At 36.4% G+C, this 144,179-nt stretch overlaps 2 protein-coding genes and 1 non-coding gene across 3 annotated transcripts; 1 reads left to right on the forward strand and 2 right to left on the reverse strand.

The window, feature by feature from the left end:
* Positions 1–12,886: 12,886 nt before the first annotated feature.
* LOC144366455 (broad substrate specificity ATP-binding cassette transporter ABCG2-like) lies at positions 12,887–42,680 on the reverse strand. Its single transcript, XM_078020733.1, has 10 exons — positions 42,621–42,680; positions 41,670–41,784; positions 40,822–40,979; positions 35,976–35,991; positions 32,629–32,765; positions 28,526–28,677; positions 24,311–24,400; positions 23,738–23,985; positions 18,442–18,524; positions 12,887–12,980 (listed from the first exon to the last, which is right to left on the reverse strand). Exons 1-10 carry the CDS (start codon positions 42,671–42,673, stop codon positions 12,887–12,889), a joined length of 1,146 nt encoding a protein of 381 aa, XP_077876859.1. The 5' UTR covers positions 42,674–42,680.
* A 14,355-nt stretch (positions 42,681–57,035) lies between these two features.
* On the forward strand, positions 57,036–57,142 carry LOC120892449 (U6 spliceosomal RNA). The gene has a single exon (XR_005737173.2). It is a non-coding gene; the product is annotated as a U6 spliceosomal RNA (small nuclear RNA).
* A 17,001-nt stretch (positions 57,143–74,143) lies between these two features.
* Positions 74,144–120,637, reverse strand: LOC120892317 (broad substrate specificity ATP-binding cassette transporter ABCG2-like). Its single transcript, XM_078020734.1, has 12 exons — positions 120,450–120,637; positions 116,069–116,128; positions 115,255–115,369; positions 114,544–114,701; positions 111,979–112,004; positions 101,887–102,010; positions 97,089–97,240; positions 95,040–95,287; positions 87,923–88,005; positions 82,082–82,171; positions 80,128–80,252; positions 74,144–74,157 (listed from the first exon to the last, which is right to left on the reverse strand). The coding sequence occupies exons 1-12, from the start codon at positions 120,635–120,637 to the stop codon at positions 74,144–74,146; spliced, it is 1,383 nt and encodes a 460-aa protein (XP_077876860.1).
* Between the last annotated feature and the right edge of the window lie 23,542 nt (positions 120,638–144,179).

The following is a 144,179-nucleotide window of genomic DNA, read 5'->3' on the forward strand; positions in this document are numbered from 1 at the left end:
TTTCTTGGGGATGGACCCAAGATATTTGCACATTGTACACATAATCTGAAGGTATTTTATACAATATTTTTAGCAATTTTGTACATGATACAAAGTTTCATGGTGTGGAATTTTCCAGTTGTGGTGTCATAATGACCAATCAAACATTCTCAGATTTTCAAGCAATTTCAGATTTTGGGGTTAAGGATGCTCAACCTGCATAAAGTTTGATGCACCTATAGTCATAATATTCAATTCAAACCTCTTTTGTCTACTTTCTCCATCAAAGATTGAGAGAGGTAGGGTTAACTTTCCAGTTGCAATGTGATTTTGCTAATGCTCCTCATATTACTAGTAGGTATTATTTCCTGTGTTATTAAAGCTCTACTATTCAATCCATGTGATTCATGGTAATCAAATCCTTGAGTATGGTTTCATTTATCAATTTTAAATAATCTTTCAACAGGCCCCAGGTTTATCTTATACTGTCATTTATCAAATGACACTTTTATCAAAATTTATCAAATAACACATTTTTAAAATATTTTGTCCTTCATACATCTTTGTAGATTTATTTTTTAACATTATTTTGAACATGTTTTCAAGTTTCTACAGATTTCTTTTTCATTTTGTACCATTTATTGAACTTGTCAATAAGAGCTTAATCCTTTTACATTTCTTGCTTTTGTAAAATATCTACCATCTTATTTTTTCTCTTTTCAACACTCTCCTATTATTTTCTCTATTTTTCTCTTCTTAGAGATTTTTTATTTGCTCTTATTCTAGGGATAATAATTTATATAATAGATATGATTCTAAATATTTTGTATTTGAATTTAATATTTGTATGCACATCTTCTCAACAATAAGACTAAAATAATACCATTAACTATTTTTAAATGATAGACCATGTTTTACAGGCAGCATTTGATAGTTTACATACTGTTTGGCTGCTTGTGTTTTGATGTTTTTTTCTAGTGTAGTTTATGGAAAATTGGAAGTTTAGCATTAGAACATTAGCCAAATGGCAGAATGATTATGTGCTCATAGATATATACATGTTCTTGACCTGATACATGTTATATTCTCTCCTTTCCAGCACTCATTTCAGGTTGTCTGGCAGTTAGGTTTTTTTTTTTTTTTTTTTTTTGATAGCTGTGTTGTTCACAATTTCTTTCATTTAGGGACGGTGGATGCCACCTTCTAAGTGGCACTTTCACTCGTATAAAGGAGTGAAAGAAGAAGTGATGGAACCTTCACATTTTCATCACATTTTACAATGTGAAAATGTCTTCACATTCCTTTAATTGGGCTTCACAAAAGTCCTAGATATTGTCGGAGGCCACCCTGAACAGGAGCTATGCACACATCTTTTGAGTCTTGAGTAAAGAGGTACTGAACTGGCATTGCACCCACTGTGATACATGTGGACTTACCTCTGCTCAGCCAGGTGAGGTCCAGCTCTGGGATTGGGCATCACCCTATGAGGCTGATTTACACCCACCTGTTTGTTGTAATACTACCCTTTTCCTTTTTTGGATGGAACATTCCATCAAATGCCCCCCCCCCCAATAAATTGGGCTTCAGAACATGCTCCCGCACATTCTCCCACCTGCCTCCCGTGATTTTCTCTTGCTTGCCTCGTGGGAGCTTACATCTGAAGTGGAGAAGTCTTCTTGAATGGCTCATGAAAAAGGTGTGTGTCACCCAACTGACCCCTGTTCAGTAGTTGGCGCTGGACGGGGGGCTACACAGTTGGCACCTGAACAGGGAAGGCTCGGCAAGAAATTGGAGGGTTTTGCTTTGGTTAAGCATGCTTAGAATTTCAGAGTAGTGGGTTGGTTTGCAAAAGAAAAAGAGATTGCAGCCAGAAAGTAAGGGGACAATAATCAGTAACATGGGGAATCCTTCGTCTTCAGAAAAGGCACTCTATTTTGCAATCCTGTAAACCATGATGAAAGGGAGAAGAAAAGAAATTAGAAGAGCCCAGCTCAAAACATGTTTGGGTTTGCATTTATGTGAAAAAAAAAAAGGGCCAAAACAAGGACTTGTTACTGGTAATTTACTCTGAAGCCCATGTTAGAAACCTGTATTAGAAAATGAGATAGGAGGGCTGAGGATGTGGTTCAAGCGGTAGCGCACTAGCCCGGCATGCCTGTGGCCCAGGTTCGATCTTCAGCACCACATACAAACAAAGATGTTATGTCTGCGGAAAACTAAAAAATAAATATTAAAATTCTCTTTCTCTCTCTCTGTCTTTAAAAAAAGAAAAAACAAAAAGGAAAGGAGAAGAGGCTGCCTAAGTTGCCTTTGCAGGCAACCACCTAGATTCCTCCTCTGACCACATGAAGGAAAGCATTTCATAATTTCCTATCTGAAAAACATTATGCTGGGACATTTCTGCTTGGCCTTATTCTGCTGGTTATTAGTTCTCACCCTTGAAATGCCCCAACACATTTGCTTGCAAGTTGGGGACCTTACCACATAGAAACAGGACTAAGAGCAGAAACGTGGAGAGAGGTGTGGTGCAGGGTGGAGAAGGGATGCTGTTGGAATGAGCTCAGCTCACATGGAACTGCCCATCACAGCAGCAACCAAAAGTGAAGGTGCACAGAGATGTGACAGCACAACAGCACCTACTTCAGCCCACCCCTCATATGATGCAGATCCACTTATGTTCACTTTAAATCCACTCTGGACAGCTTGAGGGAGAGGCCACTTGTAGTTTCTAGAAAACACAACATGGAGAAGTGTAGAGGTTCAGTGGAACTAGCTGGTTCTCACTGTTGATCATAATCACATTTTTCTACATGTGTCTTTCACCATCCTTTCTAGAACTTCCTCATTCTTGGCCATTGCTTCAGCTGTACTCTAAGCTGCTTTCTGGTAAACTTATCCACACCTTTACTCTGGAAGCCTCAGAGACTTGATTGCAGAGAGAACTGAGTTACTTTTGTAAATTCTCTGCCTGTTATACGGCAGTAACCCCAGTCTTCAAGATTAGAGGGATGACCAATATTATAACTCCTTTCTCTGCTGCTGTGACACCACTGTGGAAATCCCAAAGTGACTAAGTGGCAGACACTGTTAGATTTCATAGAAAATTTCCTGTATGTCCATGTGCCCCTGTCTACCTACTCTTCAGGATTCAGGACCTCTAATACATCAGGTCCTAAAGGTGCAGAGACCTAAAGCATAAATTCTGCAGATGAGTTCATGAAAATGATGCTGAGAGAGGCTGATATTGCTTGGTTCATGGACCTAAGTATTCCAACTTTGGGGAACAGTTCCTATAGGTTTAATGGAGGTTTTTTGCAAACTTATATAAAGTATCAGTAAATACTTTGGACTTTGCAGGTGACAGTGTTCTTTGTTTCAATGACTTTGCTCTCAAAGGGCAAAAACAGCCACAGCCAATATAAAAACATCACCCCATGAGGACCTATATCCCAGTGCAGTGGTCCCCAAAGGCATTAGAAATAATCATTCAATTATTGCATGTCCTCATTTTGCCACTAAGTTGCTAGCTGACCCAGTCTCCTGGAAGGACATTACCATACTGAAAGCTCAATATCAGCACCTGCTGCTGCCAGCTAGAGCAACAGGAGTGGCCCTCAGTAGATCTACCTTGGCACCAATCCCAGGCATTGTAGGATCCATTGACAACCTCCAGCCTCCATTCCTGCCCCCTAGACAATTCTCTTCTAAAGCCCATTGAACATACACTGGAGTCAGCAAAAGACATTTAAAAAATCAGCATTACTACTTTCAAATGTATATAAATGCAATAGATTCTAATAAATTTGAGATCTAAAGTGCATGAGAATGGCTTCAAAGACAGAGAAAGTGGTACATGTACTTCTTCTTTAACATCTCTCCAAATTACCTACTTTTCTTCCCTTCCTCCCAACATATTGAGGAACCTTTCATAGCAGCAGTCTTCTTGCAGTCTTAAGCGGTATCCCAAGGGAAATAACTGGAGAATAAATATCAACTGACATTTCATTTATTCCCACATAATAGATTGGTTCCTTCTATTATATATTAGTTCTGACATCCAAGGAAATAAAAATAAATTACATATGTATACATTCATGTTCTTAAGTAAATTTCTATAAACTAATATTTTATCTTTCAGCTTATGAAAAATAATTCACATTTTGTTAAAGTTCCTTCACTTAGAAGGCAACAAAATTATAATTATATTGTGTATTTGTTGCCACAATAAAAAGTACATTAAAAGGCAATTATAGTGCAAAGAATAAATAAAATGTGATCTACTTTATTATTAATTTTAAAAGAAGATATTGATAATTTGGGTTGTTTTTAATCTGGCAGGTGTATATTGTGTATAAATATGGATATATATTCCTTTCTGTGTATTGAAATGTGTATGTAGAGAACTGTAACATACAGATACAGAAAAATTCCACCAAAAAAAAAAATTAATTGACTTTGATATCTACATAATAACCTGGTAAAACAGATGTTAGAAGATGCATTAGTCAAGTGTTATAAAAAGAAATAATATTATTTAAAGTAAAAATAAACATCAACAGCCATGTCCCTATATTGACATTGCAGCAATGTGGCAAGGTACCCAGTGATGGCTAAATGATGTTCCAAAAACACCACAGTCGCAGGGGTCTACATCTGGCGATTTCTTAGATCCCTTCATTCCTGTATTTTCTTCTGAAAAGGGGAGCTAGACACATTGTGATATCCTGAATTGGATCCCAGAACAATAAAAGAATATTAATAAAAAAATGGTGGATCTGAAACAATTATGCAGTTTGATCAACAAGGATGTTTCAAGGTTCATTTCTGACCTTTGACTGGTGAAGCTTGGAATGTAAAATGCTAACATTATGGGAATCTGGGAAAAGGACACATGTGGAAATTTCCACACTATCTTTGCAGCTTTTCTGTAAATATAAAATTATTTAAATATTAAAAGCTTATTAAAAGTGGAAGAGAGACTTAAGAATGTACCTGTGCACAAAAAAGAATCAAACAAACTAGTAACTCACAAACCTGAGCAGCAGTGATGTTCTGCTAACAAGAGAGGGGAACATAGGAAGAGGATGCAGTGACTGGGAAGGTGCATGCAGGGTCTTCTGTGCTGGTCACATTCTAATTCTTGGCCTGAACTAGTGGCTGCCACATGTGCCTTATTTTGATGCTAACTCAATGAACTGTACTGTTTGTTACATCGCCCTTCAATAAAAGAGAAGTTTTAAAGACAAACTTACAGTACTGGTAAATAGTTTTCTACTATAGGTAAAGAATTAAGGGAGAATACAGAAATAAATAAGTGTACAAATGTTGGGGGGGTCTTGTGTAGGCACAGATATCCAAGTTATTAAACCATAAGAGTAACATTTTCAGAGCTGAAAGAACATTGGAAAAGGTCACAATCAGCCCTGACAATTCTTCATGGAGGCACCTCTGCAGGTGCTCCTCTAATGGGAGGGGCAGGACCTGACATCTGTGTCTTAGCAAAGCTCTCAGGAGATTCTGATGCAGCCAGATTATATACCACTGAGACATGCAAGGTGGTAAAGTGAATGTTCAAAGCCAGAATGTCTCAGAAATGGCACAAGAGCCTCATCCCCAGACCCTGGCCCTCAATTAGACCTGCAGCCCAAGGGTTCCAGTTAAGACCCTTAAACCTTTACAATTCCACTAGAGAATATCTGTAAGTTCAACATCTTCAATTACCTTATCCAAGATGTGATTTTTTATCATCATGGATTTTTTCATTCCAGAAAAAGCACTGATTTTCCAGAGTAATTCAGGTTTCATACTTCTCATACAACATTTACACATTTTATTTATTTAGTGGTAGATCATATTTAATGGTAGTTTTTACAGATTATTAAAACTGGAGGGCTACTAACCTGCCTACTCATTTTGTGCTTGGGGAACCTGATGCCAGAGATAATGGAACGTTGTTATGAGTTTCTAGAGACAAGTTCTCTTTTTTCAGGTCAATAAATTAGCCTGAATTCTTCCTAATGCTTACATTCTGGTGAGATAAATTGATACAATATGAAATATCATTAGATTTTGGGTTTTGTTCTTTGATGCATAATTCAGTTTGTTGTTGTTTTTTGATTTTCTGTTGAAAATAATTGTTCCTGATCAACAGTGTGATGGAACTGAACAAAAGACAAAAAAAAAAATACTTAAAGTAAATTAGGGTGCTTTTTAAATGTGAAAGTAATTCGCAGTAAATGAAAGTGAAATTTAAGAATTTCTTTTAAGGTATAACATTCTTAGGTAGGCAATTATGAGAAAGATAAATATCAGAATATCCAAAGCCAGATGATTCCTCCACAAGCCCCAAGGTGAGAGATCCATGTCTTGCATTAACAAGAATTCTTCACCAGAACATCTGAAATTAAGCAGAAAATATAACTTTATTCCTAGCATCTGTGAAGTTTTGGTCAATTTATTTGCTTTTCCTTAAAGAAAACTATGGACTAACAATATCTTCAAAATTATCTCTTCACATACAATAGATATCAGTCATTGAATGCAGACATGTAACTTGAAACTATGCTAAGCAACTTGCATATAATATCTTACTCACTCCTTAAAATGTATAGCTATCATATTCATTTAAGGGGAGGGGAAGTAGGCTTAATGAGCTCAGCCAAGTTTACAGTCACAGCCCAAGGGACTTGCTGAATCTCATTGCAGAAAAAGGAAAATCCTTATGACACTGGACACCAACTTACATTACATAGCCAGGACAGTGATTGCCATTTGTTATATTGAGTGTTGGACAGAAGTTTCTTCCCCAAAACTCATTATGCTGTAAAGCCTATATAACACAAAAAGCAAGGCATGATGATTTTAAATTTCAAAAACTTTTCGAAGAATTGTCACAATTGAATCCTCAAGTGTAGTCTTTATAGTAATTTTTTATTTGTTCTTTTTAGATATACATGACAGTAGAGTGCATTTTGATATATTATACATACACAGAGTACAGCTTATTCTAATTAGGAGCCTATTCTTATGGCTGTACATGATCAGAGTTACCCTGGTCATATATTCAAATACAAAGGTAGGAAAGTTATGTCCAATTAATTCTACTGTCCTTTCTATTACTGTCTTCTGTCTCTTCTCTTCATTTCCATTTGTCTATTCCAATCGACTTCTATTCTTCACCCCTATTGTCCCTAATAGTGGCTTAGTATCTGCATATTGAACAGAACATTTGGCCTTTGCTTTTCTGGGGTTAGTTTATTAAACTTACTATGATATTTAAAGACAAACCAAGTTTCATATTTGCAGTCTGTCACAACAAAGTGACTGAAGTTGTTAATTAAGAGGTCCAGAGTTGGGATGTTGTTTCCAATTAGCCAAGAAGGAAGAACTCTTGCTAGATAACCTCATAGCCTCTACCTCCTGCTCTCTCTGTGTCATCCTGCAACCTTATAATTCTAATGATACATTGTTGTTCATTAAACACTGAGGACTTATTATAATGACATTTCCTGTTCTTTTCATTAAAACCACTTATAATGATAGGTAATAGACTCTTGGTTACACTGTATTAAGGCACCATTTTTTTTTTTAGTTGATTAGCTTGCTAAACAGGGTTGAGTGTTACATAGCCTTTGTTTCTTTTATAATTTCCCTTTCAACATGATCTATGTATTCTAGTCTCCCATCTTCTCACTTTCTTATTGAATAGAAACAATGTTTTGCATCAGTCAATCATTCTGCTTTACTATAAGATTTATTCTCCCCACCCTTTCTCATCCTCAAACAACAGGCTGACAGAAGGAAAACCCCAGATGACTCCCTGACCTTGTGGTAATGAAGGCTATTAGAGATTCCCCATCCATTTCTCTTGAAAAAAAAAATTCTTGGGTGGGAGATGGTCCTAAGTCAAACCAGGGAAGGTAAAATGGGTAGGTTTTCTTTTCTCTGTACCCATCTTGGAGACAAACTCACAAGGGCAGAAAAGGACAGCTTACCATAAAGCCATAATAAGGAATGCTGAAGAAGTGAACCCATGAGAATTGAGTTATCCTGGTTCCAAAATACAATGACAGACCCAGAAGAATCTACACAGAGAAAAAGTATGAATTAGAACAGTCCAAGGATTTCAAGAAGAATTGTAAGAAGATGCTTTCTAAGAACTCTACAATCTTCTAAACATTTCTGCTAGGAACAACTCTTGAAATTTTTGCACTTATTCTACACATTAACCTTCATTTGCATGTTCAAACCTCTGCATGACTAAGGCTGTTTATAGTTTTAAGTTAAGGAAAATATACTATAAATATACTATAAACTATACTATAAAATAAACTATAAAATAGGTTAAGTTTATTAAACTACTTTATAATTATACTATGTCAATTCTTCGTCCTCAACTTCCTCTGCAACTGTATATAATAAAAGATTAAGAAGTATACTTGTCTCTTGGTATCTAAAGAGCCCAGGTTCAGGACCCATGCATACAGATATCCAAATCTATAAATGCTCAAGTCTCTTTATTTTTAAATAGCATAATGCTTGCATGTAATCCCAAGTAAATTGTTTATACTTTAAATATATGTATCCTTCATATTTTAAATCACCTCCACATTTATCACAATATGTAATAGCATAGAAATGCTATGTGTGTAGATTTTACCATATACATATAGCCATATATACTAAGTAGCTTAGGGAATAATGAGTAAAAAATAGAAAAAATTGTACATATTTAGTACACACACAATTCTTGTTATGTAAGTTTTCTGTTTGTGGTTGATTGTATCTTAGAATGCAGAATGCATGTACTATAGGCCTTATTGTGCTCACTATTCTAATTATATCCCTACATTGTGTTGCCCCTAATAATCCTGAAAATCTAGAAACATATACAAGAACATTCCTGAGCATCACATACCCCTCTCTACTCCCATATGTTAATAAGTGTTGTTATTTACAGTGTTTGCATTTTGTATTCATGATGTTAATATTAAATTGGGCTTCAGAATTGCAGGCTTCAGGTTTCTCAAAGGCTAGAACTGATAAACTAAATAATGCAGTGTAGTTCACCAGAAAAATGTGGTAACTGTCTCCATTTAATGCTAGAAAAAAGCAGTATAACAATGCTGACTCAGGAAGGAATGTTGGAGACGAATGAGAGGAAAGGCTGAGTTTCACCTCACTCTTGTCCTAACTGGTGTGAGGTGTGTGGGGATATGCACACCAATGAGAGTGCTGGTGTGCCTGCAAACATCAGACTTGACCTAACAAGTGCCTGATGGACTCTCTGAATAAAATGCAATTTTATGACTGGCTTTTAAAATTCTACATGGAGACTTTTAAATAAAAAATCAAAGTATCAATAAATCAAACAAAACATCTTTTTTTTAGATTGAAGTACATTTCCTTTACAGTAGATGAAATATAAACAACACTTGTCACTTGTTATTAATTATTCATTGGTAGTTGCCAAATTCGGAAACAGAGAACTAAACTTTGGCAAGAGTATGTGCTAAGCCATGCTTGAATGGTTCTGCCAAAATGAACCCTAATATTATGAATAATTATAACTCAATAATAAGAAGTGTTTAATAAAGAGTATGTGCTTTGTAAGTGTCATTGGAAGACATCTCTTCCTACTGTAGTTTGAGCATGTCTCTATAGCTGATGTTGTAATGGATGGAATGTGGACATTTATTCTATTCATCTGTTGATTCATTTATGTTTGTGCTAATTTTGAGAGCATAAATTATAAAGACTTAGTAACCTATATTTTTATTAAAAAAAAGATGAAAGAAAAATATATTAATGTAAGAGATCCTCAGGATCCAGGACAATGGGGACCTAAAACTATGGATTTTAGAATTTCCAATAATTTTAAATATTTTCAAAATGCAAGAAGCATTGGAACTAGACTGTCGTTACACTTCTCATGAAGCTTCACTTTCACTTTGGGGGGTAGTGAATCCAACCAAACCTCTGCTGCTTACACAGCCGGCAGTTCTCTAACACCAGCATGAAAGGCAGGCAGAGAGCTGTGTATTTGTGAGGGAATCAGCTAATTTTTCTGTTTTTCGAAGTTCCAATTTATCAAGATTTCATAATATGTCACCAAAAAGTCTCTATAAAAGATCATTAGTAAGAACATGGTGCCTAAGTTAAGTAACTAGAAACCAGCAAAAGAGACGAGATAACACTCCTTAGGAAAGTGTTATCTTCTCTAATGTAAACTATACTTCAGTCTGTGGCCTCCTGAAAGAGTCCCATCTACCAAATCCCCAAATATGGATTTACATGACAGGAAGGTGAAGAAGAAACAAGGGTGAAAATGCATCCCAGAGAAGCACAGTACACACTCACCATCAGAAATGTAAAATAGGAGTCCATGATACGGTTTGCAGTATTTCCATCAGTGTGTCCTGCTACTATGGCCAGGGTCATGGAAATGGATGAAAAAGCCACCGCCAAGAGGGTTAAGAACATGATGAAGAAAGTCTCTACTCCTGGCTTGGATACTTAAAAAAAAAAAGGGATTAGTCCAGTGTAGCTCCCTGTGTATTAGGGAATATTTACTGTGCCAATATCAGTATAACAGGACAAAAAAGTCACCCACTATTCCAAACAATTTTATTGTTTCTGTCACATAACTGAGAGGATGTATTTTCAGATTTAAGTCCTTATAGACAAATTGCCACATGGTTCTATGGTTCAGAATAAGAGTCTTAAGTTTCTTAAATGACTTTATAATTATCATGAGTTAATGCTCTGTGTCACATGATCTGAGGATTTGGGAACAGCTACAAGAACACTGATGAGGAATCTAGGGCTCTAGATCTTGTGCCTAATTCTTATGCCATAAGTATTATTTGTAAAACGGAAGGTTGTAAACTCCATTATTGGTTCAAATTCTATAATGTGTTGTCAAAGAAATTTCTGATGTGTGTGAATGTGTGTGTGTGGGGGCGAGTATTTATCTGTAAAACATATATAAATGATAATTCAATAATCATAGAGCATAATGCACATAATGCAGAGCATAATGCACAAATGATATTGTCTACTTCTTCAAACAAGTAATTTCATTAAATCAATAAACCCCCAAGTTACCATCTTCCTCTCATTTGAAAAGTGAGGAGAGAATATATGTGAATGAAGATTTTTTTTTTTGTGCATCTCTATGTGTCTCTATAGAAACTATAGATGTTACTGCCTATTTATATTTCATATCTATATTGAGATACATGTCGAGAGAGAAAAACAATAGAAAAAGACAATAAATATTCCAGCTCCTCTAACACAGTTTCAAATACTTTTAAAAAGTCAGTCTATGTTTGTGTAAGACAAACAGCATCTGTATTGTTTTATAGGTGGCAACAGGTAAATTATAGTTTTATAAGTAGTTTTAAAAAGTTCATTTAGAAAGTCTAGAAAAGCATGTACATTCTAACTGGCTATTTTAGAGAGGATACAGTAGATGTGTACTTTCTCCCTTATAGCTTCTTTTTACAGTTTTGGGATCCCAAAACATGTTTGCAAACAGAAGTTAACTTCTCCACATAACCAAGAGTAAAGACACATCCTCTTTGTCTTGTTACTTACCGACCATGAAGTATAGTGTACAAATACATACAAAACTTGTCAACAACATCTCGAGTAGTAAATCAGACAAAAGACTTCCAAAGAAATAAGATGACACTCTGTAATACCCACAGGAGGACTCATGTCTATAGAATACAAATATATACCAACATGCCAGGTTAGTTTACAAAGGCAGAGCCCAGAGGAGATACTGCTGTGCAGACTCTTGCTGCCACCAGGTCTAACCCTGCAGCTGCCCACTGGCCTTGGGCTGATTTCCCAGGCCCTTCCCCCCTCAGGTGCAGCTCCCATGGGGCATCAGCACCTCTCCTGCTGCTGCCCACTCTGGCCCCATATAACCCTTATAGCAATGCAGAGTCTGCATCTCCTCACTCTCCTCAGAGACTCTGCTTTCCCTCTGAGACTGGCTCTGCCAGAAGAAAGGATTAATCTCAGTGGTACAAGGGACTATCTTTTCCTCACTTTGCAATGTGAAAGTGATGTTGTTACCCTCCAAGCCTCCAATGTAGCTGAAGATCCCCCAAACTCTTTTCAATTCCATTCTCATGTTAAAACATGAAAATGATTTCCTTCTTTAGTGATCATGCTTTCCAACAATACATCCTTATTAGATACCAAATCTTAATCTTTGCTATTCCAAGCACTTCTCTTTCCAAATTCCAAACGTCTCATCCATGTCTTCATTCCTTTCCTTTCTGATGATTCCTGTCCTGGGAATGTGGGCATGGGCAAGTCTTTAAACAGTACAAGGAATAAAACCATCCTGCTCTTTCCTATAAGGCTGCCCTCTGGCTCTCTCCACTCTGTGACCCACTCAGGGCTGCGCTTGGCCATGTATTTGTTAACTTCATATCTCCAATTTGCTGCTAAAGCAACACTTAAATGCCTACCAAATCCCCTGAATTTTTTTTGAGAGGGTCCTTATGACGTATTACTTTTTAAAAACAAAAGACACATCTAACTTTCTTTACTCCTCACTTTCTCTGAAGAATTGGGATTAGTCGACCACACCTCATCCTTGACATTTCTTTTCCCTGGGTAGCAGCCCTCACATGCTCTTGATTTTCCACTCCATTGAAGACTGCTTTTCTCAGTTAATATTGGTAATCCTTATATATACTTCAAAAGTTTGTGTTGTTCATGATAAATATATTCAATTTAAATTTCAATTTAAATAATAAGGAATGGAATAGTAGTGAAAAGGAAAGAAATTTTTCAGTAATCCTGATTATCAAATCCCTGGCCCAATACAGGATGGAAACAGTTTGGCCACCAGCCAACAGTTCTCTTTCCCTGAATAGAGGCCAACTCACACAAAACGCTTCTTTTGGAGCACAAAGTGCTGCACCGTCCATTTGCTGAAGCCACACTGGTAGGCCATTAGGTAGAAGAGCATCAGTGCTCTGTCAGGAAAGAATGGGAATAAAAGCAGCTCAGTCAAGTCACACTGTTAGGTTGGTTTCTTCCCACAGAACTCCTTCCAGAGTAGAACTCTTCTGGTTTAAACAGACAGGAAAGCATCACCTCATCAGATCTCTCCCTGTGTGTTCTTTGTGGGGCCCTAGTTATACCACATTATAGCACATATTGAAATTTCTGTGTGGATTGCTGTGCACTGACTTGTATTCACTAATTTTTGTTTTTATTTATGTTAAAGAAATAACCCCGAAGGCCATGGTGCTAGGAAGTATGTCCTTAGGGGAGTATAAGGTTTAGATGAACTTATGAGGGTGGAGCCCCTGTGATGTGGTTAGTGCCCTTGTAAGAGGAAGGAACCCCAGACACTCTGTGCTATGAGAGATGCAGAGGGAAGGAGCCCTCTACAGTTAGGGAGGGGACCCTCACAGAAGCCTGACCAGCTGGAAGGGGGCTCTGATCCCAGAATTACAGACTGTACAATTGAAACAAAATGAAGGTTTCTCGTGTAAGTAACTGAGTCTATGATGCTTTGCTATTACAGCCTGAGCTAACACTTAGATCAGAAAAATACTCTCATCTTTAGTTTAACTCACAAAAATGCTGAGTATAATTCCTAATATATGAAGAGAAACATTAAGTGAAATAAAGCTCCAAAGGGTTAAGGTATTCATTTACCCAATTTGGTTTTAAAGTGAAGTAACAAGAGAATAGGGCATGTGGAGGAAAATGCCAGAGAGTGGAGGGCACCCACCCAGGACCATCCGAAAGCCTGGACACCATCCTTGAGGTGGGATAGCCTATGGAGTTTCCAAAGTGATAAAAAGGACATCAAACTGATGCTTATTCATAATGAAAATGAATTCAATCACCTGTATGAAGAGTATTAATATGTACATCTCTGTAAAATAATTGAGGGGTAGCAAGCAAAGTGTCCAGTTAATTTAAGCTTCAAAAGAAATAAGGATTTCATGGGAGCTTGACAACATCCTTGAAACAGGGATGGGGTTCCCTGCCTAAGCAGACAACTAAACTGACAGGGAAGATAATGGTGTAAACATGTAAAGAGAGGATGTGTGCATCATTCAAACGACTTAAAAACAAGGAAACTTTTTTTTTTTTTTTTTGGTTACCAGGGGTTGAACTTCTAACTTTCATCATTTTTATGATGAAAATGTTTGAAATATATGCTCACTAATTTTGAATTATACATTATTATTTGCTGCATTCACCACCCTGCTGAATATATCTCAAGGAAAGCAAAACCTATCCTTACCTTACTGAGAGTTGTACTTTTGACCTTCATCACATCATTTCCTGCATATTTTAGTTTCTGGAACCCTCCATTCTACTGTTTTAAGAGTCCAATAGTGTCAGAATTTACATATAAGTGATGCCATGTGGTTTTTTTTTTATCTCTTTGGATTATTTTACTTAAGCATAATGTTCTCTCCAATTTCATCCATGTTGTCAAAAATGGTAAAATTTTTTCCTGAGGCTGAACAGCATTCCCTTGGGCATACACCCATTTTCCTTATTCATTCCTCATCTGATGGACACTTGAATTGATTCCTGAATTGACTGTTGTGCACAGGGCTGCAATGAACATGGGTGTGCAGATTCCTCTTCAACTAATTGAATTAAAACATTTTGTGTAAATACACTGAAGTGGGATTACTAGATTTAAATATTTTTTTAAAAAATACATCTTTTTCTTAATTTGTTTAGCTGTCATCACAACCCATTAAGGCTATGAATTCAAAGGAGCTCACAGTCTACACCGGATTCAAACCCAATTCCTTAGTTACACAGTTAGAAGACATGCTATGACATCACTTGATTCCAAAGAAGAGTACTAAACCACTGGCCTCCACAGCAATTTTAAATGAAGGACTGATAATCATGTTCAAAGGAAGCTCTAACCACTTGGTTCCAGAGAGAAAACGGACACATAATTTTCTAATCGAAACAATCAATCACTAATCATCTAATCATTAAAGGAGAGTTAGATGAACCACACACAGAGGCCATTTTCACATAGTCCAAAATCTTCTAAAAATGTAGCAAACAACTTTCAAAAATGCAAATTCAAAAAGGTTAGTGTCCAAATTCTCCAGAAAACATTTGAAAAAACAACTATATTCCTGTATGTCTATGGATTTTTCTACCAAAACATGTGATGGTCAGCTTTTCACTTTTTTAACACTGCAGTTGATGACAGATTTCTCACTACTTTTCCCACTGGCTTCCTGCTGCACAGTATAGCTGGTTCATGGCTTCAAGACCCTGTGATTGTGCTTGGCTTGGTTAAGAAATGGCATCTATGCAGGGCATAAATACTAACAGAGTTGTAAAAAAAAAATCCAGAGATTTCTGCCTTTAGAAGGTAAAAAAGTGACTTAACTCTGGAAAACAGATGTAATAATTGTCTCTTCATAGGTAAACACCATCTACTTCAATAAATGGAAAATTCACTATACCTGAGTACAGAATTGAATTTTATGGTTATTCTTTCATTCAAAAGCAAACAACAATAAGTGTTGACATGGATGTGGGGAAAGAGAAACACTCATATATTGCTGGTGGGACTGAAAATGGTGCCACCAATATGGAAAGCAGTACGATGACTCCTTGGAAAACTGGGAATTAAACCAATTTTTACCCAGCTATCCAACTCCTCAATCTATACCCAGAGGACTTAAAAACAGCATACTACAGGGACATAGCCACATCAATGTTTATAGTAGCACAATTCACAACAGCCAAATTGTGGAACCAACCTAGATACCCTTCAGTAGATGAATGGATAAAGAAACTGTAGTATATATACACAATGGAATATTACTCAGCAATAAAAGAGAATAAAATCATGGCATTTGCAGGTAAAGAGATGGAGTTGGAGAATACAATGCTATGTGAAGTTAGTTAACCCCCCCACAAACCAATTGTTGAATGTTTTTTTCTGATATAAGGAAGCTGATTCATAGTGGGGTAGGGAGGGGGAGCATGGGAGAAATACACAAACTCTAGATATGGCAAAGGGGTGAGAGGGGAAGGGAGGAGACATGGGGGTAGAAATGATGGTGGAATGAGATGGACATTATTATCCAAAATACATGTATGAAAAAACAAATGGAGTGAATATATTTTGTATAGAAGCAGAGATATGAAGAATTTGCCTATATATGTAATATGAATTGTACTGCATTTTGCTGTCATAACAAATTAGAATAAAAAAATTTAAAAAATACAATTGACCTATATCTGGGATTCATTTTAGATTTTCATTATGCATCTTGCTACTTAAAAGCAGAGGGCTTATTTTAAAAATGATATTTTTTTTCTTTTCCTTCTTTCCTTCCTTATCTGTGGGGAATCAAGAATAACATTCTTCCTGTCTCAGGCATGGTTGAAGAATAAGAAAATCAGTGTCATTAAGATGTTCAGACCTGGGAACTGGTACCAACGGTTCTGACAAAAAGCTACCTCAAGCACCATGTGTACGTTATGCATATTTTTAAGAGGCACACAATGAGTGTGTCCCAGAATTTTCCTTTAATAGCCTTTTGTTCTCCCTGTATAGAAGACAATAGCTCTGGAAATATTAGTCAACTATTTTCTCATATAATAAAAAAATAATAAATTAATATTTTTTTCTTTTTTTCAAATCCTTCTCACCAGGTGTAGTGGCCCATGCCAAAATCTCAGTGACTCTAAAGGCTGAGGAAGGAGGATCACAAGTTTGAGACCAGCCTCAGCAACTTAAAAAGGGTCTAAGCAACCTAGTGATCCTCTGTTACAAAATTTTAGAGAAATAAAAAATGGGAAGTGGCTAGGAATGTGACTCAGGGGTTAGGAGTCCTGGGTTATATCCCCAGGACCGCCCCCCCCCAAAAAAAAACCCCAACAACAAAACACCTTCTCCTCATTATTTGAATTATCATCAGCTCCTCAGGCAAAACCCAAGCTCCACTGTTCTCAACAGTAAACTGGGGATGAGATCATTCACTCCTCTGGCCTTTGGGCCTTGGGAGGTAACACAGCCATAATCATGAAGCAGGGAGCCCAGTGCCTATCGAGGAATGGTTCTCCATACATGAAGTATGATGAGAATCCTGAGGTCTGAGATGTTGAGAATCTGTTTAGAACATAAGGCAGCTGTTGAAAATGTCATCAAGGGATGAGTTAAGGGCACATTAGGACCGAAACTAGAAAGGATCATAACACTGACTAGAGTGCTTTGCATAGGAGGATCAGGAACAACTCATTCCCATCCACATATCCTATACTCTCAAATCACACAAATACAAAAATTGAGGAAACTGTTTTATTACCACCAAAGAAAACATATCAACTGAATTATTTCAAATTAAAAACATCTTTGCATAAAGGCATTATGAACTCAGTGAAAAGAAACCTACAGAATGGGATAAAGTATATCTAAATCATATATCTGAAAAGGGGTGAAAAACTCCTAAATATAAAGAACTTCAATCATCATCAATAACAAAACACCCAAAACCAAACAAAACAATTTCAAAATTGGCAAAGAACTTAAACCAAACATTTCTCCCAAGAGTCTGTGGATCTCTGTTTTTTAAAAAGAAAAAAATAGTAAATATTGGTGAGAATGTAAAAAAATTGGAACTCTGTGTGCTGTTGGTAAGAACTATACATGCAGTAGAAGAGACTTTGGCAGGTCTTGAAAAAATTAAAAAACTTACAACATAATCCAGAAATTCTACTGCTGGGTATCTGCTCCAAGATATGGTTGAAAGAAGAATTCAAGCAGGTGTGTGTATACCCATAGCAACATCATTCCAATAGCCAAAGTATGTAAGCAACCCAGATTTTCAGCAGTAGACGAATGGATAAATAAAATAAAGTTTATACTTATATACAATTTGGTCTTAAAAGAGAAAGAAATTAAAACATGTTCTACAATTTAGATGAAACTTGAGGACTTTATGCTCAGGAAATAAGGAAGTCATGAAAAGACAGTATTACATGACTTCACATTGGTGAGATTTCTAGAATGGCCACATTCGGAACAAAAAAAGTTACAGATGGTTGCAGAGGTGACAATGATGGGTGTGGGTAGTTACTCTAAGGTGGGTTGAAGATTCACCTGAGAAGATAAACAAATGGTCAAAAGTTGGATGGTGTTGACCAGTGACAACATGCATGTATTTGATGCCACTAACTGTGCACTCTAAAGTGGTTAGAATGTGCATGTAATGTGTGTAATTTACCACCACACACATATATAAATTTTTGAAACTGAAAATTAACTCTTCCATTCAGTTTTCAGTACACTAACTAATATTACCCCATAGTAAAACAGAAATGTTTACCCTGTAATGTCATAAATTTGAAATCTTAATGGATGTTTATGAGCTTAAACAAAATGATGGCATTTTCACAAAATGGAGATCCAAATTTACTTACCTATTGTAGATTTCAGAACAAATATCCCTCAGCAAAATGAATATGACACCTGTAACCAGTCCCACAACAAATGTAGAAATTATCTATTAAAAAAGAAAATTGAAAAATGAAAGGAAAGAGTTTCAATTACAGGTAAGGCTTTTTATTACCTAATCAAATCTCTGCACTGAAATATACATGTTAAATGGATTGACCATAGTCACTGAGGAATTATCAAACAGTGATTGTTATTAGACACTTTCTAAGTTAAAATTGAAAATGTAAGGATTCTGTTTTTGGGGGTACTGACAGGACAAGGGAGCAGATGACCAGAAAAGCTAAGATTCTTCCCAGTGTCCACCAGGCACTGTCCATAAATGTCACATAGGTTAATAGCATGAGAAAGTCATTTGAAGAAGATGTTTTGGGAACAATATAAGACTTTTGACTTGAACTGAATTCTCATGTTTCATGCCAGTGAATGTGCACAATTTTATATTTCAAGGAGTTCAAATTAAAACTGGATGACTTCACTCCAATTGTTAGAAATAAATAAAATTTCAGGCCTGGGTATGTAGCTAAGCTACAGAATGCTTGCCTAGCATTTGCCAGACTTAGGGTTTGCTCTCAATCACTGCAAAATGAAGACATAAGTAAAATTTTAATACCACTCAAAAATTTTATCAATGGAATTTTGAATGATAAGTAAGTAGTGATATACACCTATTCAAACTGTTTGGAATTCCCACCTGCACAGGAAAAAGAGCATTGTCATAGTCACCAAAGCACATTGCCACCTGGGGGCATCCAAGTGCTTCAGTGACCATCTCCTCTGACATTGTTGTTTTTCAATACCAACCATTGAGGCCTACAGTTAATATGGCACACCTGACTTGCCAATTCTTTGCCTTTATCACCCATCTTCACTTATTCAGTCTGTGTGAATGTCTCCTAGAGAAAATGGACCAATATTACATTTGCTCTTAGAATAAAAATCTCTTAAGGATGCTTCATTGGGCATAAGGTCAAAGGTTGTATTAGAATACATGTGAGGAATTATTCTTATAATTATACATGGGTTAACTATAATAATACAGATAGTGTGAAAGTAAAGAAAACAAAACACCTTTCCAGTTATCTTGGAAATGTAAAAGTTTTTTTAAAATCCCAATATTACAACAATATCAAGCCATGAACTAATTTGTAATGGACAGTTGGAAAAATGGCAGCCAAGATGCAAAGAAAAGAACCATGATCTGTAAAGAATAATTGTAAGGAAAAGACTCAGGAAAGAAAATTATTGAAATCTTTCACATATGAGATATTCTTAAAATTCTTTTGCTAAATAAGATAAATATTTGGGGTAGTTTTGGGAATTCATTTCACTGTCATATTTCCAAAACCCTCAGATTCTGCTCTTTCTTTCAACTAGTCAAGCTTCCAAGATCAATGCTGATGTCTCTACAAGGTTCACATGTGATGTTTATTCTTGCTTGAAGAAAAAAAAAGACATTGAGCAAAGTGAACATTTCGAAACAGAGTAAATGGATCTATGAGATTTGTGCATCTGTCTTCTGGTCTCTGTTCAAAATAGATAAAAGAAAGAAATTATCCAACTACATTATTCTCATCCTGGTTCATATATACTTAAATAACATTTCTCATAGTGTGTTCTGAGGGATGTTTGTTAATAATTTAATGCATAGTCAAATATTTAATATGCAAGTGGAAACAATGAAACTTAGAGAGATTAGTGGTAATGTTGTCAAGTAGATATAAAGAACAAAAACACCTCGTTTTCAAGTAATCCATTCATTGCAATATCTTCCCAACATATCATCTCATTAAATGTCCAGTTGGAATCATGGCAATAAATAACTAAAATACAATAAGTCAATAAATAAAGGATTATCAGGAAGTCATTAAAACTTTTAATAGCTCCATTTACAAAAACTTAGAGAAATAAAGATCATACAAGATTAAGAACCTTATGTCAGACTCAGAAACAGTGGCATATGCCTGTAATCCTAGCAACTGGGAGGCTGAGGCAGGAGGATCACAGTTTAAAGCCAGCCTCATCAATTTAGCAAGGTGTTTCCAACTTAGCAAGACCCAGTCTTAATATAAAATATAACAGTTCTATGGATGTGTCTCAGTGGTAAAGCCTCCTGGGTTAAATTCTCAGTACCTAAAATAAAATAAAATAGTTTTGAACAACTAATAAAAAATAAATAAATTAATTAATTAAAAAACTTAAACCAAGTATAAGTAAACTATGGCTCACAGACCAAAAACAGCCACTTATTTGGATAAGCCCACAAGCTAAGAATATTTTGCCAATTTTTTCAATTGCTGGGGTGGGGTAAAATATAAAGAATAACATTTCTTTAAATATGAAATTCAAAATTCAGTGTCCGTGAATAAAGTTTTAGTGGAATGCGGACATGTTCATTTGCTCACATATTAGCTGTGGCTGCTTTTATAATGAAGTGCAGAGCTGACCTTGTGAGAAAAACACCATGTGTGGCTCTAAAAGCCTATAATATTTATCTTCTGAGCCTTTACCTTAAAGGGTTTGCCTGCTCCTGATCTAACATTTCAACATTTAAAATCCTGAACAAGAGTTGTCCCACTGAGCTCAGGGGTCTACCAGGTTCTTCCCTTACTGTAGAGACTACTGCTTCCCTGAACATTGCTAGAATTGCTTTTGGAGAACCGAGTTCAGTGATGAGACAAGTAGGCTGAATGTGCTACCTGGAGGCTCTGGGACTTCTGTTTGAGTCTTAAGGAAGCCTAGGGCCCACACCTGCACACCTGGTGTAAAAACACCTGTGTTCTAATAACGTCTTGCCCAGAACTACCATATGTTTCTTGGATAAGACAATTAAAAATCAATTTTAGAGACAAGTAAGAAAAGCCTAATGAACAAATCACTCAGAAGAATCAAATTATTACAGTGTCTTCTTGTTGAACAGTGGGCTACCAAAGTTAATGCATATAATTGACCTGACATTGTTCCAAATTACCTCAAGTCTATTATCTAAAAATAAAATATTGCTCTTGAACAACAGGAAAAAAAAGTGTTTGAAAGAAATGCTAAAACACAAGGACTAAAGAAGTTCTAAGCAATGAACATCATCCCTGAAATGGGGATGCAGACTCTCATGTTCATGTGGAGAGCAACACTTAAATACGAAAACTGTGCTACTCATGCTGAGAAGTCAGTTCACTAAAGCCTGCAATATGTCATATCTTAATAATCCACAGAAATACAATAATTGATCATAAAAATCATAAACCAAAATAACCAGCTAAATTGAATTCTCTAAAAATATTGGACAAATGAACTAAGAGAACCAGTATTTAGTGTGACATAGGGGTTAACACTAACTAAAAAATGGGCTAAAGATGTAGCCCAATGGCAGAGCATTGACCTAGTGTGTGTGAAGTTCTGGGTTAAATCCCCAGTATTGCAAACAAAACAAAACAAAATGCAAACCTTGAGGAATTATGAAAATTACCACAGAGTTGATCAAAAGGAGAATAGAACATTATTGCATCTTATTTAAGGGAGTTAAACCCAATGTGAACATAACTTCAAGTATGGTTATTTTCTGTGCATAAAGTGCACATTCTTGGGTTATGTATTGTTTTGCCAAGATTAGAATCTATTAATGAGGAGGGTCAATTATAAGGAAGAGCAATCTGCCCACTGTCTCTCAGACCGTGGACAGAACAAACTACCTTCAGGAAGAAAAAATGACACTAGGTTGCTTCAACACCTGATTTCAATGGCATATCAATTCTCTTCTCCCCACCTCCAGCTCTCTCTCTCCTTCATTTCCACCATTTCACTCCCTAAACCTTATGCATAGTTCATTCTACCATCTCACATGCTCTGTATTTTCTTTATTAGGCTATCATTTGATTCCTTCATAAGGAAATAAGATTCACACAAGCAGAAATTTAAATTTTTAACCCATTGTTCACTACTGTAGTAGAGTATTCAAATGAAACACATGATATTGGAATGTACCTTTGGAATTAATCAATAAATGATAATGGACAGCTCCTAGAAAATACCACAATTGGTTGAAAATTGTTTGTCAGAATATTTTTTTTAGAAATAAAATTTTGACTAATATTATCCATTAGAGTTTGTATATATCACCCACTTAAAAGATTTATATGAGTAGGAACTTCATTGTTTAGGAAGCCACTTAAAAGCTTTATATGAGTAGGAACTTCATTGTTTTTATCACTGTGACAAAATAATTAAGAGAACTAAGAAAGATGATGTTATGATTTGGATATGAGGTAGCCACAAAAACTCCTATGATAATGCAGAAACATTCAGAGGTGAAATGATTGAATTTTGAGAACTCTAACCTAATTAGTCATTCCTAGCTGGAATGGACTGACTGGGTTTTAGCTGTAGGCAGGTGGGATGTGGCTGGAGGAGATGAGTCACTGGGGGCAATGCAGGGGATGCCCTGAAAGCACTGTTCTTCCTGTGGTCCCTTCTCCCTCTCTTTCTGCTTCTGGACCCCACCATGAGCTGAGCAGCATTTTGTGCTGGACCCATCCTCCATGATGCACTGCATTGTTCCTGGGCCCAGAACAATGCAGTCACTTCTCTATGAAAGGAAATTTCTGAAGCCATGAATCCCAAATAAATAAACATTTCTTCCTCTAAGTTGTTCTTGTCAAGTAAACTGGTCACAACAACATGAAAACCAATTTAAACAAGAGATAAATTTTATTTTGGCTCACAGTTTTAGAGATGTCAGTTTGTAGTCTGCTGGCTAAATTAATTTTGGGAATAAGATGAAGCAGAACATCATGACATATGGAAAAGGAGGAGGAAAGCTGCTCACCTCATGGCAGCCAGGAAACAGAGAGAGCAAGGAAGGGGTCAGGGACAAGATACATCCTTCCAAGGCATGCAACAGTGACCTACTTCCTCCCACGAGGCCCTGAGTGGTGCAGTTTCATCACCTCCCAATAATGACATCAAATTGTAAATTCATCAATGGATTAATCTTTTGATGATGCCAAATGATACAGCCACTTCCAAAGAGCCCCACCTCTCAACATTGCTCCTATAGAGACCAGCCTTCAACCATGAGCCTTTGGGGGACAATTCATACTCAAGACAATACACTAGATTGATTGGCTGTTTTCAAATTCTGAGTGGGAATGACAAATAAATGAAAGTAAGGGTAGAAGACAAAAGAATCCCGTATAAGTCTGTATTAGAAACAAATTGCTCCCACATGGGTATTTCACAGCATAACTGGGAGAATATGTCACTTACCAAAGTTGCCCAGTACTGGGGATTAGCCGAAAAATTTTGGAATGAACGTCTGATGAGGCCAATGATCTGATGGACGAAGGAGGTGACATAGGGAATCTCCTTCCTGACCAAGCATCTTCTATTCTCATCCCTTGAGCGTTCTTCCAGTTCAGTTTTTGTGTCATGGTAGAAAGTGGACTTGGAAAAATGAATAGCTAGTTCTTTTATCTCTGAATCATCTGTCCTTGAACACATTTCAGTCTTGTAAACTTTGGAATAAAAGTGGATAATAGGCCACAGATTACTATACAGATTACTAACTCACTATTAACAGATTACTACTGATTTCACAAGTTTTTCTGTGGTCTCTTATTTGTATAACTCCCAAATTCTAAAGCTTGAGTAGAAAAAGTAATTCACATGCTCATTCATAAGTTAAATAAAAATACACACAGCACTCACTTTCAACAATATCTATTTGTTCATTGCAATGACATGCAAATTCACAAAGCCATGTTTTAATAAGTCACCACATTGCTAAACCTCAGCCAAATTAATTAGGCAGAATTATGTAAATGTGAAGATTTTACATACCTTCATAGTCTTCTGAATCTCTCTTTATTACACCATCAGTGATATCCAGGAACAATTCTGCAGGATTATTGTAGAATTTGCAGGGAAAACCTACAAAATAAGACACCCAAATGACTCAAGCTGATAGTCTTGGAAAGTATAAAAGACTCACCTCAGAGGATGCAGGATGTGAGGATGCTGGATGTGAGGGTAGGGAAGACAGACTGAACAACTCTTTCCTAATCTTTTTGCTCTTTTCTGCCCTCGCTAACTTATCCTTTCCTTTTTTTTATTCAATCACACAACAATTCAACAACTATCTGTCTCCCAGGCAAAACCCCAACTTATTCCAAACCATTTTTGGACTCTTCAGAACATTTTACATTATTTCTTAACTCTCATAAATCTTCAAACCCCAGGAAGCTATCAGTATGCTCTGGTGCTTATCAGTACTTCTTCAAAAATCTAAATGTAGCTCCAAAAATGATATTGCTCTCTGAATTCACCTAGAGAATGCTGGAATGTCAGTAGGCAGGTCAGCACATTGCTTTGCAACCTACTAAATTCAGAGATCCCAATGGTCACCTCTCAAGCTACCATAATTCCAAATAGACAACAAATTTTCAGAGCAGCATTATGAAGAGAATGTGACCAGCACAATACATGTGACATCTTACCTCAACTTCCTGTGGCACAATCATCTAAACTTACTCTGACCTCTGAATTTAATTCCTTCTAGTTAGTTTTACATGACAATACAATGCATATTGGCACATCATACATAAATAGAGTATATCTTCTCCTTCTTCTGGTTGTACACAATGTAGATTTGCACCAGGCATGTAATCAGGTATGTAAATAGGGCTAATGTCCAATTCATTCTATCTTTAATCCAAAGTACCTCTCTTCTTCCCAAGTGCCCACTGTAAATAGGGGTAATGTCCAATTCATTCTAATCCTTAATCCAATGTACCTGTATTCTTCCCAAGTGCTCACTCCCTTATTGTGAATTGGTATCTTCATATCAGAGACAATATTCGGCCTTCGGTTCTTTGAGTTTGGCTTATTTTGTTTAGCACAATATTCTCCAATTCCATCCATTTACTGGCAAGTGCCATAATTTCATTCTTCTCTAAGGATAAGTAATACCCCACTGTGTATATATACCATATTTTCTTTATCCATCAAGCTGTTGAAGGGCATCTAGGTTGGTTCCATAGTTTAGCTATTGTGAATAGAGCTGCTACAGACATTGATGTGGCTGTGTCACTGTAATATGCTGATTTTAAGTCCTTTGGGTATAAAACAAGGAGTAGGATAACTGGGTCAAATGGTGGTTTCATTTCAAGTTTTCTAAGAAATATCCATACTGCTTTCCAGCATAAATCACCAATTTGCCGTCCTACCAACAATATATGAGTGTGTCTTTTACTGTACATCCTCACCAACATTTATTGTTGCTGGTGTTCTTGAAATTGTCATTTTGATGAATGTGAGTTAAAATCTTAGAGTAGTTTTGATTTGCATTTCTCTAATTGCTAGAGATGTTGAACATTTTTTCATATATTTGTTGATTGATTGTATTTCTTCTTCTGTAAAGTGTCTGTTCAGTTCCTATGCCCATTTATTGATTAGGTTATTTGTTCTTTGGGTGTTTAAGATTTTTGAGTTCTTCATATATCCTGGAGCTTAATGCTCTATCTGAATTGCAGCTAGTAAAGATTTTCTCCCATTCTTTAGGATCTCTCTTCGAATTATTGATTGTTTCCTTTGTGTGAAGTAGCTTTTTAGTTTAATTTCATTCCATTTATTGCCTCTTGAATTTACTTACTGTGCTTTAAAAGTCTTGTTAATGAAGTTATTTCCTATGCTGACATGGTAAAGATTTGGGCCTGCTTTTTCTTTTATTTTGTACAGTGTCTCTGTTTAGTGCCTATGTCCTTGATCCACTTTGAGTTGAGTTTTGTGCAGGGTGAGAGATAGGGGTTTAATTTCTTTTTGCAATCTATGGGTTTCTAGTTTTTCCAGCACCATTTGTACAGGAGGCTATCTTTTCTCCAGTGTATATTTTTGGTGCCTTTGTCTGGTATGAGATAACTGTATTTATGTGGGTTTGTCTCTGTGTCTTCTAGGCTGTACCATTGGTCTACATGTCTGCTTGGTGCCAATATCATGCTATTTTTGTTACTATGTGTCTGAAGTGTAATTTAAAGTCTAGTATTGCGATGCTTCCTCTTCACTTCTGTTGCTAAGAATTGCTTTGGCTATTCTGGTTTTCTTATTTTCCCAAATAAATTTTGTGATTGTTTTTTTTCTACTTCTATGAAGAATGTTTTGTGTATTTTAATGGAATTTGAGCTGTGACTCTTTTTTTTCTTACTTTTTTATTGAATGGAATGCATTACAATTCTTTTTACACATATACAGCACAAGTTTTCATATCTCTGGTTGTATATAAAGTATGTTGATACCAATTCATGACTTCATACATGTACTTTGGATAATAATATCTTTCAGTTCATTGTCCCTGGACTTCCCAGAATCTCATTTGTTTGATTTTTTTTTTAGTGATAGAGATTTAATAAAAATAATTTAAGAAAAAGTGATTATTTACAACTATATTTGTGGTCATGGAGAAACATCTATAATCATATGCAAAAAGCTCTAAAATTAAGCAGATAGATAAGCTGTTAAAGAAATCATAGTATTCAATCTGAAATAAAAAGAACAAGGCATCTCAGAAATTTTGGCCCATTAAATCTGATTCATGACCATAAATTCTATTGAGTAATAGTCACTTACACCACTCAAGACATAAATCTTCAATCTAATGTTAGTATAAAATGCAGTAGTATCTCCATGAACCCTCACAAAGCCAGAGCAATACCATGTGTCAGGGCAGTACTGGAAAAACACAATGGGTTTCATGGTCAAAAAGGCAATATTTTGGCAAATAACCCAATCAATACATGGACTAAGGAACAGAACAGATACTTCACAGAAGAAATATAGTCAACAAATATATGAAAAAATGTTCAATATCTCTAGCAATTAGAGAAATGCAAATCAAAGTTACTCTAAGATTTTATCTGATTCCAGTCAGAATGGCAATTATCAAGAATACAAGCAATAAGTGTTGGCAAGGATATGGGGGCAAAGGTACACTCATATATTGCTGTTTGGACTTCAAATTGATGCAACATCCTGGAAAGCAGTATGGAGATTCCTTAGAAAAGTTGGAATGAAACCACATTTGACCCAGCTAGCATACTCTTTGGTTTACACTCAAAGCCCACTACAGTGACACAGCCACATCAATTTTTGTAGCAGCTCAATTCACAATAGCTAAGCTATGGAACCAATACAGTTGCCCTTCAGCAGATTAATGGATATATAAAATGTGATACATATACACAATGGACTATTATTCAGCCTTCAAGAATGAAATTATTGTATTTGCCAGTAAATGGATGGAGTTGGAGAATATCATGCTAAGTGAAATAAGTCATTCCCCCAAAAAACAAACTCCAAATATTTTTTTCTGCTATCTAGGTGTGGATCCATAAAGGGGTGGGGGCTAAGGAAGAATGGAAGAACTTTGGATTGGGCAGGGAGAATAAGGGGAGTGGGTGTATGGGAGGGTAGGAAGGATGGTGGAATGAGTCAGCTATTATTACCCTAGGTACATGTATCATTGAATGAACAGTGTGAATCTGCATCATGTAAAGCCCAAGAAATGAAAAGTTTTGCTCCATTCAAGTACAATGAGTTGAAATGCATTCTGCTGTCAAATACAACTAATTAGAACAAACTGAAGAAAAGCAATGTTTGGGGACTTTTCAAAATCTTTAACTGACAGAATAACTAGCTGTGAGTCCAACATGCTAATTATTGACCTTTCAGGGAAAGGTCACCATAACTGGGAAGGAGAACAGATAAAGTCCCATGAGATACACACACACACACACACACATACACACACACACACGCAAGCACACACACCATGCATAGTCAAACAGGAGAGGACAAGGAGAGAGATGTGAACAATAAGCAAGTGCTGCATAATGAAGAAAAATTCAGGCACTAAACTGACCAAAGATGTTTCAGAAAAAAACCTTGCACCTCAGTTAACTCTATGCATGGTCAAGGAGCATTCCTGTAGCACTCCTGTGGACTCCTCTGCTCTTCCAGAAGTCTGTGAATGAAGGATCTAGTGCATGAAAAGGTTAATTGTACCTGCTGATTGGAAGTACTCCAAAGCCTTCTGGGCAGGACCGTGATACATTAGTTCTCCTGAGGCCAATATGGTAAGACTGTCAAAGAGCTTGAAGATGGAATAACAAGGCTGATGGATGGTGAAGATAATTGTTCTCCCCTGCTGAGAAATCCTAAGTGAAAAAGGGAAATAATGAATCATTAAACATCCGGAACTTGCACTTCTTGATAGAATACTGACTTCTGCCAGTAGAGCTTCTTCTCTCAGTTAAACTTGATTTTCTCTTACAAACTTGTCATTTCAACTCATTACATATTTGGTAATTGAGGAAAATAAAATTCAATGCTTTTATTAAATGACTAAATATTCTTAAAGTTTGGTGCATCAGCAGTCTAGAATTGTCTATAGAGATTGAAAGAAAATGCATTTTCCTAGAGTCTAATGAGACAGTGAATTCAGGGAAGTTGGTACACAATTTCTGATGGTTGGAATAAGGAATCCATATTATTACCAAGTATCTCAGATAATCTCTTAAGTACACCTACTTTCAAGAACTAGTTAATGACCTGTGAGACTACAAATAACACAGTATGGAAAAGTCTACAAATAAAGAGAAAAAATTGTATATTGTTATATTCCATCTTCATTATGTGTAGATTGTTCAAATTTTAATTCTTACAAGTCATTATCCTGTCTTATGTTGGCCAATGTCTTGGTAATTTAATCCTTTAAATAAAATTTTTAGTGAATACATGAATAAAAGAACTAGTTAATGATTAAGTATTAAAAAGATGGTCATATAACCAATTTTCATTGATCATTTAATTATGCTGAATCTTTAGTAATTGGTTTTCATCCTACCTTGGTAATACATTAATATTATTTAGCACTTAGAATGCCATAGAGCACTTAATTAAATGTTTCAGAGATAAATCTTTATTTTTATAGTAAGGCTGTTATGATACTAGTATTTCCTTCTTTTTACAGATAAGGTCTAAATGTTAAGTAACTGGCTAAGCCCTCACAGTTACTCAGGGGCCCTGTTGGGATCTGAGCTCTGGTCAGATTTTATGGTAGAAACAGTTCTAAACTGCCCTTTATAGGAGTTATTACTTAAGGTTAGAAGAAACAAAGGCCAACATCACTTTCCCAATTTTTAAAAAGTATTTTGAGAAAAGAATCACTTCAATTTAATAATTTGATAAGCACCTCATAAATCTATTGTATCCAAGGAGGTTCTGCCTCATGGAGGAACAGGAAGTAAGATCTATAATTTTAATCTGGCTCCTTGTAAAAAAAAAAAAGGAGAGTGATAACCCGTCTGAAGGTGATATATGTAGAATACCCAAATTCCCAGTGATGGTGAGCTAAGAAAAGAGATACAGTGAAAGAACAAGGTGAACAACATGAACAAGTCTACTCTCAAAACTGTAAGAAGCAGTTCCATGTAACACGACAGGCAGTGTTTATGTGTTTGCTTGTGTAGGTGTTGTTTTGGGTGAAGAAGATAACTAAGAGAGATGGCAAAACAGGCCTATGCTGAGCACTTCAGAAAAAAGATGGAAATTCAGTCAATAGGCAATAGGAGTTGGGAAAGGACTGGAAGATGGACATGTGGTTCCTGAGAGCTCTGACACTCAAAGTGTGCTCTGAGGACTAACAGCATTAGTATCAGTAATTCTTCAAATCTCCTGTGAAGAATTTTAAACCCTTCCTGAGTCCTACAGAAACAGGATTTGCATTTCAACCAGACCATAGGTGATGGACATGCACAACAGTGTTTGGGAAGGACTGATCAGAGCTCTCTGCATGACAAAAGATGCCTGTGTGCTAAGCAGAGCAAACCACAAAGAAAATGTCTATGAATCAAAATATCATACATGAGTTCTGTATTGGGGCCTGAACTCCAGATCCTTAAGTTGGTATCTTCACTTATATGTGCAAATGGCATTTTAAACTTGTGATGTCTAACTCATAAATATCTTCCTTTCTTGCTGTTTCCTCTCTTCTTGCATAGAGACTTGCTCATAGGGCTATGAGCATAAGAGGAAGCAAGGTTGTGACAGAGGGGGAAGCCTTGTAGATAGTGTGATTGACACCTTAAAACAATGAGGCAGAGGAGTTTCTAGAGGTGATAGACAAAGGGAGAAACTAGCACTACTTGGAGACTTGTTCCAATAAACAAATAAATTACTTCAGTAAGCAAGTAAGTAAATATTTTGAGATAATGGGAGCCCAAACTCTCCCTGTCTGAAGTCACTTACAAACATGAAAACGGCAAAGACTAAAAGTAAGACAGAGGTGTTAGTTTGGAGTCAGAAATATTATTATGAATTCATGGGCTTTTCAATGTATACACAATAACAAAACAGCAATAGTTATAGATCTCTGTTCATGCATATATTTTTTAGTAAATATCTATGTATACATATATGTGTACCACAATTAGATGATAAAGGCTGACATTACCTGTGCAGGTTGCATTCTCAGGTGTGTTGCACTGAGTACTCAGCATCCTTTCATTCCTGAGCATCATGCAACACTCACTGGGATGGACCCTGCAGGGGGTCACACCATGAATTGCTCCAGATTAGAAGAAGACAAGAAAAGTGTGTTTCTGGAGAGATACTGACAGACAGGAAGCAGACACAGTAGCTCTCATTGCATCCTAGCAACAGATTTGAGTAGCCATGATTGGATCCTGGCAAAGAAAGGCTTATTGACTGGAGATTAAAGATGATGTTGCATTCTCCTGGATTGGAGTTTGTAGTAGGAAGTATTTGGGGTGAAAGGGCATGATGGCAGAAGAAACTACATGGGAAGTAGCAGAGAGAAAAGGAGGGGCTACAGATATAGTGAAATGTAACAGAGGGAAATCCAGGTAAGAAAAGTAGAATTTCATTTGTATTATTCTTGGATATTTCCTTTCAGTTTGAAATATGTTTCTGTATTTTTAAAGATGATGTATAAATCTCAACTATTGAAAAATTTCCTATAAACATCCATTCACATTTTTCCTTCTTTATAAAAAGAAATGCATTTGTCTACTTTCATTCTTCCACTTTTTGAAGCCTCAAATGTCAGCAGTCATTGTCTCAATCCTCCCATGACAGGTGGAAATCCTGAGCTGATCCTGTTGGTTCCCTTGAAAACAGATCTAGAATCCACCCTCTGCTCACCAGGACCATCCTTGTCGAAGCTTCATCATCTTTCATCAGCTCCTTCACTGGATCTTTCCTCATCCTTGCCTAACTGCAGTCTTCCCACAGCCATTGTTGTACTCCAAAACTCTCAAAAACCTCCCCATTTCCTCTAGTGACAGGAAAAGCCATACTTCTTACATGAGCTCTGCCACCAGCCCAACTCCACTTAACATCCGAATCCACCTGTGAAGGGCTAAACTGGGTCCTCCCCAAACTCAGATATTGAAGCCCTATCCCCCAGGGCCTCTGAATGTGGCCACATTGAACATAGTGCTTTCAAAGAGGTCTTTTTAAATTTAAATGAGGTATTGATGGTTCTCATCTGACTATGTCCAGTTAGGAGTTGATTAAGACACAGACATACAAAGGGAGAAGGTGACCATCTGCAGCCAATGAGAGGCCAATGAAGAAACAACCCACAACATACAATTTTTCGAATTTCTGCATTCAGAGTCATGACAAAATTAAGTTTTGTGTTTAAGCCTACAGTCTGTGGTATTGTTGTGACAGTTCACCAAATATCACTCCTCATAGTCTCTGGGTCTGTCCCTCTGGCCTTGCTGGTCTTCCCCACACATCAGACATGCTGTGCTTCAGAGCAACTTGGCTGCCTTTTCTAACCCGAACTCTCTTCTGATTTATAGCACATCTCACTCATTCTCTCCCAGCATATGTGTCACATGATTGTGGCCTTTTCTGATCCTTCTAATTAAAAAGCTCCCTGCCTTCACCTTAGCCTTCCTTTCCTATATTCTTGCTTCATCTTTCTTGAACCACTTCTTGTTTATTGACTGTATCCTGCTAACGAAGAAGAAACATTTTTTTAAAAAACCTTCTAAATCTCCTGTACCAGAAATACTAGTAAAATAGAAGTGATCAAAGAGTAAATGAATGAAATAAAATGTTGCCATACTTTTTACCTTTTTAGAAGTGTAAAGACATCATTAGTTGTTCTCCCATCTAAGCCAGTTGTGGGTTCATCCAGGAACAAGATGAGAGGATCAAGAATCAGCTCCATTCCTATACTAGTCTTTTTTCTTTCTCCTTTAGATTCCACCTGAAACATGAATTATTATCATGTTCAAGAATTTCCAAGGTCTCTGCTATTTGGTGAATTAACCAGTACCATTCCTGTTAGAGACCCTTTATTTCATTTTCCTCATTATTCTGGACAGGAAATAAATGACATCTGGGGGAAAAAATGTTTATCTCTAACCCCATGTGTAAGCTAAGCCTCAGTGCAGAGTAGTCACCTGATTTGAATCCCATTCTTTTAATAGTCCTGAACATGCCTTGACAGTCAAATATTTTAAGAGAGTAAGTTAAAACACTAAAACACCAAACCAAAACAACAACAACAACAACAACAAAAAAAAAAAAAAAAAAAAAACTATGATGTAGGGAAATATATTTAATAAAGGAGAGCCTGGCACAGTGTAGTATGCCTGTAATCCCAGTGGCTAGGGAGGCTTAGGAAAGATGTTCTCAAGTACAAAGCCAGCCTTAGCAACTTAATGAGGCCCTAAGCTACTTAACAAGAACCAATCTCTAAATAAAATATAAAAAGAGCTGAAGATGTGGCTCAGTGTTTAAGCATCCTTGGTACCAAAACAAAACAAAACAAAACAACAACAACAAAAAAATAAAATAAAATAAAATAAAACAACAACAAAAAAAAAAAAGAAAAAGAAAAAGAAAAAAAACTACTTACAATGATCTTTTAGTGTATTCTGAACATCTCATACAGACACACCACATCTACAAAATATCCTAACTGGACTGAAATGAAGATTCACCTTGGAGCTAGGAGCATATAATTTCCAACATACCATATTAGCATCTTTTAAATTTCATATTTTTCCCCAAATTGATTTTTTCTATATGTAACTTACCTCAGAATTGCTCACTCATCTTTTCAGAAAAATCCAGAACAAGGGGATATTTCACAAGGCAAGTGGCACAATATTTGCAGCCAGTAAATGTGTGGGGAGGGGATAAAGAAGATTTAGGGGAGGTAGGAAGTAGAAAACACACAATCCTTGAATGGTTTCTATAAAGAACTGATCTTTAAAAGACATTTGGGTACCTGATCAAAGTATTATATAAATGTATAAGTATGGCACAATGAAATATATTATTTTATATAATTATTATAAGCAGATAAAAAGGTTTTTGGGAACAATTAGGGACATATTAATAAATATAAACATGTAACAGCTCATAATATAGAGACCTTGTTCCATTTGTTCGATAATGGTATCAGTAAGGTAAGATATATGCTCATTTCCTTAGGTTATTGTGGGAGAAAGGGAATACAAATGACCATTGAAGGGAATAGAGGCAGTAATTCATTGTTAGGTTATCCATCATATCATTTGAGTAATCAGACTATTTGTCTACATTTTTGTTATGTTAAAATATCATAAAGAGCTAAAAAATAAATTACTTAAATCAATGAGATTATATGATTCTAAGAAGCCAACAATTAATTACCTTTGTACATTTCCCCTGGAAATCCAAGAAAGCAACACACTAAAGTGCCTGCTTGGAACTAAGTAAGAGTAAAAAAAAAGTGTCTTCCTAGAAAGATAAAATCATTTAAAAAGCAGCCCCAATCACTCAACAACAACCAAAGGGGGTGAAAGGTGGCTCCTGTGCCATCGTAACTCAGGAGAGATCCACGGGAAAAAAAAAAAAATGATGTTTATCTGCTACCTGTCCAAGCCCCATTGATATCCCAACCAAAATTTAACAAGATTTTCCTTCACCTTGGCATGGTTTACTATGAATAACTCTAACATCAACTTTGATCATTTACATAACTCTTTAGCATGAATGTTTTAACCCCAATAGCCAACATTGTACCTTCAATCCATTTGAATATACTTCATCTAATGGTTTAAAGTAGTATAAGAATAAATCTTCTTATCTTTGTTTTCATATCTCTAGTTTATACTTGTTCCTCTTACCCCTGATTCATTCTCTTGCATTATCTGCTACTACCTCACATACCCACTATTCATCAATTTTACCTTTGTACCTTAGTGCAAATTATCTTTTCTCTCTCCCTTAATTTTTCTCTTTTCCAATCCTTTAGGGCCTATATTCCCCAATTCCCCACCAATCCCTTATTTATGGTTACAGTAATTGTACTAAATTTAATAACCATTATTGGAGCTATTCCAGAACACTTTTAAAGGTTTACATATGTATTTGGGAAACTGTGGAGAAAAATAGCAACAAGCTTTTCTTTCTTATAAGGTTGAATAATACAAGCCTTGGCTCTGGAGTGGTTATAGTAAATAGGGTTCAGTGGCATCCTTGAAACTGGAGCTGATATTAGGATCAGCAGAGGTCACACATTGACAAAAAAAATTAGCATCTGAATAGGAAATTATGCCTGGGCTCTTAAGAAAAAAAAAACTCATAAGTAGTCATTCTCTTAAAAAAGAAGTGAGAACTATACAAAGAGATGTACAGGCATAGAAATGCTATGAAAAAAATACAAGAAAAAACATCATCCCAAAGTCCCTAATATTTCAACAACGGACTCCATAGATACTACCACACAGAATATGTCAGAAAAAAAATTAGAAAATTAAAAGATAAAATATTCTATAACCTAAAAAGGTATAAAGTGAAATCAGAGAAAAATACAGAAAGTGAAAGATTACTGCAATAAAAATAAAGAAATTGTAAAAGGGATCCAAATAAGAATCCTAGAAGTGAAAGACTTAGAAAACAAACTAAAAGCTCAATGGAAAGCAACATGAATGGATTATATCACTTTGAAGATAAATCTTTAGGTCTTGAAAACAAAACATATAATCTAGAATAAAAATTGCATAAAGAAAAGATGTTAAGAATGAATAGAAAATTCAATGTTAAGATGTTAAGAATAAATAGAATATTCAAAAAATATGCGATATCACTAAAACACCAAATTTAGTATTTATTGGGAGAGATGAAGGCTCTGAAATATAAGCTAAAGGCATGCACAATTTTTTCAATGAAATGATATTAGAAAATTTTCCAACCCTTAGGAATGAGAGAGAAATTCAAATCAAAGAAACATATAGGAATCCATGTATACAAAATCACAATAGATTCACACCAAGAAACATTATAATGAAAATGCCTAGCATATAGAGTAAGGATAGCATTGTAAAAGCTACAATAAAAAAGGGCTGGTCTCATTTAGAACTAAATCAAAACAGATTTCAACTGATTTCTCAAGTCAGAATCTAAAATCCAGGAGATTTTGGACTACTATAAACAAGGTTCTGAAAGAAAATGGTGTCAATCAAGAATTTCTATACTCAGCATAATAAAGCTTCAGAATTAAAGATGAAATAAAAATATTTCATGAAAAACAGAAACAAAAGAATTCATAACTAGTAAGCCTGCATTATAAGACATATTCAATGAAATTTTCCATAAAGAAGAAATGAAGAGTGAAAATGAAAAGAAACATAGGAATGAAGTCCCTGAAATCAAAGTCAATTAAAGGAAAACAAGTCTGCTTTAAACATTAGAAATAGATCAAATGTTTAGAATTATAAACCATCTCTCAATAACAACATTGAATGTAAATAGTCTAAAATCTTCAATCAAATGACAGATTGGCAGACTACATTAAAGAACAAGACCCAACAATAGTTGTCTGCAAGAGACTCACCTCAGAGGCAAATATATCCATAGACATAAGGTAAAAAAAATGGGAAAAGCTATATCATTAAAGTATAACCATGAACAATCAACCATAACTATTCTAATATCAGATAAAGTAGATGTTAAGACAAAATTAATCAGAAAAGACAAAGAAAGTTACTTCATACTACTAAAGGGAATCATATATCAACAAGATAATGATTAAAAAGATCAATGCCTCAAACAACAGAGCACTTAAATACCTGAAACAAACCCTTAGCAATATTAAGAATCAAATTGACCAAAATACAATGACACTGAGTGACTTTAAATTTCCTCTTTCAACACTGGATAGATCAACCAAACATAAGATTCTAGTTCTGTAGAGAACTAAAAAATACCATTAATACATGAACTTACAAGACATCAACAGAATATTTTATCCATCAATGACTGAATTCACTTTTCTCACTAGAGCACATGGGAAATTTTCTGAAACAGACCACCTTTTCAGTCACAAACCAAATCTTTGCAAATACAATAAAATAGACATAATATTTTGAATTCCATAATAACACAACAGAATGAATTGGAAATCAACAATAAGGTAAAAAGCAGAAACCACTCCAACACCAGCAGATTAAATAATACACATTTTGAAGATGAATGGATAGAAAAATAACTCGGGGGAAAAATTAAAAATTTGAGAAGTAAATGAGAAGAATGATAAAATGTATCAAATTCTCTGTGACGGTATGAAGTCAGCTCTAAAAGGAATGTTCATAGCATTGAGCTAATACATTAACAGAATAGAAAGGTAACAAATAAATAATCTAAAATTACATCTCAAGCCCCTAGGAAAACAAGAAACAACAAACCAATGTCCAAATCATTAGACGATAGGACATAATTAAAGTCAGAGCAGAAACCAATAAAATTGTGAATTCAAAAATTTTCAAAAGATCAATGAAACAGAGTTGGTTTTGGAAAGGATAAATGTTTAGCTAAACTAACTAAATTAAAAGGGGAAAAACGCAAATAAGATTTGAGATGGAAAAGGAAATATCAACCTATATGCTACTGAATCCATAGAATCATCAGAAACTATTTTGAAAATTTCTACTCCAATAAACTATAAAATCTTAAAGATATTAACATATACCTTTTATAATGTTGAGATAATTTTTTTTCTATCTGTAGTTATATGTGAGCAACCTAAGGCCAACATTATATTAAATGAAGTGAATCTGAAAGCATTTCCTCTATAAACAGAAACAAAACATGCCCTCTTTTCCCACTCCTATTCAACATAGACCTTGAAATTCAAACCAGAGCAATCAGGCAAGAGAAGGAAATTGAAGACATGCAAATATGAAAGAAGAGCTCAAATTATCTCTGTTTAATACGTCATAATCCTATATTTAGAAGACCCAAATAACTCTAGCAGAAGACTTCAAGAGCTCATATATGAATTCAGCAAAATAGCAGGATACAAATCAGCATCCATGAATTAACCATATTCCTATAATCCAATGATAAATTGGCTAAAAAAGCAATTAGGAAAACAACCCATTCACATTAGCTTCCAAAATCAATCTGAATAAAGAGACAAAAGAAACTCTACAATGAAAACTACAGAACACTAAAGAAAGAAATTGAAGAAGATCCCAGAAAAATGAGAAATTATACCCTATTTGATTCAAAGGTATGATATGTCAAAAAAAAAAAAAGAAAGAAAAGAAAATGGAAAGACCTTCCATGTTCTTGGATAAGCAAAACTAATATTGTCAAAATGGCCATTCTACCAAAAGCACTGTTCAGATTCACTGCAATTCTCATCAAAATTTCACTGACACTCTTCAAAGAATTATAAAAGGCAGTTATAAAATTCATTTGGAAAAATAAGAGACCCAGAATAGCCCAAGAAATCCTGAGAGAGAAAAGCAAAGCAGGAGGTATATATATTGGACCTTAAATAATACTTCAGAGCTATAGTAACAAAAACAGCATGTTACATGCACCAAAACATCTCACTCACAACCTGCATGGGGAGGGAGTGGGTAACTATGAGAGGTGTGGACCAGCTGGAAATAAAAGCTAGGAAAGTAATATAAAAGAAATAAAAACAAGAAGTAAGAATTATATATATTTTCTAAGTGTGGCTGTGATGGGTGGAACACACCTGATGTGGTCTTACCCTAATAAAGAGAAAAACCTGTGCTTACTTTATGTATAGTGGTAAAGACCAAAGGGCATAATAAGTAATTTCATCAGGAAAAACAGTATAAGTGTGGGTGGGAAACAGGTTGTTTAGTGCTTACATGGTTACTCCCACCTCCTGAGGGCTGTGTTTGATCCTATGGCTGTGAGCTAAGGCAGGGCACCAGCATGATCTGGGCTTTCCCGAACCAAGGAATTTCACCCAGGAGTTCCCAGAAAAGCAGCTTCCCTGCCTTATGCTGGCTCAAACAAACACAAAATTTATCATAATTTATACATGGCTTCCAACAAAAACAGATATGAAGACCAATGGAATAGGAGAGACACAGACAAAGCCACAGAAATACAGTTATCCCATACTAGAAAAAGATGCCATGAACATATATTGGAAAAAAGACAATCTCTTCAACAAATGGCACCAAGAAGACTGGAAGTCCATAAGGAGTAGAATTAAATTTAGATCCTACCTCTTGCCCTGCTCATATCTCAATTCAAAGTGGATCAAAGACCTAGGTGTTAGATTAGAACCCCTTCACTTGCTAGAAGAAAATGTTGGCCCAGCACTCCAACATATTGGCACAGAAAACCTCTTTCTTATTAAGACTCCTAGAGCACAAGAAATAAACTCAACATCAATAAGTGGGATGGCATCAGATTTAAAAGTTTCTGTACAACCAAGAACTAAGAATTTGAAGAGAGAGCCTCAGAAAGGGAAAAAACATTTCTTACCTATTTCTCAGATAGGGCATTAATTTCCAGAAAATACAAATAACTGCCCCCCCAAAACACCAAATAAACAAATGAACCAACCATTACATGGGCAAAATAATTAAATAGACACTTCTTAAAAGAAATAATACATGAAAAAAATGTTCAATATCTGTAGCAATTAGGGAAATGCATATTAAAACTACATGGAGATTTCATCTCATTCTAGTCAGAAAGGTGATTATCAAGAATAAACATAACAATAAATGTTGGAAATAATATGGGGGAAAAGGTGCACTCATACATTGTTGCTGGAACTCCAAATTAGTTCAACCACTCTGGAGTATGGAGATTTCTCAATCAAACTAAGAATAGAACCACCATATATCTGCTATCTCACTCTTTGTTATATATATATATAAAAAATCCGAATATTACTGTGATGCACAGCAATGTTTATAGCAGTATGATTCACAATAGCCAAGTTATGGAATGAAACTGAAAGCCCAGCTCTTGCCCAGACAGAAACAGGGGAAACCTAAAAGGCAAAATTGCTAATACCTGGAAATCACTAATACCCTTTAACAATTAATGGGTATAGAAAAAATAGGATACATATAATGGAGTATTTCTCAGCTATAAAGAGAACAACTTTGTGTAATTGGCCAGTAAATGGATGGAGCTGGAGAATATCATGCTAAGTGAAACAAGCCAACCCCTAAAATAGACAAGGGTTGATTATTTTCTCTGATATGTGGAAGCTAATTCAGAATAAAGGATGAGGAGATAAAAATATAGAAAAATTCAGTGGAGTCCACAAAGTGGAATGAAATGAAGGGAGGGAAAATTAGATAAGTAAAGGCAATGGAATGAATCTGATCAAACATCTTTTTATGTACATATATGAATATATATATATATATATATATATACACACACACACACACACACACACACACACAAGAAATAATGTTAAAAATACTGTAAGTAAATAGATCAGTAGAGGAATAGGAACAGAGGAGAGAATGAGGGGAAGAAAAGGGAAGTACCTGAGAATGAACCAGAACAAATTATATTTTCTGCTTTTATAATTATGTCAAAATGAATCCAGTGTTATATATAACTAAAAAAAATTTAAAAAAAGAATACTTGGATTCTTTTCATTTATGAAATCCAGAAGTATACCACAAAAAACATGTAACAATATTTCCTGGAGGAAGAGTTGAAGAAGAGCAGCTAAAAGAGGAAAAAGAAGAACAAGAAAAGTCAGTGCAAAGACATCAAACAACCTGTGTCTTGAACAATGGGGGTGGGAGGTCCATGGAAACCGCCATGTGAGGGGCTCTCTCCACATAGACCTACTCCTTTTTCAGGACTAGACCACAGGTAAGATTGTTCTCCACGTATTTCCCTCTTCTGACTATGTAACTAGTTACCTTTCTCATCACTACAGAAAGCAGCCAGTTTTGACACCATACACATTAGGAAACTTCTGAGCTCCTCTTTCCTGGTTATGACTCTTTCAGATTTTACACATTACCTTGGAATCTGCCACTTCTTCCAGATCTAACTCTTTAATGATGTTGTTGATCCTCTCCTTCTTTTCCTGTTTTGTCATAGTTGTTGGAAGCCTAAGAGCTGCTGAGAACCATAAGTTCTCTCTCACTGATAGTGTGTCCATCGCAACATCATCCTGAAGGCAAATGTGATTTCATTGAGAAACACTGAGTTTTTCTAAGACCATCACTTCTGTGTATGTAACTTAAAATATGAAAATAATAAAACCAGGGCTGTGGTTGTGGCTCAGTGTAGAGTGCTTGCCTAGCATGTGTGAGACATGGGGTTCGACTCTCAGTACCACGTATAAATAAATAAAATAAAGATTCATCAACAACTAAAAAAATAAATAAGTAAAATAAACCCAAAGGAAAGTTCTAGCTATTGTAAAGTTTCAACACTAAGGATTTCAGAAATTCTATACAGACAGCTTTAGAGCCCAAGGGAAGCTATTTGCATACTCAGGTGGAGCACACATAATTATGATGACTTCTAGACATTTACAAAATGCTTTCTATGAGGAGTTGCTAAAGTCATCCTTTAGGAGAAGAAGAGAGGTGAATGAAGAGCCAAAAAGACAGCAGTAGATGGTTTTGGAAATGATATAAAAAACTAGAATTGATACCACTGCCTAAAAGTCTATATTCCAGGTTCTTTCTGCCTCTCCTTTTGACTCCTACCTTAGTCTTAAAGGAGATTATGTAAATGTGGTATAAATAAAGTTGGTACTGAGCATCTTCAATTGGAAGCATGCAAAACTATAAGCCCAGTCTCTTGCACATACAGAAACAGGGGAAACCTAAAAGGCAAAATAACCAATACTTACCTGTACCACATACCCTGTATTATGTGGGAAATTGGAATCCTCAGGTACTTCATGTACCCAAACATCTCCAGATATACCACTTGCATCCTTCCTTGCAGCCAATATATCTAACAACCTATAAAAGGACACATATGTTCAGAGATTTATTCCTTCCTACAAAGGCCACATCTCTCACCTACTCAGAACCAAGATTCTGTTAAAGTTAAAAATTGAACTAGTCAAAAAATTCTATGGTTTAACATATGTGTGTGTTTGTGTATGTGCATGCACACATAGAAATTCTTAGCATCCTTTTCTTCATGTGCTATAAGACATTCCAAAATCATTAAAGCAAAATATTATTGGCTTATCCAGTATAGACTCCCAGTGACCCTCACCTTCAGTCCCAACCCAGGCAATAGTCTCCTTTATCTCTGATGCATGATCTCCCTGAGAACTTCAGTTCCTTCTGTTCACTTTTAACATTATTCCCTTATCTTCTTTCCACATTAGTTCATAATATGATGGACTGCTATATTGTGATCACTTCATCATTCCATGTTGTTAAAGCTGAATTTAATAAGACTTCCTGGTCCTTGGATTAAAATCATATGCTAGTCTAAATTGATTTTATCCATAGTACCTAGCATCAGACAGGAAATGCACAGAAAATTCACGTGATTTTTTTGTGGGATGGGGGCTGGGTACCAGGGATTGAATTCAGTAGTTCTTGACCTCTGGGTCACACTTGCAGTCATCTTTTGTATTTAATTTAGAGACAGCAACTCACTGAGTTGGTTAGCACCTCGCTTTTGCTGAGGATGGTTTGAACACATGATCCTCCTGCCTCATTCTTCCAAGCTGCTGGGATTACAGGAGTGCACCACCATGCACAACCAACACATGTGATTTTTTAAAAAGCATACTAAAATGCAGCCAAAAAGGCTTACTTACACCTTCTTTTGTACTCACAAAGTATTTCCTGAAACTGAGGGTCCCACAATGGCATTAAGGCCAGGGTTCATGATTCCACTGTAAACACAAAAATATACTGATTTAGTATTTTACTTTATAAAGAGTTCCATAGGTTTAGGGTCTATACTGAATGCATTTAGGAAAGGTTGATGAAATTGCAGATAGATAACAAGCACCAAATATTAATGTAAAATATCATTGATTACTAGAAGTCTAGTCAGGACCTATAAAAAATGTCTGAGATCCCTCAAATATCTTGAAACCCCTAATCTCTTTGGGGGAAATGACATATTTCATGTTCAGATCACAAAATAAGTAGCAATTTTTTTATGAATGATCTGCATTACTCTTACTCCTTTTAAAATATTTTCTAATCATGTTTAATGATCAGCCTCTTCAAATCCCCTCATCTGCATCCCAATCAAGTTAGACACCATTAATGAACACTGATCTGGAGATTGATTAGCAGTAGTGTTCTCACTTTTAAAATCTAGTCATAATGAAAATTAATATATCTTCAGTAGAAATCAAAGATTGGAGCAAAGTACTCCAGACTATATATAAAAAAAATCGCGTGTTCTTCACATTCAAGAAAAATATCTTACCAATTAAAAAAACCAGGGTAGATGATTCACTGCTTTAAGTATCTGATTAATTGACTGGAAAGTGTTCTGTGTGTATTGGGTGACATCCCTGTAGTATGGACATCCTTGTGAGATGCACAGTCAAAAAATAGATATAAGTATGCTTCAATCAAATTAAGTGTATTCCTGAGGGTAGTAAACAATCAGAGTAGAAGAGGGTGATTATGGCAGTGTTGACTTTGCTAAGACCCAGGAAGTGAATTTTAGGCTGATTATTATCCTAAACATAAGAGGTGAATCTACTAGGAAGAATTAGGTGGAGGACGAGAACTAAGGGCAGGGCTACTGCAGGAGCACAGGAGTGCACAAAGCAGTCTTGCTTCAGGCATTCAGAACTCTGGTGTGTATGCCAGTCTCTCTTTTGAATTGCTAGGCACATCAAGATGTGTTCTACAGTGGAATCAGTATCTATTCCAAGCACAGGATCAAAGCCAACAGCTATGTGCCCTCACATACTGATACCCAGGGCGGTTGATCCTATGATTTCATAGGTGTCATGAAATATGAAAGTCCCAGCGCAACTGCTCCACAGCACTCACATCTAGAATGATCTCATGTTTCTTGGCCTGTAGCATCTGATCTTTAACAAATGAAACCAGGGCTTCCAGAGGCTGAGATGATATGTATCATTCACTTTGTTTATTAACTGTGGAAATTCTGAATCACTGGACTATTGAGAGTGTGGTAAACTGGGATTCAGAAAATTCTTAATTCATTTGCTATCCTTCCTCCCCCAGTGTAAAGACACACAAATGACTGGGTATGTCTGGGGGTGTAGGTCAGTGCAAGTAGGGGTATTTAGCATGCATGAAGTCTTGAGTTCAATCATTAGCAATAACCTCAATTCACAATGCTTGGGCAAACTCTCAAAGTGTATTTGTCTACAGTTCTTAATGCATTTCCCTTATTAATATCTACCTAGAAACTGCTTCAGAAGTGATCAGGAAAAGCCTTTTTATTTCCTAAGTTTTCATTGCCTCTAAAATTTCCCATGTTTTTAAGATATGTAGTCAAAAAAAAGAGCAAGCCATCCTGAACGATTCAACCAGAAATACAAATGTGAATATAGTCAGGCAAAGCATTTCAAAAGTCCCTTTGTTTGGCTTTCTTTGACAGTAAATCCCAGTGTTACAGAAAACATCAGAATCCTAGAGACCCAAATGCCACAGTTACTATGTAGGGCACTGACTAGTTTCACATCCATTCAGGCAACACAATTATGTCATGTCTACTATGTATGTACAAGATACTATTTTAGGACATGGGATAGAGCTGAGAACAAATCCAGTAGATAAACAAATGGAAAAACAAAGTCCTAGCCCCCTGGAGTTCACACTCTAGTCAAGGGAATGAGCACCTACAGGTGGTCAACTATTTTCTATTTCCCAAACACCACGAGTAGACAGAGCCATGCTAATTTGTTTCAATAGAGTCTGGAGCTACACTCATGTCAAAAATTCAGTTATGTCCTTCACCTTTCCTGTTCTCCCCATCTTCACCTCCACCTTTCTCTCACCCCTCACAAGCCATTCACCTCTTATTTTCTGCTTTATAGCATATGCCTCCTTCTTAAAACTGTAAAACCTTGCCAAGAAGACTGTGTCTTTCTGTAACCTCGTCTCCCTCCTGCCCTTCTGCTGCACCCTGCACTACTATCAATTCAAGTTTCCATACTGGGTGGGAGGATATGGATAAAAGACAAACAGACACCCAAATAGAGAAAAAACTGGGACCTGGTAGATTACTGTACATTGATAGATAAATAGTGACCATGAGCAGGATCAGTAAATTCATTATATAGGTTTAAACAGCAAAAGGAATAATTGTGAGAAAGTTTCTTCAAAAAAAGCAAAACTGAAATTTTGAATATAAACAGCCCAATTAGAACTATCAGCTTACACCCCTAATTCTCTTCCCCCAGGCAGCTGGTATTTGAACCTAGGGCAGGAACTGATATTCCATGGATAGTATGAAATTTCCCTTTGAACAGGTTATCAATAAAGAAGCTCTGTAGTCTCAAATTGGCACCTTAGGCCCCTAGAGTTTCCAGGAGGGGCATTGTCTCTGAATCCGCACAGTTCAAAGATCATAATTCATTTACTACTCTTGACACCTTCCCCCGTTAGACATGGAACACTGAATCCCAAATACTGACTATACAACATGAAAAGACCTGAAGGATTCCTGTTGGATCTACTACACATTATGAGATCATGGTACACCCTTTGGTCTTGTTTTGTTTATAGTCAAAGGAGTTAAATGCCATTCTTGGGACATGGTCAACCCCTCTCTCTCTCTTTCTGTGTCTCTGTCTCTTTCTCTCTCTCTCTCTCTCTCTCTCTCTCTCTCTCTCTCTCTCTCTCTCTCTCTCTACCTACACACACACACACACACACACACACACACAAAGAGTTTTCACTTTCTGTATCTCCATGTGCCCTCCAATGGTGGATGAGGAGGTTCTGTATTGTCTTTGAATACTTCAATCACAGCAAAAAAAAAAAAATTACAGGGAAACTGCTATAGTTTTATAATTCTTCCATCAGACTAAAAGGTTTCTATGAATAGAGGGCATTTCTGCTACTAGCATCTTCAACAACACCAGACACCTACTATTATCCCTATTTGGTTGAATAAAAGAATATCCACCTTAGTTTATTGAGTACATAATTAACTTGCTGGAAGGGATAAGTGAGGTAAAATGAACACTCATACAGTGTGTGCTTTATAGTTGTTTAACTTGCACACATTCAAAGCAAGGTACCTTCTACCTCATTCATCAAAAAATTTGTAGGGAAAATTGGTTCATAATTACTATGTTTCACAAAATGCTTGTCAGCTTTTCAGTAATCAATCTATCTAATCATATAGCAAAAGATCAAAGCCTTACATCACTATTCCTCTCCTTATTCTATTCAGGATTACTTAACCAACACAAGAGAAAGACAAAAAGTAGGCAAGAGAGCAGGTATTTCTGCATGGACAGAGTTCCAGTCCTGCACAGCAGCCCTTGCCTCAGCCCAGTAAGCCCTTAAAATCTTGCTATTTCTTTACCTCCAATGACTCAAAAATTTTGATGTTATTTTGTCAATTATTTGATTTCTAAAGGGAATTGGCTTGCATTAACTGAAAAGTGTAAAATCATATAAAAATATCAAGAAAATAGAACAAACATCAACTTACATATAGATCTGCAGCCACCCTGAGTCAAAAAATTATTTTATAGCCACTCTTCAGCCTTGAAAAGCCAGTTGAAGGTGCTTACTTTGACTAGGGATGATTATTTCCCTTATTACAGAAACAGAATTCATAGGAAATGGTATGTGAGCAAAGCCAAATTACATCATGACTCCATAGAAGGGAAGCAGAGGCTCACAAATATCAGAAAAACACTGACACTCCTAAGGCCAGCATCTGTGAACTCATAGAGGTACCTCATAGTAATAGGTTCTATAATAACACTCATCTCCTTTCTACTCTAGATCTCACTTCAACACTACACATTGAATTCTGATTATGTTTCTGGATAAAATGAATAAAAATAAAATTACAATTATTAGGTACTCTATAAAATTACATAACATCAGTTAGATTGTAGGAATCTTAGGTTGTAGGGATGAAATTGTATATGTTCCATCTTTATTCATTATAGTAATAAGTAAATTGTTATAGAATGTGAAAAATCATAGACAATTCATTTAAAACAGGTCTATTTAAAAAGAAAAGTACTTTCACAATATGCTCTCATTTCAACCTCCTTGTTGTAGACTATAAAGGACATAAAGTGAACAAGTACCTAAAACCAATCTGTTTCAGAAAGCTCATTTGGGTAGTGAAATAGAAACACATTCTGTTTCACTGTTTGGAATGATCAGAATTACATTATGTACCCACAATCAAAAAACAATAAACTATCCTGGTGTGATGGCACAAGTTTGTAATCTGATCAGCTCAGGAAGATAAGGAACAAGGATCCTAAGTTCTAGATTAGACTCAGCAAATTAGCAAGGCCCTAACAACACAAGGAGATCCTATCTTAAATAATATGTGAAAAAGAGCTGGTCTGGACATGTGGCTTTGTGGGTAAGTGCCATGGGTTCAATTCCCAGTACAAAAAAAAAGCAATAAATTATACCACCAGGCCTATTTCAACCAAAAGATGTGGGTGACACATGAAAAACTAAATGGCTCATTAATTTGTCAGTTTTTTAAAGATTGATACACATGGTACAACCACTTTTACAAATGGATTGTTAGTTCAGTTCCTTTCAAAGTTAAACAAACACTTGAGATCATCTCACTCCTACTTTAGACAAAAGAAATGAAAGCATTTGTTAATATGTCTAAAGATGTGAACACGAATATTTATAGAGTTTATTGCTAATACAGAATACCTGGAAGTTCATTGTAGGTCAATAAAGTGGTCCTTTAAAAGGTCATGCACAAGAAGAGTGAGGCTGGAAGCATTTCTGTTCCAGTCCTTAAACTATACTACAGAGTAATAGAAACAAAAACAGCATGGTATTGGCACCAAAACAGACCTGTAGGCCAATGTTACAGAATAGAGGACATAGAATATAACACACATAAAACTACAGTTATCTTATATTAGAGAAAGGTGCCAAAAACATACACTGGAGAAAAGATTGCCTCAAAAAGATTGGGAAAACTGGAAATGCACATGTAACAAAATAAAGTTAAACTTATATCTCTTACCATGCACAAAACTCAACTAACTCAAAGTGGATCAAGGACCTAGTAATTAAATGAGAGATCCTGCACCTAATGGAAGAAAAAGTAGGCCCAAATCTCCATCATGTCAGATTAGGCCCCAATGTCCTTAGTAAGACTCATATAGTACAAGAAACAGAATAAAAAAAAATCAATATATGGGATGTATTCAAACTAAAAAGTTTCTTCTCTGCAAAAGAAACAATCAATGAGGTGCATAGAGAGCCTACATCTTGGGAGCAAATCTTTACCACAAGCACATTGGATAGAGCACTAATCTCTAGGATATATAAAGCATTCAAAATCTTAACAGTAAAAAAACAAATAACCCAATCAATAAATGGGGCAAGGACCTGAACACACACTTCTCAGAAAGGATATACAATCAAGCAACACACATATGAAAAAATATTCAACATCTCTTGTAATTAGAGAAATGCAAATCAAAACTAGTCTTAAGATTTCATCTCGCTCTAGTCAGAATGACAGCTATCAAGAATACAAACAATAAGTGTTGACTAGGATGTGTGGAAAAAGGCGCACTCACACATTGCTGGTGGGACTGCAAATTGGTGCGACCACTCTGGAAAACAGTATGGAGATTCCTTGGAAAACTTGGAATGGAACCAATATTTGACCTAGCTATCCCACTCCTCAGTTTATACCCAAAGGACTTAAAAACAGCTTCTTACAGGGACACAGCCATACCAAGGTTTATAGCAGCACAATTCACAATAGCTACTTTGTGGAACCAACCCAGATGCCCTTCAGTAGATGAGTGGATAGGGAAACTTTGGTATATATACACAATCTAATATTACTCAGCATTAAAAGAGAATAAAATCATAGCATTTGCAGGTAAGTGGATGGAGTTCGAGAATATATTGCTAAATGAGGCAAGACAATTCCTAAAAACCAAAGGCCAAATGTTTTCTGTGATATGAGGATGCTGACTCATAATGGCATTGGTGGAGAGCATGGGAGAAATGAAGGAACTTTAAATAGGATAAAGGGGAGGAAGGGTAAGGGAGGGGGGAAGGTGATAGGAAAGATGGTGAAATGAGTTAGACATCATTACCCTAAGTACATATATGAAGACACGAATGATGTGAAAATAGTTTGTGTACAATCAGTGACTTGAAAAATCGTGCTCTATATGTACAATATGAAAGGAATTACATTCTGCCATCATGTATAACAAATTAGAATAAATAAATAATTTAATTTTTAAAAAAGGTCATGCACATACTTGATATCTGATAGTATCTTTTTCTCAGTTATTTTCTGTTTAAACAGGAAGCCTCTCTTCTCTTTTACATGATAACAGATGTTGTAGAAACATAATACAGGCCCTTTCTGGTCACTGGAGGTGGTCCCAAGGAAGCCATCATAGTTTACTGGGAGTAAGTCAATTGAAAATGAGTCCTTATTGGCAGACATTTGCAGAGTTATGTTTTTCTGTAGAGGGAAAACCAATAGTAAGTTGATAGTTCAGGTAATCAAGATTTTAAACACCAGATAAGAACACATTTAAACCAAGCATCTTCTAAACTGTGCTGCAGTGAGTAGGTTCTTTCCCAAAGAACAGCCCACATGATTGTAATAATAACAACATTAGAACCTATAATCAGAAGCAGATACAAATTAGAATACTGGCATTCCAGTTAAATATCACATTCCCAAATTCAGGGGTCCTAAAAAGTAAGAATTATGAAAATTATGCAAAACCCAGAAAGGAAGTAAAAGGCAGATGATAGTTATATCTTGTCTGACTTGAAATTCACACTATGATACAACTTCAGGGATAGCCTACATGATCATCATGCAGCTCCTGTAATTTTTTAATATTGGAGTTTATAATATTTTGACTACAAAAAGAGCTTAGTATAGCACTCAGGAGCTGGAAAGATTTTTCTGAATTTATAGTTTCAACTTGTACATCTCTGGTTGTTGCGCACCTTCAATTATCTAAAACGGTAAACTCCAACATTGTTTTGTACTGACATTATTATTTATTTAATGGGCAAACATATGGAAACAATTAAGTAAATCAAATGAATAGTTAAACAGCTCAAGGCCTTAAAGAAAAATTGAATATTAAGTTAATGTGAAGTGAAAAATGTTTCATTGGAGAGTTACAAAAGGCTCCTTAAATCAATTCAGAATAAGACTTAATGCTGAACTGAGATTGTTAAATAGGTTTGAAATACTAACTGCAGTAATTAGAGTTTTCATTTGTGAAATCCAAAATCATCCATGAAGAACTTTCTCTTGACCTATGGAGGACAGCTTCTCCATCCTCCTGAGAACAACCATTAAAGCAGATAGAACATGAGAATGAGCATGTGAAAAGTCTCTGATGAGAGCAACAAAGCCACAGGAGTGGAGAAACCAAAATCCCAGAAAGTAGGAAGAGCACTGAGCAATCCCAGCACCTCATGCCTTTTCCTCTCCAGGTATTTGGAAATGCAAACTTTATACACAAAGGGGCAACATTGGGATCAGGCAGGAAAAGGTTGCTAGAGGCATCTTCCAGAAGCCCTTAATACATCTGAGCAAATATCTCAGCAGTCTTTAAGCCAGGGAGACCTCTGGGTCTGTAGAGGTGATGAGGTTCCCTAAGAACCTAAGCTTTTAGTGATCCCAGAAGCATTATTGCCTGGGAATAAGGGAAAACCCAAAATAGACCATTCTCTGCTTAATCGGGGTCATCTGCTCAGACATTGCTAGAAGAAAGTTAAATCCACTTTCAAAGAAGATATCAGCCAAGTGTGCTGGCACACACTTGTAATTATGGGATTCAGGAGGCTGAGGCAGAAGATCATAAGTTTAAGACAGCCTCAGCAAATTAGTGAGGCCCTAGGCAATATAGTGAGATGCTGTCTCAAAATAAATAAATAAATAGGGTGTGGATGTGGTTCAATAGGTAAGAATCCTGGATTTAATCCCTGGTAACAAATGCCAAAAAAGATCATTGCACAAACTTTTAATCTAAAATTCCCAGGCATGCCAGAATATAGGAGCTAAAGTTCCAAATCAGAATATAAAGGAAGACCCACAGGTGAAACACAGTGGAGTTATCAAACACTGACATTAAAACCATTTATTAATATGTTCAGGAAAACATAGGTTATCACCAAATAACCAGACATTAAAAAAGTAAATTAAAAACTCCAGTTAGATGTGATGATCAAATCACTATAACGAGGTACAAAGGGGACTCAGGTAGAACAAATGGTCAGGAAAGTGCACTCCAATGAGACTGTTGAGCTGTCACTGAGGGAGGCCATCTGGAGGAGCAGTGCTGAGCTGAGCATGGATGTATAAAACCAGCAAAGAGGCCAGAGGGCCTGGTGTGTGATGGAGGGCAAGAAGAGAGGAGCTAAGGTCAGAGGAAGGACAGATGAAGCAGAGCACATAAGTAATTTGACTTGGACTAGAAATGAGAATGAGAGGTACCAGGAAGTTCTGGGTAAAGGAATGGCATGATTTAACTATTTTTACCACTCTGACTTTTATCAGAGATAGGGATAGAGCAATGAGATCATATGAGAGGCTACTGTTATAATCCAAGAGCCAGGGGACACTGTTATGAACCCTCCTCTGTCATAAGATCTTAGAAGTCTTCTTTCTCTCTCTATGTGTGCTGCCACAGTACAATACCACTCAAGAACTCCAAGAACAGAAAGAGCACCAGGTTTATCACACACAACATACCAAGAACACACCACCTGAAGAACTCTCTCCTGGCCCAATAGAAAATGGAGGTGTGGATGGGAAAAGCACAGAACTTCAAGAGGAGGAGAACCTCATTTACCAGCAAGGACCCAACCAAACAGAGGATTTGTAAGGGTTCCTTATGAACTTAACTTGTTCCAAACTATCCCAGCCCATGATCAATTTGGGGACTTAAAAAAGGGGGTAGGAATGTGGCTCAGTGGAAGAGTGCTTGTCTCTCATGCATGAGGCCCTGAGTTCAATTCCCATCACCAACACAAAATAGAAATTAAAAAAAATACAATACATAATAAAGATTGATGTTATGGCCCTTAGAAACTAGAGAAAAACTCATGTAAATGTAAAAGGAAACCCCTTTGTATTCAAATAAGAGGAGTAGGTAACAAGACCTAGATGAGGGGGTATCTGAGGCATCACTGGCAGATGCCCTGGGAAGTCCTCACCTTTTGTCTTCTTTCTGCATCAAGCTGATGCCAACCTACTGGCATAATCTTTAGACCTTCTTTGGCTCCTCTCATTCAGTGCTTCCTCTTTCTTTGAAAAATTTTCATCTCCCCTCACCAGTGGGAGATTACAAGACTTGTTACCTTCTAGAAACATCTATTTTACCTTCTACATGGATTGAATTGTATTACCTAATGCTAACTGAGCCTAAGAACTAAATTCCAGCCAAACCCTGCTCTAAATAGCAGCAAGGTCTTCTCCAGTCACAAATCCAAGAAATTGAGGTAGTGATCCATAAAGTATAGGAAAACTGGTTCAACAGCTTCCTTGATGAAGTAGAAACTTCATTCCCTTCTTGTTAAAACAAACTTAACCATAGATGGGAGCAGAAGGTAGAATGGCGATTTTTCTCTGTACTTATCACACCCATTTTTAGCTTAAATGACTGCTATACCACTAACTTTAAATATGAACCCCTGAATATTTTCTCTCTATAAATAAATTTACTGGGTAACTCAAACTCAGGGATCTACTCTTCGTAGCCTCCTAGTGAGTGGAGAGAAGGAGTACTCATTTGTATGGGTTTTGTAGGATTATGATGCATGACTGACTTTGAATATATATTAATATTAATAGCAATATATATTAGTAACCACAGAAGTGTACATTAAGTAGGAGAGATATACAGTATAAGAATAAAATTATACAAGACATTATTGAAAAAGAAGAAATTATGGGAACATAATCATCTAGCCATCAATTTTTGGTTCACATTCTGAAGTGAACTCAGCATTCATTATTTAAAGAACAGATGAGGATCTCGTAGGTCTAGAGAGCCTATAGACACAGGTAGGGAGATCATTTGGGCTCTTTCATTTTCATTGAAACCTTTCTTCCTACCCCAGAGTATATGGTTCATTTTTAACATAATATATATCTTCCTCCCTCCTTGATCCTGTCTTCAACTGCTACCAAACTCATATCAAAAACTGTCAGCATACTCTTTGAAGACAGAGATAAACCAATTACCCTCATCTTATAGTTGCACATTGTAGATGTGTAAGAAAATGTCACTCCAAACACTTACCTATGTTTAATTAGTGTGGGTCAATTGAAAAATATATACATATATTTTTTAAACTAATGACAAACCCATTTATAGACTATTTAAAGAACAGGATGCCCACCCATCCCTCTATAAAATCCAGGTTTATTCCCAAATAAGATCCAGCCATCAACAATAGCATGTGAGACCACAGGGTCTTATCATTCAAGTGAGTCATATAACACTTAGAGTAAGGACAGTTACAACTACAAAAATCCTCCTTAGGAAGTGCCCTTAGAACATACACTACTGCATACATATGGATCGCACTGAGGGTGCTCTCCATTGCCATTCCTCTGTCTCTACTGCATGCCTAGGTCACACACACACACACACACACACACACACACACACACACACACACACAAAACATATTGCTCAAAAATAACTGCCATGAAAACAGACCACAGATCAATGGTACAGAGTAGAAGACTCATAAACAAAACCATTCAGAAATACTCAAATAATCTTTTTAGACAAAGATGCAGAAAACATGCATGGGAGCATGGACAGTCTTTTTAAAAAATGGTGCTTGGAAAGCAGGTTATCCATATATAGAAGAATGAATATACAGTAGAATGGATATAGAAGCATGAAAATGAAACAACATTCTGTCTTTATGTACACACAAAATGCAACAAAAATGGAGGAAAAAAGTTTTAAAATAATAAAAAGTAAACACCAGGAAAAGCTTTTCTCATTAACCAGCTTCAGAGGGAATGACTGATCATTCTCTCTCTCTAATGGCCTTCAGGATCCACATTTTTATGTACAGAGGGCCTTTCAGTTCACCTGTGTCTATTGCAATATGCTCCCTCAGGCAATGTTCTACTCTAGGTGGTAGTTTACTTTATCTTTCACATGCTCACTTCAAATGCTTCATTGGTGCCTAATGATATTAATTTCAGAAATAGGTTTGCACACATGTGTTTGTATTTTAATACATGTTATGTAAATTAATGTGTTCCCTAAGTGAACTCCTGAATAATGTCCAGGACCCTGGAACAAATAAGCCCAATAAACACACTTGTTGCTATGAATCTGTATATTTTTCTGAAAAAGGAATGAGTAAACAATTTATATATATATAAACATATTGCTTTGTGTACACAAACATTTTAAAACTTATCTACAATTTAGTTTTTGGGCTGAATTTTTTGCATCATTTGAATGTTTTCAGTATTGTTTTTAGTAAGTATTGTAAATAGTTGGTTCATTTTTACATTTAATCATCAAAACTAAAATATTTCCATAAAAATTCTGAAAGAGACCTCAAGAACTCTGTAGCAAACTACCCAAATTGATGAGAAAAGTAACCTGGGAATAAGAAAAATAATTGCTTTGCCAATCCCTTTAAAGTATTAATGCTAATAAATATTTCCTCCACCAGCAGTAATTCCCATGCTCAGGAAAGTTTTCCTTCTTCAATATAAACTCTCCTTATCTTCACACATTTGAGAACAGGCAAGAGTTTTATCTTAACTGACTTGTGCAGGCTGGACTCCCTACCAGACCCAGAATCAGTTGTGCTGCCACATCATTTTGTGAAAAAAATTCTGTATGGACTGTTTTTATTTCCTACTCTCAAATCAAACTGCTAAGGGTACAAACTCAGCCATGTCATTTAAGCAATGTGCTCTTTTTTTTTTTTTTTTTTTTTTTTTTTTTTTTTAGAGAGAGAGAGAGTTGTAGATGGACACAACACAATGTCTTTATTTATTTTTAAAGAGAGAGAATTTTTTTAATATTTATTTTTTAGTTTTTGGTGAACACAACATCTTTATTTTATTTGTATGTGGAGCTGAGGATCAAACCCAGTGCCCCGGGCATGCCAGGCGAGCACGCTACTGCTTGAGCCACATCCCCAGCCCCAGTGTGCTCTTTTCTAAAAAAAAAAAAAAAAATACCTATCCACCTTTCCTGGCATACAAACTTGTTCACTTAATAGTAGTTCAAATGACCAAGGGCACACATAGCATAAAACTCGTGGATATAAAGCACAGAGATGGAGGTCAAAGGGAGTCAGCTTGAACTTCCATACAGGCCATGAAACATCAGCTTCTAGTCCACAAGGCCACCAAGCATCTGTACTACTGTAGAAGTCCTCAAGCATTTTCCCCCAGTCCCCTGGCTCCTTTCCTCTGCCTTCCTTTCCCTCCCTCCCCAGTGGAAGACTGAGTGCTTCCCCTCCCTCCTGCACTCTGATGAAGCTGTCTGTGGGGTTGAGGACAGTGCCCACAGCCTCCACTGATCCCTTCCCAGATGGAGATGACCCCACCACTCCCTCTACCCAGAGGAGAAACACTCACCTAGTGGGAAGGTGCTAGTAGCCTCTCTCAGGGCTGTGGGCAGAAAACTGGACCTCTAGGAGATAGCTTGGATTGGACTTTGGTACAGGAGACTCAGGCTGTGGGGCTAGCATGCCCACGGCCACCTCTCCCTAAAGTTGCATTCCCTGGGCCAGGGCGGGGGCAGAAGGCAAAAGGTGTGGCACCAACTGATAGACTGTGGTAAGCCTCTGTTTTCAAGGCACCAAACCTCAGGGACCACTGCCCCCCTGCGGAGTCCAGTTCATGGAGAAGACTGTCCCTGGCCTCACAGGGACAAACCAAAATCTCCACCTCTGGTGCTTCAAAGGAACAGAAGCAATTCACTCTGGTGGGTACTTCCGAGGCTGATGGACACCTCATGTGACCGGATGGGTTTTGCACTTTTGTTCTCACTGTCCCTGAACACTAGGAGTTCTGACACCTAGGCTTTTCCTCTCACTCTTCACCCATCCCAAGGGCAAGAGGTGATTTCTGGTCAATGAGTTTTGGACAAATTAGATGGTTGTGTCCCAGGGCCCAATACATCAGGAACTGAATCTAAAGAGATGAAGGGTTTGAATGAAAGTATTCCTGTGGATGGTTTCAATGTTTTCACACTGCTGAAATGACTATTTCTCTGCATTAGTTTGAGACAGGAAACCCTAGAAAGTGATAGCATGGGTTCAGGAGAAGCTCTGGTTATCAGGTTCTGTGAGCAAGTACTGCCATCCCAGCATTCAACCCCTGCCTCTGGTCTCAGAAAGCAGCACCTGCATGTGGTCAAAATTTTCTATTTGCAGTTTACAAAGAAAAACTATGGTGTTATGCTGTTGACCTCAAAAGTTATTGTTAATATTGTGTCTTATTCAGGAAAATCAGGCATGAAGGGAAGGTAAGAAAATTGACAGTACATAATTTTTAGAATATCAGAGGTACTATATTGGAGACTTAAAGAACTTCAAGTATATGTCCATGATGAACACAAACATTTTCATGAATTTTTTTTTTTTTTTTTTTTTTTTTTTTTTTTTTTTTTTTTTTTTTAGGATTCATTCTGTCACTGGGAAGACTCATATAGAAATACATTTATTCAGGTTTCATTTTAAACCAAAATTAGGATAATATTCGTAGTTGGATCTTAATGAATATTGTGGTATTGGCATTCTCTGAAAGCAACTCAAAGAAAGTATAAACATACAAAAAAGGAGAAAGAAAATGTGATTTTGAGACAAAACATAAATAACAGAAACAGGATATTAGGTTGTATAAGGTATTTTGGAATTTATATAAATAAAAGAATTCAGAGTGCTGGGGATGAAGTTCAGTGATAGATCACAGCCTAGATTTGCTTCCTGCACACACATAAAGTAGTAAATAAATAAATTCAAAATATATACCAAAACTGTTATGTAGAAAATACTTGAATGAAAATAATGAAATAGTGCTTGCTTCAGCAGCACATATACTAAGATTGGAATGATACAGAGAAGATTAGCATGGCCCCTGCGCAAGGATGACACACAAATTCATGAAGCGTTCCATATTTTTCATGGAAGGCAGACCACGCAACCGGAGAAGGGGCCCAGCGGCCCGCCTGCGCGGTAGGCAGACCACCCCAACTGGAGGCAGGGCCCAGCCGCCCGCCCTTGTGGTCACTGGACCGAGCTCTGGACAAACATAAGGTCTCCCCAACACCCCCCACCTTATCAAACACCTTACAAGAAAAACTGATAGAACTCATCTTGGAAAATCCCACCAACCCTTAAAATCCACCAACTGGTGGGCGTGGCTACCAGCTTGGTTCTGTGGCGGATCAGGCGCCTGGTTTACATCTCAGAGAATAAGAGTAGAGAGGCCACAGGAAGCTCAAGTCCTCTCACACTGGCTACCTCCACCACCCTGAACCCAGAGACTCAAGCTAGGAATAGACAACACCACCTACTGGAAGAAAAGAAAACAGAATTCTGAGAGACATTTTCTTTTTCTTTTCTTTCTTTCTCTTCTTTCTCTTTTCATCCATTCATCCAGTCTCCTCTACCCTTCCCCCTCTGGCCCTCACAACCTCAACATATGTGAAACCAGGAATTGTGCATGAAAAATATCTTTAACAACTGAATCACCAGAATAATATAATAGAGAGGAATTGCATATGCCCCACCTCCCTCCTCCCCTTTATTTCTTTTCGTTTTTCTCTTATTTTCTTTTTCCCACTTTCTCTTATCTCTTTCTTTCCTTTTTTTTTCTCCTTCTTATTCCCTCTATCCCACTTGCAAACCCCTAAATTTTACTATTTATAAGTAAGGTAATCTTATAAATACAGATAGGAGTTTGCGTGTGCTTAGATGATGTACTATTGATTTTGGGAACTGTAAACATTGTCTTTCTCCATTTTTAAAACAGTTTTGTGGGATTTTGTGGTGGTGGTGGTGTGTTTTTTTTGTTTGTTTGTTTGTTCATTTTTGATTTTTATATGCTAGTTACTCCTTCTAAATGGAGGGGCCTTTTTGAGAGCCACAAACCCTTCCTTGTATGTGGAAAAACTAGGTGGGAGGACTTCTGCTTTCAATGTTTTTTTCTGGGTTAATGCCCTATCATCAGCTCTGTGCTGTCCTTGTTTTGAGGTTTGGCTCTTTAGTGTCTCTGGAAAAGCTCATGTGTAAATGCAGGAATTTTCAAAGGTGTAATAATTAGGTTATGAGAGCAATAAGTTAGTAGACTAATTCTTTTGAAGAAATAATAATTTGAATAGATTAGTTACTAGGTGATAAGGGTAGGTTGGAGAGACATGACTGGAAAACTTAGTTCATTGTGTATGTGTCCTTGTGATTTGTATATTGTACCTGGCCTCACTTCTCCTCTCCTTCCTTTCTCTCTTTCTCTTTCTCTCTCTCTCTCTCTCTCTCTCTCTCTCTCTCTCCTTCCTGGCTTCCAAGAGCTGACCAACTTTCTCCACGATGTCCTTCTATGAACTAAACATCTGAAACTTTCAACAATAACAACACATTTTAACAATATAAACTTTTACTCCTCTAAGTGTACTTATTAGGTATTTTGGTTATGGTTATAGAAAGCTAACACACCTTGGTTCAAAAAACTGTTTATCTATGTGGACATCTCAAGTTTTGGATTCTCCAAAGGCAGCTCCATTAGGTCAAGATGGTAGGAATAAACTTGCTCAATAATATGGATACAGTTATGAATGGGTACTTTAGCATCAGTGGGAAACACAGAGGCTGGGTTTAAGTCTATCCTGAATTTATAGTGATATTAGAATTGCTCAGTAATATAGTTTGAATGTTGCCTCACCTCCCCAGGTAAGTCAACTTCCTTCTTTTGTTCCTGCAAGTGGACTTTATATAGTGATAACCTGGCTGGAGTATAACTTCTCTGCTTCTTGCAGCAAATCACAGTGGGTGCTACCATACTCAGGCATATGGGCATACTTAGTGATTATATCCAGCTGTTTTGAAAAATAGGCTATAGTCTTCTTCTATCCCCTAAATTTCTTATTTAGAAATGACTCAGATGTTGTATCAAATTTCAGCATAACAGAATTTAAGACTTTAAGCAACATGAGGAGTACATTTATAAATATTTAATCTCATTTCTATTCACTTAGTCTATATTTGACAGTTATAACTGCATTGCTGAGACATCAGACAACCATTTCAAGTTATTTCTTAGTCAAAGAAAACCCGTGTACTTGATGCACATGATACACAAGTGTGATAAAGCAATGCGAATTGAATAGTTTGTTAAAGGGCATTTCAATCCAAATTATATCTATGACAAAATGGTAGAAGCTAAGATAACCACTTTATATGACCACACTTTAAGATATTCTTTTGTACTCTTAGGAAGATTGTGGACCATTTTTTTTTTTTTTTTTTTTAGGTAAAGCAGATCTCATAGCAGCCTGATTTCTTAAAAAGACTGTGACCTTTGCTCCTCCTCTTCCCCCTCCTCCTCTTCCCCCTTCTTCTCTTGATTATTTATTTCATCTTTCTCCTTCATTTTCCTTCTTCTCATTTTCAAATGAATTTATGAGTTAACTCTTAGATTTTGCATTCCACATAATAACAGTTATCCTTAATATAAGAAGAAAGTCATTAGAAGAAAAAATGAAAAGCTTAAAACTTTTATATGTTCACCATATAATTGAAGTTTAAGATTAATTAAAATGCACTCCCAAGAAGTTTGTAAATTAGGCATGCTGATAAAACATTAAATTAGGCTTGCAGACCCAAAAGGAATTTACCAGAAAAGGTAACAAGATGTTACTGGGAGTTAATAGTGTTTAAACAATTCATGGGAATCCCCTGCAAAAGAGCAGAGTGGCCCAGGAACCTCTGCTTAAGCTATTCTTCAGAATTAAGGTGACAGTATACCTGGAGACAGTTCTTCCCAGTACTGTCTCCAGCAAGCTAATGCTTTCCTTAATTCAAGGAATATGAAGATCAGACAGGATTACAAAAAAATCATTTTTTCTTCTCATGGATTTATAGCTGCAAGTGACCCAGTTGTTGGAGAATGTCAACTAATGGGCTGAATGTGGAAATGTAACCAGTATTTCCCATTGTTTCCGAATAGTGTCAAAACAGGTCAAAATTATATTCTTTTATTACTTATATTGTAGTTAGAATCAGGTCTCAGGACACTTGCAATGAAGGCCAAACCAGGACTGACCAGGTTTCTGCAATCTGATATGGTCCATCTCCAACCACAACCAGACCAACCCAGAGAGAAACCAAAGAGAACTTCTGTAGATAGAGAATCCCTCTCTGGTCTGGAATCACATTGCCCCCATGGAAGTTCAAACCAGAACTTCCATTCAGATGTTAAATCTTGTCTATCCAAATCCAGCTCCCTCACTGGAAAAGCCAAATGAGAGGAGAAAAGAAATAGGAATCTGATTGCTATTTGGAAAGTGACTCACGGGGTAGGAAGTCTTCAATCCAGAGTGCAAAATTGAAACTATGCACTGAAGGTCCACAGTGCTGAGTCAGGAAAAGTCCCGGGGATGGTCCATGGAACGAGGTGCTTAGATACTTGTTTTGACTTGTCCAAAGATTTTTAGAGTGGCAAGGGGCTGAAAAGCCATGGCAAATGTTCTTCTGGATGTTATTTTTGGCCATCTCATCAAATTGTTTCCAAACAAGTTTCATTTTGCACACCTCACTGTATGCCAGTCATTACAATGACAAGTTTTGTAAAAAAAGAGTGTATTTGTAAATAGACTCAGCACAAAGAAAGAAGAGACCCTCCTGAGACTAAAGTTTATGGTGTTTTCTGGGATAAAGGTGCAGGTGATTTAAGGCATGAGAAAGGTGACTAGAGGTGAAGTAACCAGTAGTTTACACATGTTCAACTCAATGCCATGGCTCTTCTCAGGATGCTTGTTCAGAAATTATTGGTGTTAGCAGATATGAGCATGGAATTTCTGGCCTGGGAATGGCAAAATGTTACCCATGCAATACTGGTGCAGGCCCAAGTGAAGTCATTGGCTCCAACAAACATGGGCTTTGAATCCCTGGGAAACAACCCCGGCAAATGATTTCACCATGCCTCACATGTCCTTGATTTTAACTACTGCAAAGCTAGTAGGAGGCTAATGATAATATTGCTCAGCTCCATGACTTCCAAAATTATTGATTTTTAAGTCAATTAACTAATAAAGAAAAGCAAGTGAAGCTGGAATATTTATTTAGACTTTCAACTCTGTTTCACAGGAACAGGGACTAAATGCCCAAAGTGGAGGAGAGACTATGTGACAGCATTCACTCCCTTGGTTCTGCTCACTATTACTGGGGGCCTCTGAAGAACTAAGCAAAGTCCTCTATGATGGTCAAGAAGCGATGAGGAAGTAATGGAATGGAAACAGCTGAAAAAACTCACCCTCCTACTTTCACTGGTAGCAGGAAGAGAGATCTCCTCTGAATTGAGCCCACTGAGATCAAAGAATGGGACAAGGCTCCCACACCATGGGATAAGTAAGCTTGGCAAATAATTCAGTGTCTTCAAAGGACATAGTTCAGAGACAGGGTTGAGATTGCATGGAGAAACCCATCCAACCCACCAAATCAAACAACTGAGAAGGCATTGAAAGAGCAATTACACAAACTAACACTGAAGCTCTTTCCCTAAGTGGAAATACTTGATAATTCAGAATTTACCCCTTTAGGAATAAGCATCTGACTCTTTATGTTCTAATTCTGCACACTGATACAATGTTGGACAGCTAGTCAGATGACATTGGAACACTAATTTCCTCAACTCTGAAGGCTGACTAAACAGGAGAATTTGAAATGACTCCCTCTAAAATTAAGGAAATGCATCTGAAATTAAGAGGGATCAAAGCCCTAAATTGTTAGAACTTCTGAACTTCCTCATGTTGACAAGAGAAACTAACCCCACCTTGGCCAGGCACCACTGACATGATCTCTAACACAGATTAGCTAAACCTTCATATATATTTTCCCTACCTTTTGTCCTCTTTATCACTCCTTCTCTTATAAAAGCTTTCTTGGCCTTGAAGCTTTCTAAAGATGGAAATTCAAAACAAAGAGCATTCTTTTATCTTTCTTCAAAGCTGGCTTTGAATGAAACCTATTTCCCTGCCCATTTGACTCTGAGTAATTGTGGAGCATTATGAGCAATAAAATCTAGATTCTGACTCACGTGGGGTAATACTACTGCTGGGTAAAAATTGGGTAGAGAGGGTTAAATACACTTATGCAAAATATTAGGAACCAGGAGTGTTTGGTTTTTGGAATTTTTTTATGTGTTGAAATTATATATATAACATATATATTATATCACAATATATAATACATAGTTATATACAATAAATATAATATATATTATAATACATTTATAATATATAATATATTATAACATATATTATACATAATATATAATAATATCTGATATATAATATATAAAATATAATATCTCATATCTGATAACACCAATAATTTCTAAACAAGCATCCTGAGAAGAGCCATGGCATTGAGTTGAACACATGTAAACTACTTGTTACTTCTCCTCCAGTCACATTTCTCATGCCTTAAATCATCCTGCAACTTATATATATATATATATATATATATATTTATATAATTATATAGTATATAATTATTATAATATATAACATATAATATATAATATTATATAATATTATACATTATATAATCTCAACACCTCAAAGTATATATATATATACATTTCTTTGGGATGGATCCAAGATATCTGCAAATTGTACAAATCACCTGAATATAAGTTTCTACAATATTTTTAGCAATTTGGGGCATGAAACAATGTTTCATGGTGTTGAATTTTCCACTTGTGGTGTCAAATTGACCTATTACTTTCAGATTTTCATACAATTTCAGATTTCAGATCTGGGGAGAGGTTAAGGAGGCTCAACCTGCATGAAGTTTGATGAACATATAGCAAGTCACATATTCAATTCAAACCCTTATTTCTAGGCAATTTTTGTCTACTTTCTCCATCAAAGATTGAGAGAGGTAGGTTTAAATTTCCAGGGCAATATTATTTTGCTAATTTTCCTCATATTACTAGTAGGCATTATTTTCTGTGTTGAAGCTCTACTATTGAATCCATAAGATTCATGATACTTAAATCATTGATTATCATACATATATCAACATTAAATAATGTTCATCAGGACCCATGTTCATTTTATACTCTCATTTATCAAATGAGTATAGTATCACCTAACACATTTAAAAAATGTTTTTGTCCCTCATACATCTTTGCAAAGATTTGTTTTTTAAACAATATTTTGAGGGTTTTAAAAATGTTGTACAGATGTCATTGTCATTTTCTACTATTTATTGAAATTTGTTTATCAATAAGAGTTTTTTCATTTACATTTTATGCTTTTGTTAAATTTCTCTTGTTTTTCCTCTCTTTTGCACACTATCCTGTTATTTTCAATATTTTTTCTCTCTTTAGATTAGATATTATTTTGTTTGATTTTTCTAGTGACTAATTTATGTAATAGATATGATTCTAAATATCTTTATTTGTATTTAATATTTGTATTGCATTTTCTCAAGAATATTAAGAACAGAAGAATAACCATCAACTACTTTGAAATGATTAACCATGTTTAAAGGCAGCTTTTGGTAGTTTACCTACTATTTGGTTACTTGTGTTTTAATGTTTTGCTCTGGTTTCATTTATGGAAAATTGGAAACAAAGGGTTAGAACTTGAGCCAAATAGCAGAATGACTATGCTCACATGGATATATAAGTGTTTCCAGCACTCATTTCAGGTTGTCTGTTTCTTCTGAGCTGAGGCCTTCACAATTGCATTCATGTGGGAGAGTGGGTGCCATCCAAGTGGCATATACCATCAAAGACTGACCAGAGAAGTGATGGAAATATGAAGTTTCAATTACATATTAAGAGTGTGAAAATGTCTTTACATTTCTTTATTTGAGTTTTTCCAAGTACTAGATTCTACTGTATTCATTTCCTACAAAAAAAGAATTTAAGCACAGGAGAGTTATTAGCTAGCCAATATATCAACATCCTCAATCATGAATCCTAGAGGCAGATATTCAGGCTGGAGAAAAGTTGAAAACCTTGTTCCTATCATCTAACTTCAAATCCAAGGGTCATTTAACTACTACCAACATAGACTCATTGTGTTGCTGATTCATGACCAAATGTAGAACTGTCACTCAAGGACATTTGGGCTGCCCCAGGAAAAGGATCAGGTTCGTGTTTGATGAACTGTGTTAAAATAATCATTCTTCAGGGCTAGAAGACATTGTTTCCCAGTATGTCCAGTAGATGGCATGTCATAATCAAAGCAATCCATTCCTACTCCTTTACTGAAGTAATGAAAGCTAAACAGATCCTCAGACCTTCAGGATCAAAATTCCATACTGGATCTTAAGCACAATAGGAAAAATAAATAAAATATATATTTAATTGATGACTGTAATACTTATATTTAATTGTTAAATGAACAATATAATATTTAGAAATCAAAATTTTAAAATAAATCATCAATACTTGGGGTTGGTGTTAGTAATCAGGAATTGACCCAAGGGTCATTCAACCACTGAGCCACATCCCTAGCTCTGTTTTGTATTATAATTAGAGGCAGGGTCTCACTGAGTAGTTTCCTCCTCGCTTTTGCTGAGAGTGGCTTTGTACTCATGATCCTCCTGCCTCAGCCTCCTGAGCTTCTGGGATTATAGGTGTGTGCCATGGTGCCTGGCCAATATTTCTCTCTGAGAATAACAAGGTCAATGGTAAAATACCTCCAGACTGCTCTCTATTAATCCATTCAGATTACAGTTTTATTTTATGTTAGTTGAAAGTAATCAACTTAATCACTTAGTTGGTATTTTGAGCCTTCACTTCGTTCTTATTCTTTCATGTCAGCTTTTTCCCCTCCATAGGCTCTGGATCCATGAAAAGTCTCTACAGAGTGTTTCATACTGTCAGTGCCTCTGTCAGAGCTTGGCAGGAAGCAGGCTCCCTATCATGTCAAGTATGATAGAAAGAACAGGAGATTTGACAAGAATAGGAATCCTCACTTGTCACAGTTTCTCCTTCCCTGGTCATCTCTGGAGCTTGTGTGGGTGCTTATGGCCCATGGCCCATGCAGGAGATGGAATCGGCATCATTCTGCATGGATTGGGCTGGCAATGAAAAGACTGCAAGGACACAGAAATACTTATTTTTCACAAAGTCTGGGGTTCTCAGGGGGCTCTACTGACCTCAAGGGTCCTCTTCCACACGGAAGGCAAGAGAATGAGAGCACCTGGAAGCCCTCTATTTATCAGGGAAAAGACCTTGGATAGAATATTCCACCCATATAAGGTAGGGAATAATGTTTCAAAAGGGGGGTGGTGGTGCTCAATCCCATTGGGCATTCCAGAGCTGAAGCATTTCCTTGCAGAGTGAAGGTAAGGCCACTTGCTTTGCACAATGCATGGCCTTATGATACCCGCCCAATACCCCCTTTACTCAAGGCTGGGGGTGGTGGCAGCTTAGCTCCTGCATGCGATGGCCACCCACAGGTGCTACAACTTAGACTCCAGGTGTAGCCTCCCCTACAGTACTAGAGGAGATAGTGTTGCCTAATAGCTGAACAGGGGCTTGTAAATATCTGAAATTATGGAGCTAGACATTCTATTTCTAGATTGATAGGAAGATGCTACCATTAAGTAATTCACCTAACTTGACACCTATGAAATTGGAATTTGGCAAGAAAAATCCTCACCTCAGTTTCAGGAGAGCACTAAAGATTAGTGGCATCAGCATGAGTGTAAAATATACATGTTACTGTTTCAGCCAATACACATTTACTGAGAACCTATGAACCATCAGGCTGTATGCTGGAGCACACCAGTGGCAAAATTCAGATTTGATCAGGAGTTGTCTATTGATTGAATGAAAGAGACACTTGGTTTATGGATATATAAATATATCCATCCCTCTTCTCCACTAGATGATATTTATTTTCAGTGCATGGTTTGTGTCTCCTTTATCTTCTTTCTACCTCATAAAATGTCTTTAGATCCAAAAGAAACCTTAGAGTTTTTTTTGTGAATTCTTCATTTAAGAAAATTGTACAATATTTTGGGCAGTATAAGTACCAGAAAGCTGAATGGAGGTCTGAAAAGGATGAAATCCTTTAGGAAAAAGGCCTTGAGAAGTCTGGTTTTTTGCTTAGTGCAAGATTCCAAAAGTATGAAGGTATTGGCTCTCATAAAATGACTTGCAGCTAACTTGGAATAAGCTGCAGGTGTAGATTTTTACCTTATAAAGGCAGGGGAAAAAAAGAGATAGAGATTCTTTTGGACATATCTATGTATTTTTGTTGTTTTAGTTCCTCCTATCGCAGTTCAGGTTATTGGTTGAATTATCAGCAAGACTGATGTGGTTCATTCTTGGAAATTATATTGGTCAAGCTCATCTGATACATCACCAATTTTGGCTCCTTCCTGGAAAACGGTGATTTTTTTGCCTCTTTCTCTTTTACTGTAGTTGGAAGAGATATTGAACATCTACACTCCCAGAATATAACTTTTCAGGGTTTCTGAAATTGTCTGGATATGGTGATATTTGAGGTAGTTTGAAGAACACCAAATTTCCTACTCTATTATAAAATGTTAATTATAATCTTTTATTTCCTTAGCATTTTGTATGACAATATCCCCAGAAGAGAATCTGACATTTTCTTTAAATTATGTTTGTGAGATACCGCATATTTGCCAATTCCTGAGGTGAAACCTCTCATAATCAACAGGCATTTACAGTGATCTCTCAACTAACCTCAATCATCACAGAAAAAACTTGCTGATTCATAGTTGGCTTTGGCCTGCCATATGAGATATGAGAGAAATTATTTGGGGATTTTGCTAGTGACATTTTTTCTCCACATTCTGAAAAAAAATTGTGTATCTCTGCACACTTGTCAGATTTAAAAAGAAAAAAAATATTTTGAAAATATGTGGAGTATCAGGATAAATTTCCTGCAGTTTAAAATTTCCTTCAAATAGTCCACAAAAACAAAATTTCAGATATTTCCATCAACGTTCTCTGTATAAAGTACAAGAAATCTAAGGCAGAGACTGCAATCAAGATCAGGCCCTCTTTCATGCTGTGCCTGCCATTGACTGCATTGTAGCTCTAAAACTTGTCCAGTTGGTTTTCTATTCCTCTGTACTACTTAATTAATTATATTCCATCTCAAATTACTTCCTTCCAGAGGTCTCAGTGTAAAACTGAAACTTAGCAACAGCTCTGGAAATAATTTCCCCAAATAATTTTAATGGCAGAGTGCAGTGCACATAGATGATCAGTTATCTCAGAGCACAGTTAGTTTTGCGACTCTTAAGGATATATACCCTGCTTCTTGATCTATGTGGATTTAGTTTTATTTAAGTTATTGAGGATCTGATAAAAGTGTAAGTATTATATTTTCCAAGGGAATAGCATAATTATTTTCTTTTTATCAAATGATTTCAATATTGACAAAAGGCTAGGCAGTACAATTCCACATTTTAAACTTGCATGTGTATTAGTGAAAAGTTTGATTGCATGTCCCAATGTGTGTATAAATTCTCATATGTATTGGAATAGTGGGCATATCTGTAAAAACATACACATTTAGAAGAGCAGAACATAGAAAATTATAAATAGAATTCTAACTCTTTTTCACCACCTCCCTACATGTTTTCATGTTCTCTTCCCTTACTCCAGTGAGTTGCTTTGAATCCATTATGCACACGCATGGGAAGATAGCTAATCTTGCAGGAGTCATGACCAGATTCTTTAGCTTAGTAGTCGCAGCAGTATGAATTTTTTTTAAAGTTGTTGCATTTTGTTTTCTTTTTTATTAACTCTTTACACTGCAAAGGTAAGAAATCAGAGTGCTTTTGTGAAGAACAGGGAAGAGTGACTGCCAATCCACTTCTCCTTTAGAAGGCTTTCAGATCAAGTAGAATAAGAATTGTATTTTGCTCACCCAAATGCATCCCACACTTCATCAAACTCCATCAAACCTGTGAATATGGACAAGGCATTGAGTTTATCTGGCTCAATTTTTTTAAGTTCACCTGAAACCTAAGCAAAGTAATTGCATTCTATACATTGCACCTTGACATCACTTTGAGATTCTGTCCTCTATTTTTCTGTTTTATTTCTCCAGTGCGTGCTCTGAAGTCTACAGGATTGTGTCAATCATATGTTTGTCTTAAGCAGTAGTCTTTAAAACCTAGAAGAATTTCTTGGTTTAGTAAAATAAACTAGTCATTTTAAGACTCTTTTTTATTTATATACTACAGGAGTAAAATATAAAACTTTTTTTTTTCCATTTCTTAGAGAGATTTTCATTTACATCTGGTCAAACTAGTGGGTCTCATGTGACCATTCTTCTGGGCATGGGTAATTCTATTTCTGGTGCCAGAACTCTTCTACCATCTGACAATATAGGTTTCACTTACCACATGCAAAAGAGGCCTTTTCATTATGTAGCTAGGCTGGGAAACCACACACTCTAACTCAGGGGCAGATTTGAGTATTCCATGATAGTGGGTACTCAGGGAAGAAGAGGAAGCCAGAGTCAGAGAAGTTCTTGTGCAGGTGAAGGAGAGATGCTGCACTTGGAAATGTTAGAGGATCTTTTCTTTCAGAAGGAGGCCAGAGAAAAAAACTAGTCAGAACCTATGCTGGCACAGAAACTTCTTCTCAAGAGTTCTTCACTCACATGTTTCCCTCTGTTCTCAAGATATAATTTGCATTTCCAGGTGGGTGATAGATTGGGGCGTTTAATGTACAGTGATCATCATTTCTGGAAATGCTGGAAATTTTAATACTTCTGAGGAAGCTCCTAATCTGTTACCAGCTCAGATTCTTATTCTGCTGTGTAGACAGTGGCCACTGGCTACAGGTGGCTATTTACATTTAATTTTCAGTGAATTAAGTTTATATGCAATTAAATATTCAGTTCCTCAGTCCCATTAGGCACATTTTAAGTGCTCGATGTCTAAAGTTGCTAGTGGCTACTATAATGGGAAATTAAAATATTAGAACAACTCCTTGATCACTGAAGTTTCTCTTGAACAGCTGTTCCAGAAGGTTCTTACCAAGCACTATGTGTTTTCCCGAATTGATGTTTATACCTAGAAAGCCTGAGGTTTATCATAAGGCATAGACCTCACCTTTTGTTTTTCATTCTGCTTACTCAGCAATATTTCTGTTCAGGAGAAACCATAACTTACATTTCAAACCTTTATCATGAAATAGTAAAAAAAATAACCAGGATATTGAGTGAATAGCATCTAAGGGACATCAAGAGTGATGTTGAATTACATCAGCATTTACATTTTTCTTTTACTGTGGAAAAAAAAAACTTTTATAAGAGACCTTAAGCAAAATACTTGAGTTTTTTTTTTTTTTTCCATCATAGGCCTTAGGTGGTTGCGCTTAATTTGGGTTAATTCTTTCAATTCCCTAAACTTGACCCTCAAGTTCTTTGAGGCAGGGATCCTGACTGCACTTCTGATATCCCCCAGGGGCTCTTCCATAAGGCCTCTCCCCAGAGCTGTGCAGATGTCCTGCCCCCAGGGCTGTGAACTGTACAACCTGGGCAGAGGTTCTTGAGCCTTGTCTAGAGCAGTGCTCCAGGTAGCTTTCCATAAGGCACGGCAAGTCCCTCTTGGCTCTCAGCCCAGCCTAAATCTGGGGATAGAAGGCCAGCCTTTGAGTCATAATTCAGATTCAAAACAGTGACATAACCATTGTTACATCCACACCATTGATGCAAACATGAATGACAGTTACTAATACACAAATAGCATTTCCTGAAAATTTGTAGTGGTTTTTGGCATAGCTTTTTTCTTTTATTTTGTCTTTTGAGACTATCACTAGTGGATGTAACTAAAAGGAAGGCCATTTTCATGATATTTTAGTCATTTTGGAAAATTGTTGCCACTTGAGCCTGCAGCTGTGTTCTGCCTCCTGCTTCCTCCCAGCAACAAGAACAGTGCCTGTCATGGGGTAGGGACTCAGCAAACCCTTCAGGAAAAAGAGAATAGAAGTTCTGGGTTCAGAACACAACAACAAAATCAGTCCTTTCTATCCTCTCTCCTAGTCTTCCTGTGGTTAACTTATAAAACACAAAATTGCCATTGTCACATTTTAACGTGTGGAGTGAAGTGGCATAAAGTATATGCACAGTGTTGGACCACCATCACCAGTGTTCACTACCAGAGCTTTGTCATCATCCTAAGGTGGAACTCTGCCCATCAGCACTGACTTCCCATCTCCCCCTCACCTCAGGCCCTGTTAACATACTTTCTGCTTTCTATTTATGAATTTTACCACTCTGAGTGCTTCATATGAGTGCAGTGGTACAGTTTTGACCTTTTATGATCCACAATTTCCCATTGCATAATATTTTCAAGGTCTGCATGGTACGAGGTACCCAAATCCCATTTCTTTTTGTGGCAGAATCATATTCCATTGTATTTATGCACCACATTGTGTTTATTCATTTATCTGTGGATATCTTCCCTCTTTTACAGCTCTTCGAGTTTATCAATCCTAACAGGACCATGAGCCTACTGCCCACACTGTTTCTTGGTTTGCTAAAGACCTCTTTGGCTTTGCCATTATGTTCTTTATCATTTTCTTAGCATAGGCCCAGTTGGCATACCTCTTCTTTGGTGACCTGGTTGATGATCTCAGTACTTTCCAAGAATGTATGAAAGTATACATAAAATTAAGAAGAAAATTATAATCAGATAAAATAAAGCAGTCATCCCAAGGACCAAGAAATCTTCACTGTTGCTCTGTGCACCATGACAGTGTTAAGAATATTCAAGATAATAGTCACCTTTCCCCAACATCTACTCAGTAATAAAAAGTTGATCCATTCTGAAATGTTGATGCCGTCAAGTAATGAGATGTAGGGGAACAATCACAGAAAACCAACATGATTCCAAGGCCAAGCACGAGGTAGTGCCCATTGCATAGGAAAGGCTCTAAAAGGCCATTTGTGTATATTTTTGTTCTTGTTGAATATGTTGCCTTACATTTTGAACTTCAAGATATAAATAAAGTAATAAGTATTCATAATATTCTAGAAGAAATTTAGAAATGCACAGAAATTTTCAGTCTTCTCCCCAAAGTTTCCAAATATGTGACAAAACAAAACTACAAAAAGAGCCAGTATCAGATTTCTGTTCCATTTACAAAAGGCTTAGTATTGGGAATATGAGAGAAATAACCTAATGATTAAGTTGACAGGACTTGGTGCATGGGGAGACCTAAATCATTGCTGTTTGGTAAAAGTCAATATGGAAATGATTCTTATTAAAACCCAGCACTTATAACATCTAGCTACATTTCCTTCACTTTGAGTGAGTGTGAGAATATTGGACTTTTGAACAGATACAATTCTGGCCATCCTTTAAAAAATATTTTCCTTTGATTTCTTTTAAGAGATATTGTCTTCAGGCCCAGGGTTACCATTGTAGAGATATAGAATTGCAAGAGGGATCTAGACACAATGTGATACCCAAAATTTGATCCCAGAACAATAAATGAACATTAGTTAAAAAAAAAAGCGGGGGTTAATTTGTAACCATTATGCAATTTGAACACAAAAATGTCCCAGTGTTAATTTGTGACCTTTGACTGGTGGAGCTTGAAATATAAAAAGTTAAAATTAAATGAATCTTGACCAAGAGCACATGGGAGATTTCCACACTCTCTTTGCAGCTTTTCTGTAAATATAAACTATTTAAATATTTAAAAGCTTTTTAAAAATGGAAGAGGGAATTAAGCATGTAGCTTTCCACAAAAAAATACAAACCCGAGTTGCAGTGATGTTCTGATAATAGCAACGGACAGGAATATACTTAAATCATTTCAAAAGCAACCCATAGAGAGAGGAGGAGAAATCAGTGATTAGGAAGGTGCAGGCAGGACTCTCCTGTCAGGTCACATTCTACTTCTTGGCCTGGACTGTTGGCTGCACATGTGTCATCATTTTATGGTAACTCACTGAATTGTATTTTTTTTTGTTGTTGTTGTTACATTGCCCTTCAATAAAAGAGAAGTTGTTAAACACAGTCATAGTACGGGTAAAGAGTTCAGGTAAAGAATGAAATGAGTATACAGAAATAAATTAAATCTGTAAGCATTGAATGGGATCTGGTGTAGGCAAAGATATCCAAGTTATTAAACCACAAGCATAACATTTTCAGAGCTGAGAGAGCATTAAAAATAGCCAAATTCAGCCCTGACAAGTTCTTCATGGAGGCGGCTCTCCAGGTGCTCCTTCAGTGGGAAAGGCAGGACCTGACATCTGTGTCTTAGCAAAGCCCTCAGAGATTCTGATGTAGCCAGATTATATACCACTGAGACATGCAAGGAGGCAAAGAGAAATTTCAGAGGCCGAATGTCCCAGAAATGGCACAAGAGCCATAACTCCCGATCCTGGCCCTCAACTCCACCTGCAGCCCAAGACCCCAGCTAAGACTCCTGAACTCTTACAATTCCATTAGAGAATATCTGTAAGTTCCACCAATCTAAATTATCTTATTTAAGACATGATTTTTTTTATGATCATGGATCTGTTTCACCCTAGAAATAGCATTATGTTTCCAAAGTAATTTAGTTTCATACTTCTAATACAACAGTTACACAAGTTATTTATTTAATGGGATCATATTTAATGGTATATTCATAGAATATCAAAACTGGAGGGATACTAGCCTGCCTACTCATTTTGTACATGAGGAACCTAATGCCAGAGATAAGAGAAACTTGTCATGCATTTCTAGAGATAAATTTTCCTTTTTCAGGTCAATAAATTAGCCTGGATTTCTTCCCAACACTTAATGTCTGAGGGAGATAAAGTAATATATACAAAGAAATACCATCAGATTTTGGCTTTGGTTTTTGGATATATAATTCAGTTTGTTGTTGTTTTGTGATCTTTTCTATTGAAGATGATTGTCGCTGATCAGCAGTGTGATGGAACTGAATAGAAGACAATAAAAAAAATCATTAACTACTGACAGCCAATCCAGGTACTTTTTAAAATGTGAAATTAATTCATAGTAAATGGAAGTAAAATTTAAGAATTTCTTTTAAGGTATAACATTCTTAGGTAGGCAATTATGAGAAAGATAATCATCAGAATGGACAGAGCTACATGATTCATCCACAAGCCCCAAGGTGAGATATCCATGTCCTGCATTAACAAGAATTCTTCACCAGAACATCTGAAATGAAACAGAAAATATAACTTTATTCCTGGCATCTGTGAAATTTTGGTCAATTTATTTGCTTTTCCTTAAAGAAACCTATGGATTAACAATATATTTAAAATTATCCCTTTACATACAATAGCTATCAGTTGTTGTTACTTGATGCTATGCTAAGTAACTTGCATATAATTTCTTACTTATCCCTAAAATGTTCCAAAGGGGTATAAATATCATATTCATTTAAGAGGAGGGGAAGAAGGCTTAATTAACTTAGCCAATATTACAATCATATTATAAACCAAATTTCTAGTGTAAGTAGAAACCAGATTCATTTGTTTCCAAGTATATAATGCTACCCTCTTCAAAAACCAGAAATAGGCCAGGTGCAATGGCACAAATCTGTAATCCCAGCAGATCCAAAGCTGAGTAAGGAGGATGGGGAGTGCAAAGCCAGCCTCAGCAACTTAGTAAGGCCCTAAGCAACTAAGTGATTCCCTGTCTCTAAATAAAGTATAAAAAGGGCTGGGCCTGTGGCTTAGTGGTTAGTTGCCTCTGGGTTCAATCCATGGTGCCAAAAAAAAAAAAAAAAAGCACAAATAATTTTCAACTGATCTTTCACTGACTGCTGATGCGGACAACTTGCTCACCCATGAGATAGCTATCCTGAAAAAAAAAATTGGCTAAAAATTCTAAAACCAAAATGGAGCAAGGGCTTGTAGGCAGAGTCAAGTCTGTCAGTTGTCAGTCCAACACTGTGATGAGCATCACAGATACTCAACTACAGGATGTTACCTGCAGGCACAGAAAAAAGACTTAGACCTCAAGAACCAGCTGAAGCAGGGCAGGATGGAGCATTACTGCCACATAGAAAAGTACCTGATACTAAAACACATGATGCAGCCACAGTTGTTGCCTGCTGCCATTTTTGTGCATATTGGCATTTAGCAGTTCCTAAAATAGCCATGCCCTCTTTCTGCCTAGAGGAGAGATTCCTCCTTCCTCTTGTGAGGATAGCTCTTTGTGAACAGTTAGGCTGTGGTGGCTCCTGCTTATCTGTTCCCCTGTTTCCAACCACTGCATCCTGCCCAGCAGCCTGATGGTGACTCTGTGTTACAAAGACACCACACCCAGATCAAACCAAGGTGAAGGGGGCCCAGTAGAGAAAACTTTATTCATAAAGGTTTTACCTGTCAGTAATTCAAAATAGGAACTTGTCTGATTATTACAAATTATTCTATGTTATTTGAACATTCAAAAGGGATTCAGGACATCAGCATTCTCTCTTCTCTAATTAATAGGCACCTGGCCTATTAGCAGCAATAATAGAAAAGTAAAATATTAAAATATAAAACAAGGTCTTTTAATCTTTTAAACCCCTGCATTTCTGTTTTAAGGACATGATGCAGAAATAATATTTACTTCTCAATTGGCTGAAATATGTGTTTCTTTCATTGGAAAACATAGCCACTGTGAGAGAATATTCCATTTCAGAACATATACACACACAAATACACACACACACACGCGCGCACACACACACACTCACACATGCACTACATGGCCTTGATTTTATGTGTCTTCCAATGGCCTGAGCAAAAGGAAGGGCCAAAATCTTGGGGACAATGTTCACTCCATGTATACTATGGCTGCCCTGAAACTTCTTACTAACATGAGCTCAGCTGACATGTAGCACAGAACCCATACACTGAGAGATTAAAACCTTTGCTAAACTGTCAGAACAACCCATTTTCAACTTAAATGGTCTGAAAACTAAGAACTCAAAATTACTCAAAACTTAACTGTAAATTAAAAAGTCAACATGATCTTTTGAAAGGGCCCAAACATTTCTCCACAATAAGTACAATTTTCACTGTAGCAGAATATAGCATGTTCATATTGATTAGTGCACAATGGCTCAATTTATGAGGGAGAAAATATAGGCTCAGAATGTTTGTTGACCTTGAAAGTTTTCATACCAGCTATAAGCCCAGGGAACTTGCTGTATCTCATTACAGTATTATGTAAACCCCTGATGACACTGGACACAAACTCACATTACATAGTCAGGACACTTATTGCTGGTTGTTGTATTGAGTTCTGGACAGAAGTTTCCTCCCAAAAACTCATTATGCTGCAAAGCCTATGTGACACAAAGATTAAGACATGATGATTTTAAATTTCAAAAACTTTCCAAAGAATTATCACAATGAAATCCTCAAGCTTAATCTTTACTAGTCTTTTTTATTTCTTCTTTTTAGCTTTATATATGACAGTAGAATGTATTTTGATATATTATAAATACATGGAGTATAACTTATTCTAATTAGCATCCTATTCTTGTGGTTGTACATGATGCAGAGTTACACTGGTCATGTACTCAAATACAAGGCTAGGGAAGTTAGGTCCAATTATTTCTATTGTCCTTCCTATCCCCTCTCCCTCTCTTCTCTTAGCTTCCCTTTGTCTAATCCAATGGACTACTATTCTTCCCCTCCCCACTCTCCCTTGTGGGTTAGCATCCACATATCAGACAGAACAGTCAGCTTTTGGTTTGGGGGGATTGGCTTATTGAGCTAAACATGATATTTAAAAGACAAACCAAGCTTCATATTCACAGTCTGTCATGGTAAAGTGATTAAAGTTATGAATCAAGAGGTCCAGAGTTGGGATGATGTTTTCAATTAACCAAGAAGAAAGACCCCTTGTTAGATGACCCCATAGCCTCTTCCATCTTCTCTCCCTGTGACCTCTACAGCTTTATAAGTAAAATGATACATTGTTGGTCATTGAATATTGAAGACTTATTTTAATGACACTTCTCCTTTTCAATAAAAGCACTTACAATGAATGATAGGTGGTAGAATCTTGGTTACACTGTATTAAGACACTGTTTTCTTTGGAGTTGGTTAGCTTGCTAGAGCCAATAGGGCTGAGTGTTATATAACCTTTGTTCCTCTTATAATTTCCCTTTCAACATGATCTACTATTCTAGTCTCCCATCTTCTCATTTCCTTGTTGAATGCAAACAATATTTCACATGATTATTTCTGCTTTACTATGAGATTTACTCTGCCCACCCTTCCTCACCCTCAAACAACAGGATGATAGAAGGAAACCACAGATGATGCCCTGACCTTGTGCTAATGAAGTCTATTAGGAAATCCTCATTCACTGCTCCTGAAAGGACATTCCTGGGTGGGAGGTGTCCACAGGTCATAGCAGGGAAAGCTGGGTTTTATTTTCACTGTTCCCATCTTGGAGAAACACTCACAGGTGTAGTAAGGACAGCTTACCATAAAGCCATAATATGGAATGCTGAAGTACTGAAGCCAGGGAAACTGAGATCTTCTGGTTCCAAAATACAAAGACACACCTGAAAGAATCTGCACAGAACAAAACTATGAATTAGAAGAGTCCAGAGATTTCAGGAAAAATTATTCAGAAGATACCTTTTGAGATCTCTAGAAACTTCTCCACATTACTGCTGGGAAGAACTCTTGAAATCCTTTGCACTTATTCTAAACATTAACCTTCCTTTACATGTGTAAACCTCTGCCTGGCAAAGGATGTTCATGGTTTTAAGTTAATAAAAATATACTAACATCTATATTATATATTCCATTTATTTGAAAGATCCTTATTGTCAATACTTTGTACTTAACTTCCTCTGTACCAGTACACAATGGAAGATTAAGAAGTATACTTTTCTCTTGGTATGCAAGGGAGATCAACTCCAGGACACATGCATACAGATACCCAAATCTGCAGATACCCAAGGCCCTTTATTTCACAACAGCATAGTATTTGTGTGTAATTCCAAATAAATTCTTCATATTTAAATGTATATATATCCTTTGATTTTAAATTAGCTCCATATTTCTTATAATACCTAGTAGCATAGAAATGCTATGTATGTATTTTATACCATAGACATATAGCTTATACATACTAAATAGTTTAGAGAATAATGAATAAAAAAGAAAAATTATGCAGACACAGTACTTGTTTTGTAAGTTTTGTTTGTAGTCAATTGCATCTTATAATCCATAAAGTATGTATTTGAAGGGCTGACTGTACTCAATATTCTAATTATATCTCTACCATGTGTTACCCCTAAAAATCTTAGAAATCTAGAAACATATACAGAACATTCCTGAGCAACACATATCCCTCTCTACTTCCATACTTCAATAAGTGTTGTTATTTACAAAGTTTTCATGTTGTATCCATGATGTTAATAATAGTTTGGGCTTCAGAATTACAGGTTTCAGGTTACCCAAAGCCTAGAACTGATAAACAGCAGAATGCAGTGTAGTACAGCAGAATACATAGTGAATCTCTTAATTTAAAACTATGAAAAAGCAGTATTGTAATGCTGACTCAGGAAGGAATGCTGGAGATGAACTAGAGGGACTGCTAAGGAATCCACATAATACTTGTCCTAACTTGTACAGGGTATGTTGGGATATGCATAGCAATGATAGTGTTTGTGTACCTGCGCATATCAGAATTGACCTAACAAGTGCCTGATACATAATATGGCAATCCTGAATGAAATGCAATTTCATGACTAGCTTTTAAAATTCTACATGGAAACCTTTAAATAAAAAAATCAATCGAGTATCAAATAAAACAAAACATCTTATTTTATTGAAGTACATTTTTGTTACAGTAGATGATATAAAAACAAGACATCACTTTTTTAATGATATTCATATTCATATTCATCTCCAAATTCAGAAACAGAAGAACTCAACTTTGGCAATAGTGTGTGCTAAACTATGCTGGAATGGTTAAACCCAAATGAACCCCAATATTATGACAGCAGTGGAGGGAATTTGATAATTTGTTCAGTTTATCTGTTGATTCATCTAAGTGAGGGCAAGATTTAGGAGCATGATATATTAAGCAACTTTTTTAAAAGCATAAAACAGAAATATATTAATGTAAGAGATTCTCAGTAACCCATACAACAGGTGACCTAATACTATCGACTTTAGAATTTTCCAATAAATTTTAAAATGTTTTAAAAATGCAAGAGGCATCTGGCTAGACCCCCCTAATACACTTCTCAGGGAGCTTGACTTTCACCTTGGGGAGTAGTGAATCCAACCAAACCACATCTGCTGCTTACACAGCTGGCAGTTCTCTAACACCAGCATGAAAGGCAGGCAGAGAGCTATGTTTTTTTGTGAGGGAATCAGCCTATTTTTCTGGGTTTTGAAGTCCCAACCTATGAAGGTTTTATATGTCACCAAGAAGTCCCTTTCAAAAGCTCATTAGTAAGTACATGGAGCCAAAGTTAAGTAACTACATTAGAAACTGGCAAAAAAGACTGGATAAGAGGAAGAAGAAAAGTTGCACATTCTCTAATGTAAACTGTATTTCAATATATAATCTCCTTGAAGCATCAGAGGCCCACCCCACAATCCTCAAAGCTGGTTTTACATGACAGAAGGTGAAGGGACAAACAAGGAGAAAAATTCTGACCCAGAGAAGCACAGATCACACTCACCAGCATAAATGTAAAATAAGTGTCCACAACATTTCCTTGTATAGAGACTTTGCTATAACCTGCTGCTAGAGCCAGGGTCATGGAAATGGATGAAAAACCAAAAATAAGGAGGGTAAAGGTCATGACAAAGAAAGTCTCCATCCGTGGCTTTGATCCTTAAAGAAAAGAAGGATGAGTCCAGCTGGTAGAGCTCCCTGTGTACTTGGTAATATTTATTACGCAAATATCAGTATAATATTAAGCAAACAGTAAAAGAACAAAAATAATCATCCTTTGTCCTAACACCCTGGGTCACCAATTTCATTATTTGCCTCCATATAACTAAGAGGGGGTATCACTAAGTCCTCATAGACAAATTGCCACATGACTGTGATTGCGAATAGGGCTGTTAAGTTCTTAAAGTAGTTTATAATTATCATGAGCTAATGCTTTGTGTCATATGATCTGAAGATTTGGGAACAACTGCAAAAACACTGATAGGAGTTCAGGGCTCCAGATTCCATGAATAATTCTTATCACATACATATATTTCTAAACTGGAAAGTTTAAGCTCCATCAATGATTCAAACTCTATAGTGGGTTGTTAAAGAAACTTTTGTTGTGTGTGAATGTATGTGTTTGTATGTGTGTATCAGTGAAAATTATGGAAATGATAACTCAATGAGTCTAGGGTAAACCCAGAGTATAATTCACAAATGATATTGTCCACTTCATCAAACAAGTAATTTCATTAAATCAATGAACCCCGAAGTCATCATCTTTATCTAATTAGAAAAGTAAACATGAAGAGAATATAAGTGTATAATGATTTCTTATCTCTCTCTATATGTCTCTACAGATATTAGACGTAACACTTCCTATTGATATTTTATCTCTATATTGAAATATATACAGAGAGAGAAAAAAAACGTAGAAAAAGGCAATAAATATCCTGGCTCCTCTAATACAGTTTCAAATAATTTTATAAATTTGGACCATATTTGTGTAAAACACACGGCATCTGTATACTTTTATAAATGGTGATAGGTAAATTACCATTTTATAAGTATTTTTAATAGTTCAGTTGGGAAAAGTCTAGAAAAGAGTGTCCGCATTAACGAGCTATTTATAAAGTACTCAATAGACACATGCTTTCTCCCTTATAGATTGCTTTGCCATTTGGGGAACAAAATACACGTTTGCAAACAGAAGTTAACTTCTCCACATATCCAAAAGTAAAGACACATTCTCTTTGTCGTGTTACTTACCAGCCATAAAGTATAGTGTATAAATAAATATAAAACTTGTCAATATCATCTCGAGTAGTAAATCAAGCAAAAGACTTCCAAAGAAATAAGATGACACTCTGTAATACCCACTGATGGACTCATGCCTATAGAATAAAAATATACACCACACATGCCAGGTTAGTTTAAAAAGGCACAGCCAGGGGAGGGGAGGGGGGATAGTAGAGGATAGAAAAGGTAGCAGAATACAACAGTTAGTAATAGGGCATTATGTAAAATTGTGGATGTGTAACCGGTGTGATTCTGCAATCTGTATTTGGGGTAAAAATTGGGAGTTCATAACCCACTTGAATCTAATGTATGAAATATGATATTTCAAGAGCTTTGTAATGTTGTGAACAACCAATAAAAAAAAGAGAAAAAATAAAATAAAATAAAATAAAAAGGCACAGTCCAGATAAGATGCTGTTCAGACTCCTGCTGCCACCAGGTCTAACCCTGCACCTGCCCACAAGCTCTGTGCTCATCCCCCCATGACCTTCCCCATTGCAGGTGAATCCTCTCTGGGACATCAGCCCCATACTATGAACCTCTCTCATGGCAGCACTCTTCCTGCTTCTATCCCCTCTGGCCCCACATCACCCCTCCAGAAACACAGAGTCTGCATTTCCTCATTCTCCTCGGAGCCTCTGCTTTTGCTCTGAGGCTAGCTCACTGGAAAGGGCTAATATCAGTGGTAATAGAGGCTTGGTAAAAGAGGCTTTTCTGGCTTGGCTTGGCACTAGGTGCATGCCTGTAATCCCAGAGGCCCTCGAGTTGATACAGAAGGATTGCAAGTTTAAAGCCACCCTCAGCAAAAGAGAGGTGCTAAGCAACTCAGTGAGACTCTGTCTCTAAATAAAACACAAAATGGGCATGGGGAGGTGGCTCAGTGGTCAAAAGCCTTTGAATTCACTCCCCAGTACCCCTCCCCTCCAAAAAAGAAGCTTTTCTTCCTCCCACCAGTGAATATGAAGGTGAACTTGTTATACTCATGACAAAGAGAGTCTCCATCCATAGCTTTGATCCATGAAGAAAAGAAGGGATGAGTACAGCTGGTGTAGCTTCCTGTGTACTTGTGAATATTAATTGTGACAATATCAGTATAAATTAAGCAAACAGTAAAAGAACAAAAGAATCATCTCTATCCACCATAGATGAAGATCCTAAAACCTCTTTTCAAATCTATTCTAATGTTGAAGCAAGAAAATGATCATGCCTTTCAACAAGATACCCTTGTCAGATACCAAACCTTAATCTTTGCTATTCCTAATGCCTCTCTTTCCAAATTCCAAGCTCTTTCATCACTACCTTCATTCCTTCCCTCTGTGGTGATCCCACTCCTGGGCATGTAGGCACGGGCAAATCTCCTCCATCTTTGAAAACTACAATGAACAAAACCATCCTGCTCTTTCCTGTAAGGCTGCCCTCTGGCTCTCTCCATTCTTTGATCCACTCAGGGCTGCGCTTGGCCACATACTTTGTAAACTTCATATCCCATCTCCAATTTGATACTTAACACTTAAATATCTACCAAAACTCCTGAATTTTCCTAGAGAGGGACTTTATGATCTATTACTTTCTCAAAACCAAAGACAATTCTCAACCCTTTTATTCCTTACTTTCTCTGCAAAATGGGGACTTGCTGACCACACCCAAACCTTGATATTTTTTCCCTTAGTAGCAGACCTCATATGCTCTTGATTTTCCACTCAATTGAAGACTGTTTTTTCTCAAATAATATTGGTAAAAGCTTGTGTTGTACAAGATAGACACAATTTAAATATGACAATTTTAAACATAAGATATGGGAAAGAAATGAGAAGAAAATAAATTTTCCAGTTATCCCCATTATGAAATCCTTGGCCCAATTCTGGATGTGACCAGTTTGCCCACCAGGCTGCAATGCCCCTTCCCTGAACAGAGTCCAACTCACACAAACCGCTTCTTCTGGATCGTGAAGAGATCCACTGCCAATCTTCTTCTGCGACACAGGTAGACCATCAGGAAGAAGAGCATCAGTGCTCTGTCAAGAGAAAATGGGAATAAAAGCAGCTCAGTCAAATCAGAGCTCTTAGGTTGGTTTCTTCCCTCAGAACTCCTTCTAGAATTAATGTAAAATCAAAGACATTAAAAAAGTGGAACTTTTTCATTTAAACAGATAAGAAAGCATCACTACATCAGGGCTTTCCCTGAGTGTCCTCAGTGGTGCCCTGGTTACTCCACACTATAGTACATATTGAAATTTCTGTGTGGACTGCTGTGCACTGACTTGTATTCACTACAATTCATATGATAAAGAAATAACCTCCAATGCAATAGTACTGAGAGGTACATTTTTAAATTTTATTTTTAAATTTATTTTGTAAAGAAATGACAGTGGAATGCATTACAATTCGTATTACACATATAGACCACAATTTTTCATACCTCTGGTTGTATATAAAGTATGTTCACACCAATCCATATCTTCACACATGTACTTTGGATAATGATGTTCATCACATTCACCATCATTTCTAATCCTATGTCCCCTCCCTTCCCCTCCCACCCCTCTGCCCTATCTAGAGTTCATCTATTCCTCCCATTCTCTCATCCCTACCCCACTATAAGTCAGTTACATTATGTCAAAGAAAACATTTGGCACTTGTTTTTTTGAGATTGGTAACTTAAGTAATGAGGTTTAGGCAAGGTCATGAGAGTGGAGTTCCCATGATGGGACCAGTGCCCTGGTAAGAGCAAGAAACCCCAGAAACTCTATGCCATGAGAGATGCAGGGTGATGGCGCCATCTATAGGCAGATCTGGACCCTCTCAGGAACCTACTGCTGGAAGGGAGCTCTGAACCCAAACTCCCAGGATCTACAACTGAAACAAAACAAAGTTTTGTCCTGTAAGTCCCCGAGTCTGGTGCATTGCTATGACAGCCTGTGCTAATACTTAGGTTATAAAATACTTTCACCTTGAATTTAACTCACAAAATCCCGAGTATCATTCCTAATGTATGAAGAGAAACTTTAAGTTAAATAGAGCTCCAAAGGGTTAAGGTATTCAATTAAATTTGGTTTTGAAGTGAAGTAACAAAAGAGTAAAGGCATGTGGAAAGAAAATGCCAGAACTACACAAGACCACAAGAAAGCCTGGACACCATCCTTGATTTGGAACAACCACCTTCCTATGGGGTTCCAAAGTGATAAAAATATCAAACTGATGTTTATTCATAATAAAAATCAATTTGACCACCGGTGTGAAGACTGTTAATATGTATATCAGTAAAATAATTGAGGATTAGCAAGAAAAGTGTTCGGCTAGTTTATATTTCAAGTGAAATAAGGATTTCATGGGAGTTTGTCAACATCCTTAAAACATGGGCTTCCCTGCCTAATCAGACACCTAAACTGATATTACTATAAACATGTAAAGAGAGGATATATGTACATCATTTAAATTACTTAAAAACAAGAGAAAGTTTTCCAAATGTAAACACAAGTGAACAATTCCAACTGCCTTAAAGAGTTTATAGAAAATTTTTTATTCATGCACATGAGAATGTTTATTTGAAACCTATACATCATCACGCTTTCCCAGACTATATCCATGTTATAAAACAGCTATCCTCCCTACAAGCAGTAAGTACACTTTACTTCATTCAGATATGGGTGTGAATGTGTACTTTTAATTTAAATAAACACTCTACATCACCTCAAACCACCCACTTAAGTCCATCCTTTTCTACAACAGCCTCTCATCAACAGAAAATTATGGTGCAGCCTGGCTTCTCTAGAGAGATATTTATCACACCTAAGAAATGAAGAACTAAGAGTGCAGGCTGTTTTAAATATGAAAATTCATCAATAATTAAAAAGAATGGAAAATAGTCAGGTGCAAGAGACAAATGGCCAAATAAGTTTTAGTACATAGTAAACCTAATATCAAGCTGAAGGTCCATGGGGAAACAATGGAATAGAAGAAAAATTCAATTAAATTTTTTCTCACATTTAACGATACAGTAATATTCATAATTCTGAAAAAGAAAACAGTAAAATCCTTTCTAAGACAGAAGATGATTTACTTCATAATAAACAGGTTTTAATATAAAAAATGTTTAATGCACTCAATGATTTTTAAGGTGGCAATTCATGTGCCATGTATAAATAAAGATCAGATTTATTTTTATTTGTAAATTGACAAACTATACTCATACATTTGTGGGGCACAAAGTGAAGTTATCCTTCAAGAATTCAATGCTAGTTGGGTATGGTGGCTTATACCTGTATTCTCAGGCACTCAGGAGGCTGCATCAGGAAGATCACAAGTTTAAGGCCAACCTCAGCTATTTAGGGAGGCCCAAATCAACTTAATGAGACTCTGTCTCAAAAAATGAAAAGGACTGAGAAAAAAACATCCCTAGATAGTAAAGTGTCAAAGAATAATTAAATGAGTCTATTATGGAGATCCATTACTTTTAAAGTTCATATACTTTAATTTTCATCATTTTTATGGTGAGAACATTTGGAGTTTATGCTCAGCAATTTTGAATTCTACACTATTATGTACTGCATTCACCACCCTGTTCAATGTATCTCAATAAAAAGCAGATCCTATTCTTCCTGCCTTCCTGAGATTTGTACCTTTGACCTTCACATACACCATTCTGGCATACACCATTCTACTCTGTCTTTAAAAGACTAAAAGTGTCAGAATTTACATATAAGCAAGAACATGTGGCTTTTGTCTTTCTCAGTCTGGATCGTTTTACTTAGGATAACGTTCTCAATTTTGTCTATGGTGTCACAAATGGTAAAATTCCTTTTCCTGTGGCTGAACAGCATTCCCTGGGGCATTCACCCATTTTCCTTATCTGTTTGTTAGCTGTCAGACACTTAGATTGATGTCCAAATTGACTGTTGTGCACAGGGCTACAATGAACACGGGAGCACAGATCCCTCTTCAACTAATTGACTTCAAATATTTTGTGTGAACACCCTGAAGTGGGATTAATAGATCCATTTTTTTTTTTTTAAAAAAAACATCATTTTCCTAATTTGTTTACCTGTCGAAACAACACATTAAGGCTAGAAAGTCAAAGTGGCTCACGCTCTACACAGGATTCAAACCCAGTTCCTCAGTTACATAGGTAAGAGGAATTGCTAAGATACCACTTGATTCCAAGAACAGTCGTAAACCACTGGCCTTCACAGCAATGTCAAATGAAGGATGGATATTCCTGCCCAAAGAAAGTTCTAACCCCCTGGTTCCAAAGAAGCTAAGACTTCATTTTCTTACCCAAACAGTCATCACTAATCACCTGATCATCCAAAGCAGAGGTAAATGAACCATACACACAGAGGCTACTCTCACATAGTCCAAATATTCTAAAAACGTAGGTAATGATAGTAAAAAATGCAAATTAAAATAATGTTAGTGTCCAATTTCTCCAGAAAACATCTGAAGAAACAACTACACTCATGAATTTCTCTGAAGTTTTTGACCTAAAGCTGTGATGGTCAGGTTTTCACTTCTTTCAAACTGCAGTTGATGACAGATTCCTCAACACAGTCTTCTTGCTGCACAGTATACATGTTTCATGGCCTCAAAACCCTGTGATTTTGCTGAGCTTTGTTAAGAAATAGCATATACACAGGGTACAGACACTAACAGTTGTAAAAAAAAAAAAAAAACAAAACCAAAAAACAAATCCAGAGATCTCTTCCTGAAGAAGGTAAAAAAGTGACTTAACTCTGGAAAACAGCTGTAATAGTCATCTTTTTGTAAGAAAACACCATCTACTTCAACAAAAAGGAAAATTCACTTTAATAAATAAATTGAAATAAAGAATTTTTATGGTTATTTTTCATTCAAAAACAATTTGCCTGTATCCAGAGTTCACTTCAGGCTTTTGGTATGCATCTTGCTGCTGAAACACAGGAGGCTTTTTTAAAAACTGACATATCTTCCTTTTTTTTTTTCCTTAGTCTTTTCCTTTCCTCCTTCCCTACCTGTGGGGATCAAGATTAACACTGTTTCTCCCCCAGGATGGTTGTCATGTCCTTCAATTCTTGGGTTCAATTTCCAGTACAAAAACAAAAACAAAACAAAACATCAAACAAAACACCATCTCATTATTTGGATCAGCATCAGCATCTGGGACAAAGACCAAGCTCCACAGTTCTCAACAGTAAAATGGGGGTGAGACCACCCACTTCTCTGGCCCTTGTGAGTTAACATTAGCCACAGATGTCAAGCATGAAGCTCAGTGCCTAGTGAGAAGTGCTTCTGTATACATGAATTGTGATGAGAACCATGAATTCTGGAATGTTGATAATCTATGTTTAGAACATGAGCAGCTGTTTAAAATGACACCCAGGAATAGAGTTTTAAGGGCACATTATGACTGAAACTAGAAAGGAGCATGACACTAACATAAGTGCTTTCCATACAGAGTTAGGAATAACTGATTCCCATCCATACATCTTACACTCCCAAGTCATACAAACACCAAAATTGAGGAAACTCACAAACCACCAAAAAATCAGAGCAAAAGTATATTTGAAAATCAAAAACATCTCAGCATAAAAAGCATTATGATCTGAGTGCAAAAAAACCCCACAAAATAGAATAAAATATTTATAAATCGTATATCTGAAAATGAATGAATAATCCATAACTATAAAGAATTCCAATCATCATCAACAACAAAACACCCCAAAACCAAAGAATGCAACTTAAAAATTGGCAAAGGACTAAAAACAAACATCTCTCCAAAGATCATGTGGATCTCTGTTATTTGAAAACAAAGTAAGTTTTTGTGAGAATGAGAAGATATTGTAACTTTATTGCTGTTAAGAATGTAAAATGCAGTAGGAGAGGCTTTGGCAGGTATTCAAAAAATTACCACATGACCCAGCAATTCCACTGCTGGGTATCTGCCCCAAATGACTGTTGAAAGAAAGATTCAGACAAGTGTGTGCCCACCCATAGCAACATGACTATAGGAGCTCAAAGGTATAAGCAACCCTGATTTTCAGCAATGGATTAATGGATAAATAAAATGTTGTTTCTACACATATATTATTTGGCTTTAAAAAAAGAATATAACCCATGCTTCAACTGGAAGAAACTTAAGGACTTTATGCTGAGGAAAATAAGGCAGTCATGAAAAGACAAGTTTTGTATGACTTCACATTGATAAGTTTCCTAGAATGGCCACATGCAGAGACAGAAAGTTGCAGATGGTTGCAGAGGTGGCAATGATGATTATGGGTAGTTACTCTAAGGTGGGTTGAAGATTTCACCTGAGAAGATAAAGAAATGGTCGGCAGTTGGATGGTGTTGACAGGTGACAACATAAATGGACATTTTGGCACTAAACTGTGCACTTCAAAATGGTTAGGATATGTCCGTGATGTGTAATTTATACACGTACATACATATGTGAAACCGAAAATTAACTCTTCCATTCACATTTCAATACACTATCTGATCCTACCCCATAATAAAACAGCAATGTTTACCATGTATTGTCATAAATTCAAATTCTGAATGGATTTTCATTAGTTTCATCAAAGTAAGAGCATTTTCACAAAATTGAGATTCAATGGGAGTTCATAACCCACTTGAATCTAATGTATAAAATATGATATGTCAAGAGCTTTGTAATGTTTTGAACAACCAATATAAGTAAATAAATAAATAAATAAATAAATAAATAAATAAAATAGAAATTATAAAATTCAAAAAAAAAAAAAAAAACAAAATTGAGATTCAAATTTGCTTACCTATTTCGGATTTCAGTACAATCATCTCTCAGCAAAAGGATAATGGTGCCTGTAACCAGTCCCAAAACCAATGTGACAATTATCTTTTCAAAGAGAAAAATGAAAATTAGAAAGAAAAAATTTCAATTACACGTAAAACTTATTACCTAGTCAAATCTCTCCACTGAAATACACACTTTTTACATGGATTGGCCAGAGTAACTGGGGAATTATCAGACAGTGGTTATTATTAAAACATTTTCTAAATTAAATTGAGAATGTCAGGATTCTGTGTTTTGGGTACTGAGAGGACAAGACAGCAGATGACTAGACGAGATAAGAATCTTCCCAGTGTCTACCAATCTCTGTCCACAAATACCATACAGGGTAGCTGTGTGAGGAAGGCATATGAGGGAGATGTTTTGGGAACAAAATAAGAATGCTGACTTAAACTGAATTTTCAACTTTCATGCCAGTGAATGTGCACAGCTTTAAATTTTAAGAGATTCAAATTAAAACAAGATGACTTCACTCTAATTGTGAGAAATAAAGGAAATTTCAGGGCTGTGGATGTAGCTTAGCAATAGACTGCTTGCCTACCATGTGCCAGACCTGAGGTTTGATCCTCATCACTGCAAAGTACAGAAATACATAAAATTTTAATGCCACATTCAAATTCTAAGAATGGAATTTTGAATGATAAGGAAGAAGTGGAATGCACCTAGCTAACATGTGGGGAATCCCCACCAGCACAGGAAAAGTGCATTGTCACTGTCACCAAAGTACTTGGCCAGATGGGGTTACCCAAATCCGCCCATTACCATCTCTGCTCATATTTCTTGTCTTTCATTCCCAGCCCATGAGACTTACAGATAACTTGACACACCTGAGCTGCCAATTCTTTGCCTTTCCCACCCATCTTCACCTACTCAGTCTATATACCTCCCAGAGAAAATGGAATAATATTACATTTCCTCTTAGAATAAAAACTCTCTTAAAGGTGCTTCAGTTAGAAAAAGATCAGGGTTACATTAGAACATATTTTATGTAAGGAATTCTTACAATTATGTGAGTTAAATATAATAATACAGGAGATAGGAATGTAAAGAAAACTAAATACCTACCAGTTATCTTGCAATAATCAAAGTTTTAAAAAATATCTCAATATTACAACAGTATCAAGCCATGAACTAATTGGTAATGGATACTTGGCAAAAATGCAGGCAACATGCAAGGAAAGAACAATGAATTGTAAAGAATAATTTGTGAAGACCGGACTCTGGAAAGAAGATTAGTGAAATGTTTCACCAATGAAATGTCCTTTGCTAATAATACAGAAATTTGGGGTGGGCGTAGGAATCCATTCCCCTGCTGTATCCCCTAAGACCCTCAGAATCAGTTCATTATTACAACTAATCAAGTTTCCAAAATCTATGCTAATGGCTCTACCAACATGCAGCATGTGCATCTATGCAAGAGTCTATGCTTTCCCATTGTATAACTGTCAAGATATTCAGACTTCAAATTAGACACTCTGCATCCTTCATTTCTCTTGCATTCACACTTCATTTCTTTCACTGACTGAATATTATCATTTGGATATTCCTTAGTGATTTTTAGCCAGTTTTCAAATATATTGACAAAATGATGAATCCATAATCATTCCATGCTTTTAAGAAGTTCACATGTATTGTATCTTCTTGCATGAAGAAAAACAAAGCCATTGAGTAAACTGAACATTTCACAACAGAGTAGATGAACCTAACTATGAGCTTTTTGTATATGTACAAATGGTCTCTGTTCAAAACAGATGAAGATGAGGAATTCTTCAACTATTCATTCTCCCTTTTTCCAGAAGTATTTAAACAACACATCTCAAGATATGGATTGATAGATATTTGTAGCTTGCACTAAAAAAATTAAAAATTGAATGCATAATATTTAGCAAGAAGAGTGAAGCCGGTGGTATTACTATTCCAGACCTTAAACTATACTACAGAACAATAGTAACAAAACAGCATGGTATTGGCACCAAAACAGACTGGCAGACCAATGGTACAGAATAGAGGACACAGAGACAAACCCACATAATTATAGCTATCTCATATTAGACAAAGGTGCCAAAAACATATATTGGAGAAAAGATAGCCTCTTCAACAAATGGTGCTGGGAAAACTGGAGCTCCACATGTAACACAATGAAATTAAACCCCTATCTCTCACCATGCATAAAACTCAAAGTGGATCAAGGACCTAGGAATTAAACCAGAGATCTTGTGTCTATTGGAAGAAAAACCAGGCCACATCTTCATTATGTTGTATTAGGCCCCAACTTTCTTAATAAGACTCCTATAGCACAAGAATTAAAACCACTAATTCATAATTGGGATGGATTCAAGCTAAAAATCTTCTTCTCAGCAAAAGAAACAATCAGTGAGGTGAATAGAGAACCTACAGAATTGGAGCAAATCTTTACTACAAGCCCATCAGATAGAACACTAACTCTAGGATATATAAAGCACTCAAAAACCTTAACACCAAAAAAAAAATAATAATCCAATCAATAAATGAGCCAAGTACCTGAACAGACACTTCACAAAAGAGGATATACAATCAATCAATAAATATATAAAAAATATTCATCATCACTAGCAATTAGAAAAATGTGAATCAAAACTATTTGCATAAGATTACTTATGCAAACTAAAGATTTCCACTCACTCCAGTCAGAATGGCAGCTATTAAGAATATAAACAACAGTAAGTCTTGGTGAGGATGTGGGGAAAAAGGCACACTTATACATTAGGATCACAAATTTATGCAGCTAATATGGAAAGCAGTATAGAGACTACTTGGAAAACTTGGAATGGAACCACCATTTGACCCAGCTGTTCCACTCTTCCGTTTATACCCAAAGGACCTAGAAACAGCATACTACAGGGACATAGCCACATCAATGTTTATAGCACCACAATTCATAATAGCTAAATTGTGGAGCCAACCCAGACGCCCTTCAGTAGATGAATGGATAGGGAAACTTTGGTATATATACACAGAGGAACATTATTCAGCACTAAAAGAGAATAAAATCATGGCATTTGCAGGTAAATGGATGGATTCAGAGAATAGAATGCTAAGTGACGTAAGCCAATCCTCAAAACCCCAAAGCTGAATATATCCTTTGTTATGAGGATGCTGTCTCATAATGGCAATGGTGCTCAGAGCATGGGAGGAATGGAGGAACTTTAGATAGGGGAAAGGGGCAGGGGAGGAAGGAAGGGGGTTTGGAGGTAGGAAAGATGGTGAAATGAGTTAGACATCATTACCATAAGTACATGTATGAAGACATGGATGGTGTGAAAATATTTGGGTACAACCAGAGACTTTAAAAATTGTGTTCTATATGTGTAATATAAAATGAATTGCATTCTGGTATCATATATAACAAATTGGAATAAATAATTTAATTAAAAAATTGAATGCATAGTCAAATATTTAGTATGCAAATATAGGCAATGAATCTCAGAGAGATTAAGGAGAATGTTGTCAAAGTAGACTTACATGAACAATAAACCTTTTTTTTCAAATAATCCATTCATTCCTATACATTCTCAACATATCTGGTTAAATGTCAAGTCTGAATCATGTCAACAAATAACTAGTTTACAACAAAATACAAAAAATCAGGCAATAAATTAAGGAATGTCACCAGGAAAGCATTAGTTTTGATTTGAATTTTTCTAATTGCTAGAAATAATGAATATTTTTTTCATATATTTGTTGATTGATTGTATATCTTCTACATTTAAATAACTCCATTTCACAAAACTTACAAAAATAAAAATCATACAAGATTAAGGACTCGATGTCAGAGCCAGGCATGGTGGCACATGCCTGTACTCCTGGTGTACTGAGAGGCTAAGACAGGAGGATGGCAAATTTAAAGTCAGCCTCAGAAATTTACCAAGGCCCTAAAACACATAGCATCACCCTGTCTTAAAAAAATGTGAAAAGATGTGGGAATATGTCTCAGTGGTATAGCCTCCCAGTATTAAATCCTCAGTACCAAACAAAACAAAACCAAACCCCACTTATATCAAGGATCAGTAAACTATGGGCCAAAACCCAATAGTTTGGTTTTTCCATTTTTTTTATTTGGGAGGTAAAAGGTCAAGAATAATATTTATTTTAATAAGAATTTCAAAATCAGTGTCCTTAAATAAAGTTTATTGGAATGCTGCAATGTTCATTTGCTCATATGTTAGCTATGGCTGCTTTAATCATGAAATGGCAGAGTAGACTTTGTGAAACAAATGACATATGTGGCCATGAAAGTCTAAAACGATTAACTTCTGAGCCTTTACCTAAAAGGGTAAAGGTTTGCCTGCTCCTGAGCTAACATTTCAACATTTAAAATTTTGAACAAGGTTCTTCCCTTATGGTAGAGACTATTGCTTCCCTGAACATTGCTGGAATTGCTTTTGGAGAACCGAGTTCAATGATGAGACAAGTAGGCTGAATGTGCTACCTGGAGGCTCTGAGCCTGCTGTTAGACTCTTAAGGAAGCCTAAGGCCCACACATGCACACCTGGTGTAAAAACACCTGTGTTCTAATAACATCTTGCCCAGAACACCATATGTTTCTTGGATAAAACACTTAAAAATCAGTTTTAGAGACATGTTAGAAAAGCCTAATGAATAACACTCTGAAGAATCAGCTTATTATACTGCATCTTCCTGTTGAACAATGGGCTACCAAAGTTAATGCATCTAATTGGCCTGACATTTTTCCAAATGATGTCAAATCGATGATCTAAGAATAAAATATTGTCCTTGAACAATGGGACACAAAACTGCTTGATAGAAATGCCAAGTCACATAGACAAAGGAAGTCTGAAACAATGAACATCATCACTGAAATGGGGATACAGGCCCTCAGGTACACCTGGAGAGCAATAATACTTAAATATGAAAATGTGGTGCTTATGCTGAGAAGTCAGCTTATTAAGCCAACAACATGCCATATCTTAATACACAGAAATGCAATGATTGACAATGAAAATATCAATAAAATAATAACCAGCTAAATTGATTTCCCTAATTTATTTCCCTACAAATGTTGGACAATAATAACCAGCTAAATTGATTTCCCTACAAATGTTGGACAAATTAACTGAAGGAACAGTGTTTTGTGTGACATAGGGATTAAGATTAACTAATAAATAGACAAGAGATATAGCCCAATAGCAGAGCACTGGCTTAGCATGTGTGAAGTTCTGAGTTCAATCCTCAGTATTGCAACAAAAAAACAAACAAACAAAACAAAATAAAATAAAAACCTGGAGGACTGAAAACACCTACCACACAGAAGATCAAAAGGAGAAAAGAACACCATCATATCTTATTTAAGGCAATTAACCTCACCATTAATATTCTTGTTGTATCTGGTTACTTCCTGTGCATAAACCACACATACTTTGAGTTATCTATTGCTTTGCCAATATTAAAATCTCTCAATGACCAGCGTCAATCCTAAGGAATAGCATTCTGCCTACAGTCTCCTCCCTCAGACAGTGGACAGAACAAACTACCTTCAGGAATATAAATGACACTGGGTTCCTTCAACACCTGATTTTATTGGCAAATCAATCCTCTTCTCCCTGTTTTGAGCCTTCTCTCTTCTTCATTTCTATGATTTCTCTCTTTCCTTCTGCATAGTTCATCCTACCATCTGACATAGTCTGTATTTTCTTTATTCATCTATCATTTCCCTTTCTTCATATGGAAAAAAGATCTACACAAGCAGAGATTTTTATTTTTACTTATTTCATTCACTAGTGTAGTAGAGTCTCCAAATGGAACACATGATATTTCAATGTATCTTTGGAATGAGTCAAAAAATGACAATGGACAGCTCTCAGAAAATTCCATATGTGGTTGATAATATCTGTCTGAACATTTTTAACAAATAAAATTTTGACTAACATTATCCATTACATTGTGTATATGTATATATATATCATCAACATTTTTGAGTTATATAGTACAAAAGCCATTTAAAGAGCTTTACATGAGTAAAAACTCAATTGCTTTTTACCTGTTGTGTTTCTCAACTTTTCACTGTGACAAAAATAAAAATTTAAAATACCAAGAAAGAACATGTTACGGTTAGACATTAGATGTCCCCCAAAAGCTCCTATGATAATACAGGAAAATTCACTGGTGAATGATTGAATTGGGTAATCTAATTTATCTGTCCTAGTTTGAATGGACTGACTGGGCACTAACTGCATGCAGGTGGGCTGTGGCTAAAAGAGATGAGTCACTGGCAGTAAAGCAGAGGGTGCCCTGAAAGCATTGTTCTTCCTGCAGCCCTGCTCCCTCTCTCTACTTCTTGACCCCATCATGAGCTGGACAGCATTTTATGCTGAGCCCTTGCCTCATCATGGGCCCAGAACAATGCAGTCACTTCTCTATGAATTGAAACTTCTGAAACCATGATCCCCAAATAAATGTTTTTTTTTTTTTTCTCTAAGTTGTTTTTGTCAGGATCCTGGTCACAGCAACATGAAAACCAAGTAAGAGAGAAATTTTATTTTGACTCACAGTTTTAGACATGTCAGTTCAGATTCTGCTGGTTTAAGAGTAAGGTGGGGCAGAACTTCAAGGCATGTGGGTGTGAAGGCTGATAGCTGCTCATCTCATGGCAGTCCGGAAACAGAGCAAGGAAGGTGTCAGCGACAACATAACACTTCCAAGGCAGGTAACCTTGACCTACTTCCTCTCACTAGATCCTGATTGGTACAGCTTACATCACCTCCTATAATGTCATCAAATTATGAATCCATCAAAGGATTAGTCCGTTGATTATGTCAAATGATACAGCCACTTCCAGAGAGCCCTACCTCTGAATATTGTTCCTTTGGAGACCAACCTTCAACCATGAGTTTTGGGGGACTATTGATATCAAAGATAATACACTAGATTGATTGGCTGTTTCTAAAATCCAAACAGAGGGGGCATGACAAATAAATGGAAGGATGGGTGGAAGAAAAAAGAATCCTGCATAAATCCATATTAGAAACAAATAGCTCTCACATGGGTATTTCACAGCATAATTGGAAGAATTTGTCACTTACCTCATTTATACAGTGCTGGGGATTACCCGCAAAGCTTTGGAATGAACGCTTGGTGAGACTAATAAGCTGATGACCAAAGGAGGTGACATAAGGAATCTCCTTCCTGACCCAGCACCTCTTATTCTCATCCCTTTTGAATTCATGCAGTTCAGTTTTTATGTCTTTGTAGAAAGTGGACTTGGCAAAATTATTAGCTAATTCTTTTATCTGTGAATCATCTGTTTTTGAAGGCATTTCAGTCTTGTTAGCTTTGGAATGGAAGAGGATAACAGGTCACAGATTACTGCATAGAGTACTAACTCATTATAAACAAATTACTCCTGATTTCACAAGTTTTCTCTTGACCTTTTATTTGTACAATTCCTATGTTTTGAAGCTTGAGTACAAAAAGGAATTAGCATGTACATTCACAAATAAAAATGCCCACAGCACTCACTGACAATGTCTATTTGCTCATCACATTAATATGTAAATTCACAAGGTCATGTTTTCATGAATCACCTCTTTGCTAAACCTCAGGCAAAAAATGTGAAAATGTGAAATGTTCATATACCTTCATGTTCTTCTGACTCTCTCTTTATTACACCATGAAAGAAGTCCAGGAATATTTCTGCAGGATTAGTGTAGAATTCACAGGGAAAACCTACAAAATAAGACACCCCAAGAACTCAAGCTGATAGTCTTGGAAGGTAAAGAAGACTTATATGCAGAGGATGCTGGAGGTGAGGGGTAGAGAAGGCAGACTGAACAAATTTTTCCTCATCTTCTTGCTCTCTTCTGCCCTCTCTAATTTATCCTTTCCTCTTCTTTATTCAATCACATAACATTTCAACAACTCTCTCGGGCAAAAAAAAAAAAAAACAAAAACAAAAAAATGTATTCCAAACTATTCTTGGACTCTTCAGAACATCTTACATTAGGGCTTACCTCTCATAAAAATTCAAAATCCAAGCAGCTATCAATATACTCTACTGTTTATTAGTACTTCTTCATCAATCTAAATGTAGATCCTAGAACGGATATTAAGTTTCTGGTGAACTGTGCTCTCTGAGTTCACCTAGAGAATACTAGAATAGCAGTAGTTATGTTAGCAGATGTTGCTTTGCAACCTACTAAATTTAGAGTTCCAAATGATCATCTCTCAAGCTGCCATAATTCCAAATAGACATCAAATTCCCAGAGAAGCATTATCGAGAGAACATGACCAGCACAGCAAACCTGACCTCTCACCTCAACATCTAAATTTGGCCTGAGCTCTGACTCTTTAGTTCATATTCCCTGGATTCCCAAATCACATGTGTTTGATGTTTTTTTAAGTGACCGATATTTAATAAAAACAAATTAAGAAGGATTTCTTATTTACAACTTCATTTGGGGTCATGGATAAACATCTATAATCGTATCCACATATCCCTGAAGTGAAGCAGATAGGTAAACCATTAAAGAAATCTGAGTACTCAGTCTGAAATAGAAAGAACCAGACAGACCAGAAATTTTGGCCCATTATATCAGTTTCAGGGCCAAACATTCAAGACTTAAATATTCAATTTAATGTTTCTAAGAAACATCTCCACAAGCCCTGAAGAAGGCAGAGCAAAATTATGTGTCAGGGGAAACACTTCAATATCACAATCTGTTACATGTTTAAAAAGGCAATTGTTTGGAACTTTTCAAAAAAGTTCAACTGACAGAATACTAAGTGTGAGTCCAACATGTTAATTACTGAACTTTCAGGGAAAGGTCAACATAACTGAAAAGGAGAAAAAAGTCCCATGAAACACACACACACACACACACACACACACACACACACACACACACACACCCCATGCATATTCAAATAAGACAGAAAAAGGGGAGAGACCTGAAAAATGCTGCAAAATGAAAAAGAATTCTGGCATTGAACTGACCAAAGATGTTTTAGAGTGGAGGCATCCCAGTTAAGTGTATGCAAGATCAAAGAGCATTCCCATAGCACTCCTGGGGACTCCTCGGCTTTGCCAGGAGTCTATGAATGAAGGATCTAGGGCATAAAATGTTTAACCGCACCTGCAGACTCAAAGTACTCTAAAGTCCGTTGGGCAGGACCGTGATACATTAGTTCTCCTGAGGCCAGTATGGTGAGGCTGTCAAACAGCTGGAAGATGGAATAGCGAGGCAGATGGATGGAGAAGATGATCGTGCGTCCCTGCTCAGAAATCCTAAGTGAAAAAGGAAAATAATAAATCATTAATTATCTGAACCTTGCTGGTATGGTGGTGCGCGACTATAATCCCAGTAGCTCAGGCGGCTGAGGCAGGAGGATCAAAGTTCAAAGCCAGCCACAGAAAAAGCAGGCACTATGCACTCAGTGAGACCCTGTCTCTAAATAAAATACAAAATAGGGCTGGGGTAATGGCTTAGTGGTCAAGTGTCCCTGGGTTCAATCCCCAGTATCCCCCATCCAAAATATCTGAACCTTGCAATATTTTGTAAAATAGTTATTTCTGCCAGTAGAGCTTTTCCTCTCAGTTCAACTTGATTTTTTCTTACAAATTTCTCATCTCAACACATTACATACATGGTAGTTGAGAATATTTAAATTCAATGCTTTTATTAAAAGACTAAAGAATCTTAAAGTTTATTTATTTAGCAGTCTAGAGTTGACTAGAAATTGGTGAAAATGCAGTTTTCTAGAGAGTTTTCCAAGACAGTGAATTCAGGGAAATTGGTATACAATCTCTGGTGGTTGGAATAGAGAGTCCATATTATTAACAAGTATCTTAGATTATCATACTCACTTTTGAAACTAGTTATCAATGAAGTATTAGAAGAATGGTCATATACAAATTTTCATTGATCATTTAAGTATTCTGGCTCTTTAGTAATTGGTTTTCATCCTACCTTAGTAATACATAAATACTGTTAAGCACTTTGAATGTTATTTAGCACTTAGCTATATGTTTTAGAGATAAATTGAATTTCCACAATGTTTTCACAAGGCTATTATAATATTAGTATTTTCTTCTTTTGACATATAAAGTTTAAAGGTCAAGTAACTAACCAATGGCTCACAGTTACTAAGTGGCAAGGCTGGAATCTGAGTCTGGTTTGATTTTATGGTAGAAACATTTCTCACCTACCTGTTATAGGAATTATTACTTATGGGTATAAGAAACAAAGGAAAAAAAACTTTCCCAAACTGTTTTGTAAATATTTTATGAGGAGAATCACTTCAATTTAAGAATTTGATAAGCACCTAGTATATCTAATATATCCAAAGATGATCTTCCTCAAAGAGAAAAAAGAGATAAGGTCTATAATTTCAATATGATTGGATTTGAAGAAGTTAATGGCTCCTTATAAACAAAAAAGGGAAAGTGATAACCCATTTTGGAGGTGATAAAAGTAGAATATCCAAATTCCCAATGATAGTGAGCTAAGAAAAGAGATACAAGGTGAACAAAGTGTGAAGTGAACAGGTCTAAAATTCAAAACTATAAGAAGCCTTTCTGTGTAACACAACAAGCAGTGTCTGTCTGTGTGCTTGTGTTGCAGTTGTTTTGGGTGAAGAAGATAACTAATAGAGAGGACCAAAGAGGACCATGTTGAACCCTTCCAAAGGAAATTGGAAATTAAGTCAACTGACAATAAGAAGCTGAGAAAGGACTGGAAGATGGACATGGGATACCTGAGAGCTCTAATACTCAAAGTGGAGTCTGAGGACTAACTGAATCATTGTCAGTAATTCTTTAAAACTATTGTAGAGAACTTTGATTCCTTCCAGGAACCTAGAGAAATAGGATCTGCATTTCAACAAGTACCCAGGTAATGAGTATGTTCAGCAGTGCTCCTGAAGGACTGACCAAAGCTCTGGGCATGAGGAAAGAGGACTGTGTGCTAAGCAGAGCAACCCACAAAGAAAACGTGAGTGAATAAAAATATTTGACATATGTTCTGTAATGGGGCCTGAACTCCAGACCTGTGTCTTGTCATCTTATATGTGTAAATGACATCTTAAACTTAAGAAGTTTAAACCCATACATATCTTCAGTTCTTGTTGTTTCCTCTCTTGTAACATAGACACTTGCTCAAAGAGTCATGGGCATCAGAGGAAGCAATGTTGTGACAGAAGGGAGACCATGAAAGTAGTGTGATTGGCAGCTTAAAACAATGGGGCAGAGGAGTTTCTAGAGGTGCTGGACAAAGGGAGAGACCATAGCTACCAGGAGACTGGCTTCCTTAAACAAATAAATTACTGCATAAGAAAGTAAGTACATATTTTGAGATAATGGGAGTTGAATATCTCCATGTCTGAAGTCACTTACAAATGTAAAAATAGCAAAGACTAAAAGTAAGACAGAGGTGTCAGATTGGCATCAGAAATGTTGTTATGAGTTTCTGGGCTTTTCAATATATTCAATAACAGAAATAGCAATAAATATAGATATATCTCTACTCATGCATGTATTTTTAGGAAGCATCTATATATACATATATGTGCACCACACTTACACAATAAAGGCTGTGTAGGTTGCATGCCCAGGTGTATTTCACTGAGAACTCAGCATCCTTTCATGCCTGAGTCAGCTCATACAACATGCACTGGGATAAACCCTGCAGTGTGCCACACCATTAACTTTTCAGATTGAAAAAATACAGGAAAAATATATTTCTGTACAGGATCCCCAAAAGGCAGGAAAAAGAGACAGTAGGGAGAACTGTGGAAATTTGAATAGCCCCGATTGGATACTGGCAAAGCAATATCTGTGGAGTGAACTGTGGAGTGCAGATGATGGCATGTCCTCCCTGATTGGAGGTTGAAGTAGCACATGATATCAGAAAAGTCTATGTGGGAAACAGCAGAGAAGACAGGAGGGGCTGCATATGGAATGAAAAGTAACAGAGGGGAATCCACGTGAGAAGAGTAGGATTTCATCTGTATTGTTCTTAGATACTTTCTGTCAGTTTGAAATATGTTTATATTTTTAAAGATGATGTATAACCTCACTTTTGGATATCACATAGTTGACTATTTAATATGCATACATGACAAATATGTATATGTATTTATACACATATGCATATAAATATGTGACCTCATTTAATTCCCACAGTAACTTTATAAAGTAGCACTTGCATTTTATTAAAAGGGAAACTGGAACTCTGAGAAATTGACTGACAAACCTAAGATATTGATGTTAATAAGATGCACAGTGGAGAGGAACACAAGGCACTGACTTGAATCCAAGGTCCTCTTATTCCCCCATGTTTTATGCTCTAGTATAAACCTGACTTCAACACAGTAGAGGAAGAACTGGTCAGTGCATTTGCACTCATGGCTGAGTATGTCTGAGTCAAGACTTTCTTAGGCTATTGAGCCACCTGGTGCTAGTTGTCAACGTAGGAAAGTGGGATAATCACAAGAATACAAGCAAAAATTATGCCCCACCAAGATGGCATAAAAAAAAAAAGAAAAAAAAAGATGATGTATAAATCTCAACTATTGAAAAATTTCCTATAAACATCCCTTCCCACCTTCCTTCCTTCCTTCCTTCTTTCCTTTCTTTCTTTCTTTTTTTTTTTTGGGGGGGAGCAGGGATTGAGTACAGGTACACTCAACCACTGAGCCACATCCCCAGCCCTATTTTATATTTTATTTAGAGACAAGATCTCACTGAATGCTTGGAGTCTTGCTTTTGCTGATGCTGGATTTTAATGTGTGATTCTCCTGCCTTAGCCTCCAGAGCCACTGGAGGGACCCCACCTGGCCATTTTTCTTTCTTGATAAAGGAAATCCCACTTATTTAATTTCATTCTTCCACTTCTTCAAGCCCCAGATCTCAGCAGTCATTGTCTTAATCCTCCCATCCCGGGTGTAAATCCTGACTTGATCCTATTGGTTCCCTTGAAAACAGAAACCACCTTCTGCTCACCATGACCATTCTGGTTGAAGCTCAGCAGCTCCTTCACTGGGTCTTCTCTCATCCTTGCCTAACTGCAGTCTTCCCCACATCCATTGCTGTGCTCTAAAACTCTCAAAATATCACTATGTCCCCTAGTGACAGGAGAAGCCATACTTCTTTGATAGTCTATGAGATCCATGAAATCTGCCATCAGCCCAACTTCACCTCACATCCTAAATACATTTCATTGGCTGAACTTTGTCTTCCCCAAACTCAGATGTTGAAGTCCTATTTCCCAGTGCCTCAGAATGTAACCACATTGGACATAGCACCATCAAGGAAGTCTTTAAGTTTAAATGAGATCATCATGATGTCCTCATATGATTACGTCCAGTTAGGAGGATATTAGGACACAGACACACAAGGGAGAAGGTGTCATTTACAAACTAATGAAGAAATGACCAGAAGACACACTAGTTTCAACTTTCTGTCTCCAGAGATATAAGAAAATTTTTTGTTGTTGAGTCCCCAATCTGTAGCATTGTTGTGACAGTTCATCAGGCAACCTCCACTCCCCTTAGTCTCTGGGTCTGTCCTTCTGGCCTTGATGATATTCCACAAACATAAGACATGCTCCATCTCAGGGCAACTGGCTGCTTCTTCCAACCAGAACACTCTTCTGATTTATAGCACATCTCACTCTCTCCCAACTCAGGCGTAACATGCTTGTGGTCTTCTCTGACCTTCTTGTTTAAAATGGCTCCCTGCCCTCACCATGACCTTACTTCCCTATGTGTTTTTTTCATCATTCTTGATATACTTCTTGTTTATTGACTGTAATTTGCTAAAAAAAAAGGAACACTATTTTTTTTTAGCTTCTGAATCTTGTGCACCAGGAATACCGGTAACTGGAAGTGATCAGATAGTAAACAGATGAAATGTAATGTTGCCATAGCATTTACCTTTTTAGGAGTCTGATGACATCATTAGCTGTTCTCCCATCTAACCCAGTTGTGGGCTTATCCAGGAACAAGATGAGAGGATCAAGGATCAGCTCCATTCCTATACTAGTCCTTTTTCTTTCTCCTTTAGATTTTACCTAAAACACAAAATATTATCATTTTCACAAATTTTCATCATCACTATCTTTTGGTGAATTAACCACCAGCAGTTCTGCTAGAGACACTTTACCTAATTTTCCTCATTATTCTGAACAGCAAGTAAATGACACATAGGAGAAGGGGGAGGTTTCACTCTACCACATGTGGAAGCTGAGCCCCAGTGCAAAGTTCTCAAGTGATTGCACCTGATATGAAGCTCATTATTTTAATAGTCCTGTGAATTCCTCACAAAATAGTTAGTTTTAAGAGAGTAAGTTAAACATTAAAAAAAGAAAGAAAAGAAAAGCCTATAAAATGGGGAAATGACTACTAAGTTAGGAGAAGAGCTGTTCTCAGTGGAGCATGCCTGCAATCACAGTACTTTGGGAGGCTGAGGCAAGAATTCATAAATACAAAGCCAGCCTGGGCAACTTAGTGAGGATCTAAGCAACTTAGTGAGGCCCTAAGCAACTTAGTGAGATCCTGTCTCTAAATAGAATATAAAAAAGGGCTGGAGATATAGCTCAATGTTTAAGAACCCTTGGGTTCAATACCTGGTACCAAAAATAAACAAACAAACAAACAAATAAAATAGGAGGAAATATAAAGGACACTACCTATAATAATCTTTTACAGTGTTGTGACCACTTCCTACAGACACACCATCTCCACAAAGGATCCAAATTGGATTGAAAAAAAGAGAATCACCTTGGAGCAAGAAATATATACTACCCATCATACCATATCCACATCTTTTCCATTTCATAATTTTTCACAATAATTCTTTCTACAGTTTAATGTACCTCAGAATTGCTCATACATCTTTTCAGAAAATCCCAGAAGAGGGGATATTTCACAGGGCAACTGGCCCAATCTTCTCACCAGTATATGTGTGGAAAGGGAATAAAGAAGCTCTGGGGGAGGTAGGAAGTAGCAAACACATCTAGAATTTGGAGTCTCTAAACATATCATTATTGAATGCTTCTTATGGCCCTTGATTGGTTTCCATTAACAATAGTACTATAAAAGACATTTGGGTAACTAGTTCAAAGTATTATTTAAATGTCTAAATATACCACAATGAAATCTATTATCTTTATAATTATTATAAACCAATAAATAAGGCCTTTGGGAACAATTATTGAAATGTGAATGGATATAAATATAGTCATAAAACAGTTGTTAATACAGAGACTTTGTCCATTTTTTCACTGATACTGATATTGGTAAGGTAAGGAAATGTGCTTATTTTCTTATGTTAGTATGGGAGAAAAGGGGGAAAATGAGCAACTGAAGTGAATGATATTATTAGTAATACAGTGGCATTAATACTTTAATTATTAGGTAATTGTTCATATCATTAATCAAACTATTTTTTACATTTTTGTTATGTTCAGATCATAAAGAACTAAAAAATGAATTATTTCAATCAATGAGACTTTATGATTGTAAGAAGCCAACAACTTTGTACATTTTGCCTGGAAAACTAAGCAAACAACCAATGGAAGTGCCAGCTTGCAGCTAAATAAGAGAGTAAAAAAAGTGCTTTCCTAGAAAGACAAAATCAGTTAAAAAAAATAGCAGCTCCAAAGTAAACCTGACTCAATAGCTCAGCAAACAAAAATGGTGAAAGGTGGCTCCTACACCAGTGTAACTCAGGAGAGATCCACAGCCAAAGAAAGGTGTTCATCTGCTACATGTCCAAACCCCTCTGAAATCCAAACCAAGATTCAGCATCATTGTTCTTTACCTTGGAATGGTTTACTATAAAAAACTCTAACATCAACTTTGATAATTTACAGAATTCGTTAACATGAATGAGAGTAGTGATCCCAACAGCCAACACTGTACCTTCAATCCATTTGAATGTATTTTATATAATGGTTTAAAGTATTATTTGGTGTCAATCTTCCTATCTTTGTTTTCATTTCTCTGGTTTATACTTGTTATTCATATCCCTGATTCATTCTCTTGCATTATCCAATACTACCTTAAATACTCATCATCCATCTATTTTGCCTTTGTATCTGGGTGTGAATTATATTTTATATCTTTTTTCTCTCTCTTTATTTTTACAGTCTATCTTTTCTCAAATTGTTTTTGGCCTATCTTTCTCCCCTGCCCTTATTCCTCTTTTAAGGTTACAGTACTAAATTTAATAACTATTAACTATTTTTTGAGCTGTTTCAGAACTTTATTACAGGTTTACATGTATATATGGGGAACTGCGGGAAAAAATAGCAAAAAGTTTTTATTTCGTATAAGGTTGAATAGTATGAAACTTGGCTCTGAAAAGATTATGGTAAATAGGATTCACTGGCATTTTAAAAAGTGGTGCTGATATTAGGATCAGCAGAGGTGATACACTGAAAAAGTAAATAAATATTTGGATATTCTATCAATCCAGGGCTCTTAAGAGAAAGAAACTCACAAGTAGTCCCTCCATTAATAAATAAATGAAAACTATACCAATAGATGAGTAGTCATAGAAATGGTATGAAAAACAAGCGAACAAATCAACCCCAAACCAATGATGCTTCAACAATCGACTGCATGGACACTGCCATGGAGGATATGTAGAAAAATAATTTAGGAATTTCATAGTTAAAATGTTCTATTACCTAAAAAGATGTAAAAAGCAAAATTGGAGGTAAAATACAGGAAGTGAAAGATCACTTCAGTAAAGATAGAGAAATTCTAAAAATGATATTCAAGAAATCTGGGATATTATTAAAACACCAAACTTAAGATTCATTGAGATAGATAAAGGATAAAGGGATTCATGATCTTTTCAATGAATAATATTGGAAAAATTTTCAAACCTTAAGAATGAGATAGAAATTCAAATAAAAGATACAAAAGTACTCAAATTATACAAAAATTACAAGGCATCCCTACCTAGAAACATTATTAAAAAATGCACAACCTATAGAATAAGGATAAAATTGTAAAAACTTCAAGGGAAAAAGGATTGGTCACATTTAAAACTAAACCAAGGAGCAAAGATGGCGCAGTAGAGGAGATACCACTTCTGATGGCTCTGCGCACGAATCAGTTCTCTGTACACCACCAGAAATGGTATGGTTTTTATGAAAATAATGACTATATTTTAAATAATGATTGAATCCAACATCTCTAGACGTAGAGACTAACTATAAATGTATTAATAATGAAAACCTGTTAATAGATGATGGATTGTTGATATTGGGAACTGTTAACATTGTCTTTACCCACAAAGGAGAAATTTTGGAACTATACAAGTGCAATATAAATCTATAAGGGAAAAACAATAACACAACAGATTCACAGAGCTAGAAAGAAACATGAGCATCATGAAAAGACAAGGAAAGAAAGGACCACAAACAATGCAAGACAATACAACATTAGAAGAGGTAACATCTACAGCAGAAAGAAAGTCAGATAAAGATTTCAGGATATTCATGGTTCAGATGTTCTGGAGTCTCAGGAAAGACATTAGACAACAAATGCAGATAATGAAAGATCACTTCAATAATGAATTACATAATCATATCCAGGAGGCAAAAGATCAAATCTACAGGAAGATAGAGGTTATAAAAAATCCTAGAAATGAAAGAAATGATAAATCAAATTAAAATTAAAAACTCAAATGAGAGTATCAACAGTAGAGTAGAACACTTAGAAGAAAGAACATCAGACAATGAAGACAAAGTATATCATCTCAAAAAGAACGTATACAGCACAGCGAGACTGATAAGAAGCAATAAGCAGAACATTCAAGAAATATGGGATAGAATAAAGAGACCAAATTTAACAGTTATTGGGATAGAGGAAGGTATTAAGGTCCAAACCAAAAGAATGAGCAATCTGTTCAATGAAATAATATTAGAAAACTTTCCAGAAATGAAGAAAGAAAAAGAAATCCAAATCCTAGAAGTCTACAGGACACCGAATGTGCAAAATTATAAAAGATTCAAAACAAGACACATTATAATTAAAATGCCCAACATACAGAACAAGGAGAAAATTTTAAAAGCCACAAGAGAAAGAAAGCAGATTACATAAAGGGGAAACCAACTAGGTTAATGACTGATCTTTTCATACAGATCCTGAAAGCTAGAAGATCCTGGAAAAACATATTTCAAAGGCTGAAAATAATGGGTTTCAACCAAGAATCTTATATCCAGCAAAATTAGGTTTCAGATATGAAGATGAAATAAAAACCTTCCACAATAAATGAAAGTTAAAAGAATTTGCAAATAGAAAACCAGTGCTTCAAAACATCCTTGGCAAAACATTTCATGAAGAAGAAATAAAAAATAACAATAAAAACCAACAGTGGGTGGTAGAACACTAAAGGAAAAAAGTAATCAAAGAGGAAAATCAAGTCAAGTTAAATAACAACAACAACAAAAAACCACAAATATGGCTGGAAATCCAAACCATATCTCATAGTAATCCTAAATGTTAATGGCTTAAACTCACCATTCAAAAGACATAGGCTACTAGATTGGGTTAAAAAAATATCCAACAATATGCTGCCTATAGGAAACTCATTTGATAGGAAAAGACATACACAGACTGAAGGTGAAAGTTTAGGAAAAATCATACCACTCACATGGACCTTGTAAACAACCAGGGGAATGCATACTCATAGCAAATAAAGTAGACTTCAAGCCAAAGTTAGTCAAAAGGGATAAATAAGGACACTACATATTGCTCAAGGGAACCATATAACAACAAGACATAACAATTATTAATATATATGCCCCAAACAATGGTGCACCTATGTTCATCAAACAAACACTTCCCAAGTTCAAGAGTCAAATAGTCCACAACACAATAATCATAGGTGATTTTAACACACGTCTCTCACCACAAGATAGAACTGAAATCAAAACAAAAGAAACAATTGAAAAAATTGACAAAACTAAAAGTTGGTTCCTTGAACAAATAAATAAGATTGACAGACCCTTAGCCATGCTAATGAAGAGAAGAAGACAGAGAACTCAAATTACTAGCATATGTGATGAAAAAGGCAATATCACAACAGACACTACAGAAATACAGAGGATAATTAGAAATTATTTTTAAACTTTATACTTTAATAAAATAGAATATAGTGAAGGCATTGATAAATTCCTAAAGTAATATGACCTCCCCAGTTTGAGTCAGGAGGATATACACAACTTAAACAGACCAATATCAAGTGAGGAAATAGAAAAAGACATCAAAATATTACAAAACAAGAAAAGCCCAGAACTGAACAGTTATACAGCCAAGTTTTACAAGATCTTTAAAAAGAACTAATACCAATTTTCTACAATCTATTTCAGGAAATAGAAAAAGAGGTAGTACTTACAAATTCATTCTACAAGGTCAATATCACCCTGATTCCAAAATCAGACAAAGACACTTCAAAGAAAGGAAACTTCAGACTAACATCTCTAATGAATACACATGCAAAAATCCTCAATAGAATTCTGGAAAATCAGATACAAAAACATATCAAAAATATTATACACCATGATCAAGTGGGACTCATCCCCAGGCTGCAAGGTTGGTTCAACATATGGAAATCAATAAATGTAATTCATCACATCAATAGACTTAAAGATAAGAACCATATGATCACCTCAATAGATGCAGAAAAAGCATTTGACAAGATACAGCACCACTTTATGTTCAAAACACTAGAAAACATAGGGATAACAGGAACTTATCTCAACATAGTAAAGGCTATCTATGCTAAGACTCAGGCCAACATCATTCTAAACTGAGAAAAACTAAAGTTATTCCCTCTAAAATCTGGAATAAGACAAGGGTGTTCTCTATCACCACTTCTATTCAACATAGTTCTTGAAACACTGGCCAGAGAAATTAGACAGACAAAAGAAGTTAAAGAAATAACTTTAGGAAAGAAGAACTTAAAGTAGCACTATTTGCTCTATACATAGAAGACCCAAAAAATTCAATCAGGAAACTTCTAGAAGTAGTAAATGAACTCAGAAAAGTGGCAGGATATAAAATCAACACCCATAAATCAAAGGCATTTCTGTATATCAGTGAAAAATTCTCTGAAAAGGAAATGAGGAAAACTACCCCATTCCTAATATCTCAAAAATAAATATCTCAATAAAATACCTCAATAAAATACTTGGGAATCAACTTAACAAAAAAGGTGAAAGATCTAAACAATAAAACTCCAGAACCCTAAAGAGAGAAATAGAAGACCTTAGAAGATAGAAAGATCTACCTTGCTCATGGATAGACAGAATTAATATTATTAAAATGAACATACTACCAAAGGCACTATAAAGGTTCATTGCAATTCCGATCAAAATACTGATGGCATTCCTCCTATAAGTAGAAAAACAATCATGAAATTCATCTGGAAAATAAGAGACCCAGAATAGATAAAGCAATTCTAAGCAGAAAGAGTGAAACAGGTGGTATTGCTATACCAGATGTTAAACTATACTGCAGACAATAGTAACAAAAACAGCATGGTACTGGTACCACAAAAGGCTGGTAGACCAATGGTACAGAATAGAGGACACAGAAACTAACCCACAAAATTACAACTATCTTATATTGGACAAGGTGCCAAAAGTACGCAGTGGAGAAAAGATAGCATCTTCAACAAATGGTGCCGGGAAAACTAGAAATCCATGTGCAACAAAATGAGGTTGAATCCCTATCTCTCACCATGCACAAAAGTTAACTCAAAAAGGATCAAGAACCTAGAAATTAAACCAGAGACTCTGTGTGTAATAGAAAAAAAAAAGTAGGCCGTAATCATTATCACGTGGGGCTAGGCCCCAACTTCCTTAATAAGATGCCTATAGCACAAGAATTAAAACCAAGAATCAACAAATGGGATGGATTCAAATTAAAAGGTTTTCTTCTCAGCAAAAGAAATAATCTGTGAGGTAAACAGGGAGCCTACATCCTGGGAACCAATTTTTACCCCTCACACATCAAACAGAGCTCTAATCTCTAGAGTATATAAAAAGCTCAAAAAGATACACACCAAAAAAAAAACAACAAAAAAAAAACAAATAATCCAATCAATAAATGTGCCAGGTACCTGAACAGACACTTCTCAGAAGATGATAAACAATCAATCAACAAATATACGAAGAAATGCTCATCATCTCTAGCAATCAGAGAAATGCAAATCAAAACTACTGTAAGATACCATCTCACTCCAGTAAGAATGGCAGTCATATGAAGACAAACAACAAGTGTTGGCGAGGATGCAGGGGAAAAGGTACACTCATACACTACTGGTGGGATTGCAAATTAGTGCAGCCATTTTGAAAAGCAGTATGGAGATTCCTTAGAAAGCTGGAAATGGAACCACCAATTGACCCAGTTATTCCCCTTTTTGGACTATACCCAAAGGATCTAAAAACAGCATACTACAGGGACACAGCCACATCAATGTTTATAGCAGCACAATTCACAATGGCTAAACTGTGGAGCCAATCTAGGTGTCCTTCAGTGGATAAATGGATTAAAAAATGTGGCATTTATACATAATGGATTATTACTCAGAACTAAAAAAGATAAGATTGTGGCATTTGCAGAGAAATGGATGGCATTAGAGAAGATTATACTGAGTGAAGTTAGCCAATCCCCAAAAAATAAATGTCAAATGTTTTTTCTGAGATAAGGAGGATGACTCAAAGTGGGTTAGGGAGGGAGAGCATAGGAGGAAGATTACTTCTACACAGGGAATAGGGGTAGGAGGGAAATGGAGAGAGAAGGGGAATAACAAGGGTGGTGGAAGGAGACAGTCATAATTATACAAAATACATGTATGAAGATGTGAAAAAAAAACTAAACCAAAACATATTTCAATTGATTTCTCAAGCTAGACCCTAAAAGCTAGAAGTACTTGGTATAATGTATAAACTTCTAAAAGAAAATGGATGTCAACAAAGAATTTCTACACGAGCATAATTAGGCTTCAAAATTGAAAAATTTTTAAAAAATTTCATAAAAAATGAAAACCAAAATAATTCATAACTAATAAGCATGCACTACAAGACATACACAATGAAAGTTTTCATGAAGAAGAAATGATGAATGAAAATGAAAAGCACCATAGGAATGAAGTGCTCAAGAAGAATAGTCAATTAAAGAGGAATCAAGTCTTCTTTAAACTTTAGAAATAATTCAAATGTTTAGAAATATAAACCATCTCTAAATAACAACATTGAATGTAAATAGTCTAAAATCATCAATCAAAAGACATAGGATGAAGGGCCAGAATAAAGAACAACATCCAACTGTATGTTTTCTGCAAAGGACTCACCTCACAGGCAAAGACATCCTTAGACTCAAGGTGAAAGGAGAGGAAAAGATATACCATTAAAGTAGGACTAATGAACAATCAAGTGTAACTACTGTCATATTAGATAAAGTACATTTCAAGCCAAAATTAATCAGAAGAGAGAAAGAAAGGCACTTCATATTGTTAAAGGAAATTATATAGCAATAAGATAATAATGGCAAAGATTAATGCCTCAACCAACAGAGTATCTATGTACATGAAACAAACCCTTATCAACATTAAGAATAAAATGGACCAAAATATATTGATACTGGGTGACTTTAAATTTTCTCCCTCAACACTGGATAGATCAACCAAACCAAAACCAAGTAAAGATTCTACAGAACAAAAAGTTAAATTAATTCAGAGACCTAAGAGACATTTATAGAATAATTCATTCATCAGTGCCTAAATTCACTTTCCTCTTGATAGCACATGGAACATTTTCTGAAACAAACCATATTTTCAGTCACAAAACAAATAACTGCAAATATCAGAAAACAGAGATAATATCTTGAATTTTATCATAACATACAGGAATGAAATTGGAAATTAACAATAAGATTTTAAAAAGCACTGTACAGATTTAATGCAATTTCAATTAAAATCTCAATGGCATTCCTCATATAAATAGAAAAGGCAGTAATGAAATTCATCTGGAAAAATAAGAGACCCAGAATAGCTAAAGCAATCCTGGGAGGAACAGTGAAACCAGTGGCATCACTATACCAGACCTTAACTATACTACAGAGCAATAGTAACAAAAACAGCATGGTATTGGCACCAAAACAGACTGGTAGACCAATGGTACAGAATAGAGGACACAGAGACTAACCCACAAAATTACAATTATCTTATATTAGACAAAGGCAGTCAAAACATGCATTGGAGAAAAGATAGCCTCTTCAACAAATGGTGCTGGGAAAACTGGAAATCCATAACAAAATGAAATTAAACCCCTATCTCTCACCATGCAAAAAACTTAACTCAAAGTGGATCAAGGACCTAGGAGTTAAACCAGAGACTCTGCTCCTAATAGAAGAAAAATTAGGTCCTAATCTCCATCATGTGGGATTAGGCCCCAACTTCCTTAATAAGACTCCTATAGTGCAAGAATTAAAACCAAGAATCAATAAATGAAATGGAATCAAACTAAAAAGTTTCTTCTCAGAAAAAGAAACAATCTGTGAGGTGAATAAAGAGCCTACATCCTGGCAGCAAATATTTATACCTCACACATCAGATAGTGCACTAATCTCTAGGGTATAAAAAGAACTCAAAAAACTAAGCACCAAAAAAAAAAAAAAAAACCCAAATAACCCCATCAACTAATGGGTCAAGAACCTGAACAGACACTACTCAGAAGAGGATATACAATCAATCCAGTCAACAAATATATGAAAAAAATGTTCATCATCGTTAGCAATTTGAGAAATGTAAATTAAAACTACTCTAATATTTCATATTATTTCACTCCAGTTAGAATGGCAGCTATTATGAAGACAAACAAATAATAAGTGTTGGTGAGGATGTAGAGAAAAAAGGTACACTCATACACTGCTGGTGGGACTGCAAATTGGTGCAGCCAATATGAAAAGCAATATAGAGATTCCTTGGATAATTGGGAATGGAACCACCATTTGACCCAGCTATCTCTATCCTCGGTCTATACCCAAAGGACTTAAAAACAGCATATTACAGGGACAAAGCCACATCAATGTTTAGAGCAGCATAATTCACAATAGCTAAACTGTGGAACCAACCTAGATGCCCTTCTGTAGATGAGTGGATAAAAAAATGTGGCATTTATATACAATGGAATATTACTCATCAATAAAAGAGAATAACATCATGGCATTTTCAGGTAAATGAATGGAGTTGGAGGAGATAATTTTGCTAAGTGAAGTTAGCCAATCTCAAAAAACTAAGAGCTGAATTTTTTTTCTTATATAATGAGGCTTATTCACTGTGGGGTAGGGAGGGGACCATGGGAGGAATAGATGAACTCTAGATAGGGCAGAGGGGTAGGAAAGAAAGGGAGGGGTGTGAGGGAAAGGGAGAGGGCTTGGAGGTAGAAATGATGGTGGAATGTGATGGACATTATTATCCAAAGTACATGTATAAAGACATGAATTGGTGTGAATATGCTTTGTATACAACCAGAGATACAAAAAATTGTGCTCTTTTTGTATAATATGAATTGTAAGGTATTCTACTATAATATATAAATTTAAAAAATAATAATAAAAAATTAAAAAGTGAATGAAAATTTAAATTATAAAAAGATAAAAAAACAGAAATCACTCTAACACCAGCAGATTAAATAATACTCTTCTGAGGGTGAATGGATAACAGAAGAAATAAGGGGAGAAATAAAAAAAAATTAAAAATAAATGAAAATAGTGATAGAACATATCAAAATCTCTGGGACAGTATGAAGACAGCTCCAAGAGGAAAGTTTATAACATTGAGCTAGTGCAACAAGTAAGTAATCTAAAATTACATCTCAAGGCCCTAAGATACAAGAACAAACAACACCCAAATCAATAAAAGATAGGAAATAATCAACATCAGAACAGAAAACAATGAAATTGAGAATGAAAAGTAGATCCAAAGATCAATGAAAAAAAGTGGGTTTTTTTGAAAGGTAAACAAAATAGATAAACTCTTAGTCAAACTAACTAAAAGAAAGAGATAAAAACTTAAACAAAATTTAAGATGAAAAATGAAATATCACTACAATAAGTTAGAAAGACTATCTTATTCACAATAGCCTCAAAAAAAAACCTTTATAATAAATCTAACAAAGGAAGTGAAGCATCACCTACAATGAAAATAATAGAACACTAAAACAAATTTGAAGTAGACTTCAGAAGATGAAAAGACATCTCTTGTTCTTGGACAGACAGAATTAATATTGTCAAAATGGCCACTCTACCTAAAGCACTGTACAGATTCACTGCTAGTGAGAAAAGCAGGAGGCATCACAATATTGAACCTCAAATTATACTAAAGAGCTATAGAAAGAAAAACAGCATGGTACTGGCATCAATGCAGATATGAAATCTAATGGAATGGAGTAGAAGACACAGAGACAAAGTCCCATAAATTCAGTTACCTAAAACTAGAAAAAGATGCCAAAATCATGTTGAAAAAAATACAACTTCTCCAACAAATAGTGCTGGGATGACTGGAAATCCATATGGAGTAGAATGACATTTAGGTTCTATCTCTCAGACTGCACAAAGCTCAACTTAGTGGATCAAGGACCTAGAAATTAGAAATGCTGCATCTGCTAGAAGACAATATTGGCCCAACACTTCAACATGATGGCACAGAAAACCACTTTCTTAACAAGATTCCTAAAACACAAGAAATATAATTAAAAACATCAATGAATGAGATGGAATCAAACACAAAAATTTTGGCACAGTAAAGAAAAGAACTAAGTGTGAAGAAAAAGCTTCAGAATGGGAGAAAATATTTCCTACCTGCTCCTCACAAAGGGCATGAATTTCCAGAAAATAAAAGTAACTCAAAAACTATAACACCAATTGAAAAAAATGAACCAACCAGAAAATGGGCAAAAGAATTAAACAGACACTTCTCAAATGAAGAAAGACAAACAGAAAACAAGTACATGAAAAAATGTTCAATATCAGTAGCACTTAGGGAAATATATATTAAAACTACATGGAGATTTTATCTCACTCTAGTCAGAAAGGTGACATTCAAGAATACAAATAATAATAATTGTTGGTGAGAATGTGGAGGGAAAGGTATGCTCATACATTGTTGGTGGGATGAGACTGCAAATTTGTGCAAACATTATGGAGTATGAAGATTCCTCAAAAGCCTAAAATGAAACCACCATATAAACCAGCTATCCCACTCTTTGGTATATATCCAGGAAAATTTAAATCAGCATACTACAGTGATGCACAGCAGTGTATATAGTAGCAAAATTCACAACAGCCAAGCTAGATAAGCAAACTAAGTACCCTTCAACAGGACAAGACAGAGTTAAGATTGTTTCTTCACATAATTTCCCTCTTCTTAGTATGTAAATAATCACTTTTCTCATCACCACAGAAAACCACCAATTTCGACAACACAAACTTTGGGAAACTTCTGATTAAGGTCGCATTGCCCATGTGGGAGCCCCTCCTTCCTGGTTATGATTCTATCAGGTTTCTTACATTACCTTGGAATCTGCCACTTCCTCCAGATCTAATTCTTTAATGACCTTGTTGATCCTCTCATTTTTTTCCTGTTTTGACATAGTTGTTGGAAGCCGAAGAGCCGCTGAGAACCATATATTTTCTCTCACTGACAGGGTGTCTGTCACAACATCATCCTGAAGGCAAATGCAATTTTCTTGAGAAACAGTGTGTCTTTTGTAAGACTATCAATTCAGTGTATGTAATTTAATATATGAAAATAACAAACCCAAAGGAAAGTTCTAGCTACTGTGAACATTCAACTCTAAGAATTTCAGTAACTCTACACACACAGCCTCAGAGCCCAAGGGAAGCATTTTCACTCCCTATTTGCATACCCAGGTGGAACACACAAAATTATGCCTTCTAGACACTTCACTTACAAATCTTTCAATGAGGAATTGCTAAAGTCATCCTTTAGGAGAAAAAGAGAGGTGAATGAAGGGCAAAAAGGACAACAATAGATCCTTTTGTAAATGATAGGAGAGCTAGAATTGACACCACTGCCTAAAAGTTAATATTCCAGGTTTTTTCTATCTCTCCTTTTGACTCCTCCCTCAATTTTTATAAATGTGGTGTAAACAAAGTTGGTTCTGAGCATGTTCAATTGGAAGCACACTAAACTATAAGCCAAGGCTCTTGCCTTACAGGAACAGGGGAAACCTAACAGGCAAAATCACTAATACTTACCTGTACCACATAACCTGTATTATGTGGGAAATTGGAATCTTCAGGTACTCCATGTACCCAGACATCTCCAGATAAACCACTTGGATCTTTCCTTGCAGCTAAGATATCTAACAACCTATAAAAGGACAATATGTTGTAAGATTTTTCCTTCCTACAAAGGCTACAACTCTCACATACTCAGAATCCAAATTTTGTTCATGTTAAAAATGAACTAATCAAAAAATCGTATGGTTTAACATATGGTCTGTACACACACATACACACACACTCTCTCTCTACCTCTCTCTCTCTCTCTCTCTCTCTCTCTCTCTCTCTCACACACACACACACACACAAACACACACATACACACACACACACATACAGAAATTCTTACCTTCCTTTTCCTCATGTACTATACAAAATCCCAAACACATTAAAGCAAGAGATCATTGGCTTATCCAGTATAGAGTCCCAATGACCCTTACCTTGATGATCCCAACCCAAGTAGCAGGATCTTTTTATCTCAGATGCATGTGCTCATTGAGAACTTCAGCTCCTTCTCTCCATTTTAATAGTATTCCCTTATTTTCCTTCCTCATTTGCTGATAACAAGGACAGCTGCTATGACTTATCACCTTATCATGTTGTGTTACTCATACTGAATTTTAAAAAGACTGGTCCTATGATTAAAACCACAAGCTAGTGTAAAAGCAAGTGATATACACTACTTAGGATCAGACCAGGAATGTCCATTAAATGCCTATGATTTTTCAAAGAACATTGAAACAGCAGCACCAAAAGGACTTTGAATTATACTTTCTATTGTACTCACAAAGTTTTGCCTCCACCTGAGGGTCCCATGATAGCATTAAGGCCAGGTTTCATGATCCCACTGTAAACACAAAAATATACTGATTTAGCATTTCTGTTTTTAAAGTGTTCTATAGTTTTAGAGGCTGCATTGAATACGTTTAGTTGATGAAATTCCAGATAGATAACAAGCACTGAAACTTAAAGAATATAAGTCATTCTTAATAGAAGTCTAGCATACATAGGATATCATCCAATAGTCAGGAATTAAGAAAAATCCCTCACATTCCCAAAATATCTTGAAACCATTAATGCTGTTTGGGAAATAACATATTTTCATTTATGTTCACAGATCACAAAATGAATAGTAAGTTCTCATCAATTATCTGTATTACTCTTATGCCTCTTAAAACAACTTCTGAATAATGTTTGATGATCAGCCTCTTCAAATCCCCTCACCTGCTTCTCAGTCAAGTCAGACACAATGAATGAACCACTGATTTGGAGACTTATAAGCACCAGTGTTCTCACTTTTAGAATCTCATCAGAACAAAAATTAATGTGTCTTCAGTAGAAATTCAAGAGTGGAATAAAGCACTCCAGAATATAAGAAACCATTTTCTCTCAGAAAATGGATGCAACTATGATTCAATCAAATCAAGTGTATGCCTGAGGGCAGTGAAAAATCAGATAGTGCAGAAGGGGTAATTATGGCACTATTGACTTTGCTAAGGCCCAAGAAGTCAAATAGGCTCAATGCTGTCCTAAATATAAGAGGTGAAACTACTAAGAAGAAAGAAATAGAGGAAGAGAACTAAGGGCAGGGCTACTGGAGGGGCAAAGGAGTGCACACAGCAGTCTGGCTTTATACATTCAGAACTCTGGTGTCTATGCCAGTCTCTCTTTAGAATTGCTAGGCACATCAAGATGTGTTCTACTGTGGAATCAGTATCTATTCCAAGTGTAGGATCCAAGCCAACAGCTATATGTCCTCATATACTGATACCCTATGAGTGTACAGCTGTTATAAAATATGAAAGTCCCCACACTACTGCCTCACAGCACTCACATCCAGAATGACCTCACCTTTCTTGGCCTGTAACACCTGATCTATCACAATGAAACTAGGGTTGCTAGTGGCTGGGGTGAAATGTACCTTTCACTTTGTTCATTGACTGAAGAAACTCTAAATCACTGGACTATTATAATGAGAGTGTGGTAAAGCAAGAGCCAGCTGTGACTCAGAAAACTCTTAATTCATTTGATATCCTTCCTCCCTCAGTGTAAAGACTCACAAATGACTGGGTAGGTCTGGGGGTATAGGTCAGTGCTATTATGGGTGTTTAGCATTCATGAAATCTTGGGTTCAATCATTAGCCATCCCCCAAATGCAAAATGTCTGGTTAAATTCTCAAAGCTCATTTCTCTACAGTTCTTAATACATCTCCCTTAATAATATCTACCCAGCAAGTACTTCTAAAATTACCAGGAAACATTATTCCCTAAGTCTTAATTACTTGAAAAACTTCCCAAGTTTAACATACTTTCTCAAGGAATGATCAAGCTATTCTGAATGATTCAATCAGGAACAAAATGTGAGTGTTAAGGCAAAGAATTTCACAGATCCTGCTATTTGACTTTCTCTGACACTAAACCCCAGTGTTACAGAAAACAACAGTACTGTAGAATTGCAATTCCAACCATTCCTATGTGGAGCAGTGACTGTTCCACAATTCATCAGGCAATACAATTATGACGTGTCTACTATGTGTGTACAACATACTCTTCTAGGAGATGGGACACAGATGAGAACAAATCAAGTAGATAAACAAATGGAAAAACAAATTTCTAGCCCCCTGGAGTTCACATTCTAGCCCAGGGATCAGCCCCCTATAGCTGGTGACTTATTTTCTATTTTCACAAACACTGTGATTTGACAGAGTCTTGCTCATTGGTTTAGGTAGAGTCTGGAGCTACTTTCATTCCACCAAGACAGTTATGTCCATCAACTATGGTCCACTATTTCCTGGTTTCCCCACCCTCCATCCACCATTCTCTGAACCCTCAGAAGCCATTTCCCCTTAATTTTCCACTTTATAGCATGTGTCTGCAGAGGCCCTCTTTTTTCATACTATAAAATCTTCACAACCAGCCTGTGTCTTACTGTAACCACTTCTCTCTCCTTCCTTTCCCTATAACCCACCGCACACTGAATCTGGAGTACTGAGTACAAAAGATGAAAGTCACCTGAAGGATTTCTGTTGGTTCTATTGCACTTTAGTAGATAATGGTACAACCTTTGGTCTTGTTCTCTTTATGCGCAAAGGATCTAAATGTCATTCTTGGGGCATGGTCAACCTCCCCCCCCAATACACACACTTATCAAAAATTCAATCTCCTTGCACCTGGCCCTCAATGCAGGGTGAGGAGCTTTTGTTCTGTCTTTGAGTACTTCTGTCAATCACCACAAGAATGAGGGAAAATGCTCCCGTTTTCTGATTCATCCTTCAGACTAAAAGAGGATTTATCTCTGTCACCAGCATTTTGTACAACACCAAATGCCTACTAGAAACCCATATTTTTTGAATAAGTGAATCTCCACTTTATTGTATTGAATCCCTAGTTGATTAGCTGGAAAGGATAAGTAAGGTAAATGAACCTCTATGCAATGTATGCATTATATATATATTCAACCTGCACATATTCAAAGCATGGTACTTTCTACCTCTTTAATCACAAAATATGTAAGGACAACAATTTCTTAATTATTGTGTATTTCACAAAAGACTTGTCAGCTTTTCATAAGTCAAATCTATCTAATCATGTAGCAAAAAATCAAAGCCTTCCATCCACCATTCCTTTCCTTAGTCTCCTAGTCAGGATTTCTTAACCAACAGAAGAGAGAAAAGAAGTAGGCAAGGCAGCAGGTTTTGTTGCATGGACAGAATTCCAATCCACACAGAAGCTCTGGCCTCAGCCCAGGAGCCCTCAGTTCCTTGCTATTCCTCTTCCACCTGGGCCTCAACATTTCTATGCTATCTTGTCACTTTTTTATTTCTAATGGGAGTTGGCTAGCATTAACAGAAAAGTAGAGAGTTGCTTGAAAAATATCAAGGAAATACAACAAACACCAAATTCTGTATAGATCTTCAGCCACACTGAGTCAAAAGATTCTTTTATAACCACTCTCCAGCCTTGGAGAACAAGGAGAAGGTGCTTGCTTTTTCTAGGAATGATTATTTCCCTTATTACACAAACAGAATTCATAGGTCATAGTATCTGAGCAAAGCCAAATTACATTGTGACAACATCAAAAGGAAAAAGAGGCTCACAAAATATCAGAAAAACACTGACACTCCTAATGCCCAGTATCTGTGAACTCGTGGAGGTACCTCTTAGTGATAGGTTCTAAAGAAACACTCATCTCCCTTCCACTCTAGATCCCACTTCAACACCGCACTTTGAATTCTGATTTTCTGGCTGGATGAAAAGAATAAAAATAAAATCACAATTATTAGGTATTTTTAAAATTAGGTACCTTCAATTAAATTGTAGGGATCTTATATTTAAATATGTTCTACCTGTTTTTATTAGATTGAGTGATGAGTAAATTGTTATAAACTGTGAACAAGTATAAATAGACCATTCATTTAAAACAGGTCTATTTGAAAAGAAAAGTACTTTCACAAGGTACTATCATTTCAACCTCTTTACTTCTAGAACATAAAAAGGACATATACTGCAAAGGTACCCCAAACTAAAACTTGTCTGTTTCAGAAAACATGTTTCAGTAGTGAAATTGAAAAACATTCTGTTTTAGAGTTTGGAAAGATCAATTATATACCCACAACCAAAAAGCAATAAAGTAGCCAGTGTGGTGGCACATGCCTGTAATCCCATCAGTCCAGGAGGATGTAACAGGAGGATCATGAGTTTAAGGTTAGCCTCAGCAAAGTAAGGCCCTAAGCAAGACAGGGAGAACTGTCTCTAAATAAATCATAATAAAAGGCTGAGTAGGAGATGTGGCATAGTGGTTAAGTGCCATACGTTCAATGCTGGTATGAAAAAAAAGAAAGAAAGAAAGACACCACCAGGCCTTTTCCACCATGTGGCTTACATAAGGGAAACTAAATTGCACATTAATTGTTCATTTTCTCAAAGACTGATGTACATGGTACAATCACTTTAATGAATGGATTTTAGTTCAGTTCCTTTCAAAGCTAAACATACACTCAACAAGTGATCCAATCATTTCAGTCCTAATTTAGCCAAAAAGAAAAAAGCTCAATATGTCTAATTAGATATTTGAATGCAAATATTCATAGCAGTTTATTGGTAATAGCCAAAACCTGAAGTTCATTGTAGGTTAATAAAGTGATACTTTCAAAGGTTTATGCACATACTTGATATCTGATAGTTTCTTTTTCTCAGTTGTTTTTTGATTAAATAGAAAGCCTCTCTTCTCTTTTACATGATAGCAGATGTTGTGAAAACTTAGCACAGGCCCTTTCTGGTCCCTGGAGCTTGTCCCAGGGAGGACATCAGAGTTTCTTTGGAACATGTTTAAAATCGGGTCATTGTTGGAAGACATTTGGAGAGTTCTGTTTTTCTGTAGAGGGAAAAGCAATAGTAAGTTGACAATCCAGGTAAATAAAATTTTTAAACACGAGATAACATAACATGAACACATTTAAACCAATCTTTTTTTTAAACTGTGCTGCAGTGAGTAGTTTCCTTTCCAAAGAACAGCCCACATCACTGTGATAAGAACAACTTGAGAACATATAATGAGAGGCGGATACAAATTAAAAAACCTGTACTCCAATTAGGTGTCATATTTCCAAATTAAGGGGTTTTAAAAAGGGACAACCAAACAGAGGATTTCTAAATGTTCTTTATGAACTTCTTCCAAACCATCCCAGAGTCCTGCCTCTTCCAACCAATGACCAATCAGGTGAATAAAAAGAGTACAATATATAATAATAGTTGACAATATAGCCCTTTGAAACTAGGGAAGAACTCATGTAAATTTAAGAGAGATTGTACTGAGAAACTCCTGTGAATTTAAATAAGAGAAGTAGGTAACAAGTCTTGGGGGAGGGGTGTCTGTGGGAGTCAGGGGGGCAACACTGGCAGATGAGAAGTCCTTACCCTTTGTCTCCTCTTTGCATCAAGCTGACCCCACCCGTTTAGACCTTCTGTGAGAGGGTAGATAAACTTGGCACCCATTTAGACCTTCTGTAAGAGGGTAGATAAACTTGGCACCTCTCAGTGGTGCTTTGTACAACTTTATAAAACTCACCTCCAGTGGCTTCAGTCAAAGATCACAGACTTGTTACCTTCTAGAAAAATAAATATATAATGACATAAATTGATGTGAACATATTTTATATACAGAGATACGAAAAATTGTGTTCTATATGTGTAATAAGGATTGTATGCATTCCACTGTTGTCGTGGATTTAAAAAAAAGTAATTAAATCAATTAAAAATTTTTTTTTAAAAAAAGAAACTTAAATTTCACCCTCTGGATAAATTGAAGTGGATTACCTAATGCTAACTGGACCTAAGAACTAAATTCCAGCAAGACTGTGCTCTAAATAGCAGCAAGGCCTTTCCAGTCACAAACAAAAGATATTAAGGTAGCGATCAATAAATATAGAAATATTGGTTCAGCAGGGTCTCTGGCCAAATACAGAGTTGATTTTCTTGTGAAAACAAACTTATTTATAGACACCAGGATGGGAACAGAAGGTTGGATAGCAATTTTTCTCTGTATTTATCAACCATTCCTCTCTTAAACAATTGCTACACTACTGACTTTAAGTAAGATGACACTGAATATTTTCTCTATATAAATCAACTAAATGTATGACTTAAATGAGGTATTCACTCTTCTCAGCTTCCTAGTGAATAGGGAGAATGAGTACTCATCAGTATAGATTTTTTGGGATCATGATGCATGAATAGCTTTGAATATATATATTAATATTAGTGCCAATATATATTGATAACCACAGAAGTGTACTTTAAGTAGCAGAGATATGTGGTATGAGAATAAAATTATACAAGACATTATTGAAAAGGAAAAAAGTTATGAGGACCAAGTCAACTAGACTATCAACTTTTGGTTCACATTCTGATGTGAACTCAGCATTGATTATTTTAAAGAACATATGAGGTTCTCATAGGTCTATAGAACCTATAGATACAGGTAAGGAGACCATTTGGGCTCTTTAATTTTCATTAAAACATTTCAATCCTAACTACCTACCCCACAGTACATGGTTCATTCTTAACACTGTGTAAACCTTCCTCCCTGGTAATGTCTTCAACTGCTACCAAACTCATATCAAAAAGTGTCAGCACGATGTCTGAGGTGACAGATAAACAATTACCCTCATCTGATCATTGCACATTGTAGATGTATAAGGAAATGTTGCACCAAACACTTACCTATGTTAAATTAGTGTGGGTCCATTGAAAAACATATACATATATTTTTAAAACAAAGGACAATATATTTACATGTTATTTAAAGAACATGAGGGTGACCTATGCCTCTATAAAATGTAGGTTTATCCCCAATTAAGCTCCAGCCATCAACAGTAGCATATGAGACTACAGGGTCTCAGTGTCCAAGTGTGTCTTGTTACAGCTAAAACAATCTTCCTTAGGAAGTACACTTAGACCATGCGCTACTGCATGCATATGGGCAGCACTGAGGGTGCTCTCCATTGCCATTCCTCAGTCTCTTCTGCATCCTCATGTGACACACACACAATACATATTCCTCAAAAATAACAGCCATGAAAATAGACACATGGACCAATGGTACAGAATAGGAGACTCATAGACAAAATCGTTTAGAAATACTCATCTGATCATCTTTGACAAAGGCACCAAAAATGCACATGGGAGAAAAGACAGCCTGTTGAAAAATGGTGCTTGGCAAACAGGTAATTCATTTAGAGAAGAATGAACATAGAATGAAAATACAGAAGAATGAACATGGAAGCATGAAAATGTATCAACAATTTCTGTTGTTATATACAACTAAAATGCACCAAAAACATAGGAAATAAAATAAAACAAAAAGTTTAAAATTAAAAAAAAAGCCAGGCAAAGTTTCTGTGAAGAACCAGCTGGAGAAGGAATTATTGATTATTGTCTTTCTACTATGGCCTCCAGGATACAATTTTTTTTTAAGTGCAAAGGCCTTTCAGTTCATCTGTATCCATTCCAACGTGCTCCCTCTTTCAATGTTCCACTCTAGTTGGAATTTTATTTCATTTTTTTATGCTCACTTCAAATGCTTCATGGATGCCTAATGATAATAAATGCAGAAATGGGTTTGCAGGCTCCTGTGTGTATTTTAATACACCTTAAGAAAAATAATGTGTTCCCTAAGAGAACTCCTGAATAATGCCCAAGGCCCTGGAACAAATAAGCCCAATAAACATTTGTTATTATGAATCAGTATTATTTTCTGAAACTGGAGTGAGCCTTTACAATTTGTATATATATATATATATATATATATATATATATTCAAATTTATAATTTATATTTATAATTTATATTATTACATATTATACATATATAATATATAATATTATATATTAATATATAATTAATACAATATGTTAGTATATATTAACATAGTATATTAATATACATTATATATTAATATATATTTATAATTCATATATAATACATGAATATATAATATGCTCTCTTCTTATACAAGCACTTTTTAAAAACTGATTTATAATCTAGCTTTGGGTCTGAATTTTGTGAACTATTTGAATGTTTTCAATATTATTTTAATAAGTGTTGTAAATAGTTGGTTAATTTTTAAATTTAACTATTAAAACCAAAATACCCACAGATAAACTCTAAAAAAGAGCTCCAAAACTCTAGAAAACTACCCAAACTTGTGAGCAAACAATGTTCTGGGAATAAGAAAAATAATTATTTGTCCAATCCTTTAAAAATATTAATGCAAACAAATATTTGCTCCACCAGCAGTAATTCTCATGTTCAGTAAGTTTTCATCCATCAATATTAACTTTCATTATCTTCACATATTTAGGGTCAGGCAAGAGTTTTATCTTAATTGACCTGTGCAGGACTCACACCAGACCCAGAATCAGTTGCACATCAACATAGTTTTCTGAGAAAACATTCTGAATGGACAGCTTTTATTTCCTACTCTCAAATTAAACTGCCAAGGGTACAAAGTCAGTCATCTCATTTGAGCAGTGTGCTCTTTTCCAACAAAATGTGCACCCAATACCCACCCACCTTTCCTGTTATGCAAACTTGCCCACTTAATAGTAGTTCAAGTGACCAAGGGCTCCAGTCTCAGGACGCGTGTGCTCCGAGGCAGAGCATAAAATTGGGGATATAAAGCACAGATACGGAAGTTGAAAGGAGTCAGCATGAACTTCCACACAGGCTCTGTAACAACAGCTTCCACAAGGCCACCAAGATTCTGAGCTGGTGTGACAATCCTGATACACTTTTCCCTACCTCTTTCTTCCTGCCCCTCCCTCCTCAGTGGAGGACTGAATGCCTCCCTTTCCCTTTAGCTCTCTAGCGACAAGATCTGCAGGGAGCCAGGATGGAGACAACCCCATGGTGCTAGATGCCCTGAGGTGGAGCACTCACCACAGATAGGTGCCTGAGAAGGTGCTAGCAGCACAGCTGAGGGCTATGGGCAGCAAGCTGGACCACTAGGAGACAGCCTGAATGAGACTTCACTATGTAAGGCTCAGGCTGCAGGGCCAGAATGCCAAGAGCTTCCCAGACTCTGGAGTCAGGCTAGCCCAGAACAGGGTGGGGACAAGAAGGCAAAGGCGTGGTGCAGCCTGACAGACTTTGATAACCTCCTGTGCTCAGGGCACTTAATGTCCAGGACCACCACCTTCCCATGGAGTCATGTCACAGAGAACACTCTCTCTGACCACAAAGGGACAAAACAAAACCCCAGCCTCTGGTGCTTTTTCTAAATGAACAGAAGCAACTTATGTCTGGTATCAGTGGGGAATTCCTGGGCTGATGGACACCTCTTGTGGCTCTGCTGCTATCCTTGGCCCTGAGTGCTGGAGACTCTGACACCTAGGCTTTTCCTCTCACACTTCACCCATCCCAAGGGCAATAGGCAATTTCTGGTCAATGAGTTTGGGACAAATTAGATGGTTGCCCCAAGGCCAAATACATCAGGAAATGAATCTAAGGGGGTGGAGGATTAGAATGAAAGTATTCCTGTAGCGGATTTCAATGTCTTCACCCTGCTGAAATAATTACTTCTCTGCAAGAGTTTGAGACTGTGGAAACCCCAGAAGACAGTGTTGTTCAGGAGAAGGGCTGGTGGCCAGACTCTGTGAGTGAGTATTGTCATTCCAGCATTTACCCTGGCCTCTACCCTCAGAAAGTAGTACCTGTATGGAGAAATCCTTGTATCTGCAGTTTACAAAGAAAACCACACAGGTATTATGTTGTTGACTCTGAAAATTATTGTTAATATTTTGTCACATTCAGGAATATTCAGGCATGAATAGAAGAAAAGAAAATGGACAGTACATTAATTTTTAGAATATTGAAGATACTGTGTTGTAAACTTAAAGAGAATCAAGTATATGTTATTCTTTTAGCATTTATTCTGTCAATAATAATAAAGACACTGGGAAGGCTCATATACAAATGCGTTTTATGAGATGGAAGCCTCGGCCCTCGCTCAGCGCTTGCTCAGCGCAAATGGAAGATTGCGCAGAACAGAGGCTTTGCTTATGGACCGAGCTCTGGACAAAGCACAAGGTCTCCCCAGCACCCCCCACCTCACCAAACATCCTATGTGAGTAACATATGGAATCCATCTTGGAAAACCTTACTCACCATCTATCGGTGCACGTGGCTACAAGCGCCTTTCTGCAGCTGATCAGGTACCCAGTTTCCAACTCCCCCACCCCCAGTTGTGATAACTCAAAATTTTTCCAATAAGCTTTTGGGGAGCATAGGTATTAATACAGAACAGCAATGGTACAGGCACCTGGTTTCCAACTCAGAGACTAAGAGTAGGGAGGCTCCAGGTAGAAACTCAAGCCCTCCCACACTGGTTACCTCCACCACCCTGGATGCAGAGACTCAAGCCAGGAATAGACAACTCCACCTACTGGAAGAAAAGAAAACAGAGTTCTGAGGCTTTTTTTTTTTCTTCTTTTCTGGCTCTTCTCATCCAATCTCCTCTACCCTTCCCCCTCTGGTCCTCACATATGTGAATCCAAGAACTTTGCATGAAATTGGACTTTAAGAACTGAATCACCAGAATAATATAATATAGAGGAATTGCATAGGCCCCACCTCACCCCACCCCTTTATTATTTTTCTTTTCTTCCTCTCTTTTTTTCTTTCCTTGTTATTTTTTTCTCTTTTCTTCTTTTTTCTTCGTCTCTCTATCCCACTTTCAACCTCATAACTTTTACTATTCATACGTAGAGTAATTTTCTAAATACAGATAAGGAGTTTGAATTTATACATTCTTCCATAAATTACCCCTGTCTATTCATTAGAGTTCTCCTCATCATGCACAAAAGTTAACTCAAAATGGATCTAGGATCTAGGAATCAAACTAGAGACTCTGTGTCTAATAAAAGAAAAAGTAGGCCCTAATCTCCATCTGTGGGGTTAGGCCCCAATTTCCTAAATATAGCACAAGAATTAAAACCAAGAATCAACAAATGGGATGAATTCAAACTAAAAAGTTTTTTCTCAGCAAGAGAAAAAAATATCTGCAGTGAAAAGGGAGCCTACATTCTGGGAACAAATTTTTACCTCTCACACATCAGATAGAGCTCTAATCTGGAGGATACACAAAGAACTCAAAAAGTTAAACAACAGAAAAACAAATAACCCAATCAACAAATGGGCCAAGGACCTGAACAGACACTTCTCAGAAGAGGATATAGAATCAATCAACAAATACATGAAAAATGCTCACCATCACTAGCAATCAGAGAAATTCAAATTAAAACTACTCTAAGATACTATCTCATTCCAATAAGAATGGCAGCCATTATGAAGTCAAACAACAACAAGTACTGGCTAGGATGTCCGGAAAAAGGTACACTTATACTTTGCTGGTGGGACTGCAAATTGGTGCACCCAACTTGGAAAGCAGTATGGAGATTCCTTGGAAAACTGGGAATGGAACCACCATTTGACCCAGCTATTCCTTTTCTTGGACTACACTCAAAAGACCTAAAAACAGCACACTACAGGGACACAACTACATCACTGTTTATAGCAATGCAATTCACAATAGCTAGACTGTGGAGCCAAACTAGATGCCCTTCAATGGATGAATGGATAAAAAAAAATGTGGCATTCATACACAATGGAATATTACTCAGCACTAAAAAATAATAAGATCATGGCATTTGCAGGGAAATGGATGGCATTAGAGCAGATTATGCTAAGTGAAGTTAGCCAATCCCTCCCCCCAAAATGCTGAATGTCTTCTCTGATATAAGCCAGGTGACTCAAAATGGAGTAGGGAGGAAGAGCATGAGAAGAAAATTACCTCTAGATAGGGAAGGGAGGTGGGAGGGAAAGGGAGAGAGAATGGGAATTGCGTGGAAGAGGAAAGGAGACTCCCTTTGTCATACAGAATACAGGTATGACGATGTGAGGGGAATAAAAAAGAGGAAGTGGGACACATTAGATTGGTTAGAAAAAAGTGATTGAAGGAGAGGGGAGGGGAAGGGGGGAATGGAAGGACAGCAGAATAAAATAGATATTACTATTTCTGAGGGTATATACATGACTGCATAACTAATGTGATTCTGCAACCTGTACACTCAGAAAAATGAGAAATTATATCCCATCTGATTCAAATGTATGATATGTCAAGATCATTGTACTGTCATGTGTAACTAATTAAAACAAATTTTAAAAAGGAAATACATTTTATTCAGATTTTCATTTTAAACCAAAATTATGATATATTGTTGATGATCAGATCTTAATGAATATTGTGGTATTAACATTTTCTGAAAGTAGTTCAAAGAAAGTATCTATAAAAAAGAGAAAGAAAATGTGATATTGATATAAAGTATAAATAAAAAAACAGGATGATAGGTTTATATAGTATTTTGGGATTATATAAATGAAAGGAATTAGAATGCTGGGGATGAAGCTCAATGATAGAGGGCTTGCAGACTGAATGTATCCCCTAGACACATGTAAAGAGATAAATAAATAAATCCAAACATATACCCAAATTCTCTGTGTAAAAATTGGTTGAAAATACAATTCTAGTGTAATTTTTTTACAGTTGACCTAATGCAAATATACAATTTTATAATGAGAAAATCATTGTTTTTAAAGGTGAGATCCATTGATAAAATGAACATATAAAGAGACACAATTCTTAGAATCACACCTTCACTCAAAACAGGGCCAAACAAGAGAATCAAAAAGTTTTCACTTTATTTTTCATCTAATTCATAAATAGGTTTCTTTTAATTAAATTTTTATGGGCCAGTTATTCCACACCTCGGTGTAGTGGCCTGCTTAGAGCCACAAGCTCCTGCCTTGTGTGTTAAGGAACTAGGTGAAAGAACTTCTGCTTCCAGAAATTCTTATACCACCCTATCATCATCTCTGTGCTGTCTTTTGTGGTTTGGATCCTTCGTGTCCCAGGAAAAGCTCATGTGTTAATCCAGGAATGTTCAGAGGTGAAGTCATTAGATCATGAGAGCAATAATATTTTTAGTAGATTAATCGTTTTGAAGGAATAATAATTTGAATAGACTGTTGGGTGACAATAGTAGGCATGTAGGACATGGCCAGAAAAATTAGTTCATTATGTAAGTGTTCTTGGCTTTTGTATCTTGTCCTTGGCTGTCCTCCTCTCCTGTTTCAGGAGTAATGAAGGACTGTGACAAAACTTGTCAAAATTATATTCTTTCATCTCCTTCTCTCCTCTTCTTTCCTCTCCCACTGGGCCCTTGTATTCCAAGAGCTCGCCAACTTTCCTCCACCATGTCTTTCCTTTCTGCTTCACATAAAACTCTAAGAAAGAGAGTTAGCAGTTTAACTATGAACTGAATATCTGAAACTGTGAGCCCAATATAAACTTTTACTCCTTTAAGTATTCTTATCAGGTATTTTGGTCATTGTTGTGGCAAGCTACCACACCTTGGTTCGAAAAACTGCTCTTGTAGGTGTAAATCTCAAGTTTTTGACTCTCTAAAGGCAGCTTTATTAGCTCAGGATGGCAGGAATAAACTTGTTTGATAAGTGGATATAATTATGAATGGGTTCTTTAGCAATAGTGGGAAACACGGTGGCTGGGTGTGAGTCTATCCTGAACTCAGGGTGATATTAAGATTGCTTAGTAATATAGTTTGTTGTCTCATTGGCCCAGGTAAGTCAATGCTGTCCTTTTGTTGCTGCAAAGGGAGTAGGTACAATGAAAACTTGGCTGGAGTTCAACTTCTGATTCTTGGAGCAAATCACAGTGGGTGCTACCACACTCAGACATACGGGCATCCTTAGTGATTACATCCAGCTGTTTTAAAAGATAGGCAACAGTCGTCTTCTATCCCCTAACTTTTTCATTTAGAAATGACCCAGATAGTTTATCATATTCAGCATAAAAGAACTGTAGAACTTCAAGCTACACAAAAAATAGATTTATAAACATTTATCTCATTTCTATTTACCTAGTGTATCTTTGACAGTTATACCTGCATTACTGAGACATCAGACAAGAATTTCAAGTTTTTTCTTTGTCAAAGAAACCTTTATAAGTTAACTTGATGTTCCTGATACACGTGATACACAGGAGTGATAATGCAATGTGAATTTACCAGTTTATTAAAGGACAGATCAATCCAAATTATATTTATGACAAAATGGAAGAAGCCAAGGTAACCTTATTTCATTCAAATAAATTTTAAGATATTTCTTTGCAGTCTTATGAAGTCTGTGGACCAAAGTTTTTAGGTACAGCAGATCTTATAGCAACCTGATTCTTTAAAAAGACTGTGACCTTTCCTCCTCCTCCTCCTCCTCCTCCTCCTCCTTCTCCTCCTCCTCCTCCTCCCCCTTCTCTTCTTGACTCTTCTCTTCATTTATTACCTCTTCTTTTCCATTTTTCTCATTTTTAAATAAATATACAAGTTAACTCTTAGCTGTTTGCATTCATGTATGAGTGTGAAATAAGCCTACAAGTGGCCTTGAAGAACAGTTATCCTTAGAAAAAGAAGAAAATCAGCAGGAGAAAAACTAGAAAGCTAACATGTACAAAGTTACTCTATAATTGCAGTTTAGGATTCATTTTAAAGGTATTCTCAAAAATATTTTAAATTAGGCATGCTCAAATAAACAAAATATTAAATTAGGCATGTACAACACAAAAGCAAATTCACCAAAAAAAGGCCACAAGATGTTACTGTGAGTCCGTTGTGTTAAAAAGTGCAGGAGAAACCCCTGAAAAAGAGCAGAGTGACCCCAAGAATGCCTGCTAAAACTATTCCTTGGAATTAAGAGGACAGTTTGCCTTCACAGGTTTAAGTTAAAATCTTCCAAATGCTGTCTCCATGGCCTATTTTGAGGCTAATACTATCCTTATTTGAAGGGTGAAGATAAGGCAGAATTAAGTATCAAATATTTTTTTTTCCTTTTCATGGATTCATAGCTACTAGTGACCCAGATGGAAAATGCCAACACATGGGCAACATGTGGAGATGTAATTATTATTCCCCATTGTTTCAGAATTGTACCGAAACATGTCAAAATTATATTCTTTTATTACTTACACTGCAGTTAGAACCAGATCTAAGGAAACTTGCAATGAAGACCAAACGAGGTTATCACCTGGTTTCTGCCATCAAATGTCGGCCATCTCCAACCAGAACCAGACCAAATGAGAGAGAACCCAAAGGGAACATCTGTAGACAGAGAATCTTTAATTCCCTCTGATTGGGAACCGCATTCCCCCAATGAAGGTCAATTCAGAGCTTCCTTTCAGATGTCAAATATTGGCTGTCCATATCCAAGCTCCTCACAAGAAAAGCCAAATGAGAGGGAAAGAGAAATACAAATCTGATCACTTGAACCAAAGGGACTCACAGGCCAGGACATCTTCAACCTGGAGAGCAAAATTAAACTATGTATTGAAGGTCCACAGTGCTGAACCAGGGAAAGTCCCAGGGATGGTCTATAGGAAAGTGACTTGGAAACTTTTTAACTTGCCCAAAGGTCTCTTTAGCAGCAAGGGGCTGATAAGCCATAGTAAATATTCTTCTGGATGTTATTTTTGGCTGTCTCATCAAAGTGCTACCAAATAAAGTCCATTTTGCACACGAAGTAGTATGCCAGTCATGGCAAAGACAAGTTTTGTAAAAGAGAAAAAGCATATTCATAAATTGACTCAGCACAGGGAGAGACCCTCCTGAGACTAAAGATTATAGTTTTTTTTCTGGGATAAAGGTGCAGGGTGATTGAAGGCATGAGTAAAGGTGACTGGAGGTGAAGTAAACAGTGGTCTACACATGTGCAATCCAATGTCATGGCTCTTCTCAGGTTGCTTGTTCATAAAATATTGGTGATAGCAGGTGTAAGTATGGAATTTCTGGCCCTCTGATGTAAAAATCTCAACATCCAACACCTGTGCAGGTCCAGGTGAAGTCACTGGCTTCAACAAAAATGGTCTTTGAATCCCTGGGAAACAACCTAGGCAAATGAAAAGAAAGGATAAAACAAAAAAATCTTGGTTTAGTTTTTCTTCATTTGTATTTGCTTTATCTCATTTATAGCATTAGAATCATAAACCCATTGCCTGGTGGAACTTGGTCACTCAAGTGCATGCTGAATGAATGAATAATGGACATATTCTTAGTTTTCCATAAAACTAACAGGAGACATTAAGGTGCCCCACAATCCAAAGCACCATCAATGTGAGAGGGGGACAAAGGTAGAGCGCTCACCTAGCATGTGGCACTCTACCACTGAGCCACAATCCAGCCCTACTCCTGCACTTTTTAACACAATTGACTCATATAAATATCTTGTAACCTTTTCTGGTGAATTCACTTTAGGTTCTGCTTGAATTTAATATTTTATTTATTTGGGAATGCCTGATTTTAAAGCTTCTTGGAACTACCTTTAAAATGAAACTTAAACTGCAATTATAGGGTCAGGGTGTAAAAGTTCGAAGCTTTCTATTTTCTCTTCTGCTGAATTTCTTCTTATATTAAGAAAAACTGTTCTTAAGGTTGCTTGCAGATTTATTCATTTCACAGTTTTATGTGGAAAGCAAATATCTAAGATTTAACTTGTAAATTCACTTGTGAATTAGAAGAAGGAAAAAGAAGAAGGAGGAATAGGAAATCAATGAAGAGAAGCATCAAGTGGAGAAAAGGGGTGAGGAGCAAAAGGAAGAAGGGGAGACATAGGAGAAGGACAAGGAGGAGGAGGAAAGATAGCCACAGCCATTTTAAGAAATCAGGCTGCTATGAAATCTGCTTTACTTAAAAAAAATTGTTCCACAAACTTCATAAGACTGCAAATGGATATGTTAAAGTTTAGTAGTATAAAGATGTTATCTTAGCTTCTTCCATTTTGTCATAAATATAATTTGGATTGAACTGTACTTTAATAAACTGGTCAATTCATATTCCATTATCACTCCTGGGTATCATGTGTATCAAGTTAACTTTTAGGGGTCTTCTTTCACCAAGTAATAACTTGAAATGCTTGTCTGTTATCTTAGTAATGGAGGTATAACTGCTAAAGAAAGACTAGGTAAATAGAAAAGATAAATGTTTATAAATATATTCCTCATGTTGCCTAAAATCTTAAATTCTGTCATGTTGAATATTGATAAATCATATGAGTCATTTCTAAGTAAGAAATTTAGGGAATAGAAGACTGTTGCCTTTTTCTGAAAAAAAGACAGATATTATCATAAGGGTGGTAGTACTCCCTGAGATTTGCTGCAAGAAGCAGAGAAGAAAAACTTCAGCCAGGTAAGCAGTGTACATACTCCCCTTGCAGGAGCAAAAGGAGGTTGTTAACTCACCTAGATATACAGCCAAGTATCAAACTATATTACTAAGCAATATTAAAATCACCCTGAATTCAGGATAGACTTAAACCCAGCCACTGTGTTCCCATTAATGCTTAAGTACCATTCATGGTTACATCCAGATTATTAAACAAATTTATTCCTGCCATCCTGAGCTAAAAGAGTTGCCTTTGCAGAATTCAACACTTGCAGTGTCCACATACAGAAGCAGTTTATCAAATCAGGGTGTGTTAGCTTGCTATTACCATGACCCAAATACCAGATAAGAATACTTAGAGGAGTTAAAGTTGTGGGCTCCCAGTTTTAGATATTCAGTTCATAGTCAGCTAATTCCCTTGCTTAGAGTTCTATATGATGCAGAACATCATAGAGGAAAGTTTGTCAGCCCTTGCAAGGCAAGAAGGGAAAGAGAGAGAGAAAAAAAGCAAATAGAAGAGAGGAGAAAAGAGAGAAAGGAGATCCAAGGACAAAATACAATCCCCAAAGATACATACTTGATGAACTACTTTTCCAGACATGTTCCACCTGCCTGCTCTTGTCACCCCAAAAATGTATTCAAATTATTATTCCTTCAAAAGAATTAGCCTACTAAGTTATTGCTCTCATAATCTAATGATTTCACCTTCAATATGCTTGAATTAACACACAAGCTTTTCCAGGGACACTAAATATCCAAAGCATAAAAGACAGCACAGGTCATAGAGTGGTAACTCAGAAACACTAGAAGCCTAGAAGCGGAAGTCCTTTTACCTAGTTCCTCCACAAAAAAGACAGGAGCCTGTGGTCTAGAAAGCCACTCCATTTAGGTAAGGAATAATTAGCAAATAATTTTTTAAAAAAACACCACAAAGAAAATTATTTTACAAAGTAGATAAAAAATGAGGTGAAAACTTGGTTGATTCTCTTGTTTTGGCCCTATTTGAGCGGGGGTTTGACTCAAAGCATTGTGTCTCTTTAGATGTTCATTTTATTAATAGATTTACCTTTAAAAACAATGTTTTTTCATTGTAAATGTATATTTGCATTAAACCAAGTGTAAAATAAATTGCACTAAAATAGTTATTTTCATCTAACTACTTTAACATAGGGAATTTGGTTATATGTTTTTATTTATTTATTTACCTCTTTTATGTATGTACAGAGCACAAATCTAGGGTGTAATCTATCATTTTCAGTGCTCTGATGTCTTTCTCTTAAAAAATATTTATTTTTTTTACGTGGACACAATATCTTTATTTTACATTTATGTGGTGCTGAGGATAAAACCCAGGACCTTGTGCATGCTAGGTAAGCGCTCTACCATTGAGCCACAATCCCCAGCCCCTGATGTCTTTCATTTATATAATTCAAAATACTATATACAACCTGTTATCCTGTTTGATATTTTTGCTTGATCTCAATATCACATTTTCTTTATTCTTTTTTATAAATAGATACTTTCTTTGAACTGCTTCAGTGTAGATGAAATGAAACCAGAATAAACTGTATTTCTGTATGAGTCATCCCAGAATTCATTGACATTCATTTAATGACAGAATGAATCCTAAAAGAATAACTTCATGGAAATGTTTGGGTTCATCATGGATATATATGGATATATATGGATATATCCTTGAAGTTCTTTAAGTCTACAATAGAGTATCTTCAATATTCTAAAAGTTAATGTACTGTCTATTTTCTTTTTTTCCCTCCTTGTCTGAAATTTTCCTGAATGGGACACAATATTAACAATAATTTTCAGGGTCAAAAGATGATACTTTGGATTTTCTTTGTAAACTGCAGATTGAAGAGTTTCTCCATGCAGGTACTACTTTCTGAGGATAGAGGAAAGGGAGATAGCAGTGCACATTCACAGAGTCTAGTAACCAGCTCTTCTCCTGTACCCATACTGTCATTAGGATTTCTACAGCCTAAAAATATTGCAGAGAAATAATTATTTCAGCAGTGTGTCAAGACACTGAAACCAGCCACAGGAATACTTTCATTCTAACCCTCCACCACCTTAGATTTATTTCCTGATATATTGGAGCTGGGGCACAATCATCTAATTTGTTCCAAATTCATTTATCAGAAATCACCTATTGCCCTTGGGATGGGTGAAGTGTGAGAGGAAAAGCCTCGGTGTCAGAGTTCCCAGTGTTCAGGGGCAAGGAGAGCTGCAGTGCCAAACACTTCTAGCCACAAGAGGTGTCTATCAGTCCGGGAAGTCCCCACTGATACCAGACCTAATTGTTTATGTTCATTTAGAAAAAGCACCAGAGGAGGTGCTTTTTGTTTGTCCCTGTGTGGTCAGGAAAAGTCTTGTGGATGATATGTACTTCCCAGGAAGTGGATGGTCCCCGACCTTGGGCGCCCTGAGCACAGAGGTTCATCAAGTTCTGTGAGGCTACATCCTGCCTTTTGCCTTCTTATCCCCAGGGATGGGCAGCTGCTGGCATTCTGGCCCTGCAGCCTGAGCCCTACATAGAGAAGTCACTTCCCAGCTGTCTCCTAGTGGCCCAACTTTTGGCCTACAACCCTGAGCTGGGCTTCCAGCACCTTCCCAGGTGACCGCCCACAGTGAGTGTCCTACCTAATAGCAGTTGGTGCTATAGGGTTGTCTTTATCCAGGGAAGGGCTCAGTGGAGGCTGTGGGCACTGTCCTGAGTCCCAGCAGTCCAACCTCCAAGTACACAGTGAGGAAGAGGAGGCACTTCATCCTCCAATGAGGAGGGAAGGTTGGAAAGGAGGAGACTGGGAAAAGCCAAGGGCTGAGGAAAGTGCTTGAGGATTTCCACAGCAGCACAGATGCTTAGTGTCCTTTACATGGGGAACCTGTTGTTTCAAAGCATATATGGAAGATCAAGGTAACTTCTGTTGACCTCCATATCCCTGCTTTAAATCCAATAGTTTTATGCTCTGCCTCTGAGCACATGCATCTTGAGACTAGAGCCCTGAGCCCTTGGTTCCTTGAACTACTATTAAGTGGGCAAGTTTGTGTGACAGGAAAGGTAGGTTGGTATTGGATGCACATTTGGTTAGAAAAGAGCACACTTCTCAAATAAGATGACTGAGTTTGTACCCTTGGCAATTTTATTTAAGGTAGGAAATAAAAGCTGCCCATTCAGAAGTTTTTTTAGAAAATGATGTGTGGGTGCAACTGATTCCAGGTCTCGTGGTGAGTCCTGCACATGTCTCAGTTAAGATAAAACTCTTGACTGTGCCTCATTGTGTGAAGATGAGGACAGTTAATATTGAAGAATAAAAACATAATAAGCATGGGAGTTACTGCTGGTGGAGGAAATATTTGTTAGGACTCATATTTTAAAAGGATTGGACACACAATTTTCTTATTCCCAGGCCATTACGTTTGCTCACAAGTTTGGGTGGTTTGCTACAGAGTCCTTGAGCTCTCTTTCAGAATTTCTCTGTGGATTTTTCAGCTTTAATAGTTACATTTAAAAATTAACCAACTATTTAAAGCACTTATTAAAAATAATAATGGAAACATTCAAATAATGTAAAAAAATTTAGACCAAAAACTAGGTTCTAAATCAATTTTAAAACGTGTGTATATAAGAAGGCAATATATATATATATATATATATATATATATATATATATATATATAGTAGAATATATATTTTATATATGTATTTATATATCTATATATCTATATTTTGTAGCATTGTAAATGCCATCTCCATTTTCAGAAAAAAATACAGATTCATAGTAACAAATATGTATTGGGCATATTTGATCTCAGGCCTTGGGTATTATTCAGGAGTTCCCTTAGGGGACACATTATTTTACTTAAGGTGTATTGAAATGCAGGAGTCTGCAAACCCATTTCTGCATTTATTATCATTAGGGGTCCATGAAGCATTTGAAGTGAGCATGCAAAACATGAAATAAAATACCACCCAGAGTGGAACATTGCCCTGGGAGAACACATTGGAATAAACACAGAGGAACAGAAAGGGCCTCTGTACTTCAAACTTTGCATCCTAGAAGCCATAGGAGAAAGGGAATGATCAGTCATTCCCTCTGAAGCTGGTTCTTTAGAGAAGATTTACCTGGCATTTATCTTTTTTTATTTTAAAATTTTTATTTTTCTTACATTTTTGGTGTATTATAGTCATACATAATGACAGAAATTATTTTTGCATTTTCATGCTTCTATATTCATTCTTCTGCTTATTTACTCTTTTCTATGGGGACAACCTGCTTTCCAAGCAACATTTTTTTTAAAGGCTGTACTTTCTTCCATGGGGGGTTTTGGGCACCTTTGTAAAAAATGATCAGATGAATATTCCTGAATGGTTTTGTCTATGAGTTTCCTATTCTGTACCATTGATCTATATGTCTGTTTTCATGGCAATTATATATGTGTTTGTGTGTGTAACATGGGGATGCAGAGGGACTGAGGAATGGCAATGAAGAGCACTTTCAGTGCTGTCCATATGCATGTTCTAAGTGCACTTCCTAAGAAGTATTGTCATAATTCTAAGAGGACACATTTATGATACCACTGATTGTTGGTGAGGAGTTCTGCTTCTCACATATTTAAGTATAATATTAGAGAAGCAGGCTGAGGCAAGCATATAAAGTAGGGTTTATTTAAAAGGGAGTAATACAGACTTTTTCTCCTGAGAGGAAGAAAGGGCCATAATAGTTGGTATCCTGGTATTTCAAGAAGTAAGAGTGCTCTGTCTTTTTATCCATCCCAGATTTTCTTTGTTCTCCTGCTTTCTTTTCCCTTATCTCTCTCCTTCCTGCATGACTAGGCACAAGAGATAGCTCAGGTGAGATGGATGAAAGGTGAGAGGCAGATGGGCTGGAGGAACCAAGGTGGAGTGATCCAAGCAGGAAAGGGGCCCAAGATACATTAATTAACAAGTTTCACAACTCCCTGCAGGGAGGGACAATCTATGTGACATGTTACCTTAACAATAGGTTGGAGCAGGGGCAGGTTATCTTGATAAGGGTGGAGGAAGGGCTCTGAAGGAATTAACGTTCCTCATTAATGGTCTCCAACTTCCAGGACTCAAATTGGCCTTCATTCTCTATATCTGTACTAACTGCTTGTCTTTAACTCTGGGTTCACTTGGATGCTACAACTCTGTGGTCCCTTATGCTACTGTGGATGGCTGGAGCTTATTTAAGGATAAACCTGCATTTTATAGAGGCATAGGTGGGCCTTATGTTCTTTAAGTACTCTGTAAATATGTCTATCTTAATTTCAAAAAATTTGCGCATATTTTTCAATGGTCCCACACTAATTTAAGATAGATAAATTTTTGGTGTGACATTTCCTTATCCATTTACAATGTGCAATGATCAGATGAGGGTAATTGGTTTATCTGCCACCTCAGACACTGTGCTGACACTTTTTGCTATCAGTTTGGTAGCAGTTAAAAATGGTATCAGGGAGGAAGTTTTACACTGTGTTAAGAATGAACCATATAGTGTAGGATAGGAAGTTAGGATTGAAATGTTTTGATAAAAATTAAAGAGTCCAAATGGCCTCCCTACCTATATCTATATGTTCTACAGACCTACAATAACCTCATCCACTCTTTAAATAATCAATGCTGAGCTCACATCAGAATGTGAACCAAAAGTTTATAGTCTAGTTGATTTTGTTCTCCTAACTATTTTCCTTTTCAATAATGTCTTTTGTAATTTTATTCACATACCACATCTCTCCTACTTAAAGTATACTTCTGTGGTTATTAATATATATTGATATTAATATATATTCAAAGTCAGCTATGCATCAAAATCCCACAAAACCCATACTGATGAGTACTCATTTTTCCCCCTCACTATGAGACTGAGAATAGTGGGTACCAACATGATTGTGAGCTACACATTTAATTTATTTACAGAAAGAAAATATTCAGTGGATAATATTTAAAGTTAGTAGTATAGCAGGTGTTTGAGCCAGAAATGGTTGAGAAGTATGAAGAAAATTTGCTCTTCTACCTTCATTTCCCATCCTAGTGTCTATGAATAAGTTTGTTTTCACAAGAAAGAAAAGATGTCTTGGCTTGGGAGGAGACACTGATGAACAAGTGTTCCTCTACTTTATTAATCAATACCTCAATCTCTTGGGTTTGTGACTAGAAAGGCCTTGCTGCTAGGTTCAGCAGGCTCTTGGAGGAATGTAGTTTTTTGGCCCAGCTAGCATTAGGTAATCTACTTCAATTTATCCAAAAGGTGAAATAGAAGTTTCTAGAATGTAACAAATATTGTGCTCTTCCACTGAAGCCACTGGAGGTGAGTTTTTCAAAGAAAGGGGAAGGACTGACTGAGTGGTGCTAAGTTTATCTACTCTCTCACAGAAGGTCTAAATATGGGTCAGTAGGGTGGGTGAGCTTGATGCTGGGAGAAGACAAAAGGTGAGGACTTCCCTGGGCATCTGCCAATTTTGTCCTCCTGACACCCACAGACACCCCTCCCCCAAGCCTTGTTACCTACTTTTCTTATTTGAATTTACTGGAATTTCTCAATAGAATCTTTTTAAATTTACATGAGTTCTTCTCTAGGTTCCAAGGGTCATAAAGTCAACCATTATTATTTATAGCACTCTTTTTATTCACCTGATTGTCATGGGTTGGGTGAGGCAAGGCACTGGGATGGTTTGAAATATATTCATAAAGAATCCTTAGGAATCCTGTTTGGTTGTGCCCTTGCTGTGTGTATGAGGTTGTCCTCCTGAATTTCTCTACCTTCCCCACCTGTACTCCATTTTCCACTGGAACAGGAGATGCTGCAGCAAATGGTATGTCTGATCAACCTGGTGCTGTGTCTTTTGGAGTTCCTGAGTGGTGCTGTACAGGGGCAGCACATACAAAGATAAAAAATTCTTCTAAGACCTTGTGATAGAGGATGGGTTCAGAACAGTGTTCCCATGTTGGCACTTGGGATGTTACAGTAGTCTTTTATATGATCTCCTTGCTCCATCTCTTTTCCTGATAAGAGTGGTTCTTATAAACATAGTTACATCATGCCATTCCTTCACCCAGGACTTTCTGGTATCTCTCAGTCTCATTTCTAGTCCAAGTCAGATTACTTATGGTGGCCAATGTTGGGTTTTCCTGAGGTAACTTTTTACTGACCCTATCTCCTCTCTTCTTGGCCCCTCTCACACTTTAGGCACTCTGGCCTTTTTGCTTTCTTACATTATTGCTCAAACTAGTGCTGTTCTTCCAGGTGGCCTCTCTCTGTGACTGCTCAACAGCCTCATTGGAGAGCACATTCCTGACCACCTTTCCTTCCTCAGTCTCCTGAGTTGCTGATTATAGTGATTTGCACCATGAAGTCTAACTTGAGTTCTATTTTTCTTTTTCTTTTTAAAGATCTGGTTATTGGTGATAATCTATGTTTTCTAAACATACTAATCAATGGTTTTAACGTCAGTGTTTGATAACTCCATTGTGTTTTACCTGTGGGTCTTCTTTTATGTTCTGATTTGGAACTTTAGCTCCTATATTATGAAAATTTGGATTTTTTAACCAGATATGGAATCCAGGGTCCTTATCCAGTGAACCACATCAAGGCACACATTTTTATCATTATTTTATTTCAAGACAGCATCTCTCTATGTTCCTGACTTTAAACTTGTAACACTCATGCCTCAGCCTCCTGGGTGGCTGTAATTACAAGTGTGAACTGCCAGAACACCTAGTTGGTGATATCTTTTTTGACAAATGATTTAACTTTCTTCTAGAAATTTCTGAGCAGATGACCTTGATTGAACAGAAAATAGTGTCTTTTAGGTTTTCCAGTACTCCCAGGTCATAATGTTTCTGGAATCTCAAAAGATTGGGTTTCCCAACAAAAAAACCAATAACCCAATCAACAAATGGGCCAAAGATCTAAACAGACACTTCACAGAGGAGGATATACAATCAATCAACAAGTACACGAAAAAATGCTCACCATCTGTAGCAATCAGAGAAATGCAAATTAAAACCACTCTAAGATACCATCTCACTCCAATAAGAATGGCAGCCATTATGATGTCAAACAATAACAAGTGCTAGTAAGGATATGAGAAAAAAGGTACACTTGTACATTGCTGGTGGAACTGCAAATTGGTGCAGCCAATTTGGAGGGCAGTATGAGATTCCTTGGAAAGCTGGGAATGGAACTACCATTTGACCCAGCTATTCCCCTTTTCAGACTATACCCAAAAGACCTGAAAAGAGCATACTACAGGGACACAGCTACATAAATGTTCACAGCAGCAAAATTCACAATAACTAGACTGTGGAACCAACCCATAAGCCCTTCAACAGGTTAAATGGATAAAAAAATATGTGGCATTTATACACAATGGAATATTACTCAGCACTAAAAAATAACAAAATCATGACATCTGCAGGGAAATGGATGGCACTAGAGCAGATTATGCTAAGCAAAGTTAGTCAATCCCTAAAAGCAAATGCTGAATGTCTTCTGTGATATAAAGCAGGTGTCTCAAAACAGAGTAGGAAGGAAGATCATGGGAATAAGATTACCATGAAACAAAGAAAAGAGGTGGGAGGGAAAGGGAGGGAGAAAGGGAATTGCATGGAAGACTGAAGGAGACCCTCATGGGTTCACAAAATACATATATGATGGTATGAGGGGAAAGGGAAGAAAAAAAAGAGAGAGAGAGAAGTGTCACAGTAGAATTGGTAGAGAATAGTGATGGTAGAGGAGGGAAGGGGAGGGGGGATAGGGAGGGCAGCAGAATACAACTAACACATGGGATGTATAACCAATTGGATCCTACAATTTGTACACGTGGAAAAATGAGAATTCATACCCTATTTGAAGAAAATATATGATATGTCAAGATCATTGTATTGTCTTGAGTAACTAATTAAAAAAAAAAAAAGATTGGGTTTCCAGGAATCCTTACCTTTGGTGCCACAGATATCCAATTTTGTCTCCCCAGCTGAAAAACTGCTGAGATATTTGCTCAGATATAGCTAGGCTTCTAGAAGATGCCTCTAGCAGAATCTTCCTGCCTGCATCCCAAGTGTTGTCCCTTGTGTATAAAGTTTGGATTTGCACCAATAAAAAAATAAAAAATTAAAAAGAAAAAAAAAGTTTGGATTTGCAAATACCTGGAGCAGAAAAGGCATGGAGTGCTGGCCTTGCCCAGTGCTGTTCCTTCCTTATTGGGATTTTTGTTCCTGTAGTCCCTGTGGCTTGGTTGATTTCATCAGAGAACTCTTCAATACTCCATGTCATGTACTGTCTCTTTCTATAGTTGTTCTCAGGAGTAGCTAGTCTGCAATAGGCAGAGAGAAAGTTTTTCATGGATGATTTTGGCTTTCAAAAATGAAAACTACAATTATTGCCATTAGCATTTCAAACATAAATTTGACAACCTCAGTTCAATACCAGGTCTTACTCCAAAACTATTTAAGGAAACTTAAGTTTTCACAACATCTGTTATCATGTAAAAGAGAAGAGAGGCTTTCTATTTAATTGGAAAATAACTGAGAAAAAGAAACTATCAGATATCAAGTATGTGCATAAACCTTTGAAAGGATCACTTTATTGACCTACAATGAACTTCAGGTTTTGGCTATTACCAATAAACTCTATGAATATTTGTGTTAAAATCTTTATTTAGACACCTTGAGAAATGTCTTTATTTCTTTTGGCTTAACTAGGAGTGAAATGATTGGATCTCTGAAGTGTATGTTTAGCTTTAAAAGGAACATTTATTAAAGTGACTGTACCATGTGCATTACACTTTGTTTGAGAAACTGAACAATTAATGTGCCATTTAGTTTTTCATGTATAAGCCACATATTTTGTGGAATTAGGCCTAGTGGTATACTTTATTGCTTTTTTAAAAAAACTGGGAATTGAACCCTTGGTGCTTAACTAATGAACCACATATCCAGCTCAGCCCTTTTTTATTTTCCCTGAATTGCTTACGTCCTCACTAAGTTGCTGAACCTGACCTTCAACTCAGGATGCTCCTGCCTCATCCCTGATCCACTAAAAATGCAGGCATGTGGCACTTCATCAGGCTATTTTATTGCTTTTTGATTGTGGGTATGTAATTGTAACTCTAATCTTTTCAAAATTGGAAGTGAATGTGTTTCTATTTCACTACTGGAACATGCTTTCTGAGACTTTAGTTTTAGGTACTTTTGCACGGTATGTCCTTTGTGTTCTATAAGCATGGTGGTTGAAATCATACTATATTGTGAAAGTCTTTTCTTTTCAAATAGACCTGTATTAAGTGAATGGTCTATTTATAGTAGTTCACATTTCATAACATTGCTTATTCTAATAAAGACAGGTAAAACATATTTAAGTAGAAGATTTCTACAATTTAAATAGAAGATTATGTAATATTTAAAATGTCTAATAACTGTGATTTTATTTTTATTCTTTTCATCCAGCAACAAATTCAGAATTCAAAGTGTGATGTTGAAGTGAGACCTAGTATGGAAGAGAGATAAGTGTTTCTATTGAAACCATCACTATGAGATACCTTCATGAGTTCACAGATGATGGCCATTGGGAATGTCAATGTTTCCTTGATGTTTATGAAAATTTGCTTCCCTTCTATAGTGTCAGGATATAATTGGCTTTGCTCACATACCATGGACTATGAGTTTTGTTTCTTTAATAAAGAAAATAATCATTCCCAGTCAAATCAAGCACTCTTTTAGGATTGCTCAAGCCTGGAGAGTGGTTATAAAAAAATCTTTTGACTCAGTGTGCAGACCTATATGAAGTAGAGGTTTTTTCTATTTTCTTGATATTTTTATGTGATTATACACTTTTTAATTAATGTCAGACATCTCCCTTTAGAAAGAAAAGAAGTGACAAGATAGCATAGAAAACATTGAGGCATGGGTGGGAGAGAAATAGTGAGGATCTGAGGGCTACTGGGCTGAAGCCAGAGCTACTGTGTAAATTCAAACACAGTCCTTGCAGCAATACCTGCTCTCTTACCAACTTCTTGTCTTACTCCTGTGTTGGTTAAAAATCCTGGCTAGTAGAGAAAGAAGAGGAAAAATGGATGGGAGGC

Source organism: Ictidomys tridecemlineatus, chromosome 9 (assembly GCF_052094955.1).
Source record: "Ictidomys tridecemlineatus isolate mIctTri1 chromosome 9, mIctTri1.hap1, whole genome shotgun sequence".
NCBI lineage: Eukaryota > Metazoa > Chordata > Mammalia > Rodentia > Sciuridae > Ictidomys > Ictidomys tridecemlineatus.

What these genes read in the sequence shown, in the direction of transcription:
- LOC120892317 (XM_078020734.1), bottom strand. Translation starts at nt 120,637, where the DNA reads ATGTCTTCCAACAATGACCCGATTTTAAACATGTTCCAAAGAAACTCT. An exon ending in TCAGGTGGAGGCAAAACTTT is followed by an intron (nt 115,370 to 116,068) that starts GTGAGTACAATA and finishes GTCCTTTTATAG; the next exon opens with GTTGTTAGATATCTTAGCTG. An exon ending in GATAGCTGGGTCAAATGGTG is followed by an intron (nt 102,011 to 111,978) that starts GTTCCATTCCCA and finishes TAAAATCTAAAG; the next exon opens with GAGAAAGAAAAAGGACTAGT.
- LOC144366455 (XM_078020733.1), bottom strand. Translation starts at nt 42,673, where the DNA reads ATGAACCCTGGCCTTAATGCCATTGTGGGACCCTCAGTTTCAGGAAAT. An exon ending in AGATTCAGAAGACTATGAAG is followed by an intron (nt 23,986 to 24,310) that starts GTATGTAAAATC and finishes TTTATTCCAAAG; the next exon opens with TTTACAAGACTGAAATGTGT. An exon ending in TGTTCTGAAATCTACAATAG is followed by an intron (nt 12,981 to 18,441) that starts GTAAGTAAATTT and finishes CTTTCCTGACAG; the next exon opens with AGCACTGATGCTCTTCTACC.